Below are 144,179 nucleotides of genomic sequence, written 5' to 3' on the forward strand. Positions count from 1 at the left end.
CATGGAGGAATCTGGAAGGCATTATGCTGAGCGAAATGAGTCAGTTGCAAAAGGACAAATATTGTATAAGACCACTATTATAAGATCTTGAGGAATAGAAAAAACGGAAAAGAACACATACTTTTGTGGTTACAAAGGGGGGAGGGAGGGAGGGAGGGAGGGAGAGGGCTTTTTATTGATCAATCTGTAGATGGGAACTGCTTTGGGTGAAGGGAAAGACAACACTCAAAACAAGGAAGGTCAGCCTAATTGGACAGGATTAAAAGTAAAGAGGTTTCCGAGATAAAATGAAAGCTTCAAAGGATAGCGAAGCAGGGGCTGGGGTATGGGGAACTTGGTTTGAGAGGACTTCTAAATCAATGGGCAAAACAATTCTATTATGAAAACACTCTGCATCCCACTTTGAATTGTGGCACCTGGGGTCCTAAATGCCAACAAGCAGCCATCTAAAATACATTAATTGGTCTCAACCCACCGGGAGCAAAGGCAAAGGAAGAACACCAAGGTCACACGACAACTAAGAACCCAAGAGACAGAAAGGGCCACTTGAACCAGAGACCTACAATATCCTGAGACCAGAAGAACAAGTTGGTGCCCGGCCACAATCGATGTCTGCCCTGTCAGGGAGCACAAGAGACAACTCCTGAGGGAGCAGGAGACCAATGGGATACAGACCCCAAATTCTCATTAAAAGACCACACCTAATGGTATGATTGCGACTAGAGGAATCCCAGAGACAATGCTCCCCAGAACTTCTGATGGCACAGGACAGGAACCAACCCCGAAGACAAATCATCAGGCATGAAAAGGACTGGTCAGTGGGGGGGAGAGAGATACTGATGAAGAGCGAGCTAATTAAATCAGGTGGACACGGGAGAGTGTGTTGGCAACTCTTGACTGGAGGGGGGATGGGAAGATAGAGAGAGAGGGAAGAAGGTAAAATTGGCACGAAACGAGAGACTGTAAGGGCTGACTCAATAGGGGGAGAGCAAGTGGGAGAAGGGAGTAAGATGTATGTAAACCTACATGTGACAGACTGATTGGAATGGTAAATGTTCACTTGAAGCTTAATAAAAATTAAAAAAAAAAAAAAAAAATCGGAAAAAAAAAAAAAAAAATACTGATTGATCATGAATTACACACAGGTCATAGTACTAGGTGCTGAGAATATAAAAATGAGCGAGCCATAATCTCTGCCTGTCAAGGAGCTCAGTCTAGTAGAGGAAGTAAACATCTACAAATACCTATGTACATCTAAAATACCTATGTAGAGAATTATATGTGTCTGTGTGTTGAAACAAACATGTGATTATTTATTGTTTTATAATTTTCTTCTCTCACTTACCATGTTATAAAAATTGCATCATGCCAATATAGGTCTATATTGGTTTTGTTTTTGTGTAGTTTTGCATTGTACAAAAGTGTCCGGGCCACAGGAGCTGAAATCTAGCACATTCTCAGCTCATTTCAGCAGACCATGCCTCCACAGAGCTATGTCTGCTCAGAAGGAGCTCTGTCTTCTAATTCACACAGTGCTAGCCTGCATGGGCTACATTACGGTAGGACAACTTTGTGTAATGCAAAACTATCACCATATGTAACTGTCTTTGCTACAGAAGTAGAATGAAGGCCAGGTTAAGGTAAGACTAGGTAGGGTCAGAGCTGAGACCAATGACGTTCAGATATTCAAAAAGGGCTAGATTGATGCTGGAAGTTACTGAACATTTTTCGGGTAGCATCTAGGATAAAGAGTCGTCTAGAACAATGTTTCTCAAAATTTTGTGGTAAAAGAACTGTTTTTATTTCCAATCTGTCACATTTTTTTAAACAATACAAGTCAATTACTACGAAAATGAATTTTTTAAGAAATAGAAAACAGCAGTCAATTTATTTTTTAATTAATAGAAATCAGCAGACAAAATTACTCCACCAAGGAGTTCTAAAATTTCTAAATGCTTACCTTCAGCTTCTGTATTTATCTCATTGCAAACTGACAACCGTTTGGGACCAATACAGGTCAACAGACCACACTTGGTAGCACTGATCTTGAGCTTTATGCACTTCATTAGGTAGAAGAGGGGAAACAGAACAGGAGAGACATGACATGAGGGCATTGTCCTGGCTTGCTCTATGGAGGCCATGCCACCCTGACGAAGAAGTAGGGATCCAAATGGCACTTGCAGCCAGATGCTACCCCCACTAGCCACAGCTCACTCATTTGTTCATTAGATTGTTCTTTCAAAAAGCATTTCAGTGCCAGTACTAGCTGTCCTAAGGAGATGAACTCCATCTACTAAGGTAGACTAATTCTGCATAATTGTTAGAAGTTTTTGTTAGGCATTTACAAAATATGATATTAAGATACATATAAAAAAAGAAAAGAATAAAACACATATGAAATAAGGACTTAACACAATACTCAATTCCTGGAAGAACAAAGAATTCTTAATTTCCTAGAGCTGAAAAGTAGATCATCCCATTTCAAATAATCATTATCACTGTTACTATTCTGGGGCAAGACTTGTCAAGAACATTATGGAACCTAATTGAAGTAGCTGTTTCACAGTCTGACCTTTCTTGCACCAGTTACTCTTTAATCTAGTAACTAACTGTTCTATGACCTGAAAGACAAGTTGTTAAATTTTTTCTTACCAAATTATCAGACCTTAACACTGTAGATTCTCCTTTCAAAAACACTGCATTATCCTGTAGTGCCTGGGGTCTTAAAAGCTTGCAAGAAGCCATCCAAGGTACAACAATTGGTCTCTTTTAACCTGGAGCAACAGAGAAAGGATAGTCAGGAATAGGAGGAGGAAATGGAATGCGTGGCTAATTGCATCCATGAACAACTGCTCCTTTTGCCATGAGACCAGAAGAACTGAATGGTGCCTGGTTATCATTACTGAACATTTTTTGTCAAAGATTCTATAGAAGAATCCTGATCAAAAGGGGAAAATGTAGAACAGAATTTTAAATTCTCGTGGAATCCAGGCTTTCTGGTCCCATGGAAGCTGGATGAACTCCTGAACCTGTTACCCTGAGATTATCTTTAACCTTAAACCAAAAATATTTGATGGGTTTTAAAACCAAGCAATAGTTTAGCTTAACTTAGTGTAAAGAATGTCTGCCTTGAGCGTTGTGCTCTTTTAAGAACTGTCTATATGGGACCAAAAGGAGCCCTGGTGGCACAATGGTTAAGAGCTCATCTGCTAACCAAAAGGTCAGCAGTTGGAACCCACTTGCGGCTCTGTGGGAGAAAAGGGCCAGCGATCTGCTTCTGTAAAGGTTACAACCTAGAAAATCCTGTGGGGGAAATTCTACTCTGTCACATTGGGTCGCTATGAGTCGGAATCAATTTGACAGCACCTAACATCAACAACTTACGGGATCAAATCGACAATAGCAACTCAAATTAGATAGGAAACTTAGGAGGCAGTGAGTTGATATTAATGGGAGAGGAAGAACTTGGAAAAGGTGGGTGAGAAGAGCTGTACAATTTGAAGAATGTAATCAATGTCACTGAAATATACATGTAGAAATTGTTGAATTGGTGTGTACTCTCAACAGCAACAACAAAAATAAATTATAATTTAAAAAAAAAAATCTAAGGGTGGCAAAAACATAACAAAATCTTACAAGTAAATACAGTAGAAAATATTTATAAACTTAGGGTAAAGAAAAAATCTTTTTAAATAAGCCATAACACCTAAAAGCATAATTAAAAAAAAAACAAACTGAAGAGCTGACTACGTTAAAATTTAAAACCCATGTATATCAAGGTAATTGACAATAAAAATATTGTGCTAAATATGGCAAGGATTTAATATTAGGATTTTATAATAAACTGAAGGAGTCCATAAGAAAAATACAAACAACTAAATGGGCAAAGGATACAAATGGAAATTCATAAAAATAATGCAAATGGTGAAAACATATTTGTAAATATGCCCACTAATAATCAGTGAAATATGAAATAAAATCAAAGCATCGATTTTTGTCCCTCATATTTGCAGAAGAAGCAAATAGGAATTGATGATATAAAGTGCTGGAGAGGCTATTTGGCATTCTCAACCACTCCTGCAGAGTGTAAAGTGCAACAACCTTTTGAATACAGATTTGGAAAGAGTTTTTTAATTATATAAAAAAGTTATATAATTAAAAAAAAAACACGGCATTATCACTAAATGGCACTCTATATTTGTGATCTGCTGCTTGTTGTGTGGTCTTATTATAAAAAGCTACCAAATGTTATTAAACAAAAGGCAGCCACCTTTATTTCCACTCTAAAGATTGAGTGAGACAATGGAACTGCAGACTTCTATTTTTTTAAGTGTTTGAGACAACTTGTGAGGAAAGTCATAGTCGCAAAAAGTTTAGTGTCAGAATTCATTAAATCACTTCTTTACATTTTTTCTAAGTATATACTTGTGAATTATCTTTTTTTTACATAATTTATTTATTTTGTCATTGAGAATAGACAGCAAAACATACACCAATTCAACAGTTTCTACATGCAATGTTTAGTGACAATGATTACACTCTTTGATTTATGCAACCCTTCTCACCCTCCTTTTCTGAGTTGTTTCTCCCCCTATTAACATAAATTCACTACCACTAAGGTTCCTATCTAATCTTTGAAATTGCTGTTGTCAGTTTGATCCCATAGAGATAGTTCTTAAACGAGTATGATGTTCAAGGCAGACATTTTTTACTTTTTAAGCTAAACTACTGTTTGGTTTAAAGAAGACTTCAGGGGATATTTTTGGTTTAAGGTTTAAAGATTATCTCAGGACAATTCTTTTAGGGGTTCATCTAACCAACATGGCTCCAAGAAGTCTGGAGTCCATGAGAATTTGAAAGTGAATTATCTTAATGGACGGTATTTCTTAATTGTTTTTAGCTATGTGCTGTGGTTTAAAGATTCTGCCATGCTTTGACTGCCTCAAAACACCTCGCCCTGAAGCCGCCAACAGTTGTCACTATTAGTATATAACTCCTTTAAGTTAGAGCATTTTCACATACGGCTTCCACTACAATCAGCTAATCCACAGATATTAACAAGCGTAAGATATAGTGCTAGACAGTGAAAAGGATGCTCAAAACCTTCCAATAGCTCCTCATTTCACTCAGTTACAAGCCAAAATCCTTAGAATGGCCTATAAGGCCCTACATGATCTACCTGTCCCCACCCACCTCTCTAACTTCATCTACTGCTTTCCCCTTGCTCACTGCTCTCCAGGAACACTGGTTGCTTGCTATTCCTAGAACATACCAGGCATGTTTCTGTCTTAGGACATTTGCACTACCTGTCCCATGGAATGATCTTCCTTCAGATAGCTATATAGCTCACTCCTTCACTAACCTGAGGTTTGCTCAAATATCATCTTCTCAATAAGACCTACCTTATCCATCTATTTTAAATTGTAACCTGACCCGAAAGCAATCCTAATCCACCTTAATCTGATTTATTAGTTTTTTTTCCATTAGATGCTATCTAATCTATGTATTTATTACATTTATTACTGATTGTCCAGCTACCCTTACTAGAATGCAAACTTCACTGAGGTAGGGATTTTATTTTATTTGTTTTGTTTCTTGATGTATTCCAGGTATGGAGACCAGCCTTCAGGATGGCCCCCAATATTTCCTGCATCCTGGTATTCACACCCTTCTGTAGTCCCTTCCCACACTGGCTAGGGCTGACCTATGTAGCCAATAAGATATTGCAGAAATGATGGAGTGTGACTTCCAATATTCAATATTCTTCACAAACACTATAATTCAAAGGCATCAATTCTTCTTCGGTCTTCCTAATTCATTGTCCAGTTTTCACATGCATAAGAGGCAATTAAAAACACCATGGCTTGGATCAGGCACACCTTAGCCCTCAAAGTGACATCTTGCTTTTTAACACTTTAAAAAGATCTTTTGCAGCAGATCTGCCCAATGCAATACGTTGTTTGATTTCTTGACTGCTGCTTCCGTGGTCTTTTATTGTGGATCCAAATAAAATGAAATCCTTGACAACTTTCATCTTTTCTTCATTTATCATGATGTTGCTTATTGGTTCAGTTGTGAAGATTTTTGTTTTCTTTATGTTGAGGCATAATTCATATGGAAAGCTATACAGTCTTTGATCTTCATCAGTAAGTGCTTCAAGTCCTCTTCACTTTCAGCAAGCAAGGTTGTGTGATCTGCATATCGCAAGTTGTTAATGAGTCTTCCTCCAATTCTGAGGCCGTATTCTCCATATAGTCCAGCTTCTCAGATTATTCGCTTAACATACAGATTGAATAAATATGGTGAAAGGATACAACTTTGACACACATCTTTTCTGGCTTTAAACCATTCAGTATCCCCTCGTTCTGTTCAAATGACTGATCTATGCACAGGTTCCACATGAGCACAATTAAGTGTTCTGGAATTCCCATTCTTTGCAATGTTACCCATAGTTTGTTATGATCCACACAGTCGAATGCCTTTGCATATTCGATAAAACACAGGTAAACGTCTTTCTGGTATTCTCTGCTTTCAGCCAAGATCCATCTGACGTCAGCAGTGATGTCCCTGTTCCATGTCCCCTTCTGAATTCAGCTTGATTTTCTGGCAGTTCCCTCTCACTGTATTGCTACAACTGTTTTTTAATTATCTTCAGCAAAATTTTACTTGCAGGTGACAGTAATAATACTGTTTGATAACCTTCACATTCAGTTGGATCACTTTTCTTTGGAATGGGCACAAATGTGGATGTCATTTAGTCAGTTGGCCAGGTAGCTGTCTTCCAAATTTCTTGATATAGACAACTGAGTGCTTCCAGCGTTGCATCCGTTCGTTGAAACATCTCAGTTGGTATTCTGTCAGTTCCTGGAGGCTTGTTTTTCTCCAATGCCTTCAGTGCCGCTTGGACTTCTTCCTTCAGTACGATTGGTTCTTGATCATATACTACCTCCTGAAATGGTTGAACATCAACCAATTCTTTTCAGTACAGTGATCCTGTTTATTCCTTGCATCCTGCGCTGTTCAATATTTTGCCCATAGAATCCTTCAAAAATGCAACTCAAGGCTTGAATTTTTTCTTCAGTTCTTTCAGCTTGAGAAATGCTGAACGTGTTCTTCCCTTTTGGTTTTCTAACCCAGGTCTTTGCACGTTTCATTATAATACTGTCTTCTTGAGCCACCCTTTGAAATTTTCTGTTCAGCATTTTTACATCATCATTTCTTCTGTCTTGGTCATCTAGTGCTGCTATAAGAGAGATACCACAAGTGGATGGCTTTAACAGAGAGAAGTTCATTTTCTCACAGTAAAGTAGGCTCAAAGTCCAAATTCAGGGTGTCAGCTCCAGGGGAAGAGTTTCTCTCTCTGTTGGCTCTGGAGGAAGGTCCTTGTCCTCAATCTTCCCCGGGTCAAGGAGTTTCTCAGGCGCCTTCTCAGGTGGGTCCAAAGGATGCACTCTTCTCTCGGTGCTGCTTTGTTGGTAGTATGAGGTCCCCTGTCTCTCTGCTTGCTTCTATCTTTTATATCTCAAGAGATTGCCTCAAGACACAATCTAATCCTGCAGTTTGGGTCCTGCCTCACTAATACAACTGCCTCCCATCCTCTCATTAACATCATAGAGGCAGGATTCACAACATATAGGAAAATCACACAATACTGGGAATCATGGCCAGCCCAATTGATACACACATTTTGGGGAGGACAAAATTCAATGTATGACATCTTCCATTCACTTTAGCTACTCTATGTTCGAGAGCAAGTTTCCAAGTCTCTTCTGATATCCATTTTGGTCTTTCCTTTTCTGTCTTTTTAGTGATCTTTTGTTTTCTTCATGTATGATGTCCCTGATGCATCCCACAACTCTTCTGGTCTTCAGTCATTACAGTTCAATGTGTCAACTCTATTCTTGACGCTGTCTCTAAATTTAGATGGGATATACTCAAGGTCATACTTTGGCTCTTGTGGACTTGCTTTAATTTTCTTCCGCTTTAACTTGAACTTATATGAGCAATTGCTGGTCTGTTACAAAGTGGGCTCCTGGCGTTGTTCTGACTGATGATATTAAGCTTGATCTTCATCTCTTTCCACAGAAGTAATCCATTTGATTCCTGTGTATTCCATCTGGTGAGGTCCATGTGTATAGTCACTATGTTGTCGAAAAAAGGTATTTGCAATGAAGAAGTTGTTAGTCTTGCAAAATTCTATCATGCGATCTTTGGTACTGTTTCTATCACCAAGGTCTTATTTTCCAAGTACTGATCCTTCTTCTTTGTTTTGGACTTTTGCATTTCAATCACCAGTAATTATCAATGCACCTTGATTGCATGTTTGATCAATTTCAGAGTGCAGGAGTTGGGAAAAATCTTCAATTTTTTCATCTTTGGCATTAGAGGTTGGTGCATAAATTTGAATAGCAGTCGTATTAACTGATCTTCCTTTTAGGTGTATGGATATTTGTTATCCTATCACTGACAACGTTGTACTTCTGGGTAGATCTTGAAATTTTTTTTTTTTTTTTGACGATGAAGGAAAAATGGCTGAAAATTTCCCAAATTTGATGAAAAATAAAAAGTTACAGTTCCAATAATTTTAACAAACCCCAAGCTCAAGAAACATGAAAGTGCTTAAAATCAGTAAAAACAAGACAATTTTAAAAACAGCCAGAGGGAAAAAAATACAGTACATACAGAAGAACAAAGATGATAGCAGATATCTTGTCAGAAACAATGCATGCTAGAAGACAGTGCGACAGCTTTTTTAGGGGCGTGAAAGAAAAAACTGTCAACATAGAACTTTCTATCCAGGGAAAATATCTTTCAAAAACCTATGTGAAATAAAGAGTTTTTCAGAAATACAACATTATCAGTGATTAGAGAAAAACAAATTAAAACAATAATGAGATTATCACTGCACACCTATTAGATTGGCTACAATTTAAAATGTTGGATGTAGAAACAACCCAAATGTACATCAACTGATGAATGGATAAAATAAAGTGTGGTATATCAATGGAATATTATTTGGCAGTAAAAAGGAATGAAGTACTGATACATGCTACAACATGGATGGGCCTTAAATACATTATGCTAAGTGAAAGAAGCCAGTCATAAAAATTCACATTTTGTATGATTCCATTTATGTAAAGTGTACAGAATAGGCAAATCCCTAGAGACAGAAAGTAGAGTAGTGGTTGCATAGGACTGGGGGAAGGATTAGGGGAGAATGAGGAATGACTGCTAATGTATACAGAGGTTTCTTTCTGGGGGCGATGAAAATGTTCTAAAATTGATTGTGATGACAGATGCACAACTCTGTGACTATATCACAGACTATTTGGATACTTTAAATGGACAAATTGTATGCTATTTGAATTATATTTCAATAAAGCTGTTTTTTTAAAAAGAGGTTGCAGTGTTGGAGAGAATGTGTAGCAACTGAAACTCTTACATGCTGCTGACCAGTACACTTTGAAAAAGTTTGTCAGTTTCCTAAAAAAGTTAAAAATACATACATCTACCATATGTATCAAGGAGCCCTGGTGGTGGAATTGTTAATTGCCTGGCTGCTAATCAAAAGGTTGGTGGTTCAAATCCACACAGTGGCTCTGCAGGAGAAAGACCTGGCAATCTGCTCCCAAGAAGATTTATAGCCTAGGAAACCCTCTGGGAAAGTTTTACTCTGTCCTAGAGGGTCACTATCCATCAGAATTGAGTTGATGGCAATGGAGTTTTTGTTTTTTTTTTTTAATTGCACTCAACGACATACAACAACAACCACATGAGTCGGCCTTTCCATTCTTAGATATTTACCCAGGAGAAATTAAAGCACATGTACCTGCAAAGGCTTGTACATGAATGTTTCTAACAGTTCAGAATAGGAAACAACTCAATTATACATCAAGAGATAAATGAATAAACAAATTGTGATATAGCCACGTAATGGAAAGCTACTCAGTAATAAAAAGGAAAACACTGAGTGGGAGGGAGGCGGGGGGGGTTCAGTTCCAAGAAGGCAGCATGAGCAATCCTTCTGGTGTTCTGGATCCTGAAGGCGGTGGTGGACACATGAACTTCCACATGATAAAATCATACAGGACTAAACACACACACACAAGCGTACAAATATAAGTAGGTTATATCAATGCAAATATCCCTTGTACTAGTTTTTCCAGTTTTTACTATTAGGGGAAACTGCAGTAAAGAGTACATGAGATCTCTCTGTTATTTCTTACAACTGCATGTGAATAAAAATTTCAGTTAAAAAAAAAGCAATGAACTCTATACACACAACATAGATGAATTTCTAAGTATGCTGAGTGAAAGAAGCAGATCAAAAAGAATACATATTGTATGATTACATTTGTATAAAATTCTAGAAAATGCAAATGAGGATACTTTTAGAGGTAATGGATACATCCATTATCTTGATTGCAGTGAAAGTTGTACACATGTACAAAAATTTATCAAATTATATACTTTTTAATACGTGCAATTTATTTTATATCAATTGTACCTCAATAAAGCTGTTTAAAAAACTGAAAGTTAACATATCTGTAGCAAGAAAAAATTTTCCAATCATAGTTTTACCACATTTGCCATCTTCCTTCCATGAAAGAATGAGTTTCACAGTATGATTTAAATTTTGTTCGAGGCTACATGGATCAATTCAGAATTTAAAAACTGTACAAGCTGTCATGTCAGGGTTAGTTAGTTATACAAGAGAGCACAAAAACCCTGCAGCCAGTGGGCGAGGTTAGCCACCACCTGAACCTGTTTGGACAGAGTGTTTTTGTATTGTACAGAGTGAAACTGCCTTAGGTGTTTTTTGAAAGCTTATCTGGGGAGTTTTGATAACTGAGGAGTTTTTCCCACATTAGCCAAAGGCAAAAAAATGTCAATTCCTTTATTTTCATAAACATCAAAGTTTTGTTAGTTCCTATCCACCACGCACACTTTGTTTTTTTTTTTTCTTAAAATGTGAATTCTGGTAAAAGTTACAACTTACAGAATGCACACCAGAATACATTTAAAAACTTGTGGGATTCTCTTTCTCTATAAAACCTCTATTTATTATTAGGTTTCTGCTTACTATTTTAAAAACGCATTTAATTTCTTTTATTGAGTAATACTTGTGCACAATATAAAATTCAAATGGTACAAAAGGGTATAGCATGAAAAGTCATTCTCCTACCCTTATTCCCAACCTATGCAATTCCACTCCCCAGAGGCATGTGGTTTTGTCAGTTTCTTGTATGAACTGCTAGAATCCATGCATATACAAGCAAATATGTGTGCATGTGTATAGACAGAGAAATGTCTTAGTACACAGCAGTCTTAATACCTGTTTCTTAAAAGAGTTTTAAGAATAGATAATACATTCGTATGTTAAAATTCAATAGATATAATACTGAAATCTACCTTCTATCCATGCTCCCACATTATTCTTGTTCCCATCCAAAACAACCAGTATTACCAGTTTCATGTGTTTCCTTCTAGATCTAGTCTATGCATATATAATCTGCTTTCTACTAATAATACAATCTTGCTCCATAAGTGCACAGACTTTGTCTATTTGGTTCACTGTTTCTTCCCCAGCACCTAACAGTTCCTGGCACATAGCAGGTGCTCAATAAATAGTTTTGGAATGAAATAATATAAACACAGATACTATCATTACTTCTCTAATCACTCTCATTCCCATTTTCAAATATATCTAGCAAGTCTGATTGATTCTCCCATAGGAATTTTTCTCAGATTCACTCTTCTCTTTTTCTGCGATCACAGTCCAAACTCAGGGTCTAATTACGGTATGCCTTAGACTGATATATATATATTTTATATATTTTGAGTAATACTTCTGCGTAATAAAGAATCTCTCAGCTATCCTAAAGGAACTTCCCAGCTATCTCACATATAAACAAACAGCTCTACAGAAAGAGAGGTCTTATTCCATAATGGTTAGGAACACCAGGCTTAGACTCTGCCTGAGTTCATACTCCAGGTCTGCCATGTAGAAGCAATGGTGCCTTGGGGAAGCAGATCATTTTAACAACTCTGTCTCTGTGCGTCAGTTTCCTTACCTGTACAAGGAATAATTGGGATAATTGGAAAGATGTAAGAATGTGTACCATAGAAACGCAAATGTAATATATCATATATAAACAATTATATCTCTATACTCAGAGATAATAGTACCTCCTTCATAGGATTGTTGAAAGATTAAAGGAACTAATACGTAAAGCACTTACATATATGCACTGGGCATAAATAAGTGTTCAATAAATGTTAGCTATTATTATATTAAGAATCACCTTCCTCAAGCATTGTTTTGAATACACCATAAGTCCTTTTTTATAAAACTTTAAAGGCTCTCAGCAGCTCCTCATAACAACAGTAAATTAGTTACACTGACCTTAAAGCCCTATATGGGAACCCTGGTGGTGCAGCGGTTAAGAACTCAGCTGCTAACCAAAAGGTCGCGCGCGGTTTGAATCCACCAGCCACTCCCTGAAACCCTATGGGGCAGTTCTACTAGGGTTGGAATCAACTGGATGACAATGGGTAAGGCCCTTTATCAATTTCTCTCTTCCTATGTCTTCCTCAACCCTATTCTTAGCCTGCTATGGAGTATGAACTCCCTCTCTCCTTTCCTCTGGCCTACTTTGACTAGTTCTGGCTCTGAGTATGGAGATACAATTGTTTATATATGATATATTACATTTGTATTTCTATGGTACACATTCTTACATATTTCCAATGATCCCATTAAATTATAATGTCCTCTAAATCTGCTTGTCTGTTCTTTTGTTACTCTTTGTACAATATGTTCACAATTAACTCATGTGGTTTTTGTCTTTTGTTTTATTTATGTGATGGATTACATTAATGCTTTTTCTGATATTAAACCAGCCTTGCATACCTGGTATAAATCCCACTTGATCAGGGTGAATTATTTTTTTGATGTGTTGTTGGATTCTATTGGCTAGAATTTTGTTGAGGATTTTTGCATCAATGTTCATGAGGGATATAGGTCTATAATTTTCTTTTTTTGTACTGTCTTTACCTGGTTTTGGTATCAGGGAGATGGTGCCTTCATAGAATGAGTTGGGTAGTATTCCGTCATTTTCTATGCTTTGGAATACCTTTAGTAGTAGTGGTGTTAACTCTTCTCTGAAAGTTTGGTAGAACTCTGCAGTGAAGCCGTCCGGGCCAGGGCTTTTTTTTTGTTGGGAGTTTTTTGATTACCGTTTCAATCTCTTTTTTTGTTATGGGTCTATTTAGTTGTTCTACTTCTGAATGTGTTAGTTTAGGTAGGTAGTGTTTTTCCAGGAATTCATCCATTTCTTCTAGGTTTTCAAATTTGTTAGAGTACAATTTTTCATAATAATCTGAAATGATTCTTTTAATTTCATTTGGTTCTGTTGTGATGTGGTCCTTCTCATTTCTTATTCGGGTTATTTGTTTCCTTTCCTGTATTTCTTTAGTCAGTCTAGCCAATGGTTTATCAATTTTGTTAATTTTTTCAAAGAACCAGCTTTTGGCTTTGTTAATTCTTTCAATTGTTTTTCTGTTCTCTAATTCATTTAGTTCAGCTCTAATTTTTATTATTTGTTTTCTTTTGGTGCCTGATGGATTCTTTGGTTGCTCACTTTCTATTTGTTCAAGTTGTAGGGACAGTTCTCTGCTTTTGGCTCTTTCTTCTTTTTGTATGTGTGCATTTATTGATATAAATTGGCCTCTGAGCACTGCTTTTGCTGTGTCCCAGAGGTTTTGATAGAAGTATTTTCATTCTCGTTGCTTTCTATGAATTTCCTTATTCCCTCCTTGATGTCTTCTATAACCCAGTCTTTTTTCAGGAGAGTATTGTTCATTTTCCAAGTATTTGATTTCTTTTCCCTAGTTTTTCTGTTATTGATCTCTAGTTTTATTGCCTTGTGGTCTGAGAAGATGCTTTGTAATATTTCGATGTTTTGGACTCTGCAAAGGTTTGTTTTATGACCTAATATGTGGTCTATTCTAGAGAATGTTCCATGTGTGCTAGAAAAAAAAGTATACTTTGCAGCAGTTGGGTGGAGAGTTCTGTATAAGTCAATGAGGTCAAGTTAGTTGATTGTTGTAATTAGATCTTCCGTGTCTCTATTGAGCTTCTTACTGGATGTCCTGTCCTTCTCCGAAAGTGGTGTGTTGAAGTCTCCTACTATAATTGTGGAGGTATCTATCTCGCTTTTCAATTCTGTTAAAATTTGATTTATGTATCTTGCAGCCCTGTCATTGGGTGCATAAATATTTAATATGGTTATGTCTTCCTGATCAACTGTCCCTTTTATCATTATATAGTGTCCTTCTTTATCCTTTGTGGTGGATTTAAGTCTAAAGTCTATTTTGTCAGAAATTAATATTGCTACTCCTCTTCTTTTTTGCTTATTGTTTGCTTGATATACTTTTTTCCATCCTTTGAGTTTTAGTTTGTTTGTGTCTCTAAGTCTAAGGTGTGTCTTCTTGTAGGCAGCATATAGATGGATCGTGTTTCTTTATCCAGTCTGTGACTCTCTGTCTCTTTATTCGTGCATTTAGTCCATTTACATTCAGGGTAATTATAGATAAATAAGTTTTTAGTGCTGTCATTTTGATGCCTTTTTATGTGTGTTGTTGACACTTTCATTTTTCCACATACTTTTTTGTGCTGAGGCGTTTTTCTTAGTAAATTGTGAGATCCTCATTTTCATAGTGCTTGACTTTATGTTAGTTGAGTTGTTACGTTTTTCTTGGCTTTTATCTTGAGTTATAGAGTTGTTATACCTTTTTGTGGTTACCTTATTATTTACCCCTATTTTTCTAAGTAAAAACCTAACTTGTATTGTTCTATATCGCCTTGTATCACTCTCCATATGGCGGTTCAATGCCTCCTGTATTTAGTCCCTCTTTTTGATTATTGTGATCTTTTACCTATTGACTTCCATGATTCCCTGTTATGTGTATTTTTTTTTTTTAATTAATCTTAATTTGCTTGTTTTTGTGATTTCCCTATTTGAGTTGATATCAGGACGTTCTGTTTTGTGACCTTGTGTTGTGCTGATATCTGATATTATTGGTTCTCTGACCAAACAATATCCTTTAGTATTTCTTGTAGCTTTGGTTTGGTTTTTGCAAATTCTCTAAACTTGTGTTTGTCTGTAAATATCTTAATTTCGCCTTCATATTTCAGAGAGAGTTTTGCTGGATATATGATCCTTGGCTGGCAGTTTTTCTCCTTCAGTGTTCTGTATATGTCGTCCCATTCCCTTCTTGCCTGCATGGTTTCTGCTGAGTAGTCAGAACATATTCTTATTGATTCTCCCTTGAAGGAAACCTTTCTTTTCTCCCTGGCTGCTTTTAAAATTTTCTGTTTATCTTTGGTTTTGGTTAGTTTGATGATAATATGTCTTGGTGTTTTTCTTTTTGGATCAATCTTAAATGGGGTTCGATGAGCATCTTGGATAGATATCCTTTTGTCTTTCATGATGTCAGGGAAGTTTTCTGTCAGGAGTTCTTCAACTATTTTCTCTGTGTTTTCTGTCCCCTCTCCCTGTTCTGGGACTCCAATCACCCGCAGGTTATCCTTCTTGATAGAGTCCCACATAATTCTTAGGGTTTCTTCATTTTTTTTAATTCTTTTATCTGATTTTTTTTCAGCTATGTTGGAGTTGATTCCCTGGTCCTCCAGATGTCCCAGTCTGCATTCTAATTGCTCGAGTCTGCTCCTCTGACTTCCTAGTGCGTTGTCTAATTCTGTTATTTTATTGTTAATCTTTTGGATTTCTACATGTTGTCTCTCTATGGATTCTTGCAACTTATTAATTTTTCCAGTATGTTCTTGAATAATCTTTTTGAGTTCTTCAACAGTTTTATCAGTGTGTTCCTTGGCTTTTTCTGCAGTTATCCTAATTTCATTTGTGATATCATTAAGCATTCTGTAAAGTAGTTTTTTATATTCTGTATCTGATAATTCCAAGATTGTATCTTCATTTGGGAAAGATTTTGATTCTTTTGTTTGGGGGGTTGGAGAAGCTGTCATGGTCTGCTTCTTTAAGTGGTTTGATATGGATTGTTGTCTCCGAGCCATCACTGGGAAACTAGTTTTTCCAGAAAATCCACTAAAAAAAAAATGCAGTCAGATCCCTATCAGAGTTCTCCCTCTGGCTCAGGCTATTCAGATGTTAATGAAGCCACCTGGGGAGGCTGGGGGAGGGAACAGAGAGATAGGAGAGTAGCACCTCAGAATATAGCCAGAGTTGCTTGTCTTGCTTGTAATGACTATTATATCTGAGATTCCCACGGGCGCGTAGCCTATGTGTGCTGGCTGTGTGGAGATTGCCCCCAGGGGGTCTGGCCCGCTGGAGTCACAGTCAGATCCTCTGCTTCCAGCCCCACGCCCAGCGTCGAGGCTCCCCTACTGGGACGGTGCACTCTCGACTCCAAAATCAGTCGCTGCCTCCCAGGGACTTCTCGTCCCTCCAGCCACGTGGCCGTGCCGCCCCTGAGAACCAGTTGGGCCTCCTCCCGGGGTTAGTTCAGATGGGTGGAGCAGCTCCCCGTGCTCATGCCGTGACCGAGTGGCCTGGCTGGGACGCTGTTCTCCCCGCTCCAATACCAGTCGCTGCCTCCCGGGGACTTCTCCTACCGGCTGCGTCCCACGCCGCCCGCGCTACCCGGCTGGGCCCCTTCCCGGGGTTAGCTCAGGGGGGTGGAGCAACTCTCCGTGTTTATGCCGTACCTGCGTCCAGTCCAAATCCCTGCAGGACGGTTCCCCCGCTCGGACGTTGCTCTTTCTGCTCCAAGACCAGTCACTGCCTCCCGGGGACTTCTCCTACCGGCTGCGTCCCACGCCGCCCGTGGAACCGGCTGGTCCCCCTCCCGGGGTTAGTTCAGGGGGGTGGAGCAGCTCTCTGTGCTTGTACTGTACCTGACTGGTACGCTGGCTCCAGGCTCTGGAAACAATCGCTGCTTCCCCGTATTAGTTCACTCTCCATCTCTAAATCTGTGTTTGTTGTTCAGGGTTGGTAGATTGTTATGTATGTGATCGATTCACTTGTTTTTCCGTGTCTTTGTTGTAAGAGGGATCCGAGGTAGCGTCTGCCTAGTCCGCCGTCTTGGCTCCGCCTCCTCACAATTAACTCATAAAAAACGTTTTAATTTTCTTTCTTCTTCCTTTTTAAACATTGTATCCTCCTCCAAATCCCTTGGCTTCCAGGGAAACGAAGACAAACTGTAGAGGGTTATGCCCTGGGATAGATCTGCGACAGGTTGCAAGCAGTGTGGAAAGGAGGCCTGTACCAGGGAACTTAGGAGCAAGGCTGCCACTCCCAAAGCACTTTCCTCCTAGAAGACATGTACCAGTAGTTGAAGTATTTCAGGGTTGCTATAAGCAACTGGGGAGCCCTGGTGCTACAGTGGTTAAGAGCTTGGCTGCTAACCACTCCTTGCTTCCAGATGCTCCTTGGAAATGCTGTTGGGCAGCTCTGCTCTATCCTATAGGGTCGCTATGAGTTAGAATCGACTCCACGGCAACAGGTTCATAAGCAACTGGTTTGAACCCTGAACAATAAATCACTTATTATGACCACTATGATCATCACCAAATATTTATTTAGCACCTTTGTCATGAAGGCACCATGCTGACAGGATACAAGGAGAAATTGAATGCTTCTTTCCTGTGATGAACTAAGTCTAACGTAATGATACAGACCCCACAGAAAATGCTAAGCCACCTGAGTGGTATAAAAAATAAGAGGAAGCCAATAATTAAGGGCTGTAACAACCAAATAATGCTTCACAGAGGAGGACAGACCTGATCTGACCTCGGAAGAGTCAAACATATAAAACATTTAATAAGTGGAAGGAAAACAAACATTTAATAAGCAGAAGGAAAGCAAACATTTTAGGTGCAGGATACTGTATGAATACTATTCTCTTTGATGCGAAATGCCCTTTAAAAACTAGGTCTCACTATTGTTTTATAGACAGAGGTATCATTCAAATGACATTTATTGAGTGTCTACTAACTGCAAAGCACTGTGCAAGGTAGAATGGGATAGAGACATAAGTACGGTTTGATCCCTATCATCCAAGAGATCACAATATAATGAAGACTGCCAACATGTAACAACTTGCAGAATGAAGGAGCCTCAGAGAGCTGGAGCCTCAAGACTGGAACAGAGGTCTTCTGCCTGTTGTGTGGTCTATCTCTTGTTGCTGTTAGGTGCTTTGGAGACGATTCTGACTCATAGCAACCCCATGTGACAGAGTAGAACTGTCCCATAGGGTTTTCTAGTTGTAATCTTTATGGGAGCAGATTACCAGGTCTTTGATCTGCAGAGCCACTGAGTGGGTTCCAACAGCCAACCTTTGGGTTAGCAGCAGAGCACTTAACTGTTGTACTAGCGGGGCTCCTAGAGAACACAGCAGATGGCAAATTCCAGCAAAATGTTATAGCTGTGGATGATATCAGGTGAGTGGCTGGTCAGTGCTACTACACAAGGCTGACTGATCTGCATCATTGAAGGATGATGCCATGTGTTAGTCCCTCAGCATCCTCACCATTATTCTCATTATAACTGGTTTTATCAATTCCCTAAGACCTTTTGCTCTTGAAGACGCATTAAGCAAGCTATGTGGCAGGACCTCGGTATTATCCATTCCAATGTTCTCGTTTTGTAAAGGAGGCAACTGAGATGTGTTAAAGAACTTGCTTAAGATTATGAGGCTTTGTCTTTCATTAATTTAATTAATGAGAAAGGCACTTATATTTTAAGTGCCTTTTGTCTTTTTAGACATTTCTTAAACTTCCTATTTCATGACTAATCCAGGATGAGACATCTGTTGGCACTGACATAATTAAATGCTCTAAGAAAGTTCTGCTGCCCATCCCCATGTCCCCATTAGTAATAGAATAACTTCCATGCCAGTTAAAAAAGAAAGCTTATTATTTCTCCCAGGACAACATCAACACTGTTGAACACAGTAATACATAAGAAATTTAAAATTACTTTTTCTTAATATATATATATTTTTTCCAAGCTTCAATTTTAAATGACACTTACTTGGATTTGGTAATATACTTCTGAATAGAGACATATGTGGTTTTAATTAGGAACATCAGAAGAACTAAGTTGCTTTTTTCCCTACAGTCAATCCTTCTTTGTTTGCCCCTACATGCCCCTACATACTGAGGTTTTATCTGCAAACTGGATTGTGCTCAAATTCATCAAATATATATCACATTTCTACTTGATTCACTGAATTATGCTTTACAGTGCAGGATACAAAAATAAGTAAGACATGGCCCCATACTCTCAAATTGCTTATCAGATAGTGGGCAGACAGATACATACAGTAAGTTCTGTGAAAGATAAATAGATTTTGTTAACTCAGCATAATGCAAGTAAAATATCTTTTCTTCTTCCTAAAGTGTGTCTAAAGTTATCACTGGCATATGATAAGTCACTGGTGATGCCCATTTGGATTCCCAGTTTAAGGGAATGACTACCCTCTCCTGAATTCTGTGGCACTGAAGCATACCCTCCCTTTAAAAAAACAACATTGTGTCAATTGACACATGCAAAAATAAAGGCAGCATGAGGAAATCCAGTTAAGATGATACTAAGTGGTGTTCATTGCTTAAATATTTCATTTTAAACTGAGAAGATCCAATGACAACTACTTAATGAAGTTTTTTCTTTTTTTTTTAAATACTGGAAACTTTTTGTTTAATGTTGGGTGCTCACATCCTTAACTCGTTGCTATACTCCATCACTCAAAGAATGAAAAGAAACATTACCTTTATGGAAAAATCTCAGCCTCATAAATCATAGTGCAATCTAATCAAATTGCATCATCAGCCTTTTTATTTCCACACTCTTGAGTACGTAAGATTATCACACACCAGAAGTGTTTGATAAAATATTAACTGACACTATATTCCTACAGCAGGCAGTAAAGTTGGAGGGGATTTTTTTTTTTTTTCTGAACTACTAGTCTTTTGACTTGGAGCCCTGGTGGTGCAGTGGTTAAAAGCCCCACTGCTAACGAAAAGATCGGCATTTGAATCTACCAGCAGCTCCTTGGAAACCTTTCGGGGCAGTTCTAGTCTATCTTACAGGGTCACTATGAGTCGGAATCAACTCAATGGCAACAAGTTTGGTTTGTTTTTCAGTCTTTTGACTCAGAACTGACTCAACAGCAACGGATTTGGTTTTGTTTTCAGTCTTTTGACTATCAGCACGACAAAAATAAAGTGCATTTTACTTGTGTTCACACAAGTAATATAAAATATTTTTCTTTAGCCCTTAATTAACCAAAGCTACGTTGGCACCAGCCAGACAGCAGTAACCTTACAACATTAGACACTACTACAGTGACCTATGAGAGCCAGAACTTGACAGGACTGCCTTGTTTTTCTGGGTCCCGAAAGTTTTCCACCTTTGGCAGGGTGCAGTCTTAACACTTTTCTATCGTTCACTTTAGTGGAAAATATTTGAGTTTTCCTTCTCTGATAGGTTTCTGCCTTACATACATTCTGGCTTTCACAGATGTTACTATAATAGGAAGAAAGGCCTGTCAATCTGCTTCTGAAAATTAGCCAGAGAAAACCTGATGGATCCTAACGTTCCAATTCATAGCCAATCACAGCGGTGGCACAGGACAGGGCAGCGTTTCCTTCTGTCCTGCGTGGGGTTGCCATGGTTATTTTAGATCTCTGATTTGGTAAGCAAATGCAACTCTATTTTAAATCCTCTTCTCACCCTGAAAGAAAATATTTTAGTGTGTAAGGGAAAAGCAGGGGAAAAAAACAAAGAACAACAATGACAAAAAAGACATCTTTGTTGAACTCAGCAACTCTCAGATGAGTAAACTACGAACATATTTTATTCTTCCATTCACGAAGCACCAGGATACTCTTTAGTAAATATTTATTGAGCTAGAAGACAATATTAATTGTTCTTTTATAGCTAGACTTTTATCTACAATTATTCATGTCAGATGATGCTCCAATTTGAAAATGAGGCTATCAACAATAATTATTATCTGAGTGGGTGTGGCTGAAAAGATCGATACTGGATTACAGTTTACTGGGTGTGGTATATTTTTCTAGTTAAGAATTACACTTAGAAGGGCATCATGTCTGCAACTTACTTTTTTTTTTAAGTTTTTGGTGATAGTTTACACAATAAATAAGGTTCCCATTTGACAGTTTCCACACAAATTGTTCACTGACGTTAGTTACATTTATCACAATTTGTCCATATTCTCTTTGTGTCTATACCCATCCATATGTGCTCAAATACTTGTTTTTACTTTGGTTGTGCTGTGTGCAATTTATTATTATTTTTTTTATGTATCTTGAAGTCCTGTCATTGGGTGCATATTTAATATGGTTATATCCTCCTGGTATATTGTCCCTTTAATCATTCTATACTGTTCTTCCTTATCCTTTGTGGTGGATTTAACTTTAAAGTCTATTTTGTCAGAAATTAATACTGCCACTCCTCTTTTTTGATTGTTTGGTTGATATATTTTTTTCCATCCTTTGTTTTAGTTTTTTTGTGTCTTTAAGGTGTGTCTCTTGTAGGCAGCGTATAGATGGATAGTGTTTTTTTTTTTTTTTTAATCTATTCTGCCACTCTGTCTCTTTATTGATTCATTTAGTCCATTTACATCCAGTGTAATTATGGATAGGTATGAAATTTTTTTTTTATGAGTTTAGTGCTGTCATTTTGATGTCTTTTTTTTTTGTATGTTGTTGACAGTTTCTTTTTCCCACTCAACTTTTTGTGCCGAGTAGTGTATCTTTATATATTGTCTTTTCCTCTTATTTATTGTTGTTGATTTTGTTTTTGCTGAGTCTTTGTTTTTTTCTTGTATTTTATTTTGATGAGTAGGATTTTAGTCTCCTTAGTGGTTACCTAATTGCAATTTATTCTTAAATGGCTCAGCAAAAAAAAAAAAGTATGTGTGCGTATAATCATGTGAAGAGAATCGGGATTCTTTCTATTATTCTTGCAAATTTTCTGTATGTCTAAAATTATATAAAAAATCTTTCAGTAGAATTATATTAATTAGAATTCATAGATATGAAATACACTTCTGACTGAGTAATGGAAAACTGGAAAAAATTTTTAATTGAGATATAATTCATATACCATAATGGAATCATTTTTTTAAAAAATCAAGATTCACTGAAACATTAACTAAAATTATTATGTCAAATTATTAAGAAAAATATATATTCACAGAAACTTTCTTCTATACCTTAAGTTTAATAGGAAAACTTGTATTATAAAACCAAACCCATTGCCATTGAGTTGATTCTGACGCATAGCAACACTACAGGACAGAGAACTGCCCCACAGGGTTTCCAAGGAGCAGCTGGTAGATTCAAACTGCTGACCTTTTGGTTAGCAGCCGAGCTCTTTAGAGCAAAGATTCTATTATATTATCATTAGATGAAATGCTAGAAGATGGTTCCTTGTGCATTTATTCACTAGCTAGATTGCCAGAAATAATTAATACCCTGAAAATAAAATACTAATGGCATTTATATTTTTGGCTTGCAAGCAAAAATTTCAGTAATCCACCAGTTTTAGCCCTTTGTTAATAGCAACATTGACTAAATTCCAGAAGTTATACTCCTGAACCAAGTACTTACAAGCTCTCTTACTTTACTCAGTCCCTCAACCTCTCTGGATCTAGCCTCTTCATAAAATTTAGGGAGTTACATTAAATTGTCTTAGAAGTTCCTTCTAACACTCACAGTCTACTGTAAGTTCCTTTTTACAAATAGGGAAATAGAAATTCTAATCTTAAGTAACTTTCCAGAAGTCACAGGATAAGAGGAAAGCCTAATTTTAAAAGAGACAATCATATCCAAGCTGGATACATATACCAGCAAAGCGCGCATTGTAGAAAAACTGTCCTAAACTTCCCAGGGCACACCTGCTCTCAAGGATCCAACCTCCACTGATGGGTTGCCAAAGCTCTTCTCACTCTATGAAGGGTGGGGGATGGGTTTGGTCATGGGAATTTTTTTTTTTTTTTTTTTTCCGTCTATCAGAGAATAACAAACCTCCTGGAGACAGGAGTAGGAAGGAAGAAAAGGTCGTGGAGTCAACATGATCTCCACAGAGGCTTGGGTCAGGAGATGACTTGGACATGGGATTACTGCTACAATAGGTTTTGTGTTTTGTTACCCTTTGTAGTCACCCAAACGCTTTCTGGTAAGTGAGAAAACGCATTACACTCATTTGAATCCCTGCCCTTTTTATATGATTTTAATTATGGGACCTTGGTTTGGGAAGCTGTACAGAAGGCTGAGTGCTGATCCTCTGTCTCATGAGCATGTGGGTAAATGAGCTTAGCTTTCTTTGTACAGCTTTACATTGCAATAAGGCAGTACCCTGGTTTGAAGTGTCCACTTCTCTAAAGCAGAAAAGGAAGCGAGGACAAAGTTATGTGGGTTGGGTTTTCTACAATAAGGCAGTTTTCATGCAGAAATGTACTATTTTGTTGCAAAATGGACACTCATAATTCTAACAATAGCAAACATACACATAGTACTTTCACTACGTGTTAGGCTCTGTTCTAAGAACCTTATAAAAAATTCACAGGAAAAGTAGAGATGGAGCCTGGCAAATATTAAATGCTCAGTAAATGTGGGTTTAACTCATTTAATCTTCACAACACCCTTGTGAGGAAAGGATACGAGGAAACTGAGGGACAGAGAGGTGAAATAACCTGCCCAAGGACATACATTTAGGAAGTGGTGGAGTTTGGTAAACCCAGGAAGTTTGGCTCCAGGGTCCACACTCTTCACTACTGAGCAGGTACCTTCAAGAGCCCTATTTGTTAGCCCTACTTAAGGATCCCTGATGGTGCAGTGGTTAAGCACTCAGCTGGTAACCAAAAGGTCAGCGATTTGAACCCACCAGCCTGTTCTACAGAAGAAAGATGTGGCAGTCTGTGTCTAAAAAGATTAGAACCTTGAAAACCCTGTGAGGCAGCTCTACTCTGCCCTACAGTGTTGCTATGAGTTGGAATCGACTGGATGGCAACAGGTTTAGGTTTTTTTTTTTAGGGCAATGGTGCTGAAATTTAAGAGAGCATCAGAATCACCTGAGGTATTTCTTAAGACTACATCTTTCTCATCTTTACAGCCCTGCTCCCAGCATATCCAGCACTCACACCACCGAGAATCTGATTCCAGTTGGTCTGTGATGTGGCCTGGAGAATCTATATTTTTAACGAGTATCCCAAGTGATTCTAATATAAGGGATCCAGTATTACACTGAGAAATACTGACTTAGGGAAAGAGGATACTTTCTCCTATGGGAAAAGTATTTTTCTTTGCAATTTATTCATCCGCTCAAGGAGCATTTATTAAGCACCCACTGTAAACTCAGACTTGCATTACGTTCTAAAGTCTGTGTGTCCCCCATTCCTGCCAAGCTTCATTCATAAAGTATTTATTAAATATCCACTATATGCCTACCAATGTCAGAGACTAAGAGGGATTAAAACATTGGGTCCCTGTTCTGAAGGAACTTCTAGTTTTATTGTAGAGGCTAAACATAATACACGTTACATAATTTTAATAAGTCCCTGGGTATTGCAAACTGTTAACATGCTCAGCTGCTAACCAAAAGGTTGGAGGTTCAAGTCCACTCAGAGGCACCTAGGAAAAAAGGTCTGGCGATTTACTTCTGAAAAATCAGCCACTGAAAACCCTGTGGAGGACAGTTCTATTCTGACACACATGGGGTTGCCATGAGTCTCAATTAACAGCAATTGGTTTAATTTTTTAGTTTGAATCATTCAGCAAGCACTTTAATCATTCAGCACTTGCTTGCTGAATGCTTGTCATGTGTCATTGGGTCAACTCACTTCTATAGAGAAGAAATAATGTAATCAGTGAATGAGTAAGAGTCGAAAATGAATGATTTCAACCAAAAGTACTTAGGAGTGCACAGCATAGAGACGGGTCATTCAATCATCCATAATGTGACCCATTTGGACTTAGAATGATTTTTAAATATGAGTTAACTATTTCCCTCAAATTCCTCTGAGTTAAACCAGTTTCCCATTATTTCATTCATTCATCCATCCATTATTCAATAGCCTTAATGAATAATGAATATACAACAGTGTACAATACAAAGAAGTAAAAAATATTAACTCAAGGCACTTAATGTCAAATTGAGAAAAAATACACACATGAACTAACAAATATACTGCAGAATATAAACAATGTGACTTAAAGTTGCTGACAGACATTCACAGGAAAAGTAGAGGTGGAGCCTGGCAAATATTAAGTGCTCAATAAATGTGGGGTTAAGTAACGAATGTAAGATTAGAGTGGGCTGGTCAGGACAGCTTCTCTGAGCAAGACAAAAAGTAATGGCCGTGGACTGAGAAGGAACAAAGGTCAGCCTGGTGAAGCAAATGACCTTAGCAAGACCCAGGGAGGGGCTGGGGGAGGGAGGTTACCAAGGAAGTAGAATTGCTACAGATTAGCTTCCTTGAGGTGTTAGTTGGTGGGTGAAGAGGAAGAGTGTGGAGTTTGATACGGTTTGATAAGTTCTGATACAAGCCAAACTATTTTAACAAATGAAAACATTTTTAACACCCTAAGTACAACAGTTTTGTTCTTAGAAATTTGAATTCCTTTCTTGAAATTAATGATAATAAAAAGTTAATTCTACAAGACTGTTTAAATAAGGTAAACAGACTAAAGAGAAATGCCATGAAGATGATAAAGCAAAATAAAATAGACAATATCAGGGATGAAAGGAATTTAGAGATTATCTCTTTTATTAGTTGAGGTCCCTGGGTGGCACAATGGGTTTTTACTAGACTACTAACCTAAAAAAGGTCGGTGGTAGATTGGAAGAACCCCCAAAACTATGGCCCCCAGACACTCTGTTAACCCAGAACTGAAACAATTCCTGAAGTCTATTCTTTTTTTTTTTAATAATTTTTATTGTGCTTTAAATGAAAGTTTACAAATCAAGTCAGTCTCTCACACAAAAACATATAATCCTTGCTACATACTCCCAATTACTCTCCCCCTAATGAGACAGCCCGCTCCCTCCCTCCACCCTCTCTTTCCATGTCTGTTTCATCAGCTTCTAACCCCCTCTACTCTCTCCTCTCCCCCCCAGGCAGGAGATGCCAACATAGCCTGAAGTGTCCACCTGATCCGAGAAGCTCACTCCTCACCAGCATCCCTCTCCAACCCATTGTCCAGTCCAATCCATGTCTGAAGATTTGGCTTCAGGAATGGTTCCTGTCCTGGGCCAACAGAAGGTCTGGGGGCCATGACCACTGGGGTCCTTCTAGTCTTAGTCAGACCATTAAGTCTGGTCTTTTTATGAGAATTTGGGATCTGCATGCCACTGCTCTCCTGCTCCTGCGGGGGTTCTCTGTTGTGTTCCCTGTCAGGGCAGTCATTGGTTGTAGCCGGGCACCATCTAGTTCCTGAAGCCTATTCTTTAGACAAAGATTAGACAAGACTAACAACAAAAAATAATACATGTGAGGAACATGCTTCTTAGTTCAGTCAAATATATGAGACCAAATGGGCAACTCTTGTCCAAAAGCAGGATGAGAAGGCAGGAAGGGACAGGACCTGGTCAAATGGACACAGGGAAGCTGGGGTGGAAAGGGGCAGTGTGCTGTCACATTGTGGGGACTGCAACCAATGTCACAATCAATACATGTATAAATTTTTTTAATGAGACAATAAATAAAATATAATCTTTGATCTCAAAAAAAAAAGGCTGGAACCCACGGCACCACAGCAGAAAGGCCTGGCAATCTGTTTCAGTAAAGATTGTTGTTGTGTGCCAATTCCGACTCAGAGCAACCCTACAAGAGAGAGTAGAACTGCCCCATAGGTTTTCCTAGGCTATCATCTTTAGGGGAGAAGGTTGCCAGGTATTTTTCTTCCGTGAGTTCGAACCACTGGCCTTTTGGCTAGCAGCTGAGCGCTTAACCATTGTGCCACCAGGGCTCATTATCCATAAAGATTACGGACAAGAAAACCCTATGGAGCAGTAGTTCTACTCTATAAACACGTGGGGTCACCATGAGTCGGAACTAACTCAATTGCAAGGAGTGTTTTTTTAATCAAATGAAGGCTCAGAGCCTCAGGTTAAAAAAAAAAAAAAAAAATCCAGAAAATGTAGGGCCCTATCCAAGGTATTGGAAATCCGGTAGTGTAGTGGTTAAGTGCTACCGCTGCTAGCCAAGAGGTCGGCAGTTCTACCAGGCACTCCTTGTGAAGCCTCGGCCCAGACTCCCCACCCCCGCCAGCTCTGCTGTGGTTCCCCCCTGGAAGCCCGCCAAGCCGAGGCTTCCAACTGCGGTTTGGCCTGACCATGCTGTGGCCCTAAGCACAGTTTGAATTTGGTGCCAGAATCCTGCGCATGCGCACACCAGGATTTTGGACCGCGCAGGACCTGAAGAGCTGTGTCCTCAATCTGTCCTTGGACCTGAACATCACAGACATGATTCAACATCTGGACCTCCAAATGTGGAATGGCAGGGCTAAAGGCAGAGAGTTGCGGGCACCAAACCCAACCCCCAGATGCCATTGGAAATAAAAAGCTTTCCAACCTCCTCTGACAGCAAGCACATGGTCTTTCAGCTGCTAAGCCCCATGTTATTCCTTGTTTGCACAAACAATAAATTTCCACTTTGTTTCCCTTGCAACTGGTGGTGTGGCATCCATCTTATTTCAGTTGGCTAACGGGACAGGACAAGAACCCTCGTTTGGTTACACTTGGAAACTGTATGGGGCAGTTCTACTCTGTCTTACAGGGTTGCTATGAGTTCGAATCCACTCGACGGCAACAGGTTTGATTTTTTTTTGGATCCAAGGTATTGGCAATGCCAGGCTAGGCTGCTGCCTCGCTTGCCAACAGGTGATGGAATTGTTATGTTTACAACTCTACCTGAATTAAATGATTTTATTACTTGGAGATAAATATGAAAACTATGAAACATATTTTTTTAAAAAAAGAAAAAAGATAGAGACAACATATCCAAAAGACCTTGAAGTGTGAAAGTGGGAAGTTTAGACCTGGATTAGGACAGTGGCTGAGGGAAATGAAAGGAAGGAGCAGGGCTTTTCCAGTAGATAATGTGGTAGGACTTTTTCAGGGTGACTGCCTGAATGAGGAGGCCAATAAAAGAAAGTAAAAATAAAATCTCCAACTATGAACTTGACAATCAGTGCTGATAGTTAAGTTTGGAGGTAGTAGTTATTTACAAGGAAAGGTGATAATCAGAACTCATTTCATAAAAATTTTCTTAAAAAGTAACTTTTATGTTATTAGGTAAAAAAAAACTTGAGATGCAGAAAATTATGTAGAGTATGATTTCTTTTGTTTAAGTTTAAATAAATGCAACTTAAATTTTTTTTTTAATTTATTTTTAATCTTTTGCTCAATCTACTTTCAAGCTATATCAGCTTTTCATGTTTTAGGAATACAGATTCACTCAGGTCACTTCAAGTAACGGGAGATCTTTCTATTTTAAGGATACGCATGACAATAAAGGAGATAACATAGGAACCTAAGAATAGCAATATTGCTGGGCTTTATTTGGAAACTAGAATGTACACGGAACTGGACAAATTCCCTACACACCTAGAAACGGGGTTATATTGTCACTCTCGGCAGCAGCAGGAATGCAGTTCTCCCCCCAACCATGAGGGTGTCACCATTCTTCTTTATTTCTATGACTACCAGCCAAGTACTTCATTTAGTCATAGCTTCTGTTACTCAAAATTCCAGCTTACTCATAGTCTTTATATAAGCAACATTCAACTTCTCTCCTCGTGAGCAACAGACTGGTTCTCTCTGTATGACCCAATCCAAATTCTTGAGAATAAAAAGTTCTGACTGGCCTAGCTCAGGTCTTAAAATTCACTGTGCATCAAAATCACCTGGAGGGCTTGTTAAATCATGGACTGCTGGGCCCCATTCCCAGTGTTTCTGATTTAGTAGTCTGGGTTAGGGCCTTAGAATTTGCATTCTAACAAATCCCAGGTAAACACTAACTACGCTGGTCTAGGGACCCTCTTGAGACAAACTAGCCTTTTTTCTGTTTGGACAGAGAAATTGGGGCAAGCTACCTTATACTGCCAATACTGTCCTTGTGGACTAGACTCTCAGGCTCATAATTGGAGATTTTCAACTCCCTTCTCTTATTGTTGGATGCTGGTGGTGTAGTGGTTAAGTGCTACAGCTGCTAACCAAAGGGTCAGCAGTTCAAATCCGCCAGGTGCTCCTTGGAAACTCTGTGGGGCAGTTCTACTCTGTCCTATAGGGTCCCTATGAGTCGGAATCAACTCGATGGCAGTGGGTTTGGTTTTTTTTGTTCTCTTATTGTCTTGTTCATTCAGGAAGTCACCCAAGTCCTATTGCTTTTTTCAACTGGAATGCCTTTGACTTCTTATTTTTCTCAATCACTGACCTAATTAAGGGCAGGGCTTTGAACTGGTTCATTCTGGTTTGAACCCCTGCTCAGAATTTGCATTTCCACCCCAGATATACTGAATCAGAATCTACAGTTTAACAAGAACCCCAGGTGATTGTTATGTATAATAAATTCTGAGAACCACTGCCCTACTAGTGGTTCTCAGAATTGGTCCCTAACCAGCAGCATTATCATCACAGGGGAGCTTGTTAGAGATAAAAATTCTTAGCAGGGGCTCAAACTGGAAGGAACTGAAGCCCTAGTTCTAAGCCCTGATCGGGGTCTCATCTCCTCACACCTGAATATCTAGAGAAAAGCTTCCTCTCCACTTACCTCGAACACAGCTGCTAAATTACCTTTCCCACAGGCAACTCTCAAATGCTTTGTGGTTTCTCTGAACTCCCTCTGGCTCCCTTTGACCATCGCATTAAATGAAACTTTGGAACGCCTTTAAACTTTTTGCTCTTAAATCAATAATATTTACATTTTTGTTTTCCACGTTGATATTTCCTTTCTAACATGACCTCTACCCTGTCCCTTGGGAACATACCTACCAAAAACTTCTCAGGACCAGATTTTAAGAAAAAAGCTTCAACTTTTTTATAAAGATGACTCTGGAATCTGAACCTTGAAACTCTCTCAAGTTCCATGACTACATTTTCAACTACTAGCAGCTAACTCCACCTAATTGTACCCCCAGAAGCCCAAACTCAGTGTCCAAAGCCAAACAACATTTATCCCCTCATACTCGTTCCTCATCCTGTTTTTCTTATTTCTTTTTAAAAATACCCCCCCCCCCCCACTTTACCAGTCATCCAGGCTCTTAATCATAGTAATTTGGGTTCTTCTCTCCAGCTGCCCCTCTTCCTTTTTTCTCTTCACCTCATCCCATTACATCTAATTAGAAGTCAAGTCTGTAGATTCTACCACATATCGCAGAGCTGCTGAAACCTGGTGCTCCTCCAACTACAAACGTCACCAGGATATTCCAAGCTTTTGACCTGGTGCAGTGTTCTCAAACATTTCCACAAAAGTACCTTTACCAGCAGAGAAGATACAGAGGGCAGGGAGAGGGACCCTTAAGAAAGTATAGCCCTAAGGAGTCTTTAAATCTTTCTCTACCTACTTTAAGGAGCCCTGGTGGCGCAGTGGTTAAAGCGGTAGCTGCAAACTAAAAAGGTCGGCAGTTTGGACCCACCAGCCGCTCTGCAGGATGAAGATGTGGCAGTTGGCTTCCTTAAGATTTACAGCCTTAGAAATCCTACAGGGTGGCTATGAGTCAAAACTGACTTGACGGTGGTAGGTTTGGTTTTTTTGGGTGGCATAGTGGTTAAGAGCTCAGCTGCTAACTAAAAGTTCTGAGGTTCAAACTTACCAGCTGTTGTGGGAGAAAGATGTGGCAGTCAGCTTCTGTAAAGATTACAGCCTGGAAAACCCTATGAAGCAGTTCTGCTATGCCCTTTACGGTCACTATGAGTCAGAATCGACTTGATGGCAATGGGTTTAGTTTGGTTCTACCCACCTTGGAGAAATTGCTTGGTAGAGTCCTGTATCTTTAAATATGCAGATTTTGCATTCTCCTCCATCTATTTTTTAATTTTATTTTATTGTGCTTTAGGTGAAAGTTTACAGTCCAAGTTAATTTCTTATTCAAAAATTTATACACATATTGCTTTGTGACATTGTTTGCAATCCCCACAATGTGACAGCACGTTCCCTCTTTCCACCTCAGGTTCCCTGTGTCCAATCATCCAGTTGCTGTCCCTTCCTGCCTTCTTGACTTGCTTTTGGTCAAGAGTTGCCCACTTGGTCTCGTACATTTTATGGAACTAAGAAGCACGTTCCTCAGGTGTATTCAGGTGTGTTACTGTTTGTTTTATAGGCCTGTCTAATCTTTGCTTGAAAAGTGGGCTTTGGGAGTGGTTTCAGTTCTATGTTAGCAGAGTGTCTGGGGCCCATAGTGTCAGGGGTTCCTCCAATCTCTGTCAGGCAGCAAGTCTGGTTTTTTTAATGAATTTGAATTTTGTTCTACATTTTTTCCCGCTGTAGTGGGGACTCTCTATTGTGATCCTTGTTAGAGTGGTTGGTGGTAGTAGCCAGGCACCATCTAGTTCTTCTGGGCTTAGGCTGGTGGAGGCTCTGGTTCATGTGATCCTTTAGTCCTTTGGGCTAATATTTTCCTTTTGTCTTTGGTTTTTTCATTCTCCTTTGCTCTGAACAGGATGGGACAAATAGATGTATCTCAGATGGATACTTGTAAGTTTTTAAGACACCAGGTGCTACTCACCAGAGTGGGATGAAGAACATTTTCTTTATGAACTATGTTATGCCAATTGACCTAGATGTCTCCCAAGACTATGGTCCCCAGCTCCCAGCCCCAGCAACTTAGTCCCTCAAGGTGTTTGGGTGTGTCTAGGAAATTTCTATGCCTTTGCTTTCATCGAGTTGTGAAGACTTCTCCTATATTGTGTGTTGTCTTTCCCTTCACCAAAGTTGACACTTGTCTGCTATCTAGTGATTTCTCCTCACTCTCCCTCCCCACCCTTGTAATCATCAAAGAATTTTTTTTCCTGTATGTAAACATTTCCTTGAGTTCTTATAATAGTGACCTCACATAGTACTTGTCCTTTTGAGACTGACTTATTTCATTCAGCATAATGCTCTATTTTTGTTTTAACATAAAAATAATATTTTTAGTTACTTGTCAGTGAGCCAAATTGACACTTTGGGAACAATTTTTCTGTTTATCAGGGGCTTCATATAGGGTCCCTCTGCCTTGGTTTGAGGACTCCTTTTTAATAGTCTCCTACCTGGTCTCCTTGCCCTCAGTCTGTGTCATTTTACTTCCTCACTACTTAAAACCCAGCTCCAAAATCTTCTAATGGTGCCGTGCTAAACAAGGTACGCACAGGCTTAATTGTGTTTACTTACTAATCTGTGGTGCACAATTTCACATGGTGAAATTTCACATAAAATCTTCAGAGATGTGGTAAAAACCAGGTGAAATTGTGCACTACAGATTAGTAAGTAAGCACAATTAAGCCCCTGTATACTGTGCTTATTGGGTGATCCATCCCTGCACACTGCCATCAAATTAAGTATAAACTGCATTCTTTTGAATTCAAAGCCCTCTACAAAATGACCATGCCAGTCTTATTTCCAACACTAAGCTGCTTTCTAGAAAACTTTCATACTTCAATTTTTAATATGTTCTCAATATTTAATTGAATCTGGTTGTTGGCAAATGGTGTTTGCTTTTCTAGTCATCTAGCACAGTGGTTCTTAAATTGTGTTCCCAGGACTAGCAGCAGCAGCAGCAACAGCAGCAGCATCACCTGGGAACTTGTTAGGAGGGCACATCTTCAGCCTTAGCCCAGCCCTACTGAATCAGAAACTCTGGGTGTGGGGCTTTAATAAGGTGATTTAACAGTTACCTCCGGGTAATTCTAATGCAGCTAAGGTTTGAGAGCCACTGACCTAGCATTTAATTTTTAGATCTAAAACAGTAAAATATGGATTAAAAAAGAACTTGTTATCCTTAAATGGAATATAAACTATTATGTAAGTGGAAAATGTCCATTAATTTTTTTTTTTTCATTTTAAAGACAAAGCGTTAATATTCATTAAAGGCTAATTTCTACAAAAGTTCTGCACCAAATGTATTTTTCATACAGGCTTTTCTTAAGTTGGAAATGTGTTCTAAAAGAACAGATTAAACAATTTTTAATTAATTTGTCTCCTCCTAGTGGCAGACACTTAAATATTAAGCATGACATCCCATTTATATGTCTCAGAAATTATATTTCTGAATTCTTTTCGTACGATCCCTTTTATTAACTCCAGTTAAAATCAATTGCCATGAACATTTTGGAAAATGATATAGTGCTTCCTTAAAAGCTAGAAATAGAAATACCATATGACCCAGGAATCTCACTCCTTGGAATATATCCTGGAGAAATGAGAGCTGTCACATGATAGCATATGTACATTCATATTCATTGCAGCATTATTCATAATAGCAAAAAGACGTGCCCATCAACAGATGAATGAGTAAACAAATTAGGGTATATACACACAATGAAATACCACACAACAATAAAGAACATCTTACAACATGGATGAATCTGGAAGGCATTATGCTCAGTGAAATAAGACAATCACAAAAGGACAAATATTGTATGAGACCACTATTATAAAAACTCACGAAAGGTTTACACCCAGAAAGAAACAATCTTTGATGGTTACGAGGAAGAGGAGGGCTGGGGAGGGAAAAACACTAACTAGACAATAATTAAGTGGTAACTTTGGTGAAGGGTAAGACAGTACACAATACTGGGGAAGTCACCACAACTTAACCAAGGCAAGATCATGGAAGATTCATAGATACAAACAAACTCCCTGAGGGACCGAATTACTGGGCTGAGGGCTGTGGGGACCGTGGTCTCAGGGAACATCTAGCTCAATTGGCATAACATAATTTAAAAAGAAAATGTTCTACGTCCTACTTTAGTGAGTAGTATTCAGGGTCTTAAAAGCTGTGAGTGGCCATCTAAGATACTCCACTGATCCACCCCAACTGGAGCAAGGGAGAATGAAGAAAACCAAAGACACAAGGGAAAGATTAGTCCAAAGGACTAACTGACCATAAGTACCACAGCTTCCACCAGACTGAGTCCAGTACAAGTGGATGGTGCCTGGTTACCACCACCAACAACTCTGACAGGGATCATAATAGTGGGTTCTGGACAGAGCCGGAAAAAAATGTAGAACAAAATTCCAATTCACAAAAAAAGGCCAGACTTACTGGTCTGACAGAGACTGGAGAAACCCTGAGAGTATGCCCCCCAGACACTCTTTTAACTCAGTACTGAAGTCATTCCTGAAGTTCACTGTTCAGCTAAAGATTAGACAGGCCCATAAAACAAAACGAGACTAAATGGGCACATCAACCCAGCGGCAAGGATGAGAGGGCAGGAGGGGATAGGAAAGCTGGTAATGGAGAACCTGAGGTCAAGAAGGGGCGAATGTTGACATGTCATGGGGTTGGCAACCAATGTCACAAAACAACATGTGTATTAATTGTTTAACCTTCATCTAAAACACAATTTAAAAAAAATCAATTGCCTCTTCACAGCAAATCACAAACAGATTTTTCTCTACTAGCTCCAGCTGACCACCATGCATCTGTCACTTTGTTGTACTGTGATGGCTTGTGTGTTGTTGTTATGCTGGAAGCTATGCCACCAGTATTTCAACTACCAACAGGTTCACCCATGGTGGGCACGTTTCAGTGGAGCTTCCAGACTAAGACAGATTAGGAAAAAGGACCTAGTGGTCCATTTCTGAAAAAACTGACCATTGAAAACCTTATGGATAGTAGCAGAAGAGTGTCTGATATATAGTGCCAGAAGATCAGCCCCTCAGGTTGGAAGGCACTCAAAACATGACCAGGGAAGGGCTGCCTCCTCAAAGCAGAGTTGACCTTAGTGATGTGGATGGAGTAAAGCTTCCGAGACCTTCATTTGCTGATGTGGCAGGACTCAAAATGAGAAGAAACAGCTGCAAATATCCATGAGTATATCCCACCTGAACCTGGAAACCATCTCCAGAATAGATATGACACACTGAACACTAATGACCGAAGACCAGACGAGTTGTAGGATGACATCAAAGGCATCATACACGAAGAAAGCAAAAGGTCATTAAAAACACATTGAAAAGAAAGAAAAGACCAAAATGGATGTCAGAAGAGACTCTGAAACTTGCTCTTGAACGTAGAGTAGCTAAAGCAAATGGAAGAAATGAAGTAAAAGAGCTGAAGAGAGTATTTCGAAGGGCCGTTTGAGAAGACAAAGTAAATTATTATAATGTAATATGCAAAGACCTGGAGTTAGAAAACCAAAAGCAAAGAACACGCCCAGCATTTCTCAAGTTGAAAGAACTGAAGAAAAAATTCAAGCCTCAAGTTGCAATTCTGAAGGATTCTATGGGCAAAATATTGAACAATGCAGGAAGCATCAAAAGAAGATCCAAGGAATACACACAGTCACTGTGCCAAGAAGAATTGGTTGATGTTCAACCATTACAAGAGGTAGCATATGATCAAGAACCGATAGTATTGAAGGAAGAAGTCTAAGCTGCATTGAAGGCATTGGCAAAAAACAAGGTTCCAGGAATAGATGGAATACCAATTGAGGTGTTTCAACAAACAGATGCAGCGCTGTAGGCGCTCACTCTTCTATGCCAAGAAATTTGGAAGACAACTACCTGGCCAACCAACTAAAAGAGATTCATATTTGTGCCCATTCCAAAGAAAAGTGATCCAAAAGAATGCGAAAATTATCCAAACAATATCATTAATACCACACATAAGAAAATTTTGCTGAAGATAATTCAAGAACAGTTTCAGCAGTACATTGACAGGGAACTGCCAGAAATTCAAGCCAGATTCAGAAGAGGATGTGGAATGAGGCATATCATTGCTGATGTCAGATGGATTTGGAGGAAAGCAGAGAATGCCAGAAAGATGTTTACCTGTGTTTTATTGACTATGCAAAGGCATTCGACTGTGTGGATCATAACAAATTATGGATAACATTGAGAAGAACGGGAATTCCAGAACACTTAATTGTGTTCATGTGGAGCATGTACATAGACCAAGAGGCCATCATTCAAACAGAACAAAGGGATACTGTGTGGTTTAAAATCAGGAAAAGTGTGCATCAGGGTTGTATCCTTTCACCATATTTATTCACTCTGTATGTTGAACACATAATCTGACAAGTTGGACTATATGAAGAAGAATGTGGAAACAGTATTGGTAGAAGACTCATTAATGACCTGTGATATGTAGATGACACAACATTGCTTGCTGAAAGTGAAGGGGACTTGAAGCACTTACTGATGAAGATCAAAGACTACAATCTTCAGTGTAGATTACATCTCAATTTAAAGAAAACAAAAATCCTCACAACTGGGCCAATAAGCAACATCAAGATAAACTGATATTGAAGTTGTCAAGAATTTCATTATACTTGGATCCACAATCAATATCCATGGAAACAGCAGTCAAGAAATCAAAAGACATAATAAATTGGGCAAACCTACTGTAAAATATTATGTTGAAAAGCAAAGATGTTACTTTGAGGACTAAGGTACGCCTGACCCAAGGCATGATGTTTTCAGTCATCTCATATGCTTGGGAAAGCTGGGCAATGAATAAGGAAGACCAAAGAAGAACTTGTGCCTCGATTTATGGTGTTGGAAAGGAATATTCAATATACCATAAACTTCCAGGAGAACAAACAAGTCTGTCTTGGAAGAAGTACATCCAGAGTGCTCCTTAGAAGCAAGGATGGTGAGACTTTGTCTCACTTACTTTGGACATGTAATCAGGAGGTACCAGTCCCTGGGAAAGGACATCATGCTTGGTAAGGTAGATGGTCAACGAAAAAGAAGAAGGCCCTTGATAAGATGGATTGACACAGTGGCTGCAACAATGGGCTCAACCAGCAGTGATTGCGAGGATGGCCCAGGACTGGACAGTGTTTCGTTCTTTTGTACATAGCATCGCTATGAGTTGGAACCAACTGAATGGCACCTAACAACAACACAACAGCTCCAACTGAAGTCCCTGGGTGGCACAAACAGTAAGTGCCAAAATGTTGGTGGTTTGAATCTATCCAGAGGCTCTTCTGAAGACAGCCCTGGCGATCTGCTTCCAAGAGGTCATAGCCTTGAAATCCCTATGGAGCAGATCTACTCTGAACACATGGGGTCGCCATGAGTTAAAATCAACTCTACTGCAGCTAACAACAACAACAAGTTTGACCTGTGCCTGCAGAAAACCAGGTAACTTGTCCCTTACATGGCTTTTTCTAATTAGACTTGTAAATTTTTTCTCATACTGTTACTCCATAACTTCTTAGTGGTAGAACTTTATTAGATTTTGATGTTAGTTTTCTTCCTTTGTAGGATTTCAACAACATCCAGGTGTTTTTCTTTTACTGCCTTCACTGCCACTCCCTTTCTTGTGCTCCCCCAGAGAACCACACAAAATCTCCACGGTACCGGGATAGCCACTGTCACCAAATCTCTTCCAATGAGCACTTTGAGACCTCAGGCTGCTAGGCTATATTAACCTAAGACTGAAAAAAATCCTTTTAATTCTTAAAACCAACAATACAAGGTTTGACTTTTTCAAAGGATTTTTACTGATACAGCAGGATAATTAATGGAGATACCAAAATCCTGCCCTTTTCCCTTTATCAGTTCTAAATAGGTTATTGTTGTTAGGTGTCATCAAGTCTGTTCCGACTCATAGTGACCCTATGTACAACAGAACAAAACACTGCCCGGTCGTTTAAAAGCTAGCAAGCATCCATCTAAGGTGCATCAACTGGTCTCAACCCACCTGGAGCAAGGGAGAATGCGGAGTATCTGGAACCGTGGTGGTGCAGTGGCTAAGAGCTATGGCTGCTAATCAAAAGTTCAGCAGCTTGAATCCACCAGCTGCTCCTTGGAAACCCTATGGGGCAGTTCTACTCTGTCCTATGGGGTCGCTATAAGTCAGAACCAACTTGATGGGCTTAAGCTAGCATCTGGGCTTTATCTTTTTAGGAATTAAATATAAGTCATTGAGAGCAGAGGGTATTAAGTATGAACTCTAACTCTTGTTGTTAAGTGCTGTTGAGTCACTTCTGACTCATAGCACCCTATGTACAATAGAACGAAACACTGCGGGGTCCTGCAAAATTAGGCATTTACCTCTCCCAATCACCAATCCCTCTTTCAAAGCTGATGCTGATGGTTTATGTTGCCCAATAAGTTTCTGCTTTCTGTTTGAGAGATGTTTCAACCTCTAATCTTATTTCCAAAGGGCAGCAGCCTTAGGCCACAGAGCCAATACTATAAAATCTTCTTTCCTCTGAAGGGAATGGTTTTCTAGTCTCGTGTGATATAACATTAAAATTACTTTTGTGTATATATGTTTTTGTATTTTTTTGGTAAATATTCCACAGACTCACAGAAAGATACACAAGAAACTGGTAAAAATGGTTGCCAATTTCTGTCATTTTTCAATTTACAAAGCAATTTTAGATACATGATCTAATCTTCAGATAAAAAATGCACAGTAAATATTTTTATCCTTGTTTAACAAGAAACTGAGGTTGAGAAAGGGTGGTGACTTGTCCCAGACCACAATTACTAAGTTTAGAGCTAGAATTCAAACCTAAAACTTTTAACAAGTCCAGTTGCTCGTTCTTATAAAAGCTACCAAATCCTAGTCACAAATTGTAAATAACGTAAATATTAAAAACAGAATACTAGGTTATGCCACACCCACACAACAAAATACTGTGCCAAAAAACCAGCTGCCGTTGAATTGATTCTGACTCATAGTGATCCTACAGGACAGAGTAGAACTGTCCCATACCGTTTCCAAGGATTCAAACTGCCCACCTTTTGGTTAGCAGCCTGAGCTCTTAACCAGTGTGTCGCCAGGCCTCCAAACACTGTGCAGTTTGTAAAAATTATGATGTAGATCTATATTTATCACAGAAAACATCCAAGATGTATAAAGTGAAGAAAGCCAGTTAAAAACAGGATGTACAATTTGGAACACATTAAAAAAAGGGGGAGAGTGAGTATGTAGAAAAGAAGTCTGGAAGGGTATACACTGTGTTTTTTAAAAGGTACACTTCTTTAAAATATTGTATAGTACTACTAATAATAGATTAAACATACCATGGACTGCCTAAAGAATGACCCAATCAGTCTTGGAGGAAGTACAGCCAGAAAACTATTCAGAAGTGAGGGAGGATTCCTCTTGCTTCCCTTGGATATCTCAGCAGAAAAGACCAATCACTAGAAAAGGACATCATGTTTGGTAGAGGGTTAAAGAAAAAGAGAGAAACTTCTCAATGAAATAGATTGACACAATAGTTACAAGAATGGACTCAAACATACCAACATCCTGTGAGAATGGCACAGGACTAGGCAACCTCTGGGCAAACGTTTCCTTCTGTTGAACATGGGGTCTCTAGGAGTTAGAGCTGACTCCAAGGCAACTAACAACAACAAAGAGATTAAATGCACATAAAATGCTTACTATGTGCAGAGTTCTGGGCCAAATTCGTTTTACATGTATTATTTCATTTCATCTTCACAAAAACCAATTTACCTAAGTCCTTGCTGTTAACAATGCCGCAGAACTAGACTCCTCTCAGACCCCAAAGCTCATGCTCTTATATGCTAGATCATCTGGCCTTGAGAACAAAGATCATTTATTTTATAATCAGAAAATCCATGAGGCTATTTAAAAAAAATTCTGCTCAATACTCTTCTTTCCCGGGTCTCTTTGTATTCTCATAGCAATTTCTATCTCTTACAGCATTTAAGTCAATCTGATTAGAGTTTAATTGGTCGGCTCCATTTCTGAATCAACTTGATGACAACATTCATACACCCCCTCCTAGATCCTAGGTGGCACAAATGGTTTGCAGTGGACTAGTAACCTAAAGGTGGGTGGTTAGAACTCACCCAGGGTAACCAAGGAAGATTATAGCCAAAAAACGTTACAGCAAGAGTTCTACTCTCTCACACATGCGGTCCGCTGTGAATAGGAATCGACTTTACAGACAACTAACCACCACCTAGAAGACGAGTTCATTTTTTATTTTTCTGAGCTCCTAGTGAGGTGTTTCTACGCAGTAGGCATTCATTACAAGTTAAACTGAAATGTGCCCTTAAAATGTCTCGGATGATGTTGAAGATTAGTGCTCACACAGTATTAAGAATTCTCAAGAAATGTACACTCTGGTCAACACAAAGTCTCTCCATTTTCCTCCTACACAGTGGTTTCCCTGTTTGCACTTTATCCTCTTCCCTCTCCAGTCCTCTATGCCCACTTGGGCCAGCAGCCTTAAGGACCCTAAGTCACCCCTCGCGGGGCCCCCAAGTGAAGCAAAGCCGGCTCCCCGGGGGCCTGGGGCGAGTCTTGAAGTGGGCGGGGCCGGGAATGGCGGGCGGTGGCACCTCTCTGCGCCCGACACCACCCTGTCGCGGGAGGTCGCCATCTCACGTTCTGGCAGAAGTTTGTGGTTGAGGAGGAGCACGGTCTCGGGCAGCAGCCGCCCGTACTCAAGATGGCGGCGCTGGGAGGGCGTAACTAGGGAGTAGGAGGCACGGAGGTAGGATCATGGCGGCGGCAGAGGACCGGAGATGCGAGGAGTGGGAAGAGGAAGAAGTAAGTGCTACGCCGAAAGCCTAGCTGGCGGTCGCGGTGATGGCTCTGCAGGGTGTGTTTAAGGCGGGAAGGCCAGAGGCGGTTGGCGGGAGGGAGGCCCCTGGGAGCGCAGAGCCTGCGGGGTGGGGATGGGGGTGGGGTGGGGTAGGTGGTCGGGCCTCAACCTTATTTGCCAAACAGTACTTAGAATTTTTACTTAGAATTGGGATGCAAAGAAATTACCTGAGGAAGCGGTACTCGCTACCTCTTCTGAAAAGCAGGACCTTGTTTTCACAACAGTTTCATAATTTTAAAGGGGATTTTTGGCTTCTGCTGTTGCCTGTTCCTGCACACCGCGTGCTAGTATGCAAACCCCTCTTTCTTTCACCAGGAGCAGTTGGTTTTGGTGGAACTGTCAGGAATTATTGATTCAGACTTTCTCTCAAAATGTGAAAATAAATGCAAGATTTTGGTGAGTCTCCTGGATTGGGATTGTTGTAGATTTTCTTATACTTAAAACAGAAACGAATAATTGGAATACCTATTCCCCGAAGATTAATGTATTTACTCCATGTTACAAAGCAGTGTACATCACAGAAGTACAGAGGGACTGCGGGAACAGATAGGAGAATGCTTAATTCGGCTTGAGTGTTTGAATTTGTGGCTGGAGAGAAAAGATTTGGAGGAGGTAACATTTTGATATGTAATAATTTGAAAAAAAAAAATACTGTTTTAGAAAATCAGGGGAAGAGACCCACAAAGTGAAGGGAGGAAAATCAGTTATGCATGCACAGGTTAAACTGTGGACAAGGACGGGAAGATACCTAAGACTTCAAAAGCCTCTCACTCTGCTGTTGACTTGCTGTAGCGTCCTAAGTTACCATCTGTTTTATCACTTTAAAATTTTCAGCTACTCTTGACAAACTTTTGAAGAGGATGTTGATTGAAATAGATCTTGCTACTTGAGTATGAATTAAGCAGTCTCCAGTAGCTGCTGTGATCAGAAGAGTTTTGGCTTATCTTGTACTTGCTGGGACAAGAAGCTCTGTAGGTTCCTCAGTTTTGGAAATCAGTCTTGGGAGCAAGGGTACATGTTGATGGCCAATTTTCTAAAGATGATTTTATGATCCTATATTGTGTTGTAGGGAATTGACACTGAGAGGCCTATTATGCAAGTGGACAACTATGTCTTTGCTGGGGAGTATGAAGGTAGGCTGGTGTCATAGATAACTTTTTTTTTAATATGCCTTTCAGAGAATGCAGCTTTGTTATTTCTGAACAAGTTGCCTTCAAATTTCTCTGCAGATACTCTTGGGACCTGTGTTATATTTGAAGAAGATGTGGAGGAACATGGTAAGTGACTGCTATGCTAACTCAACTTTTTTACTATGAAATATTTACAGTTAATATTAAACATCTCACGTACCCATTGTCTGGCTGTATAAAATTGTACTATTTTCCCAGCCGTTCACTCAGATTATACTTCTAAAACATTCTAGATACATTTGGAGCCCCTTGTATACCTCTCTGCAAACTTATTTCCTATTTTCTGTTTTCAGAGGTAATCACTCCAGAATTTGGTATCTTTCCTGTGTAAAAAAAATAATTTTATATTACATATGTATACATCCACAAAACATAATAGCATGGTTTTGTATGTTTCCAAACTTGATATACATTATAGCATATACTACTCATCATTCTGTATCGTTTTTCACTCAGATATGTTTTGAGATTTCTACATGTTGACATATATCTTATTTTCTCTGCTGCTAGTGTTCTGTTTTATTACTACATCATAATTTATTTATTCTCCAGTTAACAGACTTCTTGGTTGCTTCCATTTTCACCAATTATTAATAACTACTACTATTTACTGAGTGCCTTCCATCTGCTGGATGCTGTTCTAAATGCTACATGTATTAGCTCATTTAATCCTCACCATAACCTTATGAGTAGATATCCTTATTATTTTCATCTTATATGTAAAAAAACTGAAGCAAGTTTCTTAATTTTCTTTAGAAACTGAAGAGGTTAAATATTATGCCCAAGGTTATACAGGGAGTAAATGGCAGAATCAGGATTCAAACCGAGGTAGTCTTTCTCAGAACCCACATTCTTAATTACGCTTATTATAAAAATGCTTCCATAAATCAACAAAGTGAAAAGACAACCTATAGATTTTAGGAACCATATATCTGATAAGGGCCTAGTATTAAAATATATATAAAACTTCTGCAGCTTAACAATGAAAAGACAAACAACCCAATCAAAAAATGGGCAAAGGACTTGAGCAGACATTTCACCAAAGAGGACATACACATGGGCAACAAGCACATGAAAAGATGCTCAGCATTATTAGCCATTAGAGAGATGCAAATCAAAACCACCTCACACTCACTAGAATGGCTATGATAAAAAAAATCGGAAAAAACAGGTATTGGCAAAGATGTGAAGAAATTGGAATCCTCATCCATTGCTGGTGGGAATGTAAAATGGTGTAGCCACTGTGGAAAAAAATGGTTCCTTAAAAAGTTAAACGTAGAACTAACCATATGACCTAGCACTTCCAATCCTAGGTATATATACAGAAGTGAAGGCAGGAATGGAAACAGAAACCTGTACACTAGTGTTCATTGCAGTACTTTTCACAATAGCTAAAAGGTGGAAACAACTAAAATGTCCATCAACAGATGAATGGATAAGCAAAATGTGGCTTATACATACAATGGAGTATCATGCAGCTATAAAGAGAGGTTCTGATGCTTGAACCTTGAAAACATGCTGAATGAAATATGTCAGTCACAAAAGGACAAACACTCTATGATCTCTCTTATATAAAATAAACAAATATATGTTGTATGCCGTCGATTTTGACTCATACCAACCCTATAGGACAGAGTAGAACTCCCCTGTAGGGTTTCCCAGGCTATAATCTTTTTTTGTGTGTTTTAGGTGAAAGTTTATGGAGCAAATTAGTTTCTCATTAAACATAGGCTGTGATCTTTACAGAAGCAGATTGCCAGGTCTTTTCTCTGGAAGAGCATCTGGTGGGTTGAAACCACTCACCTAGTTAGCAGCAGAGCAATTAACCATCATGCTACCAGGGCTCCTAAAGTATAAAAAAAAAAGAAACCAAAAATTATAATAGTTACCAGAAATGGGAGGGAAGGAGGAAAGAAGAGTTTTTGTTTGGGGGTATTGAGTTCATGTTAATGATGGTGTAATGTTTTAGATGAGGATTGTGATAATAGTGGCACAACATGAAAAATGTAATCAGTGTCACTGAGTTGTTAGTGTGGAAGCTGTGTTGGTAGATGTTTTTGGTGTGTCTTCACCACAATAAAAAAGAGAAAAAATAATGCTGCCATGAATATTGTATGTGTCTCCTTGTGCATATGTGTAAAAATGTCTTTAAGGTATAATCTCAAAAACAGAATTGCTAGATTGATGAGTGTATCTTCAACTTTACTATTAGGTTGAACCATATGAAGTTACCCTTGTTAGGATATCAATAATTTCATATGGTTCAACAAAGTACCAACATGTTGCTTTCTAAAGTGTAGTTATCACTTTACACTCACAGCAGTGTATAGACGTTTTCAGTGCTTCACATCCTTGGCTGAGAGCCTCATTCTCCTTTCTACTTAAGTCCACAGTTTTCTGTAAGGTTGTAATCCCAGGCAGCAGGTTGGCAGCAGTTTTTTTCCTCAGCATTCTTTCAGGAGCGGGGATGTCCTCACCCCAGGCTCTGGCTTGAAATAGACTTGCTCTGATCCTTCGTTTTGAGTAGTAAAATTTTAGACTTCATTACCCTATACGGTCGAATTCCTACTTCAGGGCTGGTGCTTAGTAGGCCCATGGCTTTAATCTCATTCACAGTCTTTGTTTTTGAGTCTGGTCGTGCCTTCAGTTGTTACGTATTTTTCTGGCATTTTTCTGTGATTGGAACGGAAGGGATGAGTTAAACCTTAAATTAAAATATCTTGACAGGAAAAAGTTTAGTCTAATTCCCTAAACTGAGATTATCCCAGGCTTAACGTGATTATTTTATTTGATGGCATCAATCAGTATAATAATTGGGTCCATTTTACGTTCTAGTGGATGCAGAAGGCAATAATAAAACAGTGCTAAAATACAAATGCCATACAATGAAGAAGCTCAGCATGACAAGAACTCTTCTGACAGAAAAGAAGGAAGGAGAAGAAAACATAGGTTAGTTCACTTCATTCTCTGAAAATAGGTGATTCAGCATTGGCTTTGACAGTACATACTGCTGCCAGAACATTCCTTGTTCTTTATAGCAATAACTGTGTAATATGTTTATGGTAATATATTAAAACTCAGGATTCTCCATAAAAAGTACCAACCGTAGATTAAAATTCAGTTGAACTTTAATATAGCAGAGGGTAATGGGGACATGTGAGAAATCTCTATTTCCTTTGCATTAGAAACAACTATGAGGAATTTGCCAAAAAAACTTGCTATGATTTCCAACCCTTAGGAAATTCAGCAGTCCTTTTTAGAAAAACTTCCTCGTAAGTGGAGAAAATATGGAAGCAGCAGTCTTGGATTCCCAAGTGGATCCTCTTGGAACTTTTGGCAGGTGCAGCAACCTTCTTCAAAATGCTTACATTTGGAAGAAGCTGGCTTTATATGTGAGAGAGACTCCAAGACCACAGTTGGTAGTCCTGAGTCTAGTTCTTAATTTGCATCTAATTTAGTTTTCTGAAGTTGCTGGTCATCATAGACTAGAGACAAATTTTGAACCAGTTTTTCTTGCACCTGTGGCAGGCACGTCTGTGAAGCTGAATAAATAACTACTTAACGGTTTGAGGAGCCCTGGTGGTGCAGTGGTTAAGAGCTCAGCTGCTAACCAAAAGGTCGGCAGTTCAAATTCACCAGCTGCTCTTTGGAAACCCAATGAGGCAGTTCTACTCTGTCTTATAGGGTCACTATGAGTCAGAATTGACTTGATGGAAACAAGTTTGGTTTTAATTGTTTGAAAGCTCCTTGCTCGATGACATATTTGAGACTCTGGTAATTATAACTCTAGTGATAAGTGTTGATGACTTGATAGATTTATTTTAATCAAGGAATAAACATTTGAAGGTACATTAATCATACAGAACTTAGTTGTAGCAACTACAGACAACTAACAAACCTTTACTCTTATATATCCCAAAACCTCCACCCTTTTTAGGTACCCTGTAAAAATAAAAGGAAAGAGGAGGTACTTGAAATTCTAGAGTGAACTTGAAAGGCAAATGCATATCAGATAAATGTAGCTATCATTTGGACACTCTTATTAAAGAATGTTTTAGAATTTCTTTTTCTGGTAGTCTTTAATAAGCCTATAGATCTTTGGAAAGATAGGGTGTTTCCTTTAATCAAATAAGTTAGGAACCAGCTATTCAAGGTTGTGTTAGTCATCTATTGCTGCATAACCAATAACCCCTAAACTTAAAGGCTTAAAACAACAAAAGACATTATCTTACATAGTTTCTATGAGTCTGGAATTTGGGGGTGGCTTAGCTGGATGGTTCTGGCCCAGGGTCTCTCTTGAGTTTGCAGTCAGCATGTTAGCTGGGGCCTCAGTCATCTGAAGGCTTGACTAAGGCTGGAAGATCTGATTGTAAGATGGCTCACTCACATGGCCAGCAACTTTGTGTTGGCTGTTGGTAGGAGGCCTCATTTCCTGATCACATGCACCTCCCTACAGTACTGCTTCAGCATCCTCATGACATGGTAGCTGGCTTCTCTCAGAACTAGTGATCCATGAAAGCAATGTCTTAAGAACTAGCCTTAAAAGTTATACTCTGTTATCCTATTTAATGGGGGAGGGACTACACAGGAGCATAAATACTAGGAGTGAGAATCATTGGAGACCATCATGGAGGCTGGTTACCAAGCAAGGCAGTATACTGGAGGCAGAACAAAATAAAGACAAGAGATGGCCCTTGCATTCTAGGAATAATTACATTGAAACAGACATGGATGAATGTGACTCCACCCATTTCATTCATCTTACCTTTTTAAGTATCTGTTACGTGCCAAGTACTGTGTTAAATAGCAGTAAAGTATGGCTTCAAGATTTTGAGCCTGGGTAACTAGGAGAATGATGTTATTGCAGGAAAAAATATGGAAGTCAGCAGTTGAAACTGAATTGGAGGGAAAAGGATTAATCCATTTTTGATAGAGGAGACTCCAGGAATAACACATGAGAAGACATGGGATCAGCAGTGAGGAAGTTTCAACAAACAGCTACAGAGGAGTTAGTTTACAGTGGGGAGTAGGAGCAGATAGAGGAGTGAACAGGTGGCAGATAGGTTGCAGTATCTTAGATATATCTAATGGAATGTTGAAGATGAGAATAAACAGCTTGAACTTGCTATCAAAGTTAATGAGGATCCATTGCAAAAGTTTGGCTGAAAGGGTAATAAAAAATAAAAGAAAAACTGAGTAGCATTATTGGACCAATTCTAGGAGGTTCATTGAAAGGTTAGGCTTTGATAGAGAATACAGAAAGGAATAGATTTTTTCAAGTTTTTTTTTTTTTTTTTTTTTTTGAGAAGTGGATTATTTCACAAGTCGATGTTCTAACTCAAGGTGACATGAGAGTACTGACTTGGAAGACAATATAGTATCGTCCGCTGTATTATGAAAATTGAGTAGCCAGGGAAAATATTATAGGGAAGTGACAAAGTTTTCTTTAAGGCGTGAGATGGTGGTGAGAGCTCAAATGGTTTCTCAGAATGAGATAACTGAACTCTGGAAAAACTTGGAATAGTAACTGAAGTTGACTACCTTCAGTGATTTTTGATGAAGCCTACCCTATAGGCATCCCAAGGTCTCCATGGACGATGGAAATTACATGATTATTTTATCAGTAGTTACAGGCACCCTGCTCCTTAGTTTATGCTGGGGTTTTGACATATGTATATATAGGATAAAAATTTAAAGAAAAATATACTTAAGTAACTAAAATTCCTTTTTTTAATGTGTCTTTCTTGGTGGGTTCTCCTCCCACCCCCCAAATTAGGTGGCGTGGAGTGGCTGCAAATCAAGGATAATGATTCTTCCAATAGACCCAACATGATCTGCAGCTTTCTTCATGAAAATGAAGATGAAGAAGTTGTAGCTCAGGCCCCAGATAAACCTCTCGAGTTGAAGGAGCAAGAAATTCAAATGAAAGATAATTCAGACCTGAGTTATGAACAGGGGAAACCACTGCACTTGGAAATAGAAGATTCTGGTCCTCTTATTGAGATCCCTTCTTTTGATACAGAAGGTTTTGATTTTATGGAAACTCAAGATGCTGACTTAGAAGCCACTCCTAGATGAAATGTTTCTCATAATAATCTAATCATGAACTTTTTAGTTTTTACATCAAATTGGCTCTGTAGCTTCCAGTTGTTCATCTGTTATTTTTCTTACCTCACACATTTCCAATTTTATAGCATAACTTAATGTAGCAGAGTCATTCCAAGACCAGACATCAATTGAATTCAAAAACCAAAACAAAAACCAGTTTAAATGATCATAGAGACTCTTCTCTGATAAGTCCTTTAAATTGGAGGTCTTGCTAAGGTAAGTGTGTTAGTTTTCAAGTACAGGTGTCACAAATTACCATAAACTTGTGGTGTTAGCTGCCATTGAGTTAACCCAGACTTGTGGCCCCATGCACATAGGGACTGGAACTGACGCTTGGGAGGCCAGAGTAAAGACTCCTCCAGCTGAAAACAAGCCTGCTGGTGCTATGCTGCCATGCTGTGTTTCTTGCTCTGTATCCTGCAAGGTTAAGTGAGCCTGGTGTCAGATTTAGCTGGACAAAGGTTCTGTGATTTTGAATGGCACTCCAAACCTGTGACTACTGCTGCTGTTCAGGCAGAGATAGTTTTGCAACTGCCTACCTCTGGCCTTCTACTTGAGAGAGAAATAAACTTCCCTCTTGTTTAAGTCACTCAGTTACAATTAAACTTAATCTGAATCGATACATTATGCATTTTAGAAAACTTGAAAAATTTAGAAAAGTGTAAAGAGGTAGAGTGGGAGATTCTTGAGATTTGTCATCTTGCAGAAGAAACTGCTCTAGACTATAATATAGTTCTACCTGTGTTGGAGAGGAAAATAAAGTCTTAAATTCTTAAGAGAACATGGTATGTTTTAGCTCTCTACCTGTTAATAAATGTTTGGAATTCAGTAAAATAAAAGTCTTACTTTTCAAATATGTAGTATTTTGTGAGACTAAAACTTCATATATAAATTTCTCTGCCATTGATCAACTACCTTACTAACTTACAGTAATTACTTACAAACTAATCTTAGAACCACAATTTATTTAGCTGTCAAATAAATATTACTTTTGACACTGAAGGCAATGGGTTGCTTTTGCTTGCAAATATTATTATTCTACCTAAAAGGATGATATTGTTAAGGTGCATCATGAAGAATTATTCCTTATGGTCATTAAAGAAATGTTTGAAAATCTGCCCATTTGTTCATTATGTACTGCATAGCTGGTCATAACAAATTTCCTGACCGATATAGTCAGCTTAGTAGAAACTATTGATGATATCATGTACTTTTCTACTCATATTAAAAAAAAAAAGTTGCCATCGAGTCAATTCCAACCCATAACAGCCCTATAGGACAGAGTAGAACTGCTCCATAGGGTTTCCAAGGAGCGGCTGGTGGATTCAAACTGCACACCTTGGTTAGCAGCTGTATTACTTAACCACTGTGCCACCAGGGCTCCCATCTCTACTCATATAGCAGCAGCTTATTTTTAGAATCTACTGTTTTCATTTCCCTTGTTCCAAAGCTTACGTGAAACTGATTAGGCTTCCTGATGTGTCAGGATTGTACAGTCTTATCCTCCAGAAATGTCTTCATTGATTCTGAAAATGGATTTGCCGTCTCTCTTCTATGACTTCCACTGTTTTTTCCTTGTGGAATAGGCAAATTCTGTTTATAAAGTTGCCTATAAATATATTTTATATTATTAATAAAATACAGAGTGATTATACTCTTTTGTTAATGACAACTTACAGTTTCTAAATATTTTACAATTTTATCTGGGTTTAATATAATCATACTTGAGTATCATTAATGAAAATGTCAGGGTACCAGAGGTCCTAGTTTCCTCAGATCCAAAGTAAGATTTCTTTCACCATCATGTCTTAACAATACTTTCTACTCATACTCCATGCTTCCATTTGCTATTAATTTCCTATTGCTGCTGTAACAAATTACCACAAATTTAGTGACTTAAAACAATATAATAAATGTTGGAGAGGTTGTGGAGAGACCGTAACACTTATATACTGTTGGTGGGAATGTAAAATGGTATAACCACTTTGGAAATCGATTTGGCATTGCCTTAAAAAGCTAGAAATAGAAGTACCATACAATGCAGCAATCCCACTCCTTGGAATATATCCTAGAGAAATAAGAGCTATTAGACGAATAGATATATGCACACCCACGTTCATTACAGCACTGTTCACAATAGCAAAAAGATGGAAATAACCTAGGTCCCCATCAATGGATGAATGAATAAACAAATTATGGTACATTTACACAATGAAATACTATGCAATGACACAGAACATTGATGAATCTGGAAGGCATTCTGTTGAGTGAAATTAGTTGCAAAAGGACAAGTAATCGTAGGAGACCACTATTACGAGAACTAAAGATTTAAACACAGAAGAAAACATTCTTTGATGGTTACAAGGGTAGGGAGGGAAAGAGGAATTCACTAACTAGATAGTAGATTAAGAATTAGATGAAGGGAAGGACAACACACAATACAAAGGAAGTCAGCACAACTGAACTTAACCAAAAGCTAAGAAGCTTCCTGAACACAACCAAACACTTCAAAGGACAAACAGTAGCAGGGGCAGGGGGATCTAGAGACCATGGTTTCAGGGGATATTTAGGTAAACTGGCATAATAAAGTTTATTAAGAAAATGTTTTGCATCTCACCTTGGTGAGTGGCATCTGGGGTCTTAAAAGCTTGTGAGTGGCCATCTAAGATGCATCACTTGGTCCCAATCCACCTGGAGCAAAGGAGAATGAAGAATACCAAAGACACAAGGAAAATATTAGCCCAAGAGACAGAAAGGGCCACATAAACCAGACTCCATCAGCCTGAGACCAGAAGAACTAGATGGTGCCCGGGTACCACCAATGACTGCCTGATAGGGAATACGAGAGTCCCTGATGGAGCAGGAGAAAAGTGGGGTGCAGAATTCAAATTCGAGTAAAAAGACCGGACTTAATGGTCTGCGACTGGAGGAACCCCAGAAGACATGGCCCTCAGACTCTCTGCTAACCCAGACCTAAAACCATTCCCAAAGCCACTCTTCAGACAAAGATTAGACTGGACTATAAGACATAAAATGATACTCGTCAAGAATGTGCTTCTTAGTTCAAGTAGATACTCGAGACTAAATGGGCAGCTCCTGTCTGGAGGCAGAAAGGGAGAGGAGCTGGTTGAATGGACATGGGAAATCTGGAGTGGATGGGGGAGTGTGCTGATACATAGGGAGACCAACTAGGTCACATAACAATGTGTATATAAATTTTTTTATGAGAAGCTAACTTGAGCTGTAAACATTCACCTAAAGCACAGAAAGAAAAAAAAAAAAAAACAAATTACAGCTTGGGGGTCAGAATTTCTAAACTAGCCTTACAGGGCTAAGATCAACATGTCAGATTCCTTCTGGATACTTCAGGGGAGAATCCATTTTCTTGCCTTTTCCAGCTTCTACAGGCCATCTACATTCCTTGGTCCTCTTATCTTCAAAGTCAGCAGTGTAGCATCTTCAAATGCTGCTCTTTCTGCTTCCCCTACCGCACCTCCTTTTCTGACTTACATTCCTGACTTCTTGTACGAACCCTTGTGATTACGTTAGGCTCACTCAGAAAATTCAGGATAGTCTTCCCATCTCAAGATCCTTAACCCAATCACATCTGCACACTCCATTTTGCCATGTAAGGCAACATTCACAGGTTCTAGGGATTAGGAGACAGATATTGTTCCATTTACCATATGGACACTATTCATTCTGATGCTTAAATTGTCCAGGGAAACAAATGAGGTGAGCCCTATGATTACTCCAGGCTACACTGCAGGGAAGGGGAACCCAGGTGGTGCCCAGCAGTCTCTGAGTTGAGATGGAACTGGGAGTCCACAGAGACCAAGGGGACTGGAGTTCTCAGAGTAGAGTATCAGAAGGAGAGAGTTGCACAAAGAGAAAGCTCCACAGATCGGCAGAGTACTGATCAGCACGTGTGTGTCAGAAAACCATCAGAGGCAGGGAAAAGAGCCACCTGAACAATTCCCGGAGTTCAGTTTGCCGACAGAGTGGGATAACTTCATAATTCATGGGGGATGGAGTAGAGTACTCACAAAGGTTTTGCCTCAGTAGTGGTGCAATATTAGCCTAAATATGGCTCTTGTCCCACCTAACAAAGCTTAAAAGCAACACTTGAAAGGATCAAACTTTTCAAGTAACTGCATCCCAATACAATACTCAAGAATATTTTAAAAAATACCCAGCACCCAACATGATAATATTCACAATGTCTGATAATTCAATAAAAAATTATCAGGCATGAACAGAAACAGGAACACACAACCTGTAATGAGGAAAAAAAGTCAGTCATTAGAAACCGACCCAGCTCGGTAAACTCCTCAAGGGTGAGGGTAATCTTTGCATTGTTAGCTGCTGTCAAGCTGGTCCCCATGCCCAACAGAACCACTGCCTGGTCCTGTGCCATCCCTATGATCACTTGCAGACTGTACCGTTAGGATCCATAGGGTTTTCACTGGCTGATTTTTGAAATCAGATTGCCAGGTCCTTCTTCTTAGTCCTAGTCTGGAAACTCCACTGAAACCTGTTCCACATCATAGTAACACAAAAGCCTCCAGTGACAGACAGGTGGTGGCTGTGCATGAGGTGCATTGGCCAGAAACTGAACCCAGGTCTCCTGCATGGAAGGCGAGACTTCCACCACTGAACTACCAGTACCCCCATTTATTACCACATGAAAAACCAGTTGCTGTTGAGTAGATCCTGACCCATGGCAAACCCATGTGTCACAGAACTGTGTTCCGCAGAGTTTTCAATGGCTGATTTTTTGGAAGTAGATCACCAAGCTTTTTTAAGAGGTACCTCTGGGTGGACTTGAACCTCTAACCTTTTGGTTAGCAGCCCACACGTTAACCATTTGGACCACCCAAGCATTCCTATTACCACATTACATCTTGTTGTTAGGTATTATTTGCTGTCAAGTCGGTTCCAACTCAGGGCAACCTTATGTATGACAGAATGAAATGTTGCCTGGTCCTGTGCCATACACATGCTTAATATATATTTGTTAAACTTATACGAATATAGGCTCTCTTTCAAGTATTTTTATTATTAAGGAAATAAGATAGGCCAAAAGTTAGAGAAGTATCAGGAAGAAGGCCAAGGTAAATAAATATATATGAATCCATAATAACTTGCGAGTGGTAGGAGTGCTGTTGATGGTGATGTGGTTAGGAAGAGTAATTGAATAAGCCTAGCCTGCCAATAACGCCAGAAAACCTGCTAAAGCTGGAACCTGTGTAAGGTGGAAACCTGTCAGAGAAGGAAAACTCAAATATTTTCCATTGAGAGCAATAGAAAAGTGGTAAGATTGCACCCTGTCAAAGGTGGAAAACTTGCAAGACCCAGAAAAACAAGGCAGTTTCGTTGATTTCTGGCTCTCATAGGTTTCACTATAGTTTCTTTCAAGATTCCTTTTCTAGGTGCTTCTGGGGGTGAATCGGAAAAGTAACTACTGCCAGAAAGGTGACCTGGCTTTTATTTATCTATTTTTTTCCATGAAGATCGGAGAAAATGACAGTGATTATATTTTAAGATCTCATATTACACTGTAATATTTTAGCTATTTTAAACACACCTTCTCTCTTCTATTAGTGTGTGAATTCTCTAAGAGGCAAAACTCATGTCTTCCTCACACTTGAGTTCCTCATGGCATCTAGCATAATGTCTTTTGCATAGTCAAAAACCGAAAAACCAAACACGTTGCCACTGAGTCAATTCCAACACATAGCAACCCTATAGGACAGAGCAGAACTGCTCTATAGGGTTTCCAAGGTGTGGCTAGTGGATCTGAACTGCCAATCTTTTCGTTAGCAGCTGAACTCTTCACCACTGTGCTACCAGGGTTCCTTTTGCATAGTAACCAATGAAAAACCAAACCCATTGCCACTGAGTCAATTCCTACTCATGGCAAATCTATAGGATAGAGTAGGCTGCCCCATACAGTTTCCAAGGAGCGAATGGTGGATTTGAACTGCTGACCTTCTGGTTAGCAGCCATAGCTCTTAACCACTGCGCCATCAGGGTTTCCTTTTGCATATTAGGTAGTATTGAATATTTATTAACTGAATAAACATGAAAGAATAAAAACTTGTCTGAAACTGAAAGTGAAAATCAGCTTAGAATGAAAAAAAAAAGCAGTCCCATGGTTAGTTCATCAGGGTGGGAGTACAGATACAAAACCAGATGCAAATTTAACAGAGAACATTGCTTCTCCCAAGGTCATGCAACAGCTGTAAAATATAAGGACCCTCTCCTTGACTGATTACTTTCTTGTTTTTTATATCAATTATGCCACTCAGCCCACTTTGCCATACCCATCTATTCCTGGGACACCCAACTGCTAAATTGCTCTTGCTTCATGACAACATCCAAACCCTAGTTAATCCTCACTTCTCCTAATACCACCTCAAAAACAGCAACCAATCCAGAACCGTCAATATGTTACTTACACGGCCAAAAGAACTCTGCTACATGATTAAGGATCTTGAGATAAGGAGATTATCCTGGTTTATTCAGGTGGGCCCAGGAGTTAGAAAAAGGAGTTGTAACAATGGAAGCAGAGATTCTAGTGATGCACTTTGAAGATGGAGAAAGGGACCATGAGCCAAGAAATGAAGTCAGTTTCTAGAAGCTGGAAACCCCGGCGGCGTAATGGTTAAGAGCTACGGCTGCTAACCAAAGGGTTGGCAGGCATTCGAATCCACCAGGCGCCCCTTGGAAACTCTACGGGGCAGTTCTGCTCTGTTCTATAGGGTCGCTATGAGTCAGAATCTACTCGACAGCACTGGGTTTGGTTTTTTTGTTGTTGTTTGTTTTGTTTTCTAGAAGCTGGAAATGCCAAGGAATCAAATTCTCCCCTGGAGCCTCAAGAGGAATACAGCTCTACTGACATCTTGATTTCAGACCTGTGGTAGAATTTCATAATTCTGACCTCTAGAATGTAAAATAATAGATGTGTTTTTTTTTAAGCCACCAACCAAAACCAAACCGGTTGTCGTGCAGTTGATTCCAACTCACATCGACCCTGTAAGACAGAGTAAAACTGCACCATAGGGTTTTCAAGGAGTGGCTGGTGGACTGGAACCGCTGACCTTTTGGTTAGCAGCCAAGCTCTTAACCACCACCAGGGCTCCTTTTAAAAGATGAATTTCATGGCATGTGAATTACATCTCTAAAAATTGGGAAAAAAATCATGATCAGCAGTATTATTCTCCGAGCACCTTTTGCGTCAGGTGCTGTGGTAGTCATAAACTACGCCCTCACTGATCTCACAGTTTAGTCAATAGTGTGCATGCCTCATTAATTTTTTTATTGTGATAAATATGTAAGTAACATAACATCTGCCATTTCAACAATATCTACATATACAGTTCAACGGTATCACATTGTTTTTAAGCATCCTGGGAAATTTTCTAAAGAATAACACCTGATCCCTGAATATTTGACCCCGAGTATATACGCAGTGAGAACCAACGTTACTTAAAGTGTTACTTCGCACCTGTAACTCGCAGGAAAGAACCATGACACAAACTCATTACAAAAGGAACAACAAGATTCGATCCAAAATGACCACGATCGTCTCCAAGAATCAACCGTGCGGCGGGCCGAGGAAGTGGCGTCACGCGAATTTCCGGTTCCTCCTGTTCCGGGGCACAGACCTACCGGAGTACTGGCGCGTCGCACGTGCGTTTACTGGCTCGGGTTGCGGTAGCGATGGATGCTTTGGACCGAGTGGTGTAAGTGCGTCGGGGTCGCCGTCCCGGAAACGTTGGGGACAGGGGCTTCTGTAGCGGGAAAGAGTGATATTGCCTCTGCTCGCTTTCCTGTTGGCACCGCTTTCCTTTCTCACGGGCGTAGCCAGTGCTGTCTGGGTGGGGCTGTTCAGTCCTCCAAATCAGGTCTCGGTCTGCTCCGGCGGCCGGGAGACTGAGAGCGCCGAAGTCCACAAGTGGGAGCCGCGGGATGCAGGTGGGACGGAGACGTTTGTCGCTGCCTTCCTTGGAGATTAAAAACGCCTGGCTTCCGTAGAAGTGTGAGAATGGTACAGCGAGAGGTTAAGAGCACAGACCTCGGAACCTGACAGATCTAGGTGACAATGCGGACGCGTCCATTTAAAGGCTTGTAACTTTTTGCCACTTAATCTTCTTCAGTCTCAGTTTACTGTGTAAAATAGAGATTATAATAGTCATATTTAATAGAACTTTGAGGATTAGTTGCAAGAATGTTTGTAGACTTTTCTACAGCACGTAGAACATACCGCTTTTTCTTTTCCTCCCGTTCTTTTACACTTTCTGAGTTATATTTGAGTGATATTGTTTTAGATTCATTCAGAAACTATTTATTGATCTCGTAGACATTCCTGCTATTTGCTATGGTTTTTTTTTTGCGACTTACCTGACGTAACATGTAATCAAAACAAGAGTTTTTCTTTTTAGTCATTCAGAGATTTCTGCCTACTTGTTATATAGTTGTCTAGATACTTTGACTACAGAGATGAATAAGGCTAGGTTACAGTCTAATTGGGCAACAAAAGCTATTGCCTTGGTTATTGGTTAATGAGAAGTGAGAAACGACCTGAGATATAGAGTATATAACACTGTTATTGCCATATAGACACACTAAATGTTTCTTGTGTTTTTTCAACCAGTAAACGAGTACAAGTTTTATATGCGCTTTGTCTGGAGGAGACTTAAAAAAAATCTGCATAGGAAACTAAATTGTACGTGTGCTGTTTTTCTTTTCTTTCCTGGACTGTTCATAATACTAGAAGACGGAGAGTCACAGTTATTTAAGGAGGAGTTCTTTCTCGATGGCAGTGGGCTTTGGGTTTCTTTCAGTAGATGGCAAAAACTGTTGGAAAAGTGTAGTTAGCAGAAGTAACAGCACCGTTCCTGAACAGAAATGTGTAAAAACATGCTGCTTCTACAGCTACATCTTACAATCAGAATAATAGATTTATTTTCTCTTTGTGTTTTACTGAGTGATTAGAAATCTGGGATTTGAGGATTTGTCTGCTTACTAATGTGGACGTTACCACTCTGCCTCAATTGTCTGATGTGTAAAATGAAGATAATAATTGTACCTGTCTCATTGGGTTGTGGTGAGAACTAAGCCTTAAAACAGTGTATCTTTAAAAGTGTCAACCATTATTATTCCCCTTTGGTGGCAGTAATGTTTACTTTCTCAGAAGTAATGATGGAGTGGGACAGTATGTACCTCCTGGCAGGCATTGTGGTCTAACACCTGGAAGAAAGAGAAGAAATAATTAGCCTACTATGTGGCTTTGAATTAATAAGCTGTGTTCAGTAAATGCCTACAGGTTCATCAGCAGTTTATGTGCAGGGTATAGTTTGACTGTTTTAAGATCGAAGAATAACAACAGTATACATTTGAGTCCTTTTTTTTTTTTTTAAATATGAAAAAGGTGAAAAGGCAGTAACATACCTGGGTTCTTAAAAGCTTACAAGCAGCCATTCAGGGTACAGCAATTAGTCTCTAATCGCCTGGAGCAACAGAGGAAGAAGGAGAGTTAGGAATAGGAGGAGGAAGTGGAATGGTGGCCAGTTGCCTCAGTAAACAACTGTGTCCTTTGCCATGAGACCAGAAGACCTGGATGGTGCCCAGCTACTATTACTGAACATCTTGATCAAAGATTCTAAGGAAGAATCCTGATCAATTGGGGGAAAATGCAGAACAAAATTTCAAATTCTCATGGAATTTAGGCTTTCTGGAGCGATGGAGGCTGGATGAATCCCTGAGATGATTTAAACTTTAAACCAAAAATATCCCGTGTGGTCTTCTTAAAATCAAACAATAGTTTAGCTTAAATACTAAAGAAAGTCTTCTTGAGCATTGTACTCTTTTAAGATGTGTCTATATAGGATCAGATTGACAGTGGCAACTCAAAAGATTAGATAGAAAGCTTAGGGGGCAGTGAGTTTGTTAGTAGGGGACAAACAGCTCAGAAAAGGAGGGTGAGAATGCACATCTCGAAGAACGTGATCAATGTCATGGAATTGTACATGTAGAAATTGTTGAATTGGTGTATGTTATGTTGTGTATGTCCCCAACAACAACAAAAATAAAATTATTTTAAAAAGCAGTAATAAAAAAACTGGAAATATCAAAAGTTTTTTTTTTTAATCAAAAGTTAGTAAAACTAACACTTAACAGTAATAATTGAGTATCTTTTACTAGTATCACTAAAAATGAGATTTTATTTAATGGTGGAATCCTAATTGATAAGCTATGTAACGTCTCATTTGCTTTTTTAAGAATTTGCACATCAGTCAAGTCCCAGTTTTGAAATATGAAGAAAATGTTTTAAGCTGTTCTTTATTCTGATTTTCTAAACAGAAAGCCCAAAACAAAAAGGGCCAAGAGATTCCTTGAAAAGAGAGAACCGAAACTCAGTGAAAACATTAAAAATGCCATGCTGATTAAAGGGGGAAATGCGAATGCAACAGTGACACAAGTACTTAAAGATGTGGTACGTATATATATGTATTTTTTAAATGGTATTGAAATCATTTTAGGAAATTTTCAACATACTGGTTTCAGCTGTTGGTGAAATACATGTGTAGGTTTGCCTTGTCTTAAGAACTGCTAGCCTTAGAGAAGAGCTGAAACCAAAACCCATTACCATCGAGTCAATTCCAACTCATAGCAACCCTGTAGGACACAGTAAATCTTTACGGAAGCAGACTGCCACATCTTCTCCCCCAGAACGGCTGGTGGGTTCGAACCGCCGACCTTTCAGTTAGAAGGCGAGCACTTAACCATTGTACCGAGGGCTCCTTAGAGAAGAGCTAAAGTTGGAGATTATTTGCCTTGCCAAGGCACTGACTAATGGTTTTCCTCAAAGCAACTACTTCCTTTACTTAAAATTAGCAAATTTAAACTGATTTGAATTATTAGAATTTGGCTTACGTTTTAGAAACATAATTTATAAAATGAAATAACTGTACATTATTGTATAGTTATTCGCTCTATTACTGTATATTTATTCAACAGTGCTAGTTATTGTGCTCGGTATAGGAGATTAATAGTTACCTAAGATAGTTCCGTCAGTGAGCCTAGTGAGGGAGACTGACAAGTAAACAGTTGTAGCCTTGTGAATTAAGTACCATTCTGAGGCATGCACAGGGTGGGATGAGAGGCAGAGTTAGGGCCTTCAGGTGGACTTCTGAGAGATGACATTCAACTTTCGTTTTGAAGAAAGAGTTGGAGTTAAGCAGAATAGGAAGGGCAGGACTTCCAAGTGTGAGGAAGAAAAGTGTGTAAAAGAGTATGCGAAGGAACATGATGCATTTGGGGAACTTCAGATAATTGGGAATGGCTAAAGGAGTGTGGCCTAGATAAGGCTAGAAGATGATAGTAGCATGGAGTTTGAACTTTGTTCTGAAAGCTCTGTGCAACCATTGAAAGATTTTAAGTGAAAAATGTGATTAATCTTTTTAATTGACTGGATTAGAGATCGGATGAGACCCAGTGTAGGAAACTAGTTGAGCCATTGCTGTCAGGTGAAGAGCATCTGGAGCCTGGTGGTTGCAGTGAACATGAGAGATGGTGAGAGAGAAGAGATATTGAAGGTAGGAGAGTTTGGACACCAGTGAGAAGTATGACTTTCTGGGTTTCTGGCTTGGGTACCTGATGGGTGATCATATCAGTTAGAGAATGGAGCAGGTGGAAGGAAAGGTGATCTGTTCCATTTAGGACGTGAAATTTAAATGATGAAGATAAACGCTCCAAGAAGCCATAGTTTTTCTACCTCTATAGCCTTATGTCTAGTCCAGTGTCTGGCACATAGTAGGTGCTCAATAAGTGTTTAATCAGTGAATGAAAGGCATAGTATGTGGAGATGACTAGTAGGTAGTTGAATATTTAGGCCTTGAGCACAGCAGATAGATTCTTCATGTTAAATCAATGAAGTAATTGAATGAATTTGACTGCACTCTCCATACTTGTTATACGTGATAGTCAATTCAAATAATTAAATGCCTAATATATGCTTATACTTTTTTGATAGGTTTTCTGAATGTCATTGTGTTGTTAGAGTACTGCCTCTGTCCTTCTATGAGCTAGGAACCCCACTGATGAAATAAAATATTCAGGTGTCAAATAGTGAGGGCAAGATTAGGAATTGAGAGGAGGGAGAGATCAGTGTGGATATTGTGGTTGGGGAAGCTTCTTGAAGAAATTGAAACTTAGATTTGGCCTTAGAAAGGAGTACGGTTAAGCAAGGAGAAGAGCGTTCCAGGCTGGAGGCCATTGAATGGCCCAAGGTTCTGAGACAAAAGTGAGTGTGGCTCATCAGGATTGAACAGACTCTGCTGAATCTTGAAGAGGTGGGTGAAAAGTTTGTGCTTAATAGAGAGAGTAGGGTATAGACAGCCTCAGGAAAAATAATGTAGAGATGTTATTATGTGCTGTCAGGTCAGTTCCGACTCATAGTGACCCTGTGTACAACAGAATGAAACATTGCCTGGTCCTGCACCATCCTCAGAATTGTTGTTATGCTTGAGCCCATTGTTGCAGCCACTGTGTCAGTCCATCTCTTTGGGGATCTTCCTCTCTTTCACTGATCTTCTACTCTTCCAAAAATGATGTCCTTCTCCAGGGACTGGTCCCTCCTGATAACTTAGATAAAAAAGAAAAATACTTCCTGATAATTCACAGGTAGGGTTCAGAATAGATTGGAGGAAGGGGAGATAAATGAGGCTGCAGTGGGGCAAGGTCAAGACAATTTGGCCTGATGGCAGTAAGGATAAAAAGAAGGAATTTAAGAGAGGTATGCAAGAATTCCTTAAAAGTGAGTTTAAGTAACAGTTAGTGAAAAAAGTCAACCCCCCCCCAAAAAAAGTGTAAACAAAAAAGTACATTATATGAAATTCTAGAACAGGCAAAAATAACATGGTGATAAGAAATCATATCAGTGATGGGTGGGGTAGATAGGGCTCTGACTGGGAAGGGGGAATGAGAGAACTTTCTTGGTGATGGAAATATTTGTTTGAATGAGTAACATGAGAGTATACGTTCGTTAAAACTGACTGAATGGTACACTTGAGCTATGAGCATTTCATTGTAAGTAAATAATACTTCACTTTGAAAAGGCGTTAATGACACTGAGGCAAGGAAACGTTTGGTCAAGAATCATAAAAAATTTTAGTACTTCAAGGGTAGGTTTTATTGGTGATTCCCTTTGTTCACCAGCTCTGATAGTTGATGAATGACCCTTTTACCCTATCTTTAGTTGTTGTTCCCTCACCTATTTCTCAGTGCAAGGCAGTAACCTTAAATCTTTGTTATTTCTGTGATAGAGCAGTATTGGCCATGCAGGTAATAAGTGCTTATTAGTGGTTGGGTTGAAAGAAGTAGGAAAAAGTGAAAAGAGGGCTGAATAACAGGAATTTTTTAAAGATCTGTGTTGAAACTCTGGCTAGTATTCTGATTGTCTTCATTGTGGCTGTTTCTCAGGTTTTTTTTTTAATGTCCAGGCATGATTTCAATTTTATTAACTTTTCGTCATAAATTTTATTTTTTTCTCTTTTCTTCTGCCCTTTTTCTTCTTTATATAGGTAATCCCTGACTTATGATACATTCAAGTTATGATGAACCACACTTAGAGCCTTCCAGTTTTTTTTTTTTATACATCTTGTTAGTAATAACATACTATGTACAGTTTTGCCATGTGTAATTAGTTGGTATTTCTTACTCAGATGTTCACTTGCAGAGTTTATATGTAGTGTTTCCAACCCCCAAAGACAAATAAAGATTGGATTTATAAAGATACTGATGCTAAAAGGCGGTAATAATGAAAACTAAAAAAAAAAAAAACATAGTTGACTTACATCAGAACTGACTTACGCTGGAGTTATTGGAATGCAGCCTTGTCATAAGTCGAGGACTATCTGTATTATGTATAGTACTGTCAAATTGTTTGCCTGGGGAAAACGAAATAGGTAGAGTTTAAAGAAGTAAAAGGAATTATAAACTGGATAGACTGTTGAAAGAACGCAGAAACCTTTAGTTAGGAAGTCCAGACTAAGAATAGAACATTAAGCTTATGTTGTAAGTTATTTAGTAAAAATTGTAAATGATCGAAAGGGAGCCAAACAGACGAGATGAGAATAGGATTCAGAGACCAGGGTAGTCTTGTGTTATGACTGTTGTTATGCTTTATTGTTATCTCTGCTTTTTTAGAATGTATTTTGTTTTGAAAGCTGTAAATTTATGTTTTACAGTATGCACTGAAAAAACCTTATGGCATTCTGTATAAAAAGTAAGTCATTTTTTTTTCTTTTACTTTATTTTGTTCCATTATAAAAGTAACCACCTTATGGAAGACTTGGAATTTTTTCTTTTTTAAACACTACAGTTCCTTACATACAATATCGACATTTTAATTTATTTCTTTCTAGTCTTTCTTCATTTGTACTGAATGCTCATACATGGTTGTAATCATAGCATATGTGCAGATTTTAAAATTTTTATTTTTTTAACTTTTATTTTAAAATAATTATAGACTTGGGGAAAAGTTACAAAAGTTGTACAACGTTTCAATATACCCTTTACCTACTACTCCTAATGTTATATACCTTGCATAGCCATAGTGTAATTACCGAAACTAAGAAATTAACGTTGGTACAATATTGTTATCTAAATAACCAGATTTTCACCAAGATCCTTTTTCTGTTTGAGCACCCAGTCCAGGATCCCATATTGCATTTAGTTGTCATGTCTCCTTAGTCTCTTCTAATTTGTGACAGTTCCTCAGTCTTTCCTTGTCTTTGATAATCTTGACACTTTTGAAATGTACTTGTCAGTTACTTTGTAAAATGTCCTTAAATTTGGGTTTAACCTAAGTTTTCTCATGAATAGACTGAGGTTATGTATTTTTGGCACTATCACAAAAGTGAATATATATGCCCCTCTCAATGTATCATACCAAGGGTACATGATGTTGCTAAGTCTTATTACTGGTAGCACTAACTTTTTTTAAAACTATGTCTACTGGGTTTTTCCAATATAAAGTTACTATTTTTTTCTTGGGTAATTAACAAATATGTTAGAGGAGCTACTCTGAGACTATGTAAATATCCTCTCTCTCAAATTTTTGCTCATTAACTTCAGCATGTCAGTGATTATTATGGTGTTCTGATGATGATCTCTTTTCCTCTTTCTTTCTACATTTATTAATTGGAATTCTGTAAGGAGAACTCTGTTGTCTCCAATTTGTTTAATTATCATTTAATTATGCATCGGTATGGACTCATGGGTATTATATTCTTCTGGGTTATAATCCAGTGCTATCATTATTTTGTTGCTCGAATTGTTCTGCCTTTGGCCATTAGGAGCTCTTTCAGGTTGGCTCCTGTGCCCTTTGAACATGACCCTTTTTTTTGAGCCCTTCTTACTTTCTGGCATCACAAGATGTTCCAGGCTCACCTTGTATGGAAGGAAAACTGTACCCAGCCCTAGAATCAATAATTTCTTATTGGAATTCTGGTTCCTTATATTGGAGACTGGTGTTTAGAAACCAAGATCTGGAAGCTAAGTGTGCTTATTGCTACTAGGCCTTCTGAGCAGACAGAGCTTGGAAATATATGCTGTATATGCTAACCCATACACACGTGACTGTATTTGTTTTTGACTTTCTATATATTAAAAAACCCTGAGTTCCTACTGATACTTCCTAAAAAAACATACATTCATATTCATATGAATATTTCTGATTTCAGTCCAGTATCACAGGCTTCATTCCAGCCTGTAACTTCTTTCCTCCTACAGTAAGAAACCTGACTCTCATTGTCTGCTTTCATAGGTGATAGAATAAATTTACTTATTTGTATAATTTTATTACATAGTTTTGGAATTTATAACCCTGTAAGAAACAAATACACTGACTAGAGTACAAAATTTGTGTACAGATCTTTGTCTTTAGCCTTAGCGTATTTTGTATTTAGTCACGATACTGTTTTCCAAAGTACCTTAATTTTTTTCTCCTTCTTCATTTATACTCCATAACAGCTGTTAGTCATAATTGCTGTAATTTTTCTCGTTTGTTTACTTTCTATAGTTTTTTTAAAAAGACTTTTTCCCCGTGATTATGAAAGTCATATGTATTCGTTTTAGATAATTTGGGTAATGCTTACAGAAGTAAATGATCACCCATAGATAAGCACTGTGTACATTTTGACCTATTTCTCCCAGTGTATTTTCTATATATGTACATTTATTCTTTTGAAGAACATTGAGATCATGTTGTTTATATGATTTTGTTTCTCTTTACATTAAAAAAAAAAAAGATTAGCCATTTCATAGGTATTTTATTTACATGACTAAAAATCAGAAATTATACAATGAAAATATAAACACACATATTCTTCCCAGAGCAGCCATGATTATTAGTTTTTTATATATTTTACCAGAATTTTTTAATGCATGTTTAAGTAAATATAAATACATATTTTTATTTCTCCTCCTTTTACATGAACGCATGCTCCACATTTTTCTGCACACCACTTTTCTGTTTCTGCTACTTCTGTTCCTGGTCTAATAACTGTTTTTTTATTTTTTATTTTTTTAAATTCTCTCCTAGAATATTGCAATAGCACCTTACTGGTTATTCTTTCCCTGTGCCTCACTACAGTCCATTCTCACATAGTAGAGCAATCCTTTAAGAAGAAAATTTAAATCTAGTGATACCACTTTCCTTCCTGAAATCTTCTAGTGCTTTCCATTACTGTTAATATAATCTACATTCTTTACTTTGGCCAACAATACCCTACATAATCTGGTCTATGTCTGTATCTTTGACCTCATATCCCACCATTACACCCTTTGACCTTATATCCCACCATTATACCTGAATACTAGGCTTCAGTGATGCTTGCCTTCTTTTTGTTTCTTGAATATTGCTTAATTGTTACGGGCAAATTTACTTATCAAGGTTACTAAAATTGGGGTCACCTTTTTTTAAATACCCTTAGGAAAAATATTACAAGGCCATTTGAGGATCAGACGTCACTGGTAAGTACAAGAAACTTTCAGACTAATTGATGCAATACTCCTAATTTGTGATTTTTTGAATTAAGAATCATCTTATGTGAGGGAATTTTTATTTAAAATGAAGAGGAAAAAAAGACATACACTTTCAGAAGTTATAATTGTAGGCCTTAAATTTTACTATGAGGAGTAGATGTGTTAGTCACTGCTTGCAAGAATTTGATAGAATTTTTAAAAAATCAGATTATGTTTTGAGTAAGGAATTAATGGATTGTGAAAAGGAAGCTTTTTGTATCTTTATAATAAAGCAAGCTTTATTTTTAAAAATCTGGCCTTTCTTTTTTCAGATATGTTTAGAACAAGGAACTGTTACCTGAATTGTTGCTAACAATTGTCAGTTGTTTTACTAGAGTTAATTGAACTCTTTTTTTGTTGTGGCAACCATATCTAGAAGAAAAAGGCTAGTGAATGAAATCAAAAGATAAAAGATTGCTTATAGTGAATGATGAATGCACTTTGACTGTGTCATACTGTAGGTTTCGAAAAATTTAAGAGAGTAAATGGTTTAAAATATTTAACTTTCTTAAAAAAAAGTGTGATTATGTTCTCTTGATGGGAACATCATTGCTTGTTTCTTTTTATTTAGTGAATTGAAGAGAAAGAACTTTTAAATAGAATCTTCAATAATTAGGAGACTAAAATCGAACGTCTTATTCTAATGTGGCAACCAATTTAAAGTATAAAATTAAAATATGTTAAGAATATTGGCAAAATAAATTTTATTCTTTTTTTAAAAGAAAATTGCTTTTATTTCAGTCTCATATTTTCCATAGTCATTTGTTGAAGGGATCATGAAAACAAAAATAAAGAGTTTAACCCACAATTACAGCTCTCTCGTACACTACTTGATCAAGGGCTGATTTTGTTTTGTGGCACCATGATGCTTTCAGTGGAGTGACCGCTTCTTAGCAGTGTCGTGTTGTAAAGTCTGTAGCACTCTCTACTTCTTTTTCAATCCAGAATTGATATGACAGCTTTTCTTACACTTGGCATTATGACATTCCTTCTCTTTGCTCTCCTACCTTTAAAGATGGGAGATATTTCATTGGCTTTAATAGACTTCAGAGCTCCAGAGCTTAAAATGGGTTTGGGATCAGTGCTTATACTGGGAATGTGGCCAATCTCCCCTCCCTGGCCCTCCCCTATCACCCATTTTTTTTCCACCACAATTTGGGAAATGTGTCCTGGTACTCTAGAACAGAAATCGGCAATACATGGCCTGTGGGCCCTGTTTGTGTGAGGCCCGATAGCTAAGAATGGCTTTTGTATTTTTGAAGAGTTGTTAAAAAAAAAAAAAAAAGCCTAAAATATTTGCTAACTGGTCTTTTACAGAAGGCCCTTTATCGCTGCTCTAGAATTTTAACAAAAACCAGATTTTATGGAGAAGACAGACAGGGATGAGTAATATATATGTGTGAAGGGTATCTTATGGAAGTCTTTGGCGTGTGATAGTCATATCATTAGAATGTTAAAAAAAAAACAGCAACAACAAAACCCGTTTTAAGAAAGCACTTCCATCGATTGGGACACTTGACATTTTTTGAACACTTGTGCCAAATAGTATACAGGGTACTTTCACATATGACATCTCCTGTGGCCCTTGCAGGTTTCTGCAGGAGGTGTTATTGTCCCTGGTACATAGATGATAAAACCAGTTCTCTGAAAGGGTAACATAATTAGATTTCATAGTAGGTGGCAGAGGCTGAGTTCTGACTTCATGACTGCGTCCTCCACGCTGGGAGTGACATGGGCAAGTGGATAGTTGTTGGCCTGATTACTTCTGCTTAGGTGCTAGAATGCATGATGACCACACTATAGGGGCCCACACCTCAGAGAGTGGCATTTGGAGAGACAAAGGGAGGAAGTATCTCTTATGCGAAGGAACGTCATAGATTTGTTATTAAGTTCCTGCTGCGTTCAGAGCATGGAACTGGTCACAGCTGGGGTGACATGGAGATTTTAGGGCAGAATTTCTGAGTGGATGAAGTTTGCAATGAGAAGTAGTTAATATGCGTTGTAAACTCATGAATCTAATCATAAACACCCAAAATCACCATATTGACAGATTTATGTAGGTGCCCTATATATTCATGTATGTTTAAAATGCATGCTAAGATGTACTTGATAATAGCAGTAATGTCCTATGAGTAAAGGAGTTTGTTCAGCAGATGAAACATTTGGTGTGCTGTGCCAAAACAACTGCATTGCTGAAAACAAACGGTCTCCTTTCATTTATTCACCTAACAGTTTTCCCATATTTTTAATCTTGAATTTACATCTTTGCTTTAAGTACCCCAAATCAGAAAATTTGATCTGTAAAGGTAGAAATAAAATACTTTTCCTCTGTATGTTCTTATCTAGTTCATCCTGTGCTCATTAACTTCTTGTGGAAAAAATTGATATACTTTTCTTTTTGAAGGATTTTTATGTAGTTCAGAGGTAACATTCTTAAAAAAAAAGTCCTTATATTTATGCATTGACTGATGGGATTGCTCTGATTTTATAGGAATTCTTCTCAAAAAAGTCTGATTGTTCTTTATTCCTATTTGGCTCTCATAATAAGAAGCGGCCAAATAATCTAGTAATAGGTAAGTATCATTTACTTTCTAATTTTTTAGAAATTAATTATAGAGTCAGTGCTATGACTCAGACTAACTGATGGTGTTGAAAATTCAGGAGCAACCAGTAAGCTCTGAACTTCTTTTTTTTTTTCTTCTTCCTTGTGACACTGAATAAAATTTTTTAGCTACCATCCTCTAGATAAAGAATGGAACATATAAATATTACTCTTCCTCAAACTGTAGGATATTTTTCTAATATGAAATATATATATATACACACACATATAGGTAAATACACACACATATAGATATATATATGTATCCCAAATCAGTATTGGAATTAGAAAAAAACAAATTTTAAGTGAACCCTTTCCTAATAAAATCTGTTGAATAAATATACTGAAAAAGAAGCCAGGCCTGGATGTATTGAGGCTTGGCCTGGCATGCTCACTCACTTAGGCAAGCCTTTACCCTCTGGAGGCCCTCAGTTACTCTTCTGTAAAATAAGGGCGTTGTGCCAAATGATCTTTAAGATCCTTTCCAGGGCTAAGACCCTAGGAATCTATTCTAAAAAATTTAAGAAGGTCGTGGGAGTGAGGGGCATGTTTTGGGGTACGAGAAAGAGAAAAGGCAGATATCAACATTTTGGACATGTGGATAAGTGGGTATGTATAAGGCAGATGTTGGGGAGAACTTAAATGCTCAAAAGAAAATGTGTTTTCCTTTTAGGTCGTATGTATGATTACCATGTGCTAGATATGATTGAATTAGGTATTGAGAAGTTTGTCTCTCTAAAAGATATTAAGGTAAGATACCATAAAAATAAAAAGCCGTTTGTAATGTTACTCTCAGGCAATAGTGACATCTTGTGGTGAAGAGTACTGATACAGTTTTGTAGTCTAAATGAGGAACTTTGTGTTTTTATTCTGGTGTGCTGTGAGGTAAAAGCACAGTTTCAAGACTGTGATTACTATTAACAATCAAAGCCCACAATTGAAATGCTAACCTCTCCCTTTGAATTACCACAGCACCTATTTTATGGAACCTCAGAAATATCAGTAGAGGTTTCTAAACCCAGGGAGCTATAGCTGATCCTATTGTATTTTGGCTGCTTGTCACCAAATTGTTAGTTCAGTTCTACCTAGGGCACTTGGTTCTTCTTGTCTTCTTTGGTTGAATGGGAATATGAGATAGAAAGAAGTAGATAGTCTCAGGAGGACAAGAACCCTATCTTGACTCTGCTCCTGGGTCCAGGTTGGACTTTTGCTCCCTAACAACTCTGCTTCCGGCTTAACCTAGTCCGTCAAAACATTATCTCACTTAGGTCTCCCAGCCATCCTATATAAGGCTGGAATTATTTTCCCTATTTTATAGATTTGCATTGAGCAAATCTGCAGCAAAAGACCCCTTTAAGGTGTTGAAAAGAGGTCACTTTGAGGACTAAGATGTGCCTGACCCAAGCCGTGGTATTTTCAGTTGCCTCATATGCATGCGAAAGCTGGACAATGAATAAGGAAGACCAGAGAAGAATTGACGCCTTTCAGTTATGGTATTGGTGAAGAATATTGAATATTTGTTTGTTCAAAAGAATGGACAAGTCAGTCTTGGGAGAAATACAGCCAGAGTGTTCCTTGGAAGTGAGGATGGCGAGACCTCATCTCACATACCTTGAACATGTTATCAGGAGAGGCCAGTCCCTGGAGAAGAACATCATGCTTGGAAAAGTAGAGAGTCAGCGAAAAAGAAGATGACCCGTAACAAGATGTATTGACACAGTGGCTGCAACAATGGGCTTAAACATAGCACCTATTGTGAGGGTGGCACAAGACTGGGCAGTGTTTTGTTCTGTTGTACATAGGGTCACTAAGATTCAAAATTGACTAGACAGCTCCTAACCAGCAACATTTTATAGATTTGGAGATCGAGGCCTAGAGAAGTTCCATTGGTGAACTGAAGTCACACATATAGTAAATGGTGTAACCAGGATTAGGACTCAAGGGCTTTAAGAAAAAGGAGATTGCAGTTTGTGATGGAAACTGTTCTGTTGATGAGTTTTGAGGCTCGTGGTATAGTTGAAAGAAATGTAGCAAATATATAAAACCAAATCCATTGTCGTTGAGTCAATTCCAACTCATAATGACCCTTTAAGACATCAGAACTGCCCTGTGATGTTTCCAAGGCTGAAATCTTTACAGAAGCCGCCTGCCGCATCTTTCTCCCACAGAGTGGCTGGTAGTTTGAACTGCCGACATTTTGGTTAGCAGCTGAGTGCTTAACCACTCCTCCACCAGGGGTCCTTAGCAAATGTGGTCACTTATTTTCCCAGCTTCTCCGTAAAGAAGGGACACGGCATGCAGGTTTGGTAGAACTCCTAAACTAAATATCCTTAGACTGTGAGTGTGGAAAAAGGTCCCCCCTTGGTCATCCACGCCAGCCTACTCAGGTACTTGGTAGAACAATGGCTTGAGATTGGATTTAGAGGCAGAATACTTGGGTTTGATGACTGTCTTGTGTATTTAGGTGATGCTTGTGATCTGACCAGTCAGTTACTTCCCTGGTCCTCAGTTGCACCCAGTGTAAAATAGTATAACAACATTGAAAGAGGTAATATATGTGAAAATGCTTATCAAGGAAGATAATGTATTGGAAGATATTTAATAAAGTATATAAACTGTGATGCTCGAGAATTGTGGAGCCACCATATCATCGCAGTTCCTCTTTGGGGCCCTGCACGAATGAATCCCTGGAAATGAGCAGTGTATCCCTATCTCATCTTTACTATTACTGCTAGCTTGGTTACCAATTTAGTTGGCGTGAGCACTGGTCCATGCTTACATCACAACCCCGTACATACTCTTTCCATTTCACTTCCAAAACTAAGGAAATACTTTAGTCCCTGTGCGGTTTCTAAACTGGACCACAAAACCAGTATTCTTGTCAGGTCTCATTCTTAACAAGAACCATTTAAATCGAATACTGAATTTTCATTTTTGGAGTGTCTATAAAAGTCATTAATTGGTGAGAATACGCTTACATTGGCAATCCACACATACACGCAGACTATTAGGCAGCAGCCTTTCACTTTTTACCCCACTATTTGGTTACAGGCTTACTTTCTTAGTTTGTTTCATAGTTGCATGTTTTGCTGCACTTTCCCTTCATATTTATTTCATCTTTACTTCCTGCTTCCTCATTTTTAAGGTATCTTCACCAGATACTTTTCTTCACTTGTCAACTTTTGTTGCCGAGCCTTTTCCCTCAGTTAACTCTTTTTCCCTCTGTTAACCCATTTTGTTTTCTCCTTTTTTTTAAAATTGTGATAAAACTATACATTAACAAAACATTTTCCATTTCAACATTTTTTACACGTACAATTCAGTGACATTAACTATGTAAATCATGTTGCGCAACCATCGCTACCCTCCTTTTCCACATTTTTCACTTCGTTAACTCTTGAAGCAAGCTCAGTAACATGATTTTAACAGGTGATTGAACTCACCCAGGAAATTGAGTAATTATTCTACATGCATGTTTTCTAAGATGACCAAATTCGTAGGCGTGGTTATTCTGCATGAAATAAACCATTTTTTTTAAACAAGATAATTAAGTTTTAAGCCAAGCTGGTAATTATTTTAGGTAAGGTAAAATACATTGCAACTGCCTGAGATATTTTATTTGGAAAGTTTTGGGTATGCTGTATAATTATTTTAGAAAAATTATTTTCTAATTTTTTCTTTGTTCAGAAAAATTTAGTTCAAAAGCTTTGCATGATTATCGTATTTTTAGTCATACTGTATCATATTCTGAATTTTTAATACCTCTGAGACTATTTGATTAAAGCTTATCTGTTGTAGTCTCTTCTTTTAGCTTAGGGTTTTCAAACTGGGGGGGTGACGAGTGTTTTTAAGAAATGGAAGAATAGAAAACATCAGTGTTCTACATGTTAAGTGTTGTTTCACGTAACTTGTTTAATGATATTTTTATGGCACATACACTGGGTCATGACTTAACAATGCATTATTATTGTGCATTGTGGTCAAGATGGTTTGAAAGCCAAAGGTGTGGTTGTGTTGCCTCATTTTGTCTTACTTTACTGTACCCTTAAATAACCCTGTAGTCCTGGGGGCGGCATCAGGAGCGTCAGGCAGGCACAGATGGAGCATGGAAGAGTCAGGGCTGGAAGGTCCATTCAAATCCTCAACCAGACAGATCCTAGGCACATTGCCTGAGAGTGTTGGTAAAGTTCAGGGTTTAGAATCAGAGAACGTCAACAACAGAGGCCATAGTGGGCACAGAAGCAGCAGATGACCTCTGGTCCTAGGGCAGAAAATACTTGTTTTTTTGTTCTGTTTTTGTTCTTTTTAGCTGGATTTGGATTATCCCTGATTGATGTCAGAGCAGAAGTACTGGAATCAATGGAAAGCCCAGACCAGCAACCGTTTACCTTCCTCCATAGATTAATCCTTTGGTTAAAGAATTGTTTTCTATTTGATTTTTTCCCCTTCTTGTATATTGGTGACTTCTAAGTCTTCTTATTACTTATATTCTTCTTGCTATAGAAAATCCAGAACTGGACAAAATACTTTTTATAGTGAGAACTTCAACCCTGCTGAGTGAGGATTAGCACCTTCGATAAAATTGTATCACTTTCCATATGAACATCCAGCTGGTATTTTAGTCTTAATTTTAAAACTACATTTGTGTAGTACAATGGTACAAATAATTCAAAGAAACTAAAGTTTTTGTTTACTTTAGGATGCTGGCTATTAGGGTTTTTTTTGGGTTATTGTATTTTAGCAAGCACAGCTTTTTTATTCTTTGCAAAGACTAATGCTCAAAAGCAGCTTACATTCTTTGATCACAAAAAAATTAGCAATGTGAGGGAGTGGAGTTTTTTTTTTTATATAAAAACCTGTAAGCTTTAAAATTCTCAATTCTTGATTTTAAAATTAAAATCAGTATTCACAGGTATAGCTTTAGACAGTTAAGAAGTAGGACTGAATTCATTATTGACTGCTTTAAAATTAGTGCATAAACAGTTTAGAATTTGATAATTATATGATTGTATTTTTTCATTTCATAGAATAGTAAATGTCCTGAGGGAACAAAACCCATGTTAATATTTGCTGGGGATGATTTTGATGTAACTGAAGACTATAGGAGACTAAAAAGTCTTCTTATTGGTAAGTATTTTAACTTATTATCTGCGAGGTAGCTCAGGTAGGCAATCTGAGGCTATCATGATGGCACTTTGCCACTTCACTCTAGGTGTACAACTTTTTTTTTAAAGAGATACTAAGTTTATTTTATTTATTTTTATTGTGGTAAATATATTTGTAGCAAAACACTTGCCATTTCACATAAACAGTTGAGTAATGTTAACTTATGTTCATCATGTTATTCACCCGTATCCATTTCCAGATTGTTCTATCTTTAACAGACGCTTAGTGTTCCCTAAGCATTGAGTCCTCCTTTCCCCTTCCCTCTCCCCTGGTAAATGCTGATAAACTTGTCTCTATACAGTTGGCCTATTCTAGATATTTCATATAAACGGGTCGTGAAGTATTTGTCCTTTTATGACTGATTTATTTCACTTTGCATGTTTTCAAGGTTCATCCCTGTTGTAGCAGGTATCAGGACTTCCGTTTCTCTTTATGGCTGAATATTATTCCATTTTGTTTTTCCCTTCATATGTCGATGGACATTTAGGCTGTTTCTACCTTTTGGCTGTTATGAATAGGGCTGCAACATTGCTAGACAGTTACATTTGTACATTGGTGTAACAAGTATCTGTTCGTGTTCCTGCTTTCAATTCTGTTGGGTACGTGCCTAGGAGGAGAACTGCTGGACCATGTGGTAATTTAGGGTTTAACTTTTTGAGGAGCTGCCCGACTTCCACAGTGGCTGTATGATTTTGCATTCCCACCAGCAATGGATGAGATTTCCAATTTCTCTTCATCCTTGCGGACACCTGTTTTCCGTTTTTTGCTTTTAATCATAGCCATTTTAGTAGGTGTGAAGCGGTATCTCATTGTGGTTTTGATTTGCATTTCCCTGATGACTAATGATGTTGAGCATTTTTTTAAGTGCTTGTTGACCATTTGTATTTTTTCTTTGGATAAATGTCTATTCAGCTTCTTTGCCCTGTCTGTAGCTTTTTCTTTCTTTTTGATCTCTTCTTTTTCTTTTCATTATTTTCTTTTTTTCCCCACCAATATCAGGAAAGTACTTAACCATGCTGGTAAAACTGAAGTGTTTGCTTGTACTTCGTAGATCATCGTTAACTTTTTAAACCTATGATAATTTAGATATCGACCTATTTGTATAGTCTTTTACACTTTATAAAATGCGCCTATCTCTGATGATTCTTAGAATCATTAAATTAAATTTTCTTAGTCTGATAAATACTTTTCACAATATAACCCCAGTATAACTTGTCTGCCTGATCTCCCACTTCAGAAAAGTGGTTGTCTTAGGCTCAATTCTCTAGAGAAGCAAAACCAGTAAAGCGTATAAATATCTATATGGTGAGATATATATGAAGGAAATGGCTCACAAGGTTGTAGAGGCTCAAATGTCCCAAGTCCATGGGTTAGGCTGGAGGCTTCTCCTGATTCACGCAGCCACTGGGGCTGGTGAACCCAAGATCTTCGGGTCAGACAGCGGGACTCTTGCTCACAGGCCTCAAAGACCAGTGAATCCCAAGATCAGCAGGCAAGACCACAGGTAAGCTGCTAGCTCAAGACCCAAGATCCGGAGGTCAGATGAACAGGAGCCAGCTGCAGGATTCAGAGCAAGCAAAATCCCCAAACCTTGCCAGAAAGTCTACTTAAATTCGATGCAGGCCACACTTCCAAGGAAACTCCCTTTCAACTGATTGGCTACTCAGAGCAAATCCCATCATGGAGGTGATCACATTATATCACATCTCATCACGGTAGTGATCCCATCATCATCATATGACTGCTGGACTACCTCATAAGTACCAATCACTGAGAATCATGGCCGAGCCAAATTGACACAACCAATCACAGTGGTTTATTGAAAATACACACTTCCTGTTGTCTTTTCTGTTCTCATTCCTATTTATCCAGTTCTACCATTTTTCAAGTTTCAGATCAGATATCATTTCCATTAAACCCTCAGTGACTTTCTTAGTTCCTTTTACTTCGTTATCAGAAATGCCACGCATGTACTAATACATGCTTCATTCTCACAGCAACTTTTTAAGGTTGTTTTGTAGATGACTTATTCTTAGTGAACTATGCAAGTTCCTAATGATTCCTGTGTTCTTTCCTATGTGTTTACAAGCCACTTTCTTAAAATCCTGTGTAGAGTTATTGCCTTTGTCTGGGGTTGATATTAAATTTTTAATCCACCCTTTCTGCCTTTTGTTGAAAAGCTGGCATTTTTGTTGTCCATGACTTTTCAAAGGCTACTAATATTTAATATTTTGTGATCACATTTGCCAACTCCTAAAATTTGTTCAGAAGATCTGAACTCACTTAAAGATCCAGGTATCTTTTTTTTCTTAAAGAATCAAAACTTCTTATTGAATTCTTTTTCTTCTTTCCTGCTCAGATACCTTCTTGACAGAGAAGACAGACCCCATAGGGGTTCAGAGTTTCTGCCTTCACAGTATGCTGTTACTCGCAAAGCAACAGTCCTTTATGTTTCCTCCTCACCTCGTTTCTAACAGCCATGTGATCCCCCTTCTGATGCTCAGCAGCATTTTCTCAAGTTTAAATAATTTGCTTTGTTTGAGCTTCCCACACGCCGTTGTTACAGCTTATTCCATACTTTTTATTGTTCTGACTGAATTTTTATATACTTTGCCCTACATCACTTTTTAAAAAATTTCTATTGTGCTTTAAGTGAAAGTTTACAAATCAAGTCAGTTTTATCATACATAAATTTATATACACATTGCTATATACTCCTAATTATCTCTGCATCACTTTTGAAAAGTTGAGGCATAAGTTATAAATGAAATTGTTTACATGCTCTCTTTAATTCTGAGCCCACCAGAAAAAGGTTTGTGGGCAAACCCATCGCTTTAATTTTTCCTAATTGAGATTATTAATGGTCTTATTGTCAGGGTTTTAATCAGGACTTATTTCTCTTATTAATAATGATACTTTTGTTTGTTTAATCATTACAATACCTCTTGAGTTTGGTACAATTAATCCATTTTGCAGATGGGAAAGCCAGAGAAGTTAAATAAGAGGTAGTGAGCCAGAATTGAAACCCAAAGCCTCAACTTTTCTCTCTCTGTCTTGCCTCTGGTGAACATATTTCCTTTTAGATTCTTTGCCTGTAGGTCCTTAACTATATTGTCTGTGAACTTAAAAAAAAAAAAAGTGTATATGTATGTATATATTTATGTATATGTAAATGAGAGAAAATGACCAAAATTTCCTTCTTTTAGTATTACACCACAAGATAACAAGACCACTTTCCACCAAGATCCCTGTAACTTGTATTACTTTGGCTCAGATTTCTTCCCTTTTTTCCCCTAGTCCTTCCATATAACTATTGTCAGTAAGGCAGGCATTTCAATTTCGTTATAACAGAGAGGGAGTTCCTTGGTGGTGCAAATGGTTAACATGCTTGGCTTTTAACTGAAAAGTCAGAGGTTCGAGACCACCCAGAGGTGCCTCAGAAGAAAGACCTGGCAATCTACATCTAAAAAATCAGCCATTTAAAACCCTATGGAGTGCAGTTCTACTCTGACACACATGGGGTCGCCATGATTTGAAATTGACTTGATGCCAACTGGGGGAAAAAAAACCCAAAACAAAGAGCTTTTGTTTTTGTTTAATGGCTTTTATAAAAAGCTTATGTTGCCTTATTTTGTGCTTCCACTAGATGGCAGGAATGACCACATGATGCAGTAAGGAGGGGAGGGAGTGAAAACCAAAAAGGAATCTGGTAATAAGAAAAAAGAAAGGTAGAAGAAGAATGGAATGAGATTGTAGGACACCAAGGGAAGTTGAGTTTTTAGTATAAATATGAAGTAAGAACTACTGACTCATACTTGGTTTTTGTGGTGTATTCAAATGAAAGCAAGTAAATCAGTAGAGAGAATTTTGTCAAAGAACTTTCTTCTAGGAAGTTCCTTTTTTTTTGGACTTGGCCAGAAAGAAAAGTGGACTTTCTTAGCTTAGATATTTTCTTGCAGATATCCATTTACCTCATTCTCAATTTTGCTTGCTTTTTGATTTCTTAAATGTTACATAGATTTGTGGCTAATCCTAGTGAGTCCTGCTTTTCTTTATAGAAAACCAGCAGATATTTATTTTTAAATCCAGTCCATCCTAATTTTTATCGTTACTTTCTTATGTGACTGTTGCCTGTGTATGAAGATGATAGCATGTCGAGTGATAGGCTAGTTTTATTAACTGCTCCTTCAAGACCTACCATTATTTAACTACCTAACTGGGTTACTTTTTCTTCATTGTATTTTTTCTAGGTTAATGGTTATCGTTTTATTTTCTTTAGCCCTTCTCACTCCTAATTCTTATTCCACTTGAAAAATACGGGTTTGTAATGTAATAGGGAAACCCTGGTGATGTAGTGGTTAAGTGCTATAGCTGTGAACCAAAGGGTCGGCAGTTTAAATCCACCAGGCGCTCCTTGGAAACTCTATGGGGCAGTTCTACCCTGTCCTATAGGGTCGCTATGAGTAGGAATCGACTCCACGGCACTGGGATTGGTTTTTGGTTTTGGTTAATGTAATAGTGAAATAAAAAATTACTGCTGTTGATTGGGCTAGATAATTTTAAAATTAATCGTCCTTAAGCACTGCACAGTTAATATTATTTTATGGATGAAAAAATTAAGACCACTGTTAACTTACTTGCCCAAAACTAGTAAATGGAGGAATCAGCAGCATGTGACCTTATTTTTTTTCTGACTACAGACTCCACATTCTTTCCAATAGACTGTTCTGGGAAGGAAGATATATTCCCCACCACTATTATGAACGTGTGTTTTTTATTGTTGTTAGCTGCCGTTGTCCCCATGTGTCTGTCAGTTGGTCGACTGCTGGGGCTTATGTGTTGCGGTGATGCTGGAAGCTGTGCCACCGGTATTCAAATACCAGCAGGATCACCCATGGCGGACAGGTTTCAGCTGACCTTCCAGACTAAGACAGACTAGGAAGAAGGACCCAGCAGTCTACTTCTGAAAAGATTTAGCCAGTGAAAACCTTAGGAATGGCAGCGGAACGATGTAATATAGTGCTGGAAAATGAGCCCCCCAGGTTGGAAGGCACTCAAAAGACAACTGGGGAAGAGCTGCCTCCTTGAAGTAGAGTTGACCTTAATGACATGGATGGAGTAAAGCTTTCGGGACCTTCATTTGCTGATGTGGCACAACTCAAAATGAGAAGAAACAGCTGCAAACACGCATTAATAATTGGAACATGGAATACGAACTATGAATCTAGGAAAATTGGTAGGTTGTCAAAAATGAAATGGAACGCATAAACATTGATATTCCAGGTATTAGTGAGCTGAAAGGGACTGCTATTGGCCATTTTGAATTGGACAGTCATGTGGTCTACTGTGGTGGGAATGACAAACTGAAGACAAATAGCGTTGCATTCATCCTCAAAAAAAATGTTTCAAGGTCTATCCTGAAGTACAATGCTGTCAATGATAGGATAATATCCATACACCTACAAAGAAGACCAGTTAATATGACTATTATTCAAATTTATGCACCAACCACTAAGGCCAAACATGAAGAAATTAAAGATTTTTACCAATGTCTGCAGTCTGCAGTTGATCAAATTTCCAATCAGGATGCGTTTATAATTACTGGAGATTGGAATGTGAAAGTTGGAAACAAAGAAGAAGGATTGGTAGTTGAAAAATATATGGCCTTGGTAATAGAAATGATACCGGAGGTCGCATGATAGAATTTTGGAAGACCATCAACTTCTTTCATTGCAAATACCATTTTTCACCAACATAGACAGCGGCTATACACTTGGTCCTTGCTGGATGGGATACACAGGAATCAAATTGACTACATCTGTGGAAAGAAACTATGGAAAAGCTCAATATCATCAGTCAGAACAAGGCCACTGGCCGACTGCAGAACAGACCATCAATTGCTGATATGCAAATTCAAGTTGAAGCTGAAGAAAATTAGAGTAAGTTGACAAGAGCCAAAGTATGATCTTGAGTATATCCCACCTGAATTTAGAGGCCATCTAAAGAGTAAATTTGACTTGTTGAACACTAATGACTGAAGACCAGATGAGCTATGGAATATCAAGGACATCATCCGCGAAGAAAACAAGAGGTCATTAAAAAGACAGGAAGGAAAGAAAAGCCCAAAATGAGTATCAGAAGACACTCTGAAACTTGCCCTTGAACATCAAGTAGCTAAAACGAAAGGAAAAAATGATGAAGTAGAAGAGTTGGGAAACCCTGGTGGCACAGTGGTAAAATGTAAATGGCTGCTAACCAAAGGGTCGGCAGTTCAAATCCTCCAGGTGCTCCTTGGAAACTCTATGGGGCAGTTCTACTCTGTCCTATAGGATCGCTATGAGTCGGAATTGACTCAGTGGCACTGGGTTTGGTTTTTTTTGTTTAGAAGAGTTGAACAAAAGATTTTAAAGGGCTGCTTGAGAAGAAAGAATAAAGTATTATAACAACATGTGCAAAGACCTGGAGGTGGAAAACCGAAAGGGAAGAACATACTCTACATTTCTCAAGCTGAAAGAACTGAAGAAAAAATTCAAGCTTTGAGTTACAATATTGAAGGATTCTATGGGGAAGATATCAGAAGACTCAGTAAGCATTGAAAGAAGATGGAAGGAATATACAGAGTCACTATATCAAAAAGAATTGGTCGATGTTCAGCCACTCCAGGAGGTACCATATGAGCAGGATCCAATGATAATGAAGGAAGAAGTCCCAACTGTACTGAAGGCGTTGGTGAAAAACAAGACTCCAGGAACTGACAGAATACCAATTGAGATGTTTAAACAAATGGATGCAGTGCTGAGAGTACCCACTTGTCTATGCCAAGAAATTTGAAAGAGCTACCTGGTCAGCCAACTGAAAGGGATCTATATTTTATGCCTATCCCCAAGAAAGGTGATCCCACTGAATGTGGAAATTACCGAACAGTATCATTAATATGCAAGTAAAATTTTGCTGAAGATCATTCAGAAGTGACTGCAGGAGTATATCGACAGGGAACTGCCAGAAATTCAAGCTGGATTCAGAAGAAAATACAGGACCAGAGATATCATTTCTGATGTCAGGTGGATCCTGGCTGAAAGTAGAGAATACCAGAAAGACGTTTATCTGTGTTTTATTGACTATGCAAAGGCATTTGACTGTGTGTATCGTAACAAATTATGGGGTTTGATGATATGAAGATTGGGAATTCTAGAACACTTAATTGTGCTCATGTGGAATCTGTGCATAGATCAAGAGGCAGTCATTCAAACAGAACCTGGGGCTACTATGTGGTTTAAAGTCAGGAAAAGTATATGTCAGGGTTGTATCCTTCACCATACCTATTTAGCCTGTATGCTGAGCAAATAATCTGAGAAACTGGACTATATGAAGAAGAAAGGGGTATCAGGATTGGAGGAAGACTCATTAACAACCTTCGTTATGCAGATGACACAACATTGCTTGCTGAAAGTGAACTTGAAGCACTTACTGATGAAGATCAAAGACCACAGCCTTCAGTATGAATTATACCTCAACATAAAACAAAAATCGTCACAACTGGACCAGTAAACAACATGATAAATGAAGAAAAGATTGAGGTTGTCAAGAATTTCATTTTACTTAGACCCACAATCAATACACACGGAAGCAGCAGTCAAGAAATCAAAAGATGCGTTGCACTGGGCAAATCTGCTGCAAAAAATCCCTTTAAAGCATTGAAAAGCAAAGATGTTACCTTGAAAACTAAGGTATGCCTGATTCAAGCCATGGCATTTTCAGTCGCCTCTCATGCATGTGAAAGCTAGACAATGAAATAAGGAAGATGGAAGAAGAATTGATGCTTTTGAATTGTAGTATTGGAGAAGAATACTGAATATACCATGGGCTGCCAAAAGAACAAACAAACTTGTCTTGGAAAAAATACAACCGTAATCCTCCTTAGAAACAAGGATGTCAAGACTACGTCTCACATACTTTGGACATGTTAGGAGGAATCTGCTGCTTTAACATTTTTTTTTTTAAATAAGGGAAAGGATCAACGAAGCAGTTGTATCTTTGGGCAGAGCTAAGAAGAACATATTTTCCAAAATATCAGTGTGCTCAAAAATGAATTAGGGATTCTCGTGTTTCTGAGGGGCTTTTAAAAAAAAAAAAAAAAACCTCTTAAAGATATTCCCACACAGTATACCGAATCTCAAGATTTACTAGGGATCTGTTTGTAAGGAAAGGCTACAGTTCTCAGAAAACTACATCTTGATCTGTTGGAGACTATGGTTATATTCATTTCATCCCTTAGGGCGGACTCTTGTTTGCGTGCTGAAATGAAGCAGGGTTCAGAACCATGGGGTGAATAGTAGAGTGATGAACCACGGGATTTTACCGACTTCGATACCCTTCCCAATTCTGCATGCTCTCAGTTCCTAGACTATCATATTCATGGTTTCTTGGCTGTGTTAGGAAAGCCAGCCATATACAAAGTAGATTCTCTAGTCAGGTGTGCTGCTGTATTTGCTATAACCTGAGGTTAAGAGACCTGTCAACACCCCAGGCAACTTCTTGGGCCCTCTTCCACTGTATCTGCTCATGGACACAGCTGCCCTTGACATCTTCTCTTTGCTTAGAATTGATTCATTAAAAGATTGTCCAAACAGGCTTGCTTTCTCTGACCACAGCTGATTTATCTTCTACCTCTCCCACCGGCTTTCCTCTGCTTAACCTGTTACTTAGTTTACCCTTATCTTTATCTTCATAATGTCTCTCTTTTTAAGCAGGCCATCATTCCTGCCCATTTTAGGGTCAGCCTTTTTGGCTGTTTTAATTTTAGACATATTTCAGCCACCACTGTTTTGATTATTCAGACTCATCTTGTACCTTCCTGGCCCCAGTCCCAGAATCAGCTATTTTTCCAAGGAGCCCTAGGTTTGTTTTAAAGTGAGAAATTATTTAAGAAACTGTAATCTGAATACAGACACTAGAATGCCCATTGCTTCTGAGTTGGCCGTTGTTTCTAGGCTTTTCCGGTGGACACAGTTATCAAATATGTTTGTTTGTTGAGATAAAATACATCCTGAGTTTATACTGATACTTCCAGTTCACATTTAGGACAAAGGAGTATTTACTTAACCTCATTGACTTTACATCTGTACCTTTTCTTTTTTTTTGATGACAAAAGTCCAGATTCTCAGTGACTCCAACATAATTGTGTGTTTGCTTTATACTGTACTGTACATACAGTATAAATACTCTGAAACTTCCTCTTCAAAGTAGAGTAGCTAAAGCAAATAGAAGAAATAGTGATGTAAAAAAGCTGAACAGAAGATTTCAAAGGGCGGCTTGAGAAGATAAAGTATTATAATAAAACTTCGAGTTAGAAAACCAGAATGGAAGAACACGCTCGGCATTTCTCAGGTTGAAAGAACTGAAGAAAAAATTCAAGCCTCGAGTTGCAATTTTGAAGGATTCTGTGGGCAAAATATTGAACAGTGCAGGAAGCATCAAAAGAAGATGGAAGGAGTACACAGTTACTGTATCAAAAAGAATTGGTCGTTCGTTCAACCATTTCAAGAGGCAGTATGTGATCAGGAACTGATGGTACTGAAGGAAAAAGTCCAAGCTGCACTGAAAGCATTGGCGAAAAACAGGACTCCAGGAATGACGGAATATCAGTTGAGATGTTTCAGCAAACATGATGCAGCGCTGGAAGTACTCACTCATCTATGCCAAGAAATTTGGAAGATAGCTACCTGGCCAGCCAACTGGAAGAGATTCATATTTGTGCCCATTCCAAAGGAGATCCAACAGAATGTGAAAATCATTAAATGATATTAATATCACACGCAAGTAGAATTTTGCTGAAGATAATTAGAAAACGGTTGCAGCAGTACATCCACAGGGAACTGCCAGGAATTCTTACTGGATTAAGAAGAGGACATAGAGGGATATTGCTGATGTCAGATGGATCTTGGCTGAAAGCAGAGAATACCAGCAAGATGTTTACCTGTGTTTTGTTGACTGTGCAAAGGCATTTGACTGTGTGGATCATAACAAATTATGGATAACATTGCAAAGAATAGGAATTTCATAATACTTGTGTTCATGTGGAACCTATACATAGACCAGGAGGCAGTCATTTTAACAGAATTTGTTGATACTGTGTGGTTTAAAATCAAGAAAGATAAATTGCTGAGTGAAATAAGGAAAACATATGCGAATCTTTGATGTGACTAGACTAATAAGAAACTAGAAATATTGGTTGCCTCCAAGTAGGGATCTTGATAGGCTGAGTTGGGAGGGAGAATTATTACTATACACCCATTGTTAAAGGAGTGCTGGTGGCACCATAGTAAAGGTGATCGACTGCTAACTGAAAGGTTGGCAGTTCAAAACCATCAGTGGCTCCATGGGAGAAGGATGTGGTAGTTGGCTTCTGTAGAGATTTACTGTAGAGATTACAGCCTTGGAAATTCTATGGGGCAGTTCTGCTCTGTCCTGTAGGTTTGCTGTGAGTCAGAATCAACTCAACAGCAATAGGTTTGTTTTTTTTTACCTATTATACCAGCTGTTCGAACCCATCCAGCAGCTCTGCAGGAGAAAGACCTGGCCATCAGCTTCCATAAAGTTTGCAGCCAAGGAAACCCTGGGGGCTAGTTCTGCTCTGTCACATGAGGTCTCTGTGAGTTGAAATTGACTTGATGGCACCTAACAACAACAACAACTCATTGTACCATTTGAATTTTGAAGCATGTAAATGTATAACCCATTTAAAGTAAAATTTAAAAATCTTAAGTGAAAAAAAAATCAAGAAAGATTTCCGTCAGTGTTGTATCCTTTTAGCATACTTATTCAGTCTGTATGCTGAGCACATAATCTGAGAAACTGGACTGTATGAAGAAGAACAGGGCATCAGGATTGAAGGAAGACTCTTTAACAACCTGAGATATGCAGATGACACAACCTTGCTTGCTGAAAGTGAAGAGGACTTGAAGCACTTACTGAAGAAAATCAAAGACTGCAGCCTTCAGTATGGATTACACCTCAACATAAAACAAAAACCCTCACAACTGGATGGATAAGCAACGTCATGATAAATGGAGAAATGATTGAAGTTGTCAAGGATTTCATTTTACCTGTCAAAGCAGTAGTCAAGAAATCAAACGAGTCGGTTCCAACTCATAGCAACTCTGTGTACAACAGAACAAAACACTGCCCGGTCCTGTGCCGTCTTCACAATTGTTGCTGTGTTCGAGCCCATTGTTGCAGCCACTGTGTCAGTCCATCTCATTGAGGGTCTTCCTCTTTTTTGATGACCCTCTACCTTACCAAGCACGATGTCCTTCTCGAGGGACTGGTCCTTCTTGATACCATGTCCAAAGCAGATGACATGAAATCTCGCCATCTTTGCTTCTAGGGAGTATTCTGGCTGTACTTCTTCCAAGACAGATTTGTTCATTCTTCTGGCAGCCCATGGTATATTGAATATTCTTCACCAGTACCATAATTCATATGAATCAGTTCTTCTTCAGTCTTCCTTACTTATTTATTGTATAATTTTCCTTAATCAGTACACATTTTTAAAGTTTTAAAATTTGATGGATTCTGACATATGTAGACACCTGTGAAAACACCACTGTAATCAAGATAAAGAACTTTTCCGTCACCCCCAGAAGTTTCCCTGTGCCCCTTTGTCTTAGCCATCTAGTGCTGCTATAACAGAAATACCCCAGTGGATGGTTTTAACAAAGAGAAGTTTATTTCTTCACAGTAAAGTAGGCTAAAAGTCCAAATTCAGGGTGTCAGCTCCAGGGGAAGGCTTTCTCTCTCTTTCAGTCTTCCCCCGAACTAGGAGTTTCCCCGTGCAGGGACCCCAGCGTTCGACAAGCTCTGCTCCCACCCAGCACTGCTTTCTTGGTGGTGCGAGGTCCCCAACTAACTTTCTGTTTTCTTCCGTTACCTATTATCTCTTGAGAGATAAAAGGTGGTACAGGCCACACCCCAGGGAAACTCCCTTTACATTGGATCAGGGATGTGGCCTGGTAAGGGTGTTACAATCCCACCCTAGTCCTCTTTAACATAACATTACAATCACAAAATGGAGGACAACTGCAGAATACTGGAAATCGTGGCCTAACCAGGTTAATACATTTTGGCGGGGGACATAATTCAATCCATGACACCCTTTTACGATCCATCTTTTTTTCACTATCCCAGGCAAACCTTGATCTGCTTTGTATCACTGTAGAATTGTCTGCATTTTCTGGAGTTTTAGATAAGTATAATCATACAGTAAGTACTTTTTGGATTTCACTTCTTTCGTTCAGTGTAAATACTTGGAGATTCATCCATGTCATTGCACATATCAATAGTTTATCCCTTTAAAGTGCCAAGCAATATCCCATTGAATAGATAATCCCACAATTTGTTTATTCATTCATCTGTGTTTGGACATTTAGGTCGATTGCAGCTTTTTGCTATTACGAATAAAGCTTCTATGAAGATTTGTGTACAAGTCTTTGTGAGGACATACATTTTAACTTTGGGTATTTCATTTATGGTTGGGTCATTTGGATAGTGGATGTTTACCTTTTTAAGAAAACTGCCAAAGTATTTTCCAAAGTATACCATACCATTTCACATTACACCAGCAGTGTATGAGAGTTTCATTTGCCCCATATCCTTGTTAATACTTGGTATACCATTCTTTTTAATTTTAGCCATTCTAATGGATGTATAGCGATATCGTGTAGTTTTAGTTTTGTATTTTCTGGTGATCGGTGCTGTTGAGCATCTTCTCATGTGCTCTTGGCCATTAATATATCTTTCGTGGAGTGTCTTTTGCAATCTTTCCTTCTTTTTTATTGGATTGTCTTATTATATGTATATGTTTATATTAAAGGTCCTTTGTCTGATACATACATTCTGTGAATATTTTCTCCCAGTTTGGCTTGCTTTTTTGTTTTAATGGTATTTTTCAACAACAGAAGTTTTTAATTTTTAAAATTATGAACGAAGTCAGTTTTATCCATTTTTTTTCTGTAATAGTTATGTGCTTATTGTGTTTTGTCTAAGAAACCTTTGCTTATCCCAAGGTTGCAGTTATTTTTCTCTTGTATTTCCTTCTAGAATTTTTTTTACTTTTAGGTTTGACATTTGATTTAGGCTTATGATGCATTTAGAATCAATTTTTGTATATGGTATGAGGTAAAGGTCCATGTTCATTTTTCCCCATATGGATATCCAGTTGTTCTGGCACCGTTTGCTAGAATGATTTTCCTTTCCCTCATTGACTTGCAGTGGCACCTTTGTTGAAAATCAGTTGACCATTTAAGTGTGGGTCTGTTTCTGAATTCCCTAATGTGTTGCACTGATCTACATCTCTCTTCACTTATACCAAACTATCCTGATTACTGTAGCTTTATAGTAAGGGTTGAAGTCAGGTGGAGTAAGTCTTAAAGCTTTGTTCTTTAAAAACTATTCTTTTTCGGTCCTTTGCATTTCCTTATACATTTTGAAATTAGCTTGTCAATTTCTATAAAAAAAGTCTGCCAAATTACTGAAAAAGAAGAAGAAAGTGGGAGGCCTCACTCTACCTGATTTCAGAACCTATTATAGAGCCACGGTAGTCAAAACAGCCTGGTATTGGTACAACAACAGGCACATAGACCAGTGGAACAGAATTGAGAACCCAGATATAAATCCATCCACATATGAGCACCTGATATTTGACAAAGGCCCAGTGTCAGTTAATTGGGGAAAAGATAGTCTTTTTAACAAATGGTGCTGGCATAACTGGATATCCATTTGCAAAAAAATGGAACAGGACCTATACCTCACACCAAGCACAAAAACTAACTCCAAGTGGATCAAAGACCTAAACATAAAGACTAAAACAATAAAGATCATGGAAGAAAAAATAGGGACAACCTTAGGAGCCCTAATACAAGGCATAAACAGAATACAGAACATTACCAAAAATGACGAAGAGAAACCAGATAACTGGGAGCTCCTAAAAATCAAACACCTATGCTCATCTAAAGACTTCACCAAAAGAGTAAAAAGACCACCTACAGACTGGGAAAGAATTTTCAGCTATGACATCTCCGACCAGTGCCTGATCTCTAAAATCTATATGATTCTGTCAAAACTCAACCGCAAAAAGACAAACAACCCAATCAAGAAGTGGGCAAAGAATATGAACACACACTTCACTAAAGAAGATATTCAGGCAGCTAACAGATACATGAGAAAATGCTCTCAATCATTAGCCATTAGAGAAATGCAAATTAAAACTACGATGAGATTCCATCTCACTCCAACAAGGCTGGCATTAATCCAAAAAACACAAAATAATAAATGTTGGAGAGGCTGTAGAGAGATTTGAACTCTTATACACTGCTGGTGGGAATGTAAAATGGTACAACCACTTTGGAAATCTATCTGGCGTTATCTTAAACAGTTAGAAATAGAACTGCCATACAACCCAGAAATCCCACTCCTCGGAATATACCCTAGAGAAACAAGAGCCTTCACACAAACAGATATATGTACACCCATGTTTCTTGCAGCTCTGTTTACGATAGCAAAAAGCTGGAAGCAACCAAGGTGTCCATCAACGGATGAATGGGTAAATAAATTGTGGTATATTCACACAATGGAATACTACACATCGATAAAGAACAGTGACGAATCTGTGAAACATTTCATAACATGGAGGAACCTGGAAGGCATTATGCTGAGCGAAATCAGTCAGAGGCAAAAGGACAAATATTGTGTAAGACCACTATTATAAGATCTTGAGAAATAGTAGAAACTGAGAAGAACACATACTTTTGTGGTTACGAGGGGGAGAGGGACGGAGAGGGTTTTTTACTGATTAGTAGATAAGAACTGCTTTAGGTGAAGGGAAGGACAACACTCAATACATGGAAGGTCAGCACAATTGGACTGGACCAAAAGCAAGGAAGTTTCCGGGATAAAATGAATGCTTCAAAGGTCAGCGGAGCAAGGGCGGGGGTTTGGGAACCATGGTTTAAGGGGACTTCTAAGTGAATTGGCAAAAAAATTCAATTATGAAAACATTCTGCATCCCACTTTGAAATGTGGCGTTTGGGGTCTTAAATGCTAACAAGTGGCCATCTAAGATGCATCAATTGGTCTCAACCCACCTGGATCAAAGGAGAATGAAGAACACCAAGGTTACACGACAACTAAGAGCCCAGAAGACAGAAAGGGCCACATGAACCAGAGACCTACATCATCCTGAGACCGGAAGAACTAGTTGGTGCCCGGCCACAATCGATGACTGCCCTAACAGGGAGCACAATAGAGAACCCCTGAGGGAGCAGGAGACCAGTGGGATGCAGACCCCAAATTCTCATAAAAAGACCAGACTTAATGGTCTGACTGAGACTAGAGGGATCCCGGCGGTCATGGTCCCCAAACCTTCCGTTGGCACAGGACAGGAACCATCCCCGAAGACAACTCATCAGACATGAAAGGGACTGGACAGTGGGTAGGAGAGAGATGCTGATGAAGAGTGAGCTATTTATATCAGGTGCACACTTGAGACTGTGTTGGCATCTCCTGTCTGGAGGGGGGATGGGAGGATAGAGAGAATTGGAAGCTGGCAAAATTGTCACGAAAGGAGAGACTGGAAGGGCTGACTCATTAGGGGGAGAGCAAGTAGGAGTATGGAGTAAGATGTATATAAACTTATATGTGACTGACTTGATTTGTAAACGTTCACTTGAAGCTCAATAAAAGTTAATAAAAAAAAAAAAAGATTCCACCAGCTTGTCCTAAAACCCTAAAAAAAAAAAAAAAGCCTGCCAGAATTTTTGTTCTGATTGTATTCAATCTGTGCATCAATTTGGGGAGAATTGTATTCTTTGATAAAATTGAGTCTTCTAATTCATGGACATAGTGTTTCTGTTCATTTATGTGGGTCTTTTAAAGTTTCCCTCAGCAGTGTTCTGTAACACTTTTTCTGTCAGATTTATTCCTAAGTGTTGTTTGTGTTTTGATGCTAGTATAAATGGGATTTTTGGTGGGAGGGGATTGCTTCTTAAACTTAATTTTGTTATATAATAGTGTAAAATAATAATATATTTTCAAAGTCAGATCTACAAAATAAGGTACCTATTCCTGTGCTTTACACACTGTTCTCTTAACCTTTAATCTTTAATACACTTTTTTTGTTTATTATATTTTAAAGCACATAATGCTCACCTTCTATGCTTGTTTGCCAGCCCCTCCCTTTCCCTTCATAATTACGTTCATAAGTGCTCCGTGCCAATTTTATTTTACAGCAACATGTAAAAAAAAAAAAAAAGTTGGCATAGTGGCCCTTACAAAAATACCTCGTAATAGGTGCTGTAGTACACATTCGTTAAGTGAATGAATCCTTGCCAACAGTCTTTATGTGTAAGCAATACTCTGTTCTTTTCTAACCTCAGAAAGTATCATGCTATTAGCCATACTTGATTTTGGGCTGCTAAGTTCTGCCATTTATGCCCATTAGGCTGGCTGTTCCCTATTCCCCAAACGCTTTTCACTGCATACGTTTGTGTTATCTTGATACTTTGTGAACTGTATTGAAATTTCAATTTGGTAGTTAAGGGAAAGTGTTGGCATAACAGAATGACTGTTTAGTATTGTTGGGTATAGGTGGAAAAGTTCTTTTATAATCATTGTCTTTGAAAATTTCATCTGGTAAAGAGTACTTTTCCATATGCTTATTTTCTTAAAACTTTCTCCCTTCATTTCATTCTTAAAAGTTAATGGGAAAAGCACATATGCGTGGAAAATTTTGCGTTATAAAAGTGGTTTCAGAGCAGACCAGAATACACGTCTTGTTCCCCAGAACTTCTCTGAGTCCAATAATGCTACCACAGCAATGAGTAGGACTTTATCAACTGGACTGCTGAAAGAAAGCTGGGTTTTGGCAAATTATTGGAAAGCTCTTCATTAATTATGATATTAGATCAAAATACCTTGAAAAGGTACCAAGTTGTTTTGTAAATATGTCCCTGAGGGGATTTTATTTTGGGGGAGTAGGAAGGGTAAATATACATGTGCACCCACACTGTATTTATTTCATACACACACTAATGTGATTTTTTTTTTTATTGTGCTTTACAAATCAAGTCAGTCGTTCATACAAAAACTTACATACACCTTGCTATGTTGCTCTCGTCCTAATGAGACAGCACATTTCTTTCCACCCTGTATTTCCTGTGTGCATTCAGCCAGCTTCTGTCTCCCTCTGCCTTCTCACTTTCCCTCCAGACAGGAGCTGCCCACATAGTCTCGTGTGTCTGCCTGAGCCAAGAAGCTTAGTCCTCACTGGTGTCATTTTCTATCCCATTGTCCAGTCCATTCCCTGTCTGAAGAGCTGGCTTTGGAAATGGCTCCAGTCTTGGGCTAACGAAAGGTCTGGGGACCATGACCTCCAGAGTCCTTCTAGTCTGAGTCAGACCATTAAGTCTGGTCTTTTTACGAGAATTTGAGGTCTGCACTCCACTGCATTTCTGCTCCATCAGGGATTCTCTGTTGTGTTCCCTGCCAGGGCAGTCATCGGTTGTAGCCAGGCACCATCTAGTTCTTCTGGTCTCAGGCTGATGTAGTCTCTGATTTATGTGGCCCTTTCTGTCTCTTGGGCTCATAATTACCTTGTGTCCTTGGTGTTCTTCATTCTCCTTTTGCTCCATGTGGGTTGAGACCCATTGATGCATCTTAGATGGCCACTTACTAGCATTTAAGACCCCAGACGCCACTCACAAAAGTGGGATACAGAGTGTTTTCTTAATAGATTTTATGATGCCAATTGACTTAGATGTCCCCTGAAACCAGGGTCCCCAGACCCCTGCCCCTGTACTCTGGGCTTTGAAGTGTTTGGTTTATCCAGGAAACTGCTTTGCTTTTGGTTTAGTCTAGTTGTGCTGACCTCGCCTGTATTGTGTGTTGTCTTTCCCTTCACCTAAAGTAGTTCTTGGTGATTTTCTTTTAGTTGTGATTTTCTTTCATTAACCATGAGATAGGAAAAACAGCTGTGGAAAATAGTTTGGCACGTCCTCTAAAAGTTAAATATAGAATTACATACGGCCCAACAATTCTACTCCTAGGCATATACCCCAAAAAACTGAAAGCAGAGACACATACGTGTACACCAGACAGATACGTGATCATTGCATCATTATTCACAATAGCCAAAAGGTAGAAACAACCCAGGTGTCCATCAAGAGGTAAACAGATGGACAAAATGTTGTATATACATATGATGGAGTATTATTCAGCCATAAAGAAAATTGAGGTTCTTACATATGTGATGACATGGGTGAACCTTAAAGACATTATGCTGAGTGATATGAGTCAGTCACAAAAGGACAAATATTATATGATCTCATTTATAGGAAATATCTAGAATAGGCAAATGCATAGAAACAAAAGTTTGTTAGTGGTTACCAGGGACTTGCGGGGGTGGGGAATGGGGAGTTATGGCTTAACAGATCCCTAAGTTTGTGTTTGCAGTAATGAAAAACATTTGGAAATGGATACTCATGATTGCACAGTATGCTGAATATAATTAACATAATGGAATTGTACATTTAAAAATGGTTAAAATGGCAAGTGTTTTATTATATGCATCTTACCACAATAAAACTAAAAAATAAAAAAAGGAAAAGCAAACAACAAAGGATGTATGTGGCCATACACATGGGGTCACTATGAGTCAGAATCGACTCCACAGCATCAGGATTTTTGTTTTGTTTTGGGTCAGGGAGTATGGGCTAATGAGAAAGAGGAAAGGAAAGCCCTGGGAGGTACAGATTGGGATAAGAATGGGATTTCCTATTCCTCACATCGTCTGCTTTGGGGCAGCCCTTCTTAAGTAATTAAGTTGGATGTACTTTTAGTGATAATCTTAGCTAAATGTTATTCATGTGTTTCCATTTAGCTTCTTTAGGGTTCAGTTTTCTCAACTGTAAAACGAGGGGGTCAGTCTTGATTTCTCTTTTCCAAATTTCTTTCATTCATGTACCACTTTCATGATAGCCAAGTCCACATTGTATCCGTATACTGTTGTTCACTGGAGATTTTTCTCTAAATTGACTCTCCTCTTTTTAAAAGGAAACTTTATGTCCCTTCCCTAAATGGAAAATAGTACACGATAAAATAAACACATACATAATAAATTATATTCATCCATGTGTCATCTGAAATCATTCATTGGTGTCACCAATGAGTGGTATGATTGCCATATGGCAGTTAAACACCCTTTTCACTGATCTGTAAGGTTTTTTTTCCGGTTTTAACACTTTATAAAGTCTGTTCTACTTTGCTCACATAGTTGAGATTTCTTGTTAGAATTTTATTGGCCTCCCCCATAAAACAAAGGCTAGTTTGGTTATTAGCATTTATTTTAATAGCTGAAGTTTGAACAGTCATTTTTTATAGAAATTTTCTGTGAATATGATTATATGATGTGCTCCTGTGGCAGCATTGACTTAGAGGGAGAAGAACTTCAAAACTGAAAAATCGTTTGGCTCATTGAACTAAACACGGAAAGAAAGTCATGAGATTCAGTGGTAGAGGTGGGGGTGAGGTGGGCTTCCAGCATTTTTCAGGGATCATTTTTTATGCTGCCTGTCCTAGGTAAGTTCTAGGTAAGTATTAGAATAAAACTGAGCACTAAATGTAGCACTTTGTAACCCAATTTTAAAAGTGTTTTGGTCTTTCTTTTTTAAAACAACGTAATATCTGCTTTTAGATTTCTTCAGAGGCCCCACAGTGTCAAATATCCGCCTGGCTGGTTTAGAGTATGTTCTGCACTTCACTGCACTGAATGGGAAGATTCACTTTCGAAGCTATAAGTAAGTCCGTGCTTTTGTAAATCCTCAGGGTTGGTGTTTTAGTGTGACTGTTTTATAGCGCTCAAACCTGGAATTGATGTCAAGTCAGAAGTTTGTTAGGAGAATTTGCAGAATAGCGGTGGCAGCAGCTCTGTGCTCATCCTCAGTTTGATCATCCACTGGTAACCCATACATCTGAAACCTTATTTTTCCAGGGCACCAAAGCCTCTAATGCTATACTCTCTGAGTCTAGAACACTAATTCAGCCCTGGCTTCCCCTAGCTTTATGCAGTAACTCCTTGTTTTTCCTGACTAGATTTGCAGCACTAAGCTGTACATCTTGTGCCAGCCAAAGTAAATCTCAAAATCCCGGGTCCAAAAAATGGAATATCTGAAGGGAACAAGAAGATTTAATGGCCAGAATCATTTTACCTTTTCTCTCCAGACTAGTTCCTCTGCCTCCCGCTTCTACTATGATGCCATTTATATAAATCTTAGCAAGCGATTTTTGTTTTTTTTTTGAGGTAAGCTTAATACTTTTTTCCTTTTTAAAAATAAAGTATTGCCACTGGCTGGTACAGACCACATTTTCCTAGAGAATACATTGACTTCTACAATCGCCTTTCTTTGTACAATGAATTCAGACTTTGATGCACATCTTGAGCTGTGGTGTGGCGGCGCAGCCTGCGAGCTCAGTGTTGACAGCGTGGTCTGTACAGTACTGCTTGTTTGTTCAGCATTTGTGGACTTCAGTGTTTCTTACATGGCTTTAAATTTTTTTGGGGGGGTCTCCTTCACAGTGGAGTACATCGAGGATCAGCTTATGTTCGGTGAACATCCAAATGAAACTAAATATTCACCTCTTTTGGCAATGAATGATTTCAATCTTTGTCTTAGCTGTATTGAGTCAGAGATAATTTATTTCTTCTTACCATATCATTAGTACTACGACTTCCATTTTTCTGTTTTCCTTTCATTAAATAAATAAATAAAAGGCAAAATGTAGTAAATACCCAAATGATTACCTGATATAATTAGGGATTTTATTATCATTTTTAGATAGTTGTGGTTGAGAGCTTCTGACATATGTTGTTTGAGTATCTACAGTTGATTTGGGTATTTCCAGGATGTGTTATACTATAAATTAAGTGGCTCCTATTTAGAGAACAAGAAATCAAAGATGAAAAACTGCTAACATAAAAAAATTATTTTTGAAAACTCTGCTAAATATAGAGACTTTGAGGATACAAAGGAGGTAGAGGTATAAAGATAAAAGTCTTTGAGATTGAGAACAATGACTAATAAGAATAGCCTAAAATTCCTTCATGGTGAACAATTACAAAGTATTTGCTTTTACCAGAATTTATATTTAGGGAAAAGAAAGATTTATTTGTAAAGAAAGAAACGAATGCAAAGAGAATAAAGCAAAATGAGCAGAAAATGAGCAAATCACACTTAAGACCCAGGGTAAATCGGCAGTGTCTACATATATCCATCCCATCCACTTAATTTAAGAAGAATATGATTTCTGGAATCAACTTTAGTTTAGCATGGCATCTCCCGTAATGGAAAAAAAAAAGTTTTATTTTTTTAACATCAGAGATCCTAGTGTAAAAGTTTACATAGGTGTATTCATATGTACGCTATAATGCCTGTTAGTTGTTAATTTGAAATAGAAAATGGGCAGCATGATTGAAAGCAAGCTGCTATGGAAAAAATCACTAAACACGTGGCTGAGCTTAGCATTCAAGGTCTGCGGTGCTTGTGCAGGGGAGGAAAAGGAGGCTGCAGGAAGTGAGCATCACCTCCAAGCCTGGGGACCTGGCGCTGGGCTTAGCCACATGACATGGGCACTACTTCTCGGAACCTCTTTTTCTTCGTCTGCATAATGTAGCAGTTCCATACAGGTCATCTCCACCCTCTGAGGTCTATGAGTCAGTAGTACGGGGGAAATGCACAGGTCGATGGTTCTCTAGAGAAGCTAAACCAGTGAATCGTGTGTGTGTATATATATGTATAAATGTATATACGTACACAGAGAGATTTATCTCAAGGAAATGGCTCACACAGTTATACAGGCTGGCAAGCCCCAAGTCCTTGGGTCAAAAGCATTTGGCTGAAAGCTTCTCCTGACTCACGTAGCTGCAGGGGCTGGCGAACCCAAGATCAGCTGGTCAGACAGCAGGCTGCTGGCTCAAGACCCAAGATGTGGAGGTCAGATGATGATGAGCCAGATGTAGGAGGATCCAGAGCGAGCAAAAGCCACCGAGTGTTACCAGATCATCTGTATATATTAGATGTGAGGCCCTCCCCACCCCCCACCGGAAACTTGCCTTATAACTGATTATCTGATCACATCAGATCATATCATGGAGGTGATTACATTATATCACAACATGGAGGATAATGATACCATTATGTCACTGACACATTACATTGTTACATAACTGCCAAACCACTGAGAATCATGGCCCAGCCAAGCTGACACACAACCTTAACCATTGCAGATGGGAACATGCTAGAGAAGGGTGTCTGATTTAAAGTAACATCCCAGGCATTCTCACATGGTGCAGTGCCTTGTCCTTACTTGCTTTCTTGGCTACTGCAACTTAGGCCTTAAGCAGTTTATCTGTAAGTGGTAATGCTTAGTATTCACACACATTATTTGTGAAAATTAATAGCGCTTATAAGATGGTTTTGAGCTTCTTAAATGAAAGGACCTCTGAACATGAAATTAATATAACTTTGACCTGACCTTCTGGGGAAATAAATAATAAGAATTATTGACCTGTTCCTGCACACCCTATAATTAATTCCTCGTATGTGAGTGACCATTTGTATTCCTTGGCGTCTTGTATTTACTGTAGGGCCTGACTATAGTCACAGCTGTTTACTGTGAAACAGACTACCAGGTATGTCTTTGTTGTGATATTGGCTAGGTTTTCCAGGGAGAAATATGCAATAACAGGAAGTAATTAATGTACCTTAAAAAGCAAACAACATTATAAGCAAGGAGTTTAATGAAAACAGAGAATGTCAGCTGAAGAGAGGGGTATGAGAGGGAAAAAAATCAGGAAGTTACATTTTGAACAAGAGTAGTAATACCAATCTTTTTCAAGAATTAGACAAATAATACAAATATATATATATAGAAATTGCCTCTTAGCATATCTACCAGTCAGAGCCCACCTGAGAGGGAAAAACTGGGTTCTGTGTGTATCTCTGCATCTTGTACCATACAGCCTTGCAGAACTGAATGTCACTTTTGATTTAGAATTTACAGGAAAAGCAAAACAAAGAACCTTGAGGTTAGGACCTGAGAGGGAGATTAGACATATGATGTAAAAATCATGGGCAGTGTTTAACTGGAGACGTGAAGGCCTGGGATGGAAATGACTATCTTTCAAAAGGGAAAAAGTGTAGTGTGTGTGATAGAATGGGGGTGAAGGAAATGGTTTTAATTTTAGGTTTTTTTTTTTTTAACAACTGATTATCTAATAGTGTCTTCATTGTGCTTCACATGATCCCCAAAATCTATTTATAAATTTTCTATTTCTATAGAGAAAATTAATGAATTAAAACTGGTGATTGAACATCTTTAAAAAAAAAAATATGTTGCCTCTGTAGAGACAGTAATCAGCAGGTTAGGTTATTTTTTAAAGGATTAACAGTTGAGAAGTTTAATTTATCATTAAAGAAAAGCAAATCCATTAGCATGAAGGATGTAATATTAATTTCACAAAAGAAAAATCAGTGTATTTCAGATACTGAACTCAGAACCTCTTGGCCTATAGGTACTGTTTGAAGTTGTTAGATTCCAACAAGAAAAAAGAGAAGTAGCATTTTTTGGTGTGTATTGGGGTGGAGGGGGATAAGAGATCTATCATATGATTAAGTATTGTTTGATATATTTTAAACCTATAATATAAATTATAGTCTCAATACTTTAGGTTTTAATAAAGGAAAAGGATAGGCCTCTTATTAGAAACTATATGCAGAGAAATGAAAACTGGCAAACGTTTTATTTCTGTCAATTTGATATGCCAGTGAACATACTCAGAGTAATGGTTAAGATAAGGTTTTCTACTTGGATAGTATGGCACCGTAACTTAATTCTTCAGTAAAATAGCAACATGGGTAGTTACACGTGTCGCTGTTGTTGGGTACTGTCAAGTTGACTTTCGACTAGTAATGACCCCATATGACAGAGTAGAACTGCCCCATAGAATTTTTTTGGCTGTAATTTCTACAGAAGCTGATGGCTAGATCTTTCTCTGTGGAGCTGCTGGGTGAATTTGAATTGCTAGTATTTTAGTTAGCAGCCAAGTGCTTAATTATTGCACTATGTGCAGTGGTGCTTGGGTGATATGAATCCATCAGGCGTGGAATAAGCTGTTCTGGTTGACAAGTTTTTCAGTTTGCTGAAAAGAAGCACTTCAGGTGGTGGAAAATCTTTTTAGTTGAAATTTTACATGTAATTTCCCTGATTGTTGTACTGTACTGTACCCTGTATCTTGATGAAGTATGTGAGTGTATCATTACATATATCAGTTATTTGGCGGTACCAAAAATGTGGATGCAAATCAGAAGTACATGTGATACAGCAGTCAAGTGGTCACTGCTCCCAAAGGGGTCTTTGAATTAGCTTTTAGGGAAGATGTTCTGATAGCAGCCAGTTATACCTTCTAAAAATATTTTCCCCCCACAGTGAGCATGAAATGGGCATTCTCTCTGATCTCTTCTGGAACCACTGTGAAGAGAGTGGCCTAGGGCTTTCATCTAGGCTGTCCTTTTGCCTGTGCTTGCCCCCCGTCAAGCCCCATAGTAATATTCACATTAATTAAAAAAAAAAAAAACTGGCATAGTTTTTTTATTGTCCTTGTTTTTAACACTTCTGCTCTTTACATATTCCAGGCTGATTTTTTTCGGAGGGAGGCTTGTTCAAGTGGGTATAAATTACTGTGTCCGCTACAGCATTTCTATTACCATCACTCCTCTGCAGCCAGTAGGTGCACCTCTGTGAGTGAACTGGTGGCTGGCCCGGAAGCATGTGACGCTCTTCGGGCTCAAAGAGCTGCACGTGGCTTTTGCACACTCTTCCTGCTCCCTGGTGTTTGCTGCTCTCCTGCGTATTCCTTACTGTGTTTTTCTCTTTGATTCCTTCTTCTCTTGTGTCTCCTGCTTCCTGTCCCACACCCTCGCTTTTGTGTAAAAAGGCCTGTCTTTTATAAACATTATTATTCAATCAACCCTTTTTTCCTTGTGGAGACCTGGCTCCTGTAACAAATTGAGTATAATCTTTAGGTCTTTAGCTGTTCTTCCAATATTACTCGCAAAAAGGATTTGCTTTCCTTTTGTTCCCAGATCCAGAGCTATTTTGGGCCTGTAATATCCATAAAGCTGTGGTTTTGTTATATTAAGATTTTTAAGTTCATCCCAATCCAGAAATCAGTAAATGTCTGCTATAGAGGAAAGTTTATTCTGAATGGGTTGATTTACCTCCCAGTCTTAGAGATATATAAGAAATTGTTAATCAAGATGTTTCATATTGTTCCAAAGATCCGATTCAAATTTTTATGCTAATTAAGTTTGGCCTTCTAGACATATTGTGTCTTTTCACAGAACTATAATTCTCTTCAACAGAAATATTTTGGGGGAAGAACTTTTTTATAAAAGTTAAGGCAGCTTTTCTTTTTTCCTTTTTTCATATAGGTTGCTGTTGAAGAAATCTGGTTGCAGAACACCCCGGATTGAGTTGGAAGAGATAGGACCCTCTTTGGATCTGGTTCTGAGGAGGACGCACCTGGCATCAGATGATCTTTATAAGCTATCTATGAAAATGCCTAAAGCCCTCAAGGTATATGACTCATAGATTGGTGTCACATTATTTGCATATCCCATTCATGTTTCCCGGAAGGATTTAACTGAGGCATATTACATTAAAGGACATACATAATGAAAGCAATATAGATATAATTGAACTCCCAGAGGCAAGACAAAGAGGAAGAAGCAGATAAGCCAGTTATGAAGGATAATAACAGAGTTGCAGAAACCAGGCATCTGGTTTATAAATAATAAAAAAAAATAATACAGCAAAACCACAACATTTTCTCAACTTTCTTATTAAAAATTTTAATAAGAGTAATAATCATTTTGGGCATCATGAAGCCTGGGATTTAGAGCACAGAGTGTATAAACCACACGTATGTATATGTTCTAGCTTTTAACCATTTTTTAAAGACAAGTATAAATGGCATCTGTGGAATGCCAATAAAGATTGAAATGATAGTTGCAATTCCTTAAGCTAAACACAGGAAATTCTCTGCGTGTCGGTTGTTAAGGTAGTCAGTAGGCTTGCTTCTCAAAGTGTGGTCTGACAATTGACTTGAGGATTGTTAGAAGTGAAGAATCTCAGACCTCACCCTAGACTTACTTAATCAGAAGCTGCATGTTACAAGACCCAGGGTGTTTTGTATGCACATTTAAGAAGAAAGGTCTGTATGGGCTATATAGCATTCAAGGGGTGCTCACTAATGGAAATGGTTAGTAAGACAGAGCATTTGTTATCAGTTCATAAGAGTAAAAAAAAAATAGAGACCATTAAATATTTTGGGTTTATTTTATTGTTTTTAAAAAAACATTCTTGTTTTATAGCCAAAGAAGAAGAAAAATATCTCCCATGATACTTTTGGTACAACTTATGGAAGGATTCACATGCAGAAGCAAGACCTAAGCAAATTACAAACCAGGAAAATGAAGGGGTTGAAGAAACGACCAGCAGAAAGGATAACAGTAGAAAAAGAGGAGAATAAATCAAAAAGAATTAAAAAAAATTGATGGAATTTAACCAAGAACTACAGTTTTATTTTATTCTTTTTAAGAGAATTATCAAGCATCAATTAGCCCATTCACACTTTCTTATAAAATTTCACTGTATATTTTTATAACATGATAATTTACCTAACCTATGTATTATGTATGTTATTATGAGCAGTAATGTACTAGTATTGTTTAAAATTTCCTATTTGAGCTGTTATACTCTTGTGTAGTACCATTTTTTCCCTGTGATATGATACAGTCTCAAAAAGTGGGTGAGTGAGTGGAGAGGGATCTCCAGAACAAACATGGGTGGTTTTAGAAAATTTCTGGGTTAAGCATTAGATAAGGGGAAAAAGCCACGTAAAGTAGAAATGGCCCAAAGGAGCTGTATACGCACTCAGTATGAACTACCTGGATGCTAACCCCATCTCCCAACATTCACCTGCAACCTGATTTTTATTTTTTACCTTATGATTATTTTGCCTGAAATGCTACCAGTTAGAGATTCCCTTGAGATTTTAAGCTTTTATCTCTTAAAACAGGTCTCTGAGAGGGGTGTCCACTCTGATCATTGACCCATTAGTATTGATTATCTTAAGAGATTCTGTTACTAAGTGGAGCCCCCTTCCTCTCTAAGGAAAAGGGAGTTTTGATAGAGGTAGAAGTGAGAAAGGAGAGAAGGATGAGTTTAAAGCACAGGGCATGTTAGGGTACTAGGCAACCCAAGGTAGCTAAAGGTTTCACGAAGGCGCTGGTTATTTGCAGACGGAGCAAGAATAAGCTAAAGCCAAAGTGCTTATTTGGAAATTTTCTTGAAGACTGGCCCTGTGCCTAGGAACATGAAAAGGAGCTTCCTACTTCCTCCTCCTGGTGCTGCATACTTGTTCTCTTAGAGTAGAGTGGCAAAGAATCCACTTTATACAAGTGCAAGCCAGTTGTGTTGTAAAAGCACAAACGTACATAAATCATAATTTGTTATTTGAAGTAGAAGTGTTTTTTATTCATGTCAAGGAGTTCCTCCATGCCTGTGTGTGCATTCTTTTATGTGTGCGATCTTGATTTAGTCCAGCTACAGGTCAACAGTTCTGACACAAAGCAAAGGCTGGAGTCTTCAGTTTCACCTTTTGTATTCTTTCGTTTCTCTTGCAAATCCTTTTCTTAGCCTTCCCTCTCCCCACCCCTTTCCAAATGGCTAATATCCTGCTGTCCCCATAAAAATGAGGAAGCTGGTATTACTCATATCTGTTGCTTGATTATACATTTAACCAAAGACCACACAGCCTTTTCTCTGAGGTAGACATTTGCATTTAATTTTAAGCCTTCTATATTTATAGGGGGCCTGGGGGCTAAAGTGACTCATTTCTTACCATCTTCAAGTATACGGACAATAGCTGGGAAAAAGGGGAGCCATGAAAGGAGCATCAGAGAGGATGGACCAGTAGTCTTTCTAGATGCCTGTTCTCCTGACTGGTCTAGCTGATGCCAGTGGAGATTGAGATTCAGCAGGCAAACCAATGGATGTCTGTCACCAACCACTTACAGGACCTACCACATCTTGACCCCTCCATCAGAAAGAACTACCCCAGCACTTACCTACCTGCATGTTAACTTCAGTCAATCTTAACAAAGATGGCCACATTTTCAGCATGTAGGACATTGTCGTAAGGGTGTCTGAGATTTGGTAATACATCCCTTTGCTTCCTATGTAATTTTTATCTCATAATGGAGGGTCTAATAAGTATTGGAATGCATCCTCTTCACTAACAGAGATACATATTATTACTAAAATTTAACTAAAAAGACTTTGCTGAAATTTTTTGTTGAATCGGCTGGAGTCTTTAATCACTGTTCATATCACTTTTTTTTTGGAGGCACACTCTGATCTCCAGTAGTCCTTGCACTTTAGAGTAGAACATATATAAATTGAAAACAACATGTATTCATTTTAACAGAGGTGGTAAATTGCTGGTCTTTTAAGTTTTTAACTCTGGATTTTGGTAGATGAGGAAAACAGGTTATTTTTTCATACTAGGCTCCTCGTATTTTTTCCTAGGATGTTACTACTAGTACCAAGGTACATATAACTTCATAAAACTTGGTTCCCTTTTATAACTTAAGTGCTGACATTTGTTTTCTTGGTGTTGAAAATAATCCTAAGTATACATAAATATTACCAAATTCAAGAAAGGAGTGGGGGGAGGGGCTTACACAAATTGGTTCTCAATGATCTGTCTAGCATCTTTGGATCTCTCTTTATATTTTTAAGTCATATCAAGGCCCCCACCATGAGATGGTGAGGCCAGAAAAGGATTCAAAGAAGCTTTAAAATAAGTTAAAACTACTGCTACAGTTAGACAAGGGGCAATTCGGTGTTTTTTAAAAATTGAATTTCAGGTATCGGTGCTTTTTCTATCATTAAAAGTGCAAAAACAGGATCTTCATTATGTCCTTAAAACATGTTTAATAGATCATAGATATGATCAAAACTGACACACCCTGATGCTCTCTGAGCACTTAAATGAGATTTAAAAGGACAAGGACCCAAGTTAAAGATGGCACAAAACCATAGGCAGTACTAGTAAGTGGCATGGATCTCTAAGAGCAGTGTTAGAGGCATTAGTTCCCAGAGTTTTTCAAGAAATGCAAAGAAAATAACAAGGCTTAGTTTTGTGCTTGTAGCAGTAGTATGACAATACAAACAGGGAGAAGTCCAATGATAGGACAGAAGGCAGAAGTCCAAACTCTTATTTCCACCCTTAGAAAATGAGAGGGAATAGAGCCACTGTGGTTGAGAAGGAAGTGGGGCTTGAGAGAGTAATTCCAACCTCAAGGTGGGTGAGATGAGGTACGGGAAGCGCTTGACTGACTGAAATGACTTGGAGTCTCTTGCCCCAGACAAGTTAAAAATTTTTTTTAATATTGTGTTTTAGGTGAAAGTTTACACAGCAAATCAGGCTGCATCTGAAAATTTTTATACTAATTATTCCATGACATTGGTTATCGTTTTCACAATGTGTCAGCATTCTCACTTCCATTCTGTTTGTTCTGTTTCCGTTGATCTAGCTTCTGCTCCTCATCTTTGCTTTTGAGTAAATGTTGACTCTTTGGTCTCATATAGTTGATTGTTTAAGGGGGGACATGACTTATGGGTAATATTATTTTATAAGCCAATCTAATATTTGGCTGAAAAGTGACCTCCAGGAGTAGCTTCAGTGCCAAGTTCAAAGGGTATCTTAGGGTGATAGTCTCAGGGGTTTCTCTAGTCTCTATCGGTCCAGTAGGCCTGGCCTTTTAGGAATTTGGATTGTGTTCTACATTTTTCTCGCATTCTATCTGGGACTTTCTATTATGTGCCTGGTCAAAACAGGTAGTGTTACCAATTGCCAATCTGACACAATGGGTCCTTGTCTTTTCCTGAGTAAGAATATACATGAAAGACAAACTTTATCTTCAGCAAGCTTTATTTTGCTTGAGTCAAGCAGAAGAAGTCGGGGGGATCTAAGCCTCTCCGAAAGACTGACTCAAAAAGGGAAGCAAGGCTAGGTCTTACATGGGTTTGGTGGAGACAATAATGAATATTTAGTGGGCTTCTTTCAAGGGGCGGGTACTTCTCAGAATGTCGGTGTATGTTAATTAGGTTGCTATGTTAATTAGGTTGCGTGCATTTGGAATCTAAGATGGAACCTGCTGATAGTCAAGATGGAGCCCTCTCGGCAGCCCTTGGCATCACTTATGGGATATATATAGCGCAAGCACACTTGATCTTTGGCAGCTACATCGCCATCTTCAGAGAGCTAAGGAAGATCAAACAGCAGTCACACTCTGCTCCTCTTTGCATATGGAGCCTGCAAAGGAGGGCACTAGAAAGACACTAAAAAGGAGATAGTAATTCATGGGCTGCCCCAATCCTATCTCATGTTGACAGGGTGGGTCCCTGTTTACCCAACTTCCTGAAGGTAATCTTTTTAAAAGCTCTTTTGTTCCACCAGCACAGTTAACCCTATCTGTCTCACGATGGAAACCCTGGTGGCGTAGTGGTTAAGTGCTATGGCTGCGAACCAAGAGGTTGGAAGTTCAATCCTCCAGGCGCTCCTTGGAAACTATGGGGCAGTTCTACTCTGTCCTATAGGGTCACTATGAGTCGGAATCCACTCGACGGCAGTGGGTTTGGTCTCATGATAGGGTATGGTTCCTGTTTACCCAACTTCTAGATGATAATCTTTTAAAAGCTCTTTTGTTCAGCCACTGGCACAGTTAACACTATCTGTCTCAGTAGTGGTAGCCAGGCACCATCTAGTTCTTCTGGTCTCAGGTTAGAAGAAACCAATGGGTTTGTGTGGGACAATCAGTTAATCTTAAAGAAATTCTAGGAAAGTAGAGTGAAGCAGAGAACTGGTGACGGGCAGATGTCTACATTTGACCTCAGCAACATTTTGTAAAGAATCATGTTGCTAGCTCTTACTTACAAATGGAAGTAGTTGTTGCTGGTAGCCCTCAAGGTTTACTGGAAGCTAACAGTGTCAACTGATCACATTTACTTTTTTGAAAGAGGTACTTGGCTGGTAGATTAGGAGGGTTGAACAAATGGCGTGGTGGAGGGCTCAGACCTCTAATTTCACAAGGAGTATGGAAAATCAAGATCAACAGCCCAATGCTGATTCCTATGAGGTGAAGGTCAGACATACCTCCTCTTTCTGCCATCTTTAACAATTCTGACACTAACTACCCCTTCTATAGCACTCTCTACTTCTCTGCTGAGTTCGATAATTCATTGCAGTGGCCACACAGAACTCACAGACAATACTCACAACTATGGGATTTATCAGTGAAGTAACAGGTTACAATTCAGGCTCAGGAACACTCAGGATACAGTTCTTCCATCAGGACAGCCTCTTCTCAGCCATGCCTTCAGGCACCCTCTGGCCCTTGGCCTCTGGCCTGCTCTGTCAAGTGTTACAAAGCTCTTTCAGCTCTGCTGATAAGTGCCCCAAGGCACCCCACTCAGCCAGTAAGCCTTGGCCTGAAGGCACTCAGCTTTACCTTTGCGTATCAGCAAACCTAGCTCCACCAACTTGCCAGGGGGACCTACTCTGTCAGCAAGTCTTTTGCCTGAAGGCACTCAGCTTTCTCCCTCCGGCCCATCACGCCATCTCCTGCCAGCCTCCTGCCGATCCTGCCCATCTGCCTCTGCTGCCACCTTTTCTCTGTCATCATTTCTTGCCATCTTCGGTGTTGCATTTCTCTCTTGGTCTCCTGGTTCCAGGAACTTCTCAGCACAGAGATCCTCAGTCCAAAGGACATGGTCTGCTCCTGGCTTTCCTTCCTTGGTGGTGAAGAGATCCTCTCCTACTGCCTCTGGGATGGTTCATTTTAAGCCTAGTGGAAAGGCAAAAATGACCAATCCCTTTGTTCCATAGACCTTGTTTGCGTGGTCCCACAGCCACAGGGGTGCCATGAATTTTATTAGCAATATTAGCAAGCTATCCAATCGCCTTGGTAGGCCACAATTACCTTATTTGTATAGTCCCACCCAAATGATTACAAGACCGTGGCGAGAAAGGCCATGTAAAAGCGATCCATCGAACTGCAGGGGTAATCATCCATCCCACATTTATCGAGCAGCGTTACATTTCAGGCACAGTGCTAAAATAAGGCCTTACATTTTAATATGTTTTAACATTTTTAAAAAGATTTTTTAATGTTTGTTTTATTCCTATTATAGAAGGAAAAGCTTCAAAGAAGAATATTAAAGTCACTTGTAAACTCACCATCCCGATATACCATTATTAATATTTTGCTATATTTCTTGCTGCTTTTTAAAACACAAAGTATAAAATATGCAGAATGATCTTACCATACTATTTGGAGTCCTGCTTTTTTTTAAATACAGTTTATTTTTGTTGAGAATATGCACAGAACATACACCAATTGTACAGATTCTATATGTACAATTCAGTGACATTGATTACATTCTTCAAGTTGTGCAAGCATTCTCACCACCTTTTTTGCAGTTGTTCCTCCCCTATTAACATAAACTCACTGCCCCCTGAGGTTCCTATCTAATCTTTCTGGTTGCTGTTGTCAATTTGATCTCATATAGATCTTAAAAGAGCACAATGCTCAAGGTAGGCATTCTTTACTAGTTAAGCTAAACTATGATTTGATTTTAAGAAGCCTTTAGGAAATATTTTTGGTTTAAGGTTTAAAGATTATCTCAGCACAGTAGTTGCAGGGGTTCATTCAGCCTCTATAGCTCCAGAAAACCTTGATTCCATGAGAATTTGAAATTCTGTTCCACATTTTCTCTTTTGATCAGGATTCTGCTATAGAATTTTTTGATCAAAATGTTCAGTAATGGCAGCCAGTCGCACCATCCACTTCTGGTCTCATGGCAAAGGAGGCAGTTGTTCATGGGGACAATTAGCCACAGATTCTATTACCTCCTCCTATTCCTGTGAGGTCCTGCTTTTTTCAAGTAAAATTAAACAAAAGCCAACATACAGAGAAGTGCTCGTATGAGTAAAGCACAAAGTGAGCAAACTCGTGTAACCATTTTATATCAAGAAATAAAATATTGTCAAGGCCCTCAGAAGCCCACTTTGTCCCAGTCAGCTATTAATCCCTCTGCCAAGGGTTAACCACTAGGTGCCCTGCTCTTTGAAACAAATGTTGTATTGTGAGCATTTTTCCTGTGTCATTATTTTTTGAAAACACCATTTTTGATGATTACATAATATTTGATTATATGGATGTGTCATTATTTAGTCAGTCTGTTGACTGTTAATGTCACTTCCATTTTGTATTATTATAAATAATATGATAAATATCTTGAAACATTTTTAGAAAGCATTTTCACATGACTATTTTATTTAATATTCAATACACACTTTTTTTTTTTAATACACTGTAAAATATATAATGCAGTTGGTATTTTATATAACTTCCAGTTGAGGAAAGAGACTCAGAGAGATTAAGTAATTTGTCTGAAGTTACACAGGTAAAGGTGGTTAAAACTGGACCTAGAACCCAGGTCTTCTAATTCCTAGTCTAATGGTTTCTCAACAAGATATCTAAGTTCCAAGGGATCGTTGTGAATCAAATGGAGAAACCATCTAGGGATATAAGTAATAAAGCAGTTAGGCTAATTCATAGCAGTTTGAAAGGACTGTACCCTAAGAGTGTTGATGAATGACAAATAAACCTGTGGCACCTGGAAAGGAAATCTTTATTAGCAAGCCTTGGGATTCTGTCCTTGAACTTTGTCTTCTTAAACAATTTTGTCTTCCACTTGAATGAAGCCAAAAAAGACACACTTATTAAATTTGTGGGTGACACAAAGCATTGAGAGTATTAGATGATAGTATTAAAAGTTATAAAATATCTTGGCAGGCTGGAAGGTGGACTGAAGCCCAGAGGAGAAATTTAGTAAGACAAATAAAAAGTTCATTTCTGACGGGGAAAATGTGTGCACAGGATTAAAAAGACTTAGTTCTACAGTTGGAAAACAAGCCAGGGGACAAACTCAATGTCAGTCATCTGTGTGAGCAGACTTCCAGAAAGGTCCATGGAAATTTAAGCTGCACAGACAAAAGTAGAACATTCAGGCTGATTTAAATATTACACATGAGATCGAGAAAGTCTGAAAACAGCAATGCCTGATGTAAATATATAGTAATAATAAAAGTGGAGGTAACAGAGACCTAGTATACTCTAATCCAGGGCTTCGAACGGGAACAGAACTGAAAGCCAAAACAAACAAAAAAAGAACAAACAGAAAAAAAATTTTTTCCATCAAAATTATTTATTTATTGCCTGAATGTATTTGAACCCAGTCCTTAAGTTACAAACATATTGAATTCAACTGTTTTTGTGTGATAACAGTTGCATCTTAGAAATTTTGGAGATGTAGAATTATCTCAAATTTTTTTCTTAATTGCATATACACACATAAATAAACAGGCATGAGAAGCTATGCCAATTTAAATGAAACAGATACAAAATCTGTGACCATTCTCTTCTTCAGTCTCTTCCATTCAGACAGTTAAGATCCTTTATATCAACAAGTACTTAATACCCAGAAATGAAAACCTTGGTGGCATAGTGGTTAAGAGCTATGGTTGCTAACCAAAAGGTTGGCAGTTCTCCTTGGAAACTGTATGGGGCAGTTCTACCCTGTCCTACAGAGTCACTATGAGTTGGAATCGACTCTACGGCAATGGGTTTTGTTTTGGTAATACCCAGAAAGGAAATGCGTTTGTACTTAGCATATAAGCCTGTCTGAGAGTTAGAAATAAAAACTGAGCTCCAAGTGTTTATTTCAGTGTTTCAATATTGAAAAATCAGAATAAAGTGTTTAGTATTGCTAATAATCTTCATAGACATGGAGATATTATTTCTACGTCTCTGAAGATTACCAACAACACTGTTGTTAGAAGCCGTTGAGTAGTTTCCGAAATAGCAATCCTATGTATGACAGAAGGAAACACGCTGCCCAGTCTTGCACCATTCTCACAATCATTGCTATGTTTGAACCCATGATTGAAGCCACTGTGTCAGTCCATCATCTTGAGGGTCTTCCTCTTTTTCGCTGGCCCTCTACTTTACCAAACATGATGTCTTTCTCCAGGGACTGCTCTCTCCTGATAACATGTCCAAAGTAGGTGAGGCGAAGTCTGACCATCCTCGCTTCTAAGGAACGTTAGCTGTACCTCTTCAAAGACAGGATTTGTTTGTTCTTCTAGCAGCCCGTGGTATATTCAATATTATTTGCCAACACCATAATTCAAAGGCATCAATTCTTCAGTCTTCCTTATTCATTGTCCAGCTTTCTCATACAGATGAGGTGACTGGAAACACCATGGCTTGGGTCAGGTGCACCTTAGTCCTTAAAGTCAGACCTTAGCTTTTTAACACTTTAATGAGGTCTTTTGCAGCGGATTTGCACGATGCAACGCGTTGTTTGATTTCTTGACTGCTGCTTCCATGGGTGTTGATTACGGATCCAAGTAAAATGAAATCCTTGACAACTTCAATCTTTTCTGTTTATCATGATGTTGGTTTTTGGCCCAGTTTTGAGGATTTTTGTTTTCTTTATGTTGAGGTGTGATCCATACTGAAAGCTGTACTCTTTGATCTTCATCAGTAAGTGCTTCAAATCCTCTCCACTTTCAATTCAGCAAGCTAAGCTTTGTCATCTGCATATCACAGGTCATTAATGAGTCTTCTTCTTTTTTTTCTTTTTAAATGTGCTTTAGATGAAGGTTTACAGAGCAAAGTAGTTTCTCATTAAACAATTAATACACATATTGTTTTGTGACATTGGTTGCCAATCCCACGACATGTCAATACTTTCCCTTTCTTGACCTTGGGTTCCCCATTACCAGCTTTCCTGTCCTCTCCTACCTTCTCATCCCTGCCCCTGGGCTGATGTGCCCATTTAGTCTTATTTTGTTTTATGGGCCTGCCAGATCTTTGGCTGAAGGGTGAACCTCAGGAGTGACTTCAGTACCGAGTTAAAAGGGTGTCCGGGTGCCATGCTCTTGGGATTTCTCCAGTCACTATCAGACCAGTAGGTCTGGTCATTTTTGTAAGTTAGAATTTTGTTCTACATTTTTCTCCAGCTCTGTCTGGGACCCTCTATTGTGATCCCTGTCCGAGCAGTCAGTGGTGATAGCTGGGCACCATCTAGTTGTGCTGGACTCAGTCTGATGGGATTTTGGCAGTTGTGGTCCATTAGTCCTTTGGACTGATCTTTCCCTGTGTCTTTGGTTTTCTTCACTCTTTCTTGCTCCAGACAGGGTAGAACCAGTGGAGTACCTTAGATGGTCACTCACAAGCTTTTGAGGTTCCAGGCGCTGCTCACCAAAGTAGGATGTAGAACATTTTCTTTATAAACTATGTTATGCCAATTGAACTAGATGTCCTCCCAGATCATGGTTCTCAGCCCTCAGCCCAGTAATTCAGTTCCTCAGGAAGTTTGGATGTGTCTATGAAGTTTTCACGACCTTGCCTTGGTCGAATTGTGCTGACTTCCCCAGGATCGTGTACTATGAAGACTCCATTCTTGCACTCAAGCTTGATTTGGGTTTTTTTTTTTTTTTTTGTATTGTGCTTTGTGTGAAAGTTTAAATCCCAAGCTAATTTCTCGTTAAAGAATTTATACACATATTGTTCTGTGGCATTGATCGCAATCCCCACAATGTGACAGCACGCTCCCCCTTTCCACCCCAGGTTCCCTGTGTCCATTTGTCTAGTGCCTGTCTCTTCCTGCCTTCTCATCCTGCTTTTGGACAGGAGCTGCCCATTTGGTCTAGTATATTTGATTGAACTAAGAAGCACACTTTTCTTGTGTGTTATTTTTTTATAGGCCTGTCTAACCTTTGTCTGAAAAATGGGCTTCAGGAATGGTTTCAGTTTTGGGTTAGCAGAGCATCCAGTGGCCGTAGTTTATGGGGTTTCTCCAGTTTCTGTCAGACCAGTAAATCTGATCTTTTTATGTGAATTTGAATTCTGATCTACATTTTTCTCCTGCTGTGTCTGGGATTCTCAGTTGTGGTCTCTGTCAGGGCAGTCGTTGGTGGTAGCTGGGCACCATCTAGTTCTTCTGGTCTCACGTTGGTGGAGTCTCTGGTTCATGTGGTCTTTTAGTCCTTTGGGCTAGTATTTTCCTTGTGTCTTTGGTTTTCTTCATTCTCCATTGCTCCAGGTGGGATGACATCAATCTTGATTTAAATGTACTATTACGCATAGTTTGTACTTCTATGCTCAAATTTGATATTTATCTCACAAACTGAAATATTAACAAACATCAGCAACTAGCAGGAAGAAAATTGATGTTTCAGTTGTGATATACCATTATTTCAATGAAAACAATTTGATGGCATCACTATGAAGTGAAATTTCCCTCAAAATGTGCTGGATAAATGTACAAGAATGTTGTAAAGTGAGACTTTGAATGGAAGAAATTGGCAAACCATACAAATATAAAATCAAATTTATTCTGGTTTTTCTAATATACTGACAATACATGGCTAGAAGCATTTTAATATATACTGGCTCTAATTCATTTCTACAAATGTATTTATGCATTCTATCCTCTTTATGTCATCATAAGTCTAAGACTTATTTTTGCTTTAATGTAATTAAAAAAAAAAAGTTGCCTTTGAGTTGATTCTGACTCATAGTGATCCTATAGAAAGAGTACAACTGCCCCACAGGGTTTTCAAGGAGCAGCTGGTGGATTCTAACTACCAACCTTTTCGTTAGCAGCTGAGCTCTTAACCACTGTGCCATAATAACTATAAAATATGTCTAATGTTAATATTATTTCTTATCCCTTGAATTCTGGTGTGGGATGAACCAGAGAAAATCCATGTTGAGAATTTTTCAGGTATGAAAAGGTTGAAAATAAAAGTACATGTAAAATTAGCAACGCAGATGGAGTTGGAGACCATGCAGTGAATTTAAAGAGGCACCTGAAGTGTTGCCATGTGGATGAATACAATACAGTGTATCTTAGTCATCTAGTGCTGCTATAACAGAAATACCACAAGTGGATGGCTTTAACAAAGAGAAGCTTATTCTCTCACAAACCAGTAGGCTGGAAGTTGAATTCAGGGCACTGGCTCCAGGAGAAGGCTTTCTCTTTTTGCTCTGGAGGAAGGTCCATTTCATCAGTCTTCCCTTGGTCTGGAAGCATCTCAGCACAGCAACCTCAGGTCCAAAGGAGACATTCTGCTCCCAGCGCTGTTTTATTGGTGGTATGAGGTTCCCATGTCTCTCTGCTCACTTCTCTCTATATATCTCAAAAGAGATTAGCTTAAGACACTAATCTTATAAAAAAAAAAAAAAAAAAGACCTTGATATAATTGCCACTAATCCATCTTATTACATCATAGTGATAGGATTTACAACACATAGGGAAATCACATCAGAAGATAAAATGGTAGACAAACATACAATCATACAAGGGAATCATGACCTAGCCAAGTTGACAGATTTTGGGGAGGACACAATTCAGTCCATGACACAGTGCAAAACAAAAAAAAATAAAGGTTAAAGAAAGTGTCAGAAGGGTTCTGAATAAGCAACAAAAAAATTAGACAAGTTTGCTGTTCCAGGATGCCTTAAGGTGAAATTAGATAAACAGTTGTTGATGTGTGTGTCGAATTAGTTACTGTTAATGCTTGTTTATTTGAGTTAATTAAATATTTGGGATTCTGTAAAATTTTAAATCCAATTATTGCTTCACCTGGTCAAAATTTTTCATTCAACTCAGAGAATATTTAGGAAAATGATATCTTGCTTGTCTTTAAAACTTAGCTCCAAAATTAGTAGTAATCTAGAAAAATGAGTATTCTTTTTGAAAGTGGATGTTGCCAATAGATTGAGTCTGTCAATTCTAGGAATTAACGCTCAATTCACACAAGCCTATTGACACTGGGAATGAAAGAATTAAAAGACACACAGATCTGTACATAAAAAAACACTTTGTATCAAATTTTAGAGGAGTGCAACATTGATTTACAACAGATTTACTCCGTAACCACAGATAATGGCCCTAAGATGATTAAAGTTGTTAATTTACTCAGAAATGATAGTGAAATTCAATGGCAAATGTCAGGGCAAAATTGCAATTTTGAAGACTAACGGTGCACTCTGACTTGCACACATTAACCATCGCAGACTGCAGTGAAAGCGACAAGATTGACCGGCATAAAGTATGCTGCACGCACACTTCAATTAGTTATGAAAGTGCAGTAAAGGATTCTGAACTGGAGGAATTTTTAGGAAAATGTTGTGAAGTCATTCGAATACTTCTCATTCCAACATTGTCTACCAAATTTTGGAAACTAATTTAAGGAAACCTGTACTGGATTGCCCAACAAGATGACACAGTATATACACCCTGCTAGAACACTTATTAGAATGCAAAAATCTCTGTGATGTACTAGCTGAGAATAATATGAACTATTATTTTTCTAATGGTAAGTGAGTATGCGTCAAATTACTTTTGGAAACTTTAAAACCTTTAAAGAAAGTTATGGTAAGACTGCAAAGTGGGCAATTAACCATGAGTGATGTTTTTGGTACGTGAATGGAACTAACCTAAAATTAAGTTTTAATCACACATTTGGAAACACATTGATGGAAAAATTTAATATCAGGGAAAAATTTACCCTTAAAAATGATGGCATATCAGGAGCAGTTTATCTAGATCCTAGTTATCAAATTTGAATTTGTTCTGAACTTAAGGTGAAGGCCATATTACATTTAAAAAGCATTTGGGAAATTATAGAAAATCTGAAAAGGAGCAATATTGAGAGTGTAACAAAGGAAAACAATTCAGGAAATACTTAGTTTCAAATGATGATGTTAATGAAATGGAATTATTTCTCCAAATAAGAGAAAAAATTAAATTGAGATCAAACCACTGCATGGTTAATATTGACTCTATATTAATAAGCTTTGATGGTATACAGAGTTGAGAGAAAAAAAGTATTCTTGAATTTTGGGAACAAAACTTTTCATAATATCCCTAGTTATATGAAATTGCTATGGTAGTTTTGGATGCACCAGCTACTTAGGTCAGTGTTGAGAGTGCTTTCTCAGGTTGGATATTCATCTTGTGAGACAACACGTGTCTCAATTATCTAGTGCTTCTATAACAGAAATACTACAAGTAGATGTATTTAACATACAGAAGTTTATTCCCTCAGAGTCTAGTAAGTCTAAATTCAGGGCATTATCTCCAGGGGAAGGCTTTCTATGTTGGCTCTGGGAAAGGTCCTTGTCATCAGTCTTGCTCTGGACTAGGAGCTTCTCAGCACAGGGACCCCAGGTCCAAAGGACCTGGCTCTGGTTTCTTGGAGGTATGAGAAACTCCTAATCCAGAGGAAGATTGATATAAAGGAACTTCCTCCAGAGCTGACAGAGAAAGCCTTCCGCTCGAGCTGATGCCCTGAATTTGGACTTCTAGCCTACTAGACTGTGAGAGAATAAACTTCTCTTTGTTAAAGCCATTCACTTGTGGTATTTCTGTTACAGCAGCACTAGGTGACTAAGACAATTTACTACCAGGAGTGGGGTACTGCTCTAACAGATGCCTAAAATGTGGAAGTAGTTTTGAAACTCTGAATGGATACAGGACTCAGAAGGAAATGAGGAGAGCTGTTACACTGGAGATGGCGCAGATGGCAAGAAGCAGCAGCAGAGAACGAGCAGTAGCAGAGAATCGGCAGCAGTAGCAGAGAATCGGCAGGAGCAAGGGACCAAAGCCAGATAGCACTGGAGCCAACCCAAAAAGTGAGAGAGCTGACTGCCTTTGCACAGGAGGCTTTCTGGTGGAGTGGGGTGCCTCTAGGCACTTATCAGTAGATCCAGGCTTGCTGACTCGTGGAGCAAGACAACTGGGTGCCTTCTGGCTGAAGTTTACTGGTGGATTAGGGTACCTGCAGGCTCTTATTGGTGGAGCTAAAGAGCTTTGAAACACTTGCCCCAGCAGGGTAGACATGGGCAGAGAGGCCCGAGGAACTGAGAGGACAAGGAACCAAGAAGCAGAAGTTGAAGAGACAAGGAACACAGGAAGTGGAGCAGCCTCAGTCTCAAATGGTATGACCAGGACCTCTGGAGGTTCAAAGGGTGGAGCCATGGCCTCTGGTGTTTCTAAGGGTGGAGTCACCCCACAGATGGACCAGGACAATGGTGCGCCTAAAGCTGAGGGAGTAGACTTGCCATTCCAGTGGGCCTGGAAGGCAGAGATAAAGCCCAGGGCCTAGGGGTCTCCACTCAGAACCCAGAGAATGTGGCCAATGTCTAGAGTCTGGAGGGCAAGGCAATTGTGTAAATGGTCTCAGAGAACAGAGGGTTATTTTCAAGCCTTGAGGGCTAATGAAATATGTTCCGTTGACTTGTTTGGTGCCTGTTATGCCTTCGTTTCCTTCAATTTCTCCCATTGGTAATGGAAATGTCTAGCTTGTGTCTGTTCTGCCATTGTACTTTGGAGGCAGATAACTTGTATTCTAGATATCACAGATGAAGACGAATTTTAGGATTTTGGACTCGGAGTTGAATTAAGACTTTTACCATGATATGATGGGGAGAATGTGTTTTACATGTGGAAAGGACATGAATTTTGGGGGACCTTATACCACTGAGAAAGCAGCACCAGGAGCAGAGTGTGCCATTTGGATCTGAAGTTCCTGTGTGGAGAAGTTCCGTGACCATGGGAAGATTGGTGGACTTTCCTCTAGAGCCAACAAAGGGAGAAAGCATTCCCCTGGCGCTGATGCCCTGAATTTGGACTTGTAGCCTACTAGACTGTGAGAGAATAGATTTTTCTTCATTAAAGTCACCCACTTGTGGTATTTCTGTTATAGCAGCACTAGGAAAGCCTGGTGGTGTAGTGGTTAAGTGCTGTGGCTGCTAATCAAAATGTCAGCAGTTAGAATCCACCAGGCTTTCCTTGGAAACTCTATGGGGCAGTTCCACTCTGTTCTACAGGGTCACTATGAGTTGGAATCGACTTGACGGCAACAGGTTAGATGGCTAAGACAAGAGGGATAGCCTAAATGAAAAAATATTAGAGGACTTTCTTTTAATTAGGTATAATTATGGCTTACTGCAATGATACTTTCTTAATGAGCTGCGTAACTGAGTATGAATTAAGTCCGTATTTGTAATAAAAAGTCTATTTTCTGTAATGTGACAGTTCTTCGCTTAGAACCAGGGTGAATATTACAGTATTAAATATTTTATTGTGCTTTGTCTTTATATATTGATGTATTAGGTAAGATAGTACGCTGCACTTATACTATTTCATGAATAAATTCTTATCAATTTTATGTGACAAGTGTTAGTAGTGAAATGTCACCTACATCAAAATTAAGTTTGTTTTCAGTGTATTTTATAGTATTAAATGGAAAATTTCCTACTAATCTTTAATATTTATACAGTATGTTAGGGGTGTTTTCATCACAATACTATTTTTAAAGTGACTCTGCTGCAGTGACTTCTAGTATATTTAAAATAAAATTTAAAAAATAATACATTTTACATCATGTTTTTCTGTGTATTGAAATGTTTTGAGATCATAATTAAAATTGAACATCATTGTCCTTTTGTTGTTGTTAGGTGTCGTTCAGTCGGCCCCGACTCATAGCGGCCCTGTGCACAACAGAACAAAACACTGCCCGGTCCTGAGCCATCCTCACAATCATTGTTATGCTTGAGCCCATTGTTGCAGCCACTGTGTCAATCCACCTCCCTGAGGGTCTTCCTCTTTTCTGCTGACCCTGTACTTTGCCAAGCATGATGTCCTTCTCCAGAGACTGATCCCTCCTGATAACACGTCCAAAGTATGTAAGACGCAGTCTCACCATCCTTGCTTCTAAGGAGCATTCTGGTTGTACTTCTTCTAAGACAGATTTGTTCGTTCTTCTGGCAGTCCATGGTATATTCAATATTCTCCACCAACATCACAATTTAAAGGCGTCAACTCTTCTTCGGTCTTCCTTATTCATTGTCCAGCTTTCACATGCATATGATGTGATTGAAAATATCATGGTTTGGGTCAGGCACACCTTAGTCTTCAAGGTGACATCTTTGCTCTTCAACACGTCAAAGAGGTCCTTTGCAGCAGATTTACCCAACGCAATGTGTCTTTTGATTTCTTGGCTGCTGCTTCCATGGCTGTTGATTGTAGATCCAAGTAAAATGAAATCCTTGACAACTTCAATCTTTTCTCCGTTTATTATGATGTTGCTCATTGGTCCAGTTGTGAGGATTTTTGTTTTCTTTCTGTTGAGGTGCAATCCATACTGAAGGCTGTGGTCTTTGATCTTCATTAGTAAGTGCCTCAAGTCTTCTTCACTTTCAGCAAGCAAGGTTGTGTCATCTGCGTAACACAGGTTGTTAATATGTCTGCCTCCAATCCTGCTGCCCTGTTCTTCTTCATATAGCCCAGCTTCTCGTATTATTTGCTCAGCATATAGATTGAATAGGTATGATGAACGAATACAGCCCTGACACACACCTTTCCTGACTTTAAACCAATCAGTATCCCCTTGTTCTGTCCAAACAACTGCCTCTTGATCTATGTAAAGTTTCCTCATGAGCACAATTAAGTATTCTGGAATTCCCATTCTTCACAATGTTATCCATAATTTGTTATGATGCACACAGTCGAATGCCTTTGCATAGTCAATAAAACACCGGTAAACACCCTTCTGGTATTCTCTGCTTTCAGCCAGGATCCATCTGACATCAGCAATGATATCCCTGGTTCCACGTCCTCTTCCGAAACCGGCCTGAATTTCTGGCAGTTCCCTGTCGATATACTGCTGGAGCCATTTTTGAATGATCTTCTGCAAAATTCTGCTTGTGTGTGATATTAATGATACTGTTCTACATTGTCAGTTTAGATTTAATTATTAATGAATCTGTAGAAAGAAATAGTTTAGGTGGAAGATTTAAGATGGTGACCTAGTGAGATGCACCACGCATCCCTCTACAGCAAAGACCCCAGAAGCAAAGTGAAACAGATACAAATGACAACCCCAGAACCCTGAGCATAAAACGAAAAGATAAAGAAGTATATCAAACACCAGATGGAAAAAGAAACTGAACAACAGCAGTGAATGAGGAAAAATACAGAGTAGAGGTGCCCTGCCAGACAACCCAGCACAGCAGGGCCATTTTGAGACAAAGCTAGCAGTGGCCCTGAGTGAGGAGCACAGGAAGACAACATCATAGAACTCTCAATAGGAGACAGAGAAATTGTGTCAACATACCAGAGTGAAGCAAGATGAGCAGGACATGAACTGGAGCAAAAGAGGGAAAGTACAAGAAGGAGGACAAGAGCCTCAGGGATGTTGGTGTACACAGAGCAGGGAGGAAACCAGGACCCAGAGACAGGGCAACTCTCTAGTGGCAGTACCTGACTGGTAGAGTGAGTGGTGAGCACAGAGAAATAGATGAAATCCCCCCTTTTTTTCCCTCTCCCTCTCTCTCCTCCCCAGCTACCTGCCCTGCCTCTCCCCCACCAAATAGAGTGCCTGCACAACCCCTGGTCTCTTGCCCTCTCCCTCCCCCCCAAGAGAGCACCTGCATTCTCCCCAGCTGTCTGCCCTGCTCCCCAATTGAGGGAGTGCCTCAAATCCCCCAGATGCCCACCTTCTGCCTTGCCCACTGCCTGCTCACCTGGTGAGTGACTGTGAGCATTTCCGTAGCACCAGATAACGCCCATCCAGTATTCCCTCAGCTGTCTCACACATACAGTGAAGAGTGATGAGGGCTTGCCCTGCCTGTAGTTGCCCCATCCAACTGGGGGAAGGACGTGAACACTCCTGTGCTGCCAGATAAGCCATCACCAAGGCACGCCTGACCCATTTACACTGATAAATCAAAACAAAACAATCATAAATAAACACCTTAATGCCTCAGAGACAGCAAACAATATCAAATCACATAAAGAAACAAGACAAGATAGCTCAACCAAATGACCAAAATAAAGGTGCAGAAAACTTTCCCAAGGAAGAGATAGTAATGGAACTGCCTAACAAGTAATTCAAAATGCTTATATATAGGGTCCTCAGAGAGATGAAGAAAAACAGAGACAAAACCCTAGAAAAATTCAGGAAAACAATACAAGAACATAATGACAAACTGAATTAAAAAAAAAAACAAACTCACTTCCCTTAAGTCAATTCGGACTCATAGCAACCCTATAGGACAGAGTAGAATTGTCCCATAGAGTCTCCAAGGAGCACTTGGTGGATTCAAACTGCTGAACTTTTGGTTAGGGGCCATAGCACTTAACCACTACACCACTAGAAATCAAACAAAAACAGCAACTAGAAATCCAAAAGATTAACAATAAGATATCAGGAATAGATAACTCAATGGAAGGACATACAAGAACTGAAACAATGGAAAAGAATTAGCAAATTAGAGGACAAATCCCTTGATACCAATTTATTTGAGGAACAATGAGAAAAAAAAAAAGAAGAAGAAAGCCTAAGGGTTATGTGGGACACTATGAAAAGGCATAATTTACACATGATGGGATCCCAGAACAGGAGGAGACAAGAAAAACAAAAAGCACAGAGAAAATTTTTAAAGATTTACTAGAAGAAAACTTCCCCAATATCCTGAAAAATGAGAAGATTTTCACCCAAGAAGCTCAACAAACCCCATCAAGATAGAACCCAAAAGAAAGTCACCAAGACATATAATAATAAAACTTTCCAATTACAAAGATAAAGAAAGGATTCTTAGAGCACCTCAAGAAAAATGAATATCACCTACAAAGGGACTCCATTAAAACTAATCTCTGATTTCTCAGCAGAGATCATGTGCACAGAAAGCAATGGGATGATATAAATAAAAGCCTGAAAGAAAAGAACGGCCAACAAAGAATCTTATACCCAACAAAATTGTCTCTTAAATACAATAGCAAAATCAGGGCATTCCCAGGTAAACAGAAATTGAGGGAATTTGTAAAAACCACACCATCCTTATAAGAAATATTAAACGGAGTCCTTCCGATGGAGACACAACAGCAGACACCAACCCGAGAGTAAACTATATGATGCCATCACCAAGATGCCAGCCCAGATAGAGAAATCTCAAAAGTAAAATAAAGCTACAGAACTGAACTCAGGGAACAAGAGATGTCGATCTGAAATTGACAACAACTTCAAAACAAAAAAAGGGAATGAACAGCATAGTTATAGAACTTTCATATGAAGAGGAAATCAAGGTGATATCTAAAAATAACAAGCTGTCTTAAACATAGGATCATAAAGGTAAACCTCACAGTAACCACAAAGAAAATTAGCAAACCTGCTCACAAAAATAAAGAAGAAAATAAAAAGCCCTCAATAAACACAAAATTGACAAAAATGAAGGAAATTAAAAGACAATCCATGAACAAAAAGAACTCAGCACAGAAAATTAAGCAGAGCAAAGAAACTGTCAAAGTGACAAAAAAAAAAAAAGTATAACAAAACGATAGCACTAAATTCATATCTATCAATAATCACACTGAGTGTAAATGGGTTAAATGCACCAGTCAAGAGACAGAGAGTGGCAGAATGGATTAAAAAATGTGACCCATCAATACGTTGTCTACAAGACACACCTTAGACACGAAGACATAAAGAGGTTAAAAATCAAAGGATGGAAAAACATATCAAGCAAACAGTAACCAAAAAAAAAAAAAAAAAAAGAGCAGGAGTGACAATATTAATCCCTGATAAAACAGACTTTAAATCAAACTTCATCATAAGAGACAGGGAAGGACATTATACATACAATGATTAAGAGATAAATCCACCAAGAGGACATAATAAATATCTATGTACCAAATGGCAGAGCTCCAAAACGCATAAAATAAACCATAACAGAAATGAAAAGAGAAATAGTTCTACAATAAAAGCAGGAGACTTTAACACACCACTTTCAACAATGGACAGAACAACTGGAAAGAAACTCAACAAAGATACAGAAGATCTAAATAACACAATCAGGCAAACTGACTTCCTAGACATATACAGAACACTCCACCCAACAGAAGCACAGTACACATTCTTCTCCAACACACATGGATCATTCTCTAGAATAGACCATATCCAAGCCACTAAGAAAGCCTCAATAAATTAAAAAATATTGAGATAACACAAAGCATCTTCTCAAATCACAACACTATAAAATTCAAAATCAATAACAAGGAAAAGGAAAAAAATCAAATACATGGAAACTAAACAAAGCCATGCTTAAAAACCATGGCGTAATGGAAGAAATTAAAAATGAAATTTTTAAAATTCCTAGAATCAAATGAGAATGAAAACACAACACATCAAAACCTTTGGGACACAGCAAAACAGTGTTCAGAGGCCAATTTAGAGCAATAAACACACACATCAAACAAGAAAAAAGGGCCAGAATCAATACCTCAGCTTTACAACTTGAACAAATAGAAAAAGAGCAGAAAAATAAGCTCACAGTCAGCAGAAAAAAGAAAATAATAAAGACTAGAGCAGAAATAAATGAAACAGAAAAACAATCAAAACAATAATACTAGAGGCTGATTCTTTGAGTCAATAAAATTGACAAACCACTTGTCAAATTGGCAAAAGAAAAAATGGAGAAGACACAAATAAGCAAATAAGAAATGAGATGGGAGACATCACAACAGAATCTACTGAAATAAAAAGGATCGTAACAGAATACTATAAAAAATTCTATTCCAACAGTTTGAAACCCTAGAGTAAATGGACAAATTCCTAGAAGCACACTACCTAAACTAACTGAGACAGAACATCTGAACAGAACCATAACAAAAGAAATTGAAGAGGTCATAAGAAAACTACCAACAACAACAAAAAATGCCCTGGCCTAGACAGTTTCACTAGAGAATTCTACCAAACATTCAGAGAAGAGCTGACACGAATACTACTCAAACTATTCCAGAACATAGGAAAGGAAGGAATGCTCCCAAATTCATTCTATGAAGCTAGCATAACCCTGATACCAAAGCTTGGCAAAGATACTACTAAAAAAGAAAATTATAGACCAGTATCCCTCAGAAACATTGATGCAAAAATTCTCAACAAAATTCTGCCCAACAGAGTTCAACAGCATATCAAAAAAATAATACATTATGACCAAGTGGGATTCATACCAGGTATACAGCGATTACTCAACATTAGAAAATCAATCAATGTAATCTACCACATAAATAAAACAAAGGAAAAGACTCACATGATGTCATGGATTGAATTTTCCCCCCCAAAATAACTGTCAACTTGGCTAGGTCATGATTCCCAGTATTGTATGATTGTGACCATTTTGTCATCTGATGTGATTTCCCTGTGTGTTGTAAATCCTATCGCTATTATGTAATGAGATTGATTACTGGCAGTTATTTTGATGAGGTCTACAAGATTAGATAGTGTCTTAAGCCAACCTCTTTTGAGGTATAAAAGAGAGAAGTGAGCAGAGAGACATGGCGGCCTGATACCACAAAGAAAACAGCTCTGGGAGCGGAGCACATCCTTTGGACCTAAGGTTCCTGTACTGAGACGCTCCCACACGAAGGGAAGACTCATTACAAGGACCTTCCTCCAGAGTCAACAGAGACAGAAGGCCTTCCGCTGGAGCCAGTGCACTGAATTTGGACTTCTAGCCTACTGGCCTGTGAGAGAATAAACTTCTCTTTGTTAAAGCCATCCACATATGGTATTTCTGTATAGCAGCACTAGATGACTAAGACACACGATCATCTCAATCCATGCAGAAAAGGCATTTAATAAAGTCCAGCACCCATTCCTGATAATAACTCACAACAAAATAGGAATAGAAGAGAAATTCTTCAACATAATTAAGGGCATATACACAAAACAGGCAACATTATTCTCAATGGAGAGAGACTGAAGGCATTCCCCTGAGAACAGGAACCAGATAAGGATGCCTTTTATCACCACTCTTATTCAACACTGTACTGGAAGTTCTAGCTAAAGCAATAAGACAAGAAAAGGAAATAAAGGGAATTCAGATTTGGTAAGGAAGAAGTAAAACTATCCCTATTTGCAGACAACAAACAGAAGATCCCATAGAATCCACAAGAAAACTACTGGAACTAATAGAAGAATTCAGTAAAGTGGAAGGGTACAAGGTCAACAAACAAAAAATCAGTCAGATTACTCTACACTAACAAAGAGAACTCTGAAAAGGAAAGCAGGAAAACAATACCATTTACAATAGTCCCCCAGAGACAAAATACCTAGGAATAAATCTAGCTACAGATGTAAAAGTCTTATACAAAGATAACTAGAAAACAGCACTACAAGAAACCAAAAGAGACTTTCATAAATGGAAAAACACATCATGCTCACGGATAGGAAGACTTAACATTGTGATAATGTCAACACTACCCAAAGCAATCTATAGATACAATGCAACCCCGATCCAAATTCCACAACATTCTTTAACAAGATGGAAAAACTAATTACCAACTTTCTATGGAAAGGAAAGCGCTCCTGGATAAGCAAAACTTTACTAAAAAGAACAAAGTAGGAGACCTCACACTACCCAGGCTCGGAATCCACTATACAGCTACAGCGGTCAAAATAGCCTGATACTGGCATAATGACAGATGCATAGACCAATGGAGCAGAATTGAGGACCCCAAAAATAATTCCATCTATTAAATGGGAAAGAGATAGTCTCTTCAACAAATCATTCTGGTAAAACTGGGTGTCTATTTGCATAAAAATGAAACAAGATGCACACATCACCCCATACACAAAAACTAACCCAAAATGGATCAAAGACCTAAATGTAAAACCTAAAACTATAAAATTCATGAAAAAATGTGTCAAGGATTGAATTGTGTCTCCCCAAAATATGTGTCACCTTGGTTAGACCATGATTCCCAGTATCGTGTGATAGTCCTCCATTTTGTGATTGTAATTTTCCTATGTGTTGTAAATCCTGATCTCTGCCTGTGGCTAATGAGGCCAGGTTGGTTTATGTTAAATAGGAGTAGAGTGGGATTGAAACACCCTTACTAAGGTCACATCCCAGATCCAGTGTAAAGGGAGTTTTCCTGGCCTATGGCCTGCACCACCTTTTGTCTTACAAGAAATAAAAGGACAGGGAAGTGAGCAGAAAGCTGGGACCTCATACCGCCAAGAAAGCAGTGCTGGGAGCAGAGCGAGTCCTTTGGACCTGAGGTTCCTACACTGAGGTGCTCCCAGACCAAGGGAAGATTGATGACAAGGACCTTCCTCCAGAGCCAACAGAGAGAGAAAGCCTTCCCCTGGAGCTGATGCCCTGAATTTGGATTTGTAGCCTACTAGACTGTGAGAGAATAAATGTCTCTTGTTAAAGCCATCTACTTGTGGTATTTCTGTTATAGTGGCACTAGATGACTCAGGCATTCATATAGAGCTCACAAGGGGTATAGTTAGGGAAATCCCTTAGACATAACAAACATCTCATAAGATGAAGTCCCTACACTAGAAGACGAAGGACCGTCGACTTGGGGGACATCTATGTCAATTGGCACAACATAGTACATAAAGACAACACAACGTTCTGTATCCTACTTTGGTAATAGCATCTGGTGTCTTAAAAGCTTGGAGGTGGCCATCTAAGATAAAACAATTGGTCTTTTCCTGTCCAGAACAAAGAAGTGTGAAGAAAACCAAAGACTCAGGGGAAAAATTAGTCCAAAGGACCAATGTTGTTGTTATTGTTAGGTGCCCTCGAGTCGGTTCTGACTCATAGCTACCCTGTGCACAACAGAATGAAACACGGCCCAGTCCTGACCCATCCTCACAATCGTTATGCTTGAGCTCATTGTTGCAGCCACTGTGTCAATCCACCTCCCTGAGGGTCTTCCTCTTTTCCGCTGACCCTGTACTTTGCCAAGCATGATGTCCTTCTCCAGAGACTGATCCCTCCTGACAACATGTCCAAAGTATGTAAGACGCAGTCTCACCATCCTTGCTTCTAAGGAGCATTCTGGTTCTACTTCTTCTAAGACAGATTTGTTCATTCTTCTGGCAGTCCATGGTGTATTCAATATTCTTCGCCAACACCACAATTCAAAGGAGCCAATTCTTCTTTGGTCTTCCTTATTCATTGTCCAGGTTTCACAACCATATGATGTGATTGAAAATACCATGGTTTGGGTCAGGCACATCTTAGTCTTCAGGGTGACATCTTCGCTCTTCAACACGTCAAAGAGGTCCTTTGCAGCAGATTTACCCAACGCAATGTGTCTTTTGATTTCTTGGCTGCTGCTTCCATGGGTGTTGATTGTGGATCCAGGTAAAATGAAATCCTTGACAACTTCAATCTTTTCTCTGTTTATTATGATGTTGCTCATTGGTCCAGTTGTGAGGATTTTTGTTTTCTTTCTGTTGAGGTGCAATCCATACTGAAGGCTGTGGTCTTTGATCTTCATTAGTAAGTGCTTCAAGTCTTCTTCACTTTCAGCAAGCAAGGTTGTGTCATCTGCGTAACGCAGGTTGTTAATGAGTCTTCCTCCAAACCTGATGCCCTGCTCTTCTTCATATAGTCCAGCTTCTCTTATTATTTGCTCAGCATACAGATTGAATAGGTATGGGGAAAGAACACAACCCTGACACACACCTTTCTTGACTTTAAACCAATCAGTATCCCCTTGCTCTGTCCGAACAACCGCCTCTTGATCTATGTAGAGTTTCCTCATGAGCACAATTAAGTGTTCTGGAATTCCCATTCTTCGCAGTGTTATCCATAATTTGTTATGATGCACACAGTCGAATGCCTTTGCATAGTCAATAAAACACAGGTAAACACCCTTCTGGTATTCTCTGCTTTCAGCCAGGATCCATCTGACATCAGCAATGATATCCCTGCTTCCATGTCCTCTTCTGACTCATCTGGCAGTTCCCCGTCGATATTCTGCTGCAGCCGTTTTTTAATGATCTTCAGCAAAATTTTGCTTGCGTGTAATATTAATGATATTGTTCTATAATTTCCACATTCGGTTGGATCACCTTTCTTGGGAATAGGCATAAATATGGATCTCTTCCAGTCAGATGGCCAGGAAGCTGTCTTCCACATTTCTTGGCATAGACGAGTGAGCACCTCCACTGCTGCATCTGTTTGTTGAAATATCTCAATTGATATTCCTGGAGCCTTGTTTTTTGCCAATGCCTTCAAAGCAGCTTGGACTTCTTCCTTCACTACCATCGGTTCCTGATCATATGCTACCTCCTGAAATGGTTGAACACCAGCTCTGTGTATTCCTTCCATCTTCCTTTGATGCTTCCCGCGTTATTTAATATTTTCCCATAGAATCCTTCGCTATTGCATCTCGAGGCTTGAATTTTTTCTTCAGTTCTTTCAGTTTGAGAAATGGTGAGCGTGTTCTCCCCTTTTGGTTTTCCATTTGCAGCTCTTTGCACATGTCGGTATAATACCTTACTTTGTCTTCTCGAGACGCCCTTTGAAATCTTCAGTTCTTTTACTTCATCAATTCTTCCTTTTGCTTTAGCTGCTCGACACTCAAGAACAAGTTTCAGAGTCTCCTCTGACATCCACCTTGGTCTTTTCTTTCTTTCTTGCCTTTTCAGTGACCTCTTGCTTTCTTCATGGATGATGTCCTTGATGTCATTCCAGAACTCATCCAGTCTTTGGTCACCAGTGTTCAATGCGTTGAACCTGCTCTTCAGATGGTCTCTAAATTCAGGTGGGATATACCCAAGGTCATATTTTGGCTCTCGTGGACTTATTCTGATTTTCTTCAGTTTCAGCCTGAACCTGCACAGGAGCAATTGATGGTCTGTTCCACAGTCAGCCCCTGGCCTTGTTCTGATGATATTGAGCTTCTCCATCATCTGTTTCCACAGATGTAGTCAGTTTGATTTCTGTGTGTTCCATCTGGTGAGGTCCATGTGTATAAAAATAGTCACCGTTTATGTTGGTGAAAGAAGGTATTTGCAATGAAGAAGTTGTTAGTCTTGCAAAATTCTACCGTTCGATCTCCAGCATTGTTTCTGTCCATCAAGGCCATATTTTCCAACTACTGATCCTTCTTTGTTTCCAACTTTCACATTAAAGTCACCAATAATTATCAATGCATCCTGATTGCATGTCCCATCAATTTCAGATGCAGCAGCTGATAAAAATCTTGTATTTCCTCATCTTTGGCCCTAGTGGTTGATGCGTATGTTTGAAAAATAGTCGTTTTAACTGGTCTTCCTTGTAGGTGTATGGATATTATCCTATCACTGACAGCATTGTACTTCAGGATAGATCTTGAAATGTTCTTTTTGACGATGAATGCAACACCATTCCTCTTCAAGTTGTCATTCCCAGCATAGTAGACTATGTGACTGTCTGATTCAAAATGGCCAATGCCAGTCCATTTCAGCTCACTAATGCCTAGGATATCGATGTTTATACATTCCATTTCATTTTTGATGATTTCCAATTTTCCTAGATTCATACTTCCTACATTTCAGGCTCTGATTATTAATGGATGTTTGCAGGTGTTTCTTCTCATTTTGAGTCGTGCCACATCAGCAAATGAAGGTCCCGAAAGCTTTACTCCATCCACTTCATTAAGGTCAACTCCAGTTTGAGGAGGCAGCTCTTCCCCAGTCATCTTTTGAGTGCCTTCCAACCTGGGGGGCTCATCTTCCAGCACTATATCAGACAATGTTCCGCTGCTATTCATAAGGTTTTCACTGGCTAATGCTTTTCAGAAGTAGACTGCCGGGTCCTTCTTCCTAGTCTGTCTGAGTCTGGAAGCTCAGCTGAAACCTGTCCTCCATGGGTGACCCTGCTGGTATCTGAATACCGGTGGCATAGCTTCCAGCATCACAGCAACACACAAGCCCCCACAGTACGACAAACTGGCAGACACGTGGGGGGTGGAGACAATAGAGTGATGAATATTTAGCGGCCTTCTTTCAAGGGGTGGGTACTTCTCAGAATGGTGGTGTATGGTAATTAGGTTGTGTACGCATCTGGATTCTGAGATGGAACCTACCGATATTCAAGATGGAGTCCTCTCAGCAGCCTTTGGCATCACTTATTATGGGATATAGCACAAGCGCACTTGATCTTTGGCAGTACATCGCCATCTTCGGAGGGCTAAGGAAGGATAAACAGTGGTCACACTTTGTTCTTCGGCGCATGCGGAGCCTATAAAGGAGGAGGGGACTAGAAAAACACTAAGAGGGAGATAGTAATTAATGGGTTGTTTCAATCTTGTCTCAAGTTGACAGGGTGGGTTCCTGTTTACACAACTTCTAGATGGTAATCTTTTAACACCTCTTTTGTTCAGCTGCTAGCATAGTTAACCCTATCTGTCTCCGTAGGAATATTAAACTTTTTTTTCTTTCTTTCTTTGCTGTGCATTAGGTGAATGTTTACAGAGCAAATTAGTTTCCCGTTCCATAGTTTGTACACAAAGTGTTTCATGATCTTGGTTTCATTCCCCACAATGAGTCAGCATTCTCCCCATTTCTGCCTTGAGTTCCCATTTTCTTTTGTCCTGATTTTCTCCCCCTTCCTGCCTTTCACCTTTGCTTTTGGGCAGATAATGACTTTTTGATCCTGTGTAATTGATTGTTTTAAGGAGTACATTCTTCTCAGGTATTATTCTTTATCTTACGTGTTTGTCTATTGTTTGGCTGGAAGGTGGTCTCCAGGAATAACTTCAGTTCCAGGTCAAAAGGGTGTCTGTCTTAGGGCTATAGTCTCACAGGTTCCTCCAGTCTCTCTCAGACCAGTAAGGCTGGTGTTTTGGGTGAATTTGAATTTTGTTCTACATTTCTCTCCTGCTCTGTGTGGGATCCTCTATTGTGATCCATGTCAGAGCAGCCAGTGGTGGTAGCCATGCACCATCTAGTTCTTCTTGACTTGGGGTCATGTAGGCTGTGGTTCATGTGATCTATTGGTCCTTTCCCCCACATTTGTCAGTTTGTTGTACTTTGGGGGCTTGTGTGTTGCTATGATGCTGGAAGCTATCGCATTGGTATTCAGATACCAGCAGGGTCACCCATGGAGGACAGGTTTCAGCTGAGCTTCCAGACTCAGACAGACTAGGAAGAAGGACCCGGCAGTCTACTTCTGAAAAGCATTAGCCAGTGAAAACCTTATGAATAGCAGCGGAACATTGTCTGATATAGTGCTGGAAGATGAGCCCCCCAGGTTGGAAGGCACTCAAAAGATGACTGGGGAAGAGCTGCCTCCTCAAACTGGAGTTGACCTTAATGAAGTGGATGGAGTAAAGCTTTCGGGACCTTCATTTGCTGATGTGGCACGACTCAAAATGAGAAGAAACACCTGCAAACATCCATTAATAATCAGAGCCTGAAATGTAGGAAGTATGAATCTAGGAAAATTGGAAATCATCAAAAATGAAATGGAATGTATAAACATCGATATCCTAGGCATTAGTGAGCTGAAATGGACTGGCATTGGCCATTTTGAATCAGACAGTCACATAGTCTACTATGCTGGGAATGACAACTTGAAGAGGAATGGTGTTGCATTCATCGTCAAAAAGAACATTTCAAGATCTATCCTGAAGTACAATGCTGTCAGTGATAGGATAATATCCATACACCTACAAGGAAGACCAGTTAAAACGACTATTTTTCAAACATACGCATCAACCACTAGGGCCAAAGATGAGGAAATACAAGATTTTTATCAGCTGCTGCATCTGAAATTGATGGGACATGCAATCAGGATGCATTGATAATTATTGGTGACTTTAATGTGAAAGTTGGAAACAAAGAAGGATCAGTAGTTGGAAAATATGGCCTTGATGGACAGAAACAATGCTGGAGATCGAACGGTAGAATTTTGCAAGACTAACAACTTCTTCATTGCAAATACCTTCTTTCACCAACATAAACGGTGACTATTTTTATACACATGGACCTCACCAGATGGAACACACAGAAATCAAACTGACTACATCTGTGGAAACAGATGATGGAGAAGCTCAATATCATCAGAACAAGGCCAGGGGCTGACTGTGGAACAGACCATCAATTGCTCCTGTGCAGGTTCAGGCTGAAACTGAAGAAAATCAGAATAAGTCCACGAGAGCCAAAATATGACCTTGGGTATATCCCACCTGAATTTACAGGCCATCTCAAGAATAGATTTGACGTGTTGAACACTAGTGACCACAGACCAGACGAGTTGTGGAATGACATCAAGGACATCACCCATGAAGGAAGCAATAGGTCATTGAAAAGACAGGAAAGAAAGTAAAGACCAAGACGGATGTCAGAGGAGACTCTGAAACTTGTTCTCGAGCACCGAGCAGCTAAAGCAAAAGGAAGAATTGATGAAGTAAAAGAACTGAACAGAACATTTCAAAGGCGTCTCGAGGAGACAAAGTAAAGTATTATAATGACATGTGCAAAGAGCTAGAGATGGAAAACCAGAAGGGAAGAACACTCTCGGTATTTCTCAAGCTGAAAGAATTGAAGAAAAAAACTCAAGCCTCGAGTTGCAATAGTGAAGGATTCCATGGGGAAAATATTAAACGATGCAGGAAGCATCAAAAGGAGATGGAAGGAATACACAGAGTCATTATACCAAAAAAAAATTAGTCGATATTCAACCATTTCAAGAGGTGGCATATGATCAGGAACCAATGGTACTGAAGGAAGAAGTCCAAGCTGCTCTGAAGGCATTGGTGAAAAACAAGGCTCCAGGAATTGATGGAATATCACTTGAGATGTTTCAACAAACAGATGCAGCGCTGGACGTGCTCACTCATCTATGCCAAGAAATATGGAAGACAGCTTCCTGGCCAACTGACTGAAAGAGATCCATATTTATGCCTATTCCCAAGAAAGGTGATCAAACCGAATGTGGAAATTATAGAACAATATCGTTAATATCACACGCAAGCAAAATTTTGCTGAAGATCATTCAGAAACGGCTCCAGCAGTGTATCGACAGGGAACTGCCAGAAATTCAGGCAGGTTTCGGAAGAGGACGTGGAAGCAGGGATATCATTGCTGATGTCAGATGGATCCTGGCTGAAAGCAGAGAATACCAGAAGGATGTTTACCTGTGTTTTATTGACTATGCAGGGGCATTCGACTGTGTGGATCATAACAAACTATGGATAACACTGCGAAGAATGGGAATTCCAGAACACCTAATTGTACTCATGAGGAAACTTTATATAGATCAAGAGGCAGTTGTTTGGACAGAACAAGGGGATACTGATTGGTTTAAAGTCAAGAAAGGTGTGTGTCAGGGTTGTATTCTTTCTCCATACTTATTCAATCTGTATGCTGAACAAATAATATGAGAAGCTGGACTATATGAAGAAGAACGGGGCATCAGGATTGGAGGAAGACTCATTAACAGCCTGCGTTATGCAGATGACACAGCCTTGCTTGCTGAAAGTGAAGAGGACTTGAAGCACTTACTAATGAAGATCAAAGATCACAGCCTTCAGTATGGATTACACCTCAACAGAAAGAAAACAAAAATCCTCACAACTGGACCAATGAGCAACATCATGATAAAGGGAGAAGAGACTGAAGTTGTCAAGGATTTCATTTTAATTGGATCCACAATCAACAGCCATGGAAGCAGCAGTCAAGAAATCAAAAGACACATTGCGTTGGGTAAATCTGCTGCAAAGGACCTCTTCAAAGTGTTGAAGAGCAAAGATGTCACCCTGAAGACTAAGGTGCGCCTGACCGAAGCCAAGGTAATTTCAATCACATCATATGCATGTGAAAGCTGGACAATGAATAAGGAAGACCGAAGAAGAATTGATGCCTTTGAATTGTGGTGTTGGCAAAGAATATTGAACATACCGTGGACTGCCAAAAGAACGAACAAATCTGTCTTGGAAGAAGTGCGTCCAGAATGCTCCTTAGAGGCAAAGATGGCAAGACTGCATCTTACATACTTTGAACATGTTGTCAGGAGGGATCAGCCCCTGGAGAAAGACATCATGTTTGGCAGAGTACAGGGTCAGCGGAAAAGAGGAAGACCCTCAACGAGGTGGATTGACACAGTGGATGCAACAAAGAGCTCAAGCATAACAACGATTGTAAGGATGGTGGAGGACCGGGCAGTGTTTTGTTTTGTTGTGCATAGGGTCGCTATGAGTCGGAACTGACTTGAGGGCACCTAACAATAACAACAACAATTGTCTCCACTGAACCCATATAAGCCCTAAGCTTTCTTCCCTTTTTGAGTCAGTCTTTTGGAGAGGCTTAGGTCCTTGCTGAGTCCTTTTGCTTCACTCAAGCAAAATAAAGCTTGCTGAAGATAAAGTTTGTCTTTCACGTGTATTCTTACTTGGGAAAAGACAAGGATCCTTTGTGTCAGATTGGCAATTGTTAACACTACTTTCAAAACTAATTATGAAATCTTGGGATGAAAAAAATCCAAGTTAATATAAAAATGCATTATTATTTGCAATATAAGGAAGAAATTTGGTAGCCATATTTCTTCACATGAAATTGTACCAGGTTACCCACTTGCAGAATATAAATTTGAGGTTGGAGAGTAAAAAATGGTTTTGAACCGGTTCAAACAAGTTCAGTCATGGTCGATAAGTGAAACCGGAACAGAACAGAATTTTTAAACTTTTGGTGAAGTGGAATGATAATTGGAATGGAAAAAATTATGGTTTGAAGCCCTGCTCTAATCTGCTCAAGCCACAGCTACAGTATTGGTTCCCGTTCGGGGCACCAACGTTGGACAACTAGAGCTAACTGGAATGTGTTCAGAAGATGGAGATGAGGGCAATGAAGGGTCTTTCCACGTTGCCAAACATGGCAGGGGAAGGAAATCATTCTCTGAACAAAATTTGATTTTATTAACAATTAGAGCATAATTTATGTATAATAAAGCGCATCTGTTTAAAGTATAGACTTTGGTCAGTTTTGACATATGTATATATCTGTGAAACCACTGCCACAATCAAGATGCGGAACATTTCTACCACTCCTGAAACATTTCTCATGCCTCTTTGTAATTTTTTCTCTCTCCACCCCAAGTCCCAAGACAACCGCTGATCTGTTCTCTGTCACTGTAATTTACATTTTCTAGAATTTTGTATAGATGGGATCATTGTTTTCTGACCGGTTTCCTTCATTTAGCATGTATGTTTTCAAGGTTCATCCATGTTGTAGCATATATTAGTATTTCATTCATTTTTATTTCCAAATAATATTCCATTGTATGGATATACCAGGGAGTATAATTTTTAATTCACTGTCACTCAGTACTTTGCAAAGTGGAGACCCTTGGAAAAGTTAATGAAGTACTCAAATATATATGCAAAAAATCACTCTCTTTATGGGATTGTACTATAAAACTCAAACATGAAATCAAGGTTGTCTTATCAGGCTATCAAACAAATACATTCATAAAATGACATGTAATGAAAATAAAACCTTGATTCACCCACAGTTACAAAGAGTTCTATTGTTTTTGACAATGCCCTGGGGCATAAATTTCTCAACATTTGGATCTGATTAAATTTGGGGAAGGGTATTTTTTAAGATTAGTCTTTGAAGTTTGTTTTGACCCCAGGGGGGCTCTTCTTAGCTCTCTCTTTCTGTGGGCTAGCTGGCCTGTATATGGATTAGCTTGTTGCCCTTAAAATGGAGAAGCTATTATTTTGGAGAGTGCCTTTATACCTGAATTTCTTCAGACTGTTTCAAGTAAAGTCAGTTCCTTTGAGGTGAGTTTTGGAATTTTTTTTTTTTATGAACTGCTTCTATCCCTAGGCAATGTCTCTGAGCCACTGCTCTGGGTGCTGTGTAAGGCAGTAGTCTCTAGTTTTCTCAGCTTGCCTCTTCCCAGCATAAAAACCTCTGATCTATGAATGAGTTGTAAAAAGGTCAACAGGGGCCCCTGTATTCTTGGCCTGGGGCTCCTGGGGTCAAGCCTCCGTTTTTTGGGTGGGAGTGGGGTGGAGGAAGAGATCCCTAACCTCCTGGCCACTCTCACCAGGAATTTGACCTCTTCGATTCAAATTGGATGAAAAATGGTAGTGGCCTGCTCTTCCTGGTGAGATGCAGTAACTTCTCATTGGGAGCTGAGAGGAGAGTGAACCCCATCTTTTCTCCACACCCACCCAGAAAAGGGCTTCCATCAAGCTGAGCTGGGAGAGAGGGGTCATGGCTCAAATGCCAAAACTCTCACTGTTCTTACCAAGTTTTAGTAGATTTTCTTAAATATTTCTTTATTTGCTGTAAGTTTAAGACAATTTCCAGAGACTTAAAAAACTTTTTTTTAAAGTAGTTCTCATCAGCTTTGCTTGTTTTGCTGGGGAATAGGCTTACGGAGCTTCTCATGCTACCACATCAGAGGTCGGAACTAGTTTGGTTTTATCTTTGGGTATTGTGAATCATATATACTTAATGGAAACCTTAGTAGCATAGTGGTTAAGTGCCACAGCTGCTAACCAAAAGATCGGCAGTTCGAATCCACCAGGCGCTCCTTGGAAACCCTATGGGGGCAGTTCCACTCTGTCCTATAGGGTGGCTATGAGTCAGAATCGACTTGATGGCAATGAGTTTGGTTTCAGGGTTTTTTAATATACTGAATTCCTTTTGACACTGGCTGCTGGAAAGCTCAGAACCGAGTATGTGCTTCCCTTAAAACAAGGGCAGTTTGTGGTTATGAGAGGTGGGAGAGGGGTATTCACTAATTAGATAGTAGATAAAAACTACTTTAGGTGAAGGTAAAGACAGCACACAATACAGGGGAGGTCAGCACAACTGGACTAAACCAAAAGCAAGGAAGTTTCCTGAATAAACTGAATGCTTCGGAGGCCAGCGTAGCAGGGGTAGGGCTCTGGGGCCATGGTTTCTGGGGACATCTAAGTCAATTGGCATAATCTATTAAGAAAACATTCTGCCTCCCATTTTGAAAAGTGGCGTCTGGGGTCTTAACAGCTAGCAAGCAGCCATCTAAAATGGTCTCAACCCACCTGGATCAAAGGAGAATGAAGAACACCAAGGACACAAGGCGATTACAAGCCCAAGAGACAGAAAGGGCCACATGAACCAGTGACTACATCATCCTGAGACCAGAAGAACCAGATGGTGCCCAGCTACAACTGATGACTGCCCTGACAGGGAGCACAGCAGAGAACCCTGAGGGAGCAGGAGAGCAGTGGGGTGCAGACCCCAAATTCTCATAAGACCAGGCTTAATGGTCTGACTGAGACTGGAAGGACCCCAGTGGTCATGGCCCCCAGACCTTCTGTTGGCCCAGGACAGGAACCATTCCCGAAGCCAACTCTTCAGACATGGATTGGACTGGACAATGGGTTGGAGAGGGATGCTGGTGAGGAGTGAGCTTCTTGGATGAAGTGGACACTTGATACTATGTTGGCATCTCCTGCCTGGAGGGGAGATGAGAAAGTGGAGGGGGTTAAAAAAGGGGAGATGAGAAAGTGGAGGGGGTTAGAAGCTGGCAAAAAGGACACGAAAAGAGAGAGAGGAGGGTGAGAGCGGGCTGTCTCATTAATTAGGGGGAGAGTAATTGGGAGTGTGGCAAGGTGTATATGGGTTTTTGTGTGAGAGACTGACTTGATTTGTAAACTTTCACTTAAAGCACAATAAAAGTTATTAAAAAAAAAAAACAAGGGCAGGAAGTGAGAGTTCATATACATTTGTGTTGTTCTTTACTTTACCTCTGTCTTCTTATTTATCCATCCATATTTCCTCCTTGTTTGCTTATTTTAATTTTATTACATTTTATCATATGTATTTTGAAAGCCAACTTACTTCCTTTTTGGAACACAGTGGAATTAAAATAAACTAACAAATATGGACAGAGACTTATATACGTATGATCTGATGTAACTGAGAAGAAGTCTTCCTTGTCTGTGAAAATTTCCCTTAAGGCTCATCAAGCTTCCTGGACTCTCCTTTAAAAATAAACAAAGTAGGACATGTACAGAGTTTACAAACTCAAGTGATACTGAAAAACTGAAGTTCCCACAAAACCCCTTCCCTCTCCTGAGCTCACTGCTGTTGAGATAAGGAAGGTCTTTCTCCAAGCAGTGTGGGATGAGAGAAGAGGACCTTCTAACTAGAGGAGAGTGGACCCTTTAATTCCTGTCTCTAATTGCTGTTTCTGGAGACTTTCAACCAATCCCTCTCTTTTTAGCCCTTTTCTCGTCCTTGCCTTCTTCAGTACTTGGGGCCTCCAACTCTCTGGCCTACCCAGGACTGTGAAGCAAAAAGTGACTTGCTTCTAGTTGGCATCTCTCTCTGTAGGCATGTGGTATTCAGATATCACAGCACTGCTAGTCCCATTTTCTAAGAGTTTGTTGCTATTGTCTTCTTTATCATTCTCTTTGTCTTTTTGGCTTCATGCTTTTTTTTTGTCTTTATTCTCACTGGCGAGGCGTTTGGGAAGAGAGTAGAGATTAATGCATGTAAAATGGATTCCTCTCCAGAATCCATTCACTAAGGAATTGTTCCTTTGAGTTAAAGGATTACTGCCTCTGACTGACCTTTTTAAAAATGAACTACTCCCTGCAGGAATGACATAGAAAACTGTCACCAGTGTTTGCCGTATTAGTGTAAATTAGTTCCTCAGATTCTTTTCTTAAAGCCCTATGTGGTAAAGGAAAGGCTGCCCAGTAGAGCTGGATATTTTGAAGAGAGGTGGAACTTGCATGAGACCGCCTCAACAAATTACCACAAACGTGGTGGGTTAAAACAACAGAACTTTATTCTCTCACAGTTCTGGAGGCCAGAAGTCTGAAATCAATCAAGGTGTTGGCCCAGCTACACCTCCTCTGGAGGCTCTAGGGGAGAATCCTTTATTGCCTCTTCCAGCTTCTGGTGGCTCCAGGAGTTCCTTGACCTGTGGCAGCATAATGCCAATCTCTGCCTCCATCACCCCACGGTCTTCTCCTCTGTGTCTGTGTCTTCTCTTCTGTCTCTTCTAAGAACACTTGTCATTGAATTTAGAGCCCAGGATGATCTCATCTCAAGACCCTTACCTACATTTGCAGAGTCTTTTTTCCCCCAAAAATAATGTCTTATTCACGGGTTCTGGGGTTTAGGAGGTCGGCACATCTTTTGGGGGGTCATCATTCAACTCACTACGGAAGGCCAACTTCTGAGTTTGGAGTAGAGCAGGATGATCAAGTATGGGGTGTCAAACAGCAGACTTATCCCTTTAACGTGTGGAGACCTGCTGGAGTTGGGGGAGGGAGGGAGACATAAGAAGGGAGATAAGAAAGTTAAACAGGAAGAGGGCCATAATTTTCTGACTTCAGAGCCTTTGTCACATTATTACTTCTTGATCAGCACTAAGTTAAGACCTTCCCATCCCACTGCTTTAATTTCCTTCAGGGTTTTATATCATGCCATTTTTATTTTGTCAGCTACTATTTTAATAGTGATGAGCTTTGAGGATTTACGAAACAAACAAAACCAAGGCCCTAAAATCTGATTCTGCAAAGATAGAAAAGTTAGAAAGTGTTTTCATTATAAACAGGTTTATTAATATTGAAAAACAAATTAGTATAAGGATTCTTCAAGTATTTGGCCTCTTTAGATTTTAGATGATTCAATTTCTAAAAATGTCCAGGAACATAATGGTCTTTTAAAGGAAAGCGTACCTTAGTTTAAGGCACACCTAATGTTATAAAATGAGAGAAATGTCAAAGCTAATATTTAGATTTCTTGTAGAGGCAAAAGCTCTAATTTAATTCTTGAGACTGTGAGCCAACTCTGTCCACATTTTATTTATTTAGCAGAAACACGCAAAAATAAATTTTTTGCTCTTCTTAAACGCGTTCAGAGGCCCAGAAACCACAGATACCTTTTGAAGTAGATTTTATTAATGGAACTCCAGTAAGCCTCGTTATATCTTTACTTTTGATTAGCGGCCTCTGTGCCTTTGCCTAAACTTAGATGTTTTAAAATAATATTGCATCGTTCCAGTAATCTGGCAGGCATGGTTTTTTCAAACAAGGAGATGTTTATGGCCAGCCAAGGCAGGGCAATCACTGCTCTGAATCTCGAGATTTCACGTTCAATGTGGAGACCATAACAGACTCTTTTTACTCCTGGTTCGGGGCTAGGGACTTGGAGCAGATTCCGGTTTCCATTTGGCAGTTCTTTGTCGAACAGTTCAGTCTTTGTGATATGTGATGGTTGGAATAATCTTCCCCTTCACGTAACTTTTTAAAAAGCATGGTTTCTTTGGGCTTTTAATTTTTTCTTTTGCTGTTGGATCTTACAAAGGGAACACATAAGGGTTGTTCGTAAGGATTAGAATGAATTTGGATGTCTTCGTTTAATGAACTAGGTGGAATTTGGAAGAGAGTACTTGACTGAAGGTGACTAAATTGTGACCAGTTTAAATCAACCCCATGACATGCCAACAGTCTCCCCTTCTCAACCTTGGGTTCCCTTTCCTGTCCCCTTCTGTGTTCTTGTCCTTGTCCCTGGGCTGGTGTGCTCATTTAGTCTCATTTTACTTTAAGACCTGTCTAATCTCTGGCTGAAGGGTGAACCTTCACCAGGCTGACACTAGAACCACTAACAAGCAAACTCCTCAGATGATCGTCTTTACTTCCAGCCAGTGAGGGCAGTAAAAGATGTTAAGTGGCTTAAAGGAAGCAGGAGAGTAGCACCCCTGGGCCCTGCAGGTGGAACCTACCCACAACTGTTCAGAGCATATTTGTGGTGGTAGCTGTATCCAGAAGGACCCCTGGTAGCTCAGTTGTTAAGTGTTCAGCTGTTAACCAAAAGGTCAGTGGTTCGAACCCACCAGCCGCTCTGTGGGAAAAAGATGTAGCAGTCTGCCTCCGTGAGAGTTGCTGCCTTGGAAACCCTATGGGGCAGCTCTATTCTGTCCTATAGTGTCACTATGGGTCAGAATCGACTCGATGGCACACAACAGGTGTATCTAACTGCTACCTGTTCCCCATCCAGAAAGGCCAGGCTTGCTCTTTCTCCTCTAATCCAATACACAGTTAAAATAAACTTAACCAACAGAAAATACCAGATAGCACACATCGCATTCATTCTTCCAGCAACTATTTGTTGAAGGCCTATGATCTGCTAGGCCCTAGGGACACAATCATGAACAAGATAGACACGTCCCTGTCAGCCTGCAGCTTAAGATCTTACATAGGTAGAGATAAACAAAAACCACGATGACAAAAGTAAGCAAACAAAATTATTACAAATCATCTTGAGGTCTATGAAGGAATCATGAAGTAAATCCCCTACTTGTTTAAACCACTGAGGTTATAGCTGCCCTCTTACAGAGGGCTCAGGTGTAAGAGGGAATGTTAGTTTGAGGGCCTTTGCATTGGTCCAGACCAGAGATGATGGCGGGGAGGAGGGGGGGGAATGAACTTGGATTCCAGATAAAAGATACATTGCCTGAGCAGCAATTCATGGCTACCAATAATTCCCCTCATTTATTCAGGCCCATTGAGCCCAGCTTGCTTTATTAGACCTTCTCCTATAGTCCTGTAGCATGTGTAGCCTCAAAAACATTGCTGGAACACCTCCTATGTGCTAGATCCACTACTTTTGAAGAATTTTTTCATAACTACTCAAACTTACATTGGTCACTCCTTCCTATAACATCAGTTATTTTTAAATTTTATGCAATCTGCAATAAAAAATATATTTTATATCATTACCAAAACACATGCAACTTTATATATAACTAAAAAAAAAGTTTTACAAAGCAATATTCAAAATATGTATCATGTGTTTAATATTTTCCATTCTATTCTACTCCATCAAAAAAAAAAAATTCTGGTGGTCACACTTACTACTCACCAAGTTTGCTTTCACCATCCATTAATGAGTCAAGACCCACAATTTGAAAACACTGTGTTATTTATCTGGCACCCATTCTTTACCATCCAGTAATATCTCTTGCATTATTTGACTTTTCATGCCAATGTCTTGTCTCTTTGTCCAGACTGACAAAAACAAAAATAAAAAAACAAGCCTGTTGCTATTGAGTCTATTCTGACGTATGGCCACTCGGTAGGGTTTCCTTGGCTATAATCTTTACAGAAGCAGACCGACAAGCTTTTTTTCTTCCATAGTGCCACTGGATGAGTTCAAGCCACCAACCTTAACTTTAGGTTAGTAGTTGAGTGCAAACCCTTTGCACCACCTAGGGGCCTTCTAGACTGTCAACCTTGCTTTATTCTTCCTGGTGGCACAGTGGTTAAGAGCTACAGCTGCTAACCAAAAGGTTGGCAGTTTGAATCCACCAGTTGCTCCTTGGAAACTCTATGAGGCAGTTCTACTCTGTCCTGTAGGCTCACTGTGAGTCGGAATCGACTTGATGGCAATGGGTTTGGTTTTTTGGGTTTTTTTTTGTACCCGTCGCACCTGCCACTGTACCTAGCATAGAGTGGAGTATATGCTTCTTAAGGCCAGGCCAGGAGCTGCACGGTGTGGCTCGTTGGGTCCCCTCAACACTATAAACGTGGAAAACTCAACCTTCCCATGGGGGAGGTTGGAATCATAGAAGTTCAGGCAAATAGGAAAATCTCAATTTTGACAAATACTTTAGGTTTTTGCCCACATTTCTCTTTAGGAATCTTCCTCTTTTTAGGACTTCTCATATTGCTCAAAAAAAAAAAAAAACCTTTTGCCTTCAAATCAGTTCCGACTCTTAGTGGCCTACACGACAGAGTAGAAATGCCCCATAGGGTTTCGAGGCTGAAATCACTCTTTTTTTTTTTTTAATTGTACTTCAGATGAAGATTTACAGAGCAAATTAGTTTCTCATTAAACAATGCACATGTTGTTTTGTGATATTGGTTGCCAACCCCATGACATGCCAACACTCTCCCCTTCTCAACCTTGGGTTCCCTTTCCTGTCCCCTTCTGTGTTCTTGTCCTTGTCCCTGGGCTGGTGTACTCATTTAGTCTCATTTTGCTTTATGACCTGTCTAATCTCTGGCTGAAGGGTGAACCTCAGGAATGACTCCATTACTGAGCTAAAAGGGTGTCCCAGGGCCACACTCTCAGGGTTTCTCCACTCTCTGTCAGACCAGTAAGTCTGGTCTTTTTTGTGTGTGTGTGTGAGTTAGAATTTTGTTCTACATTTTTCTCTAGCTCTGTCTGGGACCCTTTATTGTGATGCCTGTCAGAGCAGTCAGTGCTGGTAGTCAGGCACTATCCTGCTGTACTGGACTCAGTCTGGAGGAGGCTGGTGGTAGTTGTAGTCCATTAGTCCTTTGGACTAATCTTCCCCTTGTGTCTTTGGTTTTCTTCACTCTCCCTTGCTCCAGACGGGATGAGACCAGTGGAATATCTTAGATGACAGCTCACAAGTTTTAAGACCCCAGACACTACTCACCAAAGTAGTATGTAGACCATTTTCTTTATAAACTATGTTATGCTAATTGAGCTAGTTGTTCCCCAAGACTCTGGCCCCCAGCCCTCACTGAGGCTGAAATCTTCATGGAAGCAGACTGGCACATCTTGTGGCTAATATTATTATAATATCAAACCTTAGGTTTTTGGTGTCTTTCTTAGTGTTCAAAGCACGGACTAGTTGATCTGGTAACCTGCTCTAAAGTGCTAGCAGGATAGAGATAGGGCAGAGAGTTCTGCCTCTAACTAGGAAATTTCAAGAAAATAGAGAGTAAAGGGCCCTGGCAAGTTGATGGGGAGAAGTTTTTGTCCTTGTCACAGAGTCTGTATTTGAGTCATTGCAGAGCCTGACAGCTGGTAGCGTCTGGGGAGGTATCCTAGAGCATGTGGACTTGCACCAACCAGTGAACCCAGACAGAAAACAACCTTGTTTCTGGAGCAAAGTTCACTCTTCCAGTCTTGTTTTCTCTGGACATGGTGCTTCCACTTATTAACAAGAGACATTTCTGTGTGTCTGAGTCCTGCCACTCTGTAGCCAGAAGATAGAAATCTCAGACTTGGCATTCCTAGCCAGCATGGGCAGACCTGGAAGGCAGGCCACTTGCTTCCTGTCACTTTTGCTCAAGGGGGAAGGTCTGGCTCGATGCACCTGAGAGAGCCACTGTCTGTTGCCTGCCAAGAAATTGCTTTTCCAATGAAAAGAATGAGGCAGCTTTAATTTGGTAGTCCAGAACAGGCTCCAAAATACACTGTTAAGTGAAAAAAAAAACACGGCGTAGATAGTCTGTATAGTGTGCTACCATCAGGGGGAAAAGAAGGAAGAATTTTTTTTGTAAATGCATGTTTGTGTACAAATACAGTATCTCTGCAAGAACACACAGCAGACTGGAACTGGTATTATGATCGAGGAGAACTGGTCTCTGGGAGACAGGGATGAGGGCAGATTTACTTTTTGTGTATACCTTATTTTGTATTTTGAGTTTTTTTGCTATGTACACATTACAACCTATTTAAAGAAATGATTATTTTCTATAAAAACTATTTGTGCAGCCCCTAAAAGTGATATTTATGAAACAGGTAATATCATCACTTATAATATCGTTTTTTTACTTATAGAATTTTAAATGAACCATTATATATATATATACACACACACAAAAGCAACAAGAAACAAAACCCCTATGTATGTACAAAAAAGACTAGACGGAAATATACCACAAGGTTAAAGGTGGATTCTGAAACTGTAAGTAGCTTCTTTTGTTCTTCTCTCTCTTTTTCATTGTTTTCCACATTTTCTTTTATTATATCTTTTATTATATAATGGTGAAAAATAAACAAACTTTTAAAACGGAAAAGAAATTTCTTTTCTTTCCCAGGTTGCAGCAAGAGGGCTAACCTGCCCACATGATCTTGAGTCGCTTCATAGCTGGAAAGTTTAGCTTGGACTAGAGATGAAGCCATGAGGCAGTGGGCAGGGTCACAAAAAGGAAAAGATAGAAGTTGCCTTCCACTTGAGGGATTTTCTTTACTTTCACAACTGATGTTTGTCCAGTGTGGGAGGGTGTTCCTTCTTGGATATACTTGTTTGTTACAGCTTTTTCTGCCTACTCCGCTCTCACCTCTTGGAGTCATACTCCTCTGATTTCCTTTTAGCTTATAGCTCATAATTTCACACTAACTGCTATCCTCTCTGGCAGTGTCTGTTTTGATGCTTCACCTGTAGGTGTGCTTCCAACTTCAAGGGCAGACATTCTACCTTCTCCTCTTCAGTCTCATATTGTCAGCTGCCTCCTGGGTCTCTTCTCTGGGAGAGCACCCAGGTATATTAAACATGTTTGAAGTGAGTGTGTGGTTCCCCTGCCAAACCTGCTGCCTACCTTATAGTCCCCACACTGTTAATAATACTACCATCCACCCAGGGACATTGAAGCTCACATTGATTCTCTGCTCATCCTAGTTACCTTTCTCCCTTCCTCTGTTCTGCCAGTTCTCTCCACTCCATACACTGCACCTATCATCCCTCAGTTGGAGGTGATAGCCTTCAAATCAGTCTCCTAGTCATTACTACCACTTTTCATTTAAAATGAAAATCTGACCAAGCAGCTCTCCTACAGAACGACTTCCACAGAGCATCATCCGCACGATAAAATCCAAATTTCTCGTGTGGTAGAAAGAGTTCTTCACAGTACATTCCAGCTTGTCTCTCTGGCGGCATCCCCTACTGCTGCCTGAGCTAAACCAGCTTTCAGCTTTTTAATGTTCCCTGAACAAAATAAGTTCTTTACAACTTTCTGCTTTTGTACATGCTGTGCTTTGTACTTAGAAAACCTTTCTTATCCTTCTGGAGTTACCTGAATTATCACCTCCTCCATGAAGATTTCCCAACTTTTCCAGACAGTTGTCTGCCACTCCCTTCTCCTTGTGCTTTGTACTGTCCTTAATCCTCGACGCTCCACAAGAGCAGGGATAGTAATTTATTCTTATTTATATCTCTCCAGCCTTTCTTATACAATATCTGGCACATAGTAGATAATCAATATGTTGAATGAAAGAAAGACAGGAAAGAAGAAAAGCTTGCTTTTCTTCTGTACTCCCACTGTGCTAGTACTGGTCCTCAAATGTTGTCAACCCACTGTGCGTCAACAGAGCTATGGACTCAAGGAACCCTTAGCGATGAAACCTTCCTTCTACCAGTTTTCCTGGTTCTTCTTGTACAATCTTTCCCCCCTTATCTCTCAATCAGCAGACTTGGGTTGAGTGGGTGGTGGCATGTCTGGTAAAATACTTACCCCTTTAATTTGGTTGGGTTCTTAATTTTCATCCCACTCAACTGTATTCTTTGTAAAATTTTAATAAATAAGCATGAATTCTGTCTTGGAGCAAGAGGATTATATTACAGCTAAGAATCAACTGAACAAATATGGAAAAGGAGAGCATCAAAACTGCTGGAAGGAAAATGCTTTTCGGGTTCATGGAAGAGAGTGGCCTACTCTGATTCTCTGGCTTTGATCTCCAGAGCTCCATTATGATAAGGTATTTGTTTTAACCAGCTCTTTGTTTCTGTGCCAGGAATGTAAGCCAAGGGGTTGTGCTTAGGAACAAAAAATAATAACATCAGTAACAAACTGCTGTCAGAGTCAGATGTAACACATTAGGATATAGGTCCTTATGAAGCAGGGACAAGTAGAAGGAGCAGCCTTAGCTGTGATCTAGGCATAGAGAAGAAGAGGTATACTCCTTACTTTGGTTAACCAGATTCCCCTGGAGCCACAGCCCCTGTCAAATGGAGAATACCTTGGCCTGGGACTTCTCGATGGCAGTTGCCACTGCCACACCTCCAGGGGATAATCATAACGTGGGCAGAGAATGGATAGGTGGCGGTGGGAGCCATGATTTGGGAAATCAACAACACAAGTGTACCAAAGGTTTTTGGGATAAGATGTCTAGTCTCTAAGTGCTCCCATTCCTCCACCACACACTCACACTTGCACATACTCACACTACTTCTTTATCTGAGCCTCCCTCTAATTCTGTGTCACTGCCTGTAGCAGACACAAGCAAAAGATTGTACATACGTAATAGCCAAGATTGCAATGCATAGATGTGGTTCAATTTACTATAACTGGTATGGAGAGAAAGAATGGGTATAATATGAATTT

At 39.1% G+C, this 144,179-nt stretch overlaps 2 protein-coding genes and 1 long non-coding RNA gene across 14 annotated transcripts; 2 read left to right on the forward strand and 1 right to left on the reverse strand.

Annotated features, from left to right (window-relative positions):
* Positions 1-40,585: 40,585 nt before the first annotated feature.
* Positions 40,586-49,226, forward strand: GTF3C6 (general transcription factor IIIC subunit 6). 7 transcript variants are annotated; one of them, XM_064289829.1, is made up of 7 exons: positions 40,598-40,808; positions 41,127-41,207; positions 41,318-41,423; positions 41,881-41,944; positions 42,041-42,088; positions 44,837-44,950; positions 47,778-49,111. In XM_064289829.1, the coding sequence occupies exons 1-7, from the start codon at positions 40,732-40,734 to the stop codon at positions 48,077-48,079; spliced, it is 792 nt and encodes a 263-aa protein (XP_064145899.1). In that variant the 5' UTR covers positions 40,598-40,731; the 3' UTR covers positions 48,080-49,111. The 7 variants fall into 7 exon arrangements, with proteins under 7 accessions (XP_064145914.1, XP_064145921.1, XP_064145899.1 ...); XM_064289834.1 differs by having other exon boundaries at positions 41,321-41,423; XM_064289844.1 differs by lacking the exon at positions 44,837-44,950 and having other exon boundaries at positions 40,586-40,808; positions 47,778-49,226.
* LOC135232228 (uncharacterized) lies at positions 41,938-55,730 on the reverse strand. 2 transcript variants are annotated; one of them, XR_010322660.1, is made up of 6 exons: positions 55,620-55,730; positions 50,727-50,800; positions 49,565-49,718; positions 44,320-44,674; positions 43,805-43,847; positions 41,938-42,324 (listed from the first exon to the last, which is right to left on the reverse strand). It is a non-coding gene; the product is annotated as an uncharacterized LOC135232228 (long non-coding RNA). The 2 variants fall into 2 exon arrangements; XR_010322661.1 differs by lacking the exon at positions 49,565-49,718.
* Positions 55,731-55,732: 2 nt separating this feature from the next.
* On the forward strand, positions 55,733-99,651 carry RPF2 (ribosome production factor 2 homolog). Of its 5 annotated transcripts, none has more exons than XM_003404291.4 (10): positions 55,733-55,857; positions 58,478-58,610; positions 62,365-62,402; positions 65,113-65,152; positions 67,695-67,776; positions 68,479-68,555; positions 72,833-72,932; positions 92,716-92,818; positions 98,510-98,654; positions 99,452-99,651. In XM_003404291.4, exons 1-10 carry the CDS (start codon positions 55,835-55,837, stop codon positions 99,632-99,634), a joined length of 924 nt encoding a protein of 307 aa, XP_003404339.1. In that variant the 5' UTR covers positions 55,733-55,834; the 3' UTR covers positions 99,635-99,651. The 5 variants fall into 5 exon arrangements, with proteins under 5 accessions (XP_003404339.1, XP_023398552.1, XP_010597486.1 ...); XM_010599184.3 differs by having other exon boundaries at positions 55,753-55,861; XM_010599219.3 differs by lacking the exon at positions 55,733-55,857 and adding an exon at positions 56,099-56,210.
* The last annotated feature ends 44,528 nt before the right edge of the window (positions 99,652-144,179 follow it).

The sequence above is a fragment of the Loxodonta africana genome, chromosome 1, assembly GCF_030014295.1.
Source record: "Loxodonta africana isolate mLoxAfr1 chromosome 1, mLoxAfr1.hap2, whole genome shotgun sequence".
Lineage (NCBI taxonomy): Eukaryota > Metazoa > Chordata > Mammalia > Proboscidea > Elephantidae > Loxodonta > Loxodonta africana.

Excerpts from the sequence above, each read along its gene's own strand:
- GTF3C6 (XM_064289829.1), top strand. The coding sequence starts at position 40,732 with ATGCGAGGAGTGGGAAGAGGAAGAAGTAAGTGCTACGCCGAAAGCCTA. Across the intron at positions 41,208-41,317 it reads AAAATAAATGCAAGATTTTG|CAGTGTACATCACAGAAGTA; the intron begins GTGAGTCTCCTG and ends CATGTTACAAAG. Across the intron at positions 44,951-47,777 it reads GGAAGGAGAAGAAAACATAG|GTGGCGTGGAGTGGCTGCAA; the intron begins GTTAGTTCACTT and ends CCCCCAAATTAG.
- RPF2 (XM_003404291.4), top strand. The coding sequence starts at position 55,835 with ATGGATGCTTTGGACCGAGTGGT. Across the intron at positions 55,858-58,477 it reads GATGCTTTGGACCGAGTGGT|AAAGCCCAAAACAAAAAGGG; the intron begins GTAAGTGCGTCG and ends TTTTCTAAACAG. Across the intron at positions 67,777-68,478 it reads GCCAAATAATCTAGTAATAG|GTCGTATGTATGATTACCAT; the intron begins GTAAGTATCATT and ends TTTTCCTTTTAG.